Source organism: Eptesicus fuscus, chromosome 19 (assembly GCF_027574615.1).
Source record: "Eptesicus fuscus isolate TK198812 chromosome 19, DD_ASM_mEF_20220401, whole genome shotgun sequence".
Taxonomy (NCBI): Eukaryota; Metazoa; Chordata; class Mammalia; order Chiroptera; family Vespertilionidae; genus Eptesicus; species Eptesicus fuscus.
In genome coordinates, this window is record NC_072491.1 from 3,627,402 (window position 1) to 3,766,650 (window position 139,249).

Below are 139,249 nucleotides of genomic sequence, written 5' to 3' on the forward strand. Positions count from 1 at the left end.
GCTCCTTCCCAAGGGTCGCTCTTGTCCACATCTGCTTTTCTTTGCTGGAGTGTCTGAGGGTCAGACGCAGACCCCGTGGTCACCTACCCCTGCAGGCTGCCACACACACCTCCTAACACGGAGGGCGTTGCTCCGCGGAGCCACCGCCCGCAATCTCACTGGCAAACACACACGACCCATCCCTAAAGTCATTGCCTCCCTCGTCCATGGCCAAAGCTCCAGAATCGTCCCCAAGTACCACCCACAGCGTGGGAGTTGCTTTTCACCCAGAGGTGTGTCTCCTGCTCCGGCCTTTGTGTGTTTCATATTTGTTGTTGACCTTGGCCGCCGGTCAAGAGCAGGCCACTCTCCTGAAGAAAGTTGCCCACCGCCCCCTCAGCCGCCTGCCACCGGTTCTCGAGGGGCCTGAGCGGGGCCATGCTCAGAGCTGGCTCTGGCTGGTTGTTGGTGAAGGGACTCTGTGACACCCTCAGAGGAAAAGGGGGGGGCGCATGGAGTGAGGGCCTGGGGGACCTGAGCGGCTGGCATCCTCGGGGGACGAGGCACCCTCATCCTGTCAAAGGGAACACAGAGGACCTGGGCAGGCGGCCACGTCTGGATTACTCGTGCCCTCCCCACCCGTGCCACCTGCTGTCCCCGCCTCCAGCAGGTGTGTTGTCTCACACCGTTTCTCCTTCCCTGTCCCACGTGCCCAGTCTCTTCTCAGCTCAGGTCCAGGGAAAGCCCTGGGCACCCACAGACTCGCCCCGTACCCCTGCCCTGTTCCGTGTGACCCCAGGTGGATGAAGCCGTCACTATCACACGGGAAAATCAGTACATAGACAAAGGAATACCAACTCGATGAGACGACAGCGGGGATGCGGGGGAGCATTACTGCCCTTCGTTCAGGGAGGACGCGTTTCACCCATGTCACCAAAAGCTGGAGCAGGCCCTGGCCTGTGTGGCTCAGTGGACTGAGCGCTGGCCTGGGGCCTGAAGGGTCCTGGGTTCGATTCTGGTCAAGGGCACGTACCTTGGTTGCAAAGGCAACCAGTGGATGTGTCTCTCCCATCGATGTTTCTCTCTGTCTCTCCCTCTCTCTTCCACTCTCTTTAAAAATCAATGGAAAAGTATTCTCGGGTGAGATTAACAGAAAGAAAAGCTGAGGCTAGAGGCGTGACTTAATGTTCACACGCCCTTCTCGGATCTCGAGGCGCTTCCCCGTGACAGGAGTGGTCTCCCTCTCACAGCCGAGGCCACGGGCCCAGAGAAGCGCAGGGCCCCCGTTTGAGCCGCAGGAGAGGACTCGCACCCAGGTCTCCCACCTCCCCGCGGCCACCTTCCCCTCTAAACGACGCCCCACGCAGCCCGTATCCTGAAGAGCAAAGAAACTTATTCTAGAGACTTCCAGGGGCAGCGGTGCAGGGATGGCACCCGTGTCTCAGAGGCCCGGACTGAGTGATCTTTACAGGCCTGAAATTCCGAAATTCCGCCTCCACCCCCCAGAAGGCACTTCCGCTTCCCGACATTCTTCTTCCCTGGAAAAACATCAACAGCTCCCCGCGCCCTCCGGACAGCGAGCACCCTTCCCTGCCTCGGAACCAGAACCCTCGATCGCATGATCCGCGGACGGGGACACATGGATGATTTCAACCAAATGCATGTGCGGCCGTGACTCCAGAGGGAAGGAGGAACGAGAGGAACGTGGTGGCCCTAGGGCGCCTGCAGTTCAGCGTGCAGCCGCTCGGGCAGGCCCGCCCTGGAAACCACAGGAAGCCGCCAGGGCCTCCACCTAGGAGCAGTCACCGTGCCGCCGGGGGGGTGGGGGGGGGGGGTGCTTTGCTGGTGACTCAAAGCCCTCCTCGGGGTGACGTGACTTTCCCTAAACAGCGAATGGCTCTTGCACAAACCCGGAGCCAGGAAAGCACACGCGGTGGCTGCCTCCTAGGAAACCCGGGGAACGGGAACCCCGCGCACCACTCCTTTGCGTGTCTGTGCGAAACGAAAGCAGGCTCTGGCCTCAGACCGTCACGGGAAACGGTGTTACCTGCGTGGGTGTCCCGTGGGGGGTGTTTACGCGGAGGCACGGGGCATCTTGGTTGTACAGTAAACGAGTGGACCACACAAGGTACGGTGGTAGCATGTCTGTCCTTCATGCGAGTCAGACCACGGTGTATGTGTATGTGTATGTGTGTGTGTATGTGTGTGTGTATGTGTGTGTGTGTGTGTGTGCGTGGGGGGAAGGGCAGAAGGTAAATAATGATCATAAAAACAAGCACTAATCATTTACTTGCATCATTTTTTCCCTGTGAGTCAGGGACTCTTCTAAATGCTTCCGAAATACTGACTCATTGAATCCTCACCACGAAGTGGGTCTTACTCCCATGCCCATTTCACAGATGAGGAAACGGAGGCATGGAGAGGTTCCCACGTTTCCTTGAAGTTACCCAGGTAAAAGGCGTATCGCTCATGAGCACCTACTGTGTGCAAGGGATGTGCGAGGCACGGGGCGTGTGGAATGAATAACGCTTGGAATCCAAGGCAAGAGCGCTAAGGCTTTTGGGACATCTGTGATGTGCCAGGTTCTGTGCCGGACGGCACCCCGATCACGCCTCCGAAACGCACCCTCCTCTTAGGGAGGCAGCCAGCTGGCCCGGGGCCGGGGGAGGGGGCCACTGTCTTCCAGTCATTCCCCCTCCTCCTGATGGACGGGCAGTGCGTGTCGCTCCACTTTCTCCCGCAGAAGCGCACGGGAGCGGCGATAACGTCAGCGGTGCATTCCTGGGAGGGAACCTCAGTTTTGCGCAGCGTTCACCCAAGGAGCCGGCGCTGCCCTCGTCGCCCCCCTCCCAAGGCGCAGGCGTGCGGTGGGATGAGGCCGTCACGGCCCAAGGTCACCGTGAGCAGGGCGGTCACATTGTCCGGCGAGCGGGCGCCGACCACAGGCTGCCCGGGTCCTCTGCTGGCGAGCCACGTGACCTCCGGCGTCCTCCGGGCCGCCCCTCCTGGCCCGGCAGCTGGGAGAGGGTCGTGGTCGGCTCCACCTCGGAGGGCTGCGGCGAGGATGGAGGAAGTTAGCGCCTGTGTTTGATCGGACGGGTTTCACTGTCCCCCCACCGCAGAGCACATTCCGAACGAGCTTCCCACGTTACTAGCGCTTCCACTGGAGCACGCACATGCCTGACCGATACAGGCGGTGAACGCTCCCCCCAGATCGGGGTGACCTTGCTGGTTCGTTTGGGACCCTGATATCGACTGCATTCCTGCTGAGGCCCCTCGGACCGCAGGGCCCGGAGCTGGTGCAGAGAACACAGGTCTGAGCACTCCCAGTTGTGTCCAGGCAAGCAGCCCTGAGCACGCAGGCGCCCTGACTCAGCACCGGCCCTGCCGCGGCCTGCGGAGGGCGGCTCCCGCAAGACGCGTCCCGGAGAACGTGCTCAGGGCCTAAGCTGACCTGCCCGGGAAAAACATCCCCCGGGGCGTTTCCCGACCACCGGAAGAGCCACCCAGCTGCCTGTGGCCAACGCCAAGGCTGTGTCCCCGAGGCAAAGCCAAGTGGAAGCCCGAGGAGGCCCCTAGGGAACTCGGGAGGGCAGAGGGAGTCCCTGTCACTGTCTGGTCCGATGGCCCACTCGGTTGCCTCATAGAAACACAGCGGGGCTGAAGGGAAGAATCCGGCTCTGCCATCTAAGGCCACGGAAGTCCAGGAGTGGAGTAAACCCCTGGCACGTCATGTAAACGCTCGGAAACTCAGTTTCCTAATCTGTAAAATGGGTATGCTTGCGCCTCACTTGCAGCGTTGTTGGGAGGATCAGAAATAATGTGCGTATTTCTGTGCTCAGTTCTGGGTAACTTAACCCGCGATCCATGTACCCACGTATCTTTCACGTCCAATTCTGCCGGGAGGAAAATGGTCACAGTGGGTTAACGGAGCCACAGAGAGCCCCGAACCCCAGGTGGGAGGGCTCCGGAGCAGGGGACACCAGGACAGTTCTCAGTGAGATGCACCACGTGGCTCAAGCACGTGGACTCCGGAGCTCCCGGCCTGGGTTCAAATCCCGGCTCTGCACCGTGTCCCCCACAAATGCCTGTGTGCAAGTCCTCACCCCGGGGCCTCAGAAGGGCCCGTATTTGAAGACAGGGGCTTTATAGCTGCAATCAAGTTAAACTGTGGTTATGAGGGTGGGTCCGCATCTGAGTTGATTGCTGTCCTTGTACGAAGAGGTTAGGACACAGACATGAACTCACAGAGAGGAGACCACACACAGACACAGGGAGGAGGCCGTGACGAACACCCACCGGCCCAGGAGAAGGGGCCTCGGAGGAAACTGACCCCGCTGACCCCTGGCCCTGGACCTCAGCCTCCAGCTCAGGGAGAACACGGGTGGCTGTGGTGTAGGCCTCCGCCGGGGGTGCTGTGAGATGGCAGCCCCGCCCTGACGCACGCTGTGTGACCTTTTCTCCCTTGAACTCTCTGTGCCATTGTTTTTATCGGTAAAACTGGGGCCGTGAGAATCTCTCCCTCATAAGTGTGTCCCGAGGCTTCCAATAGATAAAGCCCTTAGAATGGGGCCAGGACCGGAGGGTGAGCTGTGTCTGCGACAATGGCCACCTGTCCACCTTCCCCACCCGGCCTCGCGGGCAGGCGTCTTTATCCCTTCCTCGCCGGTAGCATTCAGTGCGAGAGCACGCGGTTTGCTCACAGCGGGACTAGGGCTGGACAACTGGGTGAATGAATGAAGGAGCGCTGCTTCGTGTTTCTTAGGAGGAGGCAGGACTAAAATGCCACGCAGGGGCCCGACTGACGTGGCTCGGTGGTTGAGCGTCGACCCACGAACCAGGAGGTCACGGGCGGATTTCTGGTCATCGCACAGGCCCAGGTTGCGGGCTCAGTCCCCAGCGTGGGGCGTGCAGGAGGCCGCCGATCCACGATTCTCTCTCATCATGGATGTGTCTCTCTCTCTCCCCCTCTCCCTTCTCCTCTCTGAAATCAATAAAAACATAGATAGTTTTAAAAAGCCATAAAGGACACCTCTCCAACATCTCATTGGAAATGCTTAAAGACAAAGTCAGTGCCCACGTGTGAAAATGGGGATTTCTTTGCTGAGGGGGAGGAGGGGCCAGGATGCCGACGGGTGGCCCCACCCAGCAGGTGAGCTTTGCCAGACACGCCTGGCTCGGGGCCAGAGGCTTACCTGCCTCTTGGGAGCCTGACGCAGCGTTCGTGGAGGATGTGGACGACGAGGAGGACGTGACTGAGCATGCGGGCAAGCGCGGGCAGGGTAGAGACGTCACGGAAGAGGCGGGGAGACACCCATCCAGGTAGACCGCCCTCGGGAACAGACAGACACGCCAGTCAACCCCAGATGCCCCGCCCTCATCAGTCTTTTTTCCTTCTCTTTTGTCTATTGACTGTCAACTCCTCCCCTCCTCCAGGCCTCTCCTCCCCTGCTCAAGTCCCCTTCTCCCCCCACCCACCCCATTTTCAGGACCCGGATCTCTCAGCCTTCCTCCCGGTTCCACCAAAGCCAGTCTCGAACCCAAGAGAACAAAGGAGAAATCTTGCGTCCCTGCAAGAGAGCCCGCTGGCTCTTAAATCCCTACGATCAGCTCACAGCCGGGGATTGTGGGCAAAGCTTTCCTGGAAATGACCAGGCTGAAACCCGGTTATGTGGGCGATCCAAGTTGGCCGCTCTAGCCGGCCTGCCATCTGGCGAGGCATCCGTCCATCTGGTCAACCTTTATAGTAAGCGTCTACTGTGTGCCAGCCAGGCCCAGGGTGGCGGGGACACCCTGTGACCAGGAGATTTTTCTCAAAGAGGGAGCCCCCAAAGAGAAGAGACAGATATCCACACAGCAAATAAACCTTCAGTGTGACCTTGCCATCCCAGGTGACCTTCGGGGGCACCACGGGGGGGGGGGGGACATGGGCAAGGAGGACACTACCCCCAGACGGCACCCTGGAAGGCCCCAGAAGGAGGGAGCCACTGATGGGTCCCCAAGTGACCGCAAGATCCCTCCTGGGGCCGCGCAGAAGGCATTTGCCTGAACGCTCCTCTGTCCAAAGTTGAATTCCCTGGTGCCTTTTCCTGCTGACGCTGGAGGTCACGGCCGAGGCCCCTGAGGACCGATGCGGGCAGCGTGGAGAACGTGTGTTTCCCCGTGTGCCCGGGGAGTTGTCCTGTGTCCCGGATGCTGGAACGGTGTGCCGGCTAGTACAGCTGTCACTGGTCACGTGGGACAACTGAGTATAGGAAAGGTGGCTGATTTTTCGTCTCATTCCATTGGGATTCGACAGCGCGGCCTCAGCACCAGGGAAGCCGCCCCATGTGATCCGCGTGCATTCCGTTTCCCGACACGTCTGTCCTTAAGGGGCGCTGCACCCAGGAGCCGGGCTGCACCCATGCAGGTGTGCAGACGCATGAAAAATACCCATTTCCTTATTTTCTCCAAATCCAGTGAAACCTGAGGCGCAGGCCCCATTTTGCCAGCTCTGTGGGATGGCGCTGTGGGAATCCGGGCTCCGTGTGAGTGGGGCACCCCTCACGCCCCAGACCAGGCCATGCAGCGTAGGGAGCAGCCAGGCATTGGGCAATGCAAGCTTCCTCCTGGCAGGGGTGCTGCCTGGCCCCAGAACCCTCCGGAGAGGGCGGGTTTAGGATACCTCAGCCCCTCCCCCTCCTCCAGGCTCGGGGCCAAGGGTCCCAGCTTCTAACAGAACCCTAGACCCCGCCCCACCCCAGGCAGGCGGGTCTTCCCTTTCCACCTTCAAGCTTCTCTCCTTCCCGCCAATGTTCTTGGCAGAAAATCTTTCTTGCTTCAGGCTCTCCCCAAACAGAAGCCAGCGAGGGCTCTGTCTCGCTTTGGGCCCAGGAGCCCTACCGCTGGGTCAGGAGGGCTCAGAATGGCGGGGTTTGTTACCCAGAGGACTGCTGGGGAAAAAAAAAAAAACAGAGCAGAATCCCACCATTTAACACTGGAGTGAAGTATACTTTCCCACAGACCCGTCACTCCCCACGGGGAGAAGGGAGCGAGAGGCCAGGAAAGACACTTGCGCCGAAGGGAACAGCATGTGCAAAGGGACGGAGGCCACTAAGCCCGGAGGCCCCCGCTGCCAGGGTGGCAGGCTCAGAGCAGCTAACGCTAGTGGTGGCGACTCACTGAGCGCGCGTCACACGATCATCCCAATGCGTTACGTCACCACGCCCAATTCGCAGATGAGGAAACTGAGGTTCTCAGAGGTGAGGCAGTTTGGCCAAGGTCTCCTGGGATGGAAACCTGGCCTCAGGGACTAGGAGCTTCCGTTCCCACAGCCCGCCTGGGAACTGGTGAGGAGCGAGGAGGGAGGTGAGGTCGCCATTGGCCTTGGGAAATGGGGGTGACCCAGACAGGAGAGGCCAAGCCCTCAGCCCGGGGATGAGTCAAGGGAGACAGACGGCCTAGACTCTGAGTCATCCAGGTGACTTCCAAAAATCAGGAGCCCAGGGCCACCTGGCACCCCGGGGCCCTGGCCTGCCGCTGAGCAAGCACCTTCCCCAGCTCCTATTAATAATTAGCCACAGGAAGCCTTTCGCAGTTAATGAGTAAACACATTATCTCTCTTCCAGGGAATTCAGCCCACTGCCCCCTGCGGGCGGGGGAGTGACATCACCAGCAACGCCCCCTTTCCCTGGGAGACGAGGACTGTGGTAAGACTGGATTCAGAGTCACAAGACCTGGGACCCGGGGCCAGGTGCTGGCTCTCTGGTGGTCAAGGTCCTCCAACCACAGGGAGGGCTGGCTCCCAGCCTCATCCCACATGACATAACGAGTGCATTTATTATAATAACTAGAGGCCCGGTGCATGAAATTCGTGCATGGGGGGGGGGTGTCCCTCAGCCCAGCCTGCACCCTCTCCAATCTGGGACCCCTTGAGGGATGTCCGACTAGGATCGGGCCTAAACGGGCAGTCGGACATCCCTCTCACAATCCAGGACTGCTGGCTCCCAACTGCTCGCCTGCCTGCCTTCCTGATTGCCTCTAACCGCTTCTGCCTGCCAGCCTGATCACCCCCTAACCACTTCCCTGCCAGCCTGATTGATGCCTAACTGCTCCGCTGCCAGCCCGATTGCCCCTAACTGCCCTCCCCTGCCAGCCTGGTCACCCCTAACTGCCCTCCCCTGCAGGCCTGGTCCCCCCAACTGCCCTCCCCTGCCGACCCAGTCACCCCTAACTGCCCTCCCCTGACAGCCTCATTGCCCCTAACTGCTCTCCCCTGCAGGCCTGGTCACCCCCAACTTCCCTCCCCTGCAGGCCTGGTCCCCCCCAATGGCTCTCCCCTGCAGGCCTGGGTCCCCTCCAACTGCCCTTCCCTGCAGGCCCAGTTGCCCCCAACTTCCCTCCTCTGCCAGCCTGGTCCCCCCCCATCTGCCCTCCCCTGCAGGCTTGATCGCCCCCAACTGCCCTCACTTGCAGGCCTGATCCCTCCCATCTGCCCTCCCCTGCTGGCCATCTTGTGGCAGCCATCTTATGTCCACATGGGGGCAGCCATCTTGTGTGTTGGAGTGATAGTCAATTTGCATATTACTCTTTTATTACATAGGCTTATTATTTTAAATATTTTTATTGATTTCAGAGAGGAAGGGAGAAGGAGAGAGATAGGAACATCAATTATGAGAGACAACCATTCATCGGCTGCCTCCTACACACCCCCTCCTGGGGATCGAGCCCACAACCTGGACATGTGCTCTTGACTGGAATTGAACCCGGGACCCTTCCGTCCTCGGGCTGATGCTCTAACCACTGAGCAAAACCGGCTAGGGCTAAGAGGTTACTCGCCTGTAGAAGTGACTTGGTCCTTCAGAAGAAAGCATGTGGGTTTGGGGCCCGTCCAGACGTGGTGGTTGAGGACAGACTTGGAAGGCGGGCTGCCTGGGTTGGAGTCCCAGCCCCACCACTTCCTTGCTGGCCCATCTTGTGCAACTGACTTTACGTGCTTCTGCCTCGGTGTTTCTATTTATAAAGCAGGGACGCTAAAAATAGTCCCTTGCGCCTTGGAGATGTGGGGAAGGTTATGATTATCGCACGCACATGGCTTACAAGAATTCCTAGCACCTATGTACTCAATAAGCCTCAGCTAGTCTCCTGAGCCACGGACCCCTGGTCCATGACCTGCCTGCGAGGCTCGGCTTCCCCCTCTGCGACGTGGGGGCAGGACCACTCCTCCGTGGATAGATATTCGGGCCCTGCAAGCCCCGCCCCTCAGCCTCTCCTTCCAGGAGCCCTCAGGTGAGACATTCTGCGTGTCCAAGCAGGAGGGCTCCCTGGGCAGGGGAGCTCAGGGCGAGAAGGAGATGAGGGAGGTGGTGACAGCAGGGCAGGGGCAGAGACGGGGACAGGAGCCAAAGAAAGGCTGGGCACTGCCCCATTCTTCTTTTTCTTTTTTCAAATACATTTTTATTGATTTCCGAGAGGAAGGGAGAGGGACTTTCCTTGGATGGATGGAGGTATCTATGTATTTAGTGCATTTCTGAATTGTCTCATAGTTCTACAGGGGATATTTACTTCTGAAACATTTTTATGTTTTTATTATGTGAGTAACAACCATCTCTAGAACATTTCCGAGTGTAGACTATGCTCAAGATTGGACCAGGTCCTGCTGATGCTAAATAACACTAAAGGGGAAGTTGCCGGCTACCTGGGCAAACAGACACTGAGTGGTCAGATGATGATGATCTCTGAACGCATAATAATCTGGCCACTCAGTGTATATCCTATATAATAAAAGGCTAATATGCAAATTGTACCCTCGACCAGGAGTTTGGCCAGCAGGCAGGCCGGCCAACCACCCATGCACGAATTCATGCACCGGGCCTATAATATATATATATATATATATATATATATATATATATATATATATGCACTGAGTGGCCAGATTATTATGCATTCAGAGATTATAATAATCTGGCCACTCAGTGTACATTTCAACCTGATGGGCGCCAGGGGTTGTCTGTGTGTTTTAGGCAGACGGGGGACTGAGGATCTACCTGCCCCAAGTGCCGCCGAGGGAGCGCTGACCCCTGTGTCCCCTGCGTCCCCTGCGGGGGGAGGGTGCTGTGGCAGCCACGTTCCGTCTTCTCCTCACACCCCCTGGCTGTGCCTCCTCCTCTGAGGAGACAGCTACTACTTGGATGCTCCCATGAGGTGCCACAGCCTTCCCATGTCGCCAGCACCCTGTCCAGCTAACACGCAGTCTGTGGGCCAATCTAGCTTCAGAAAGTGTCACAAGTAAAAGAACAATAACAACAACAATAATAGTAATAAATAATGCAGTAGCTTGGCCAGGCCTGGGCCAAGGGTTGGGCTGCTTTGTGGTATTCGCCAAGCCTGGGGCCTCAGCTTCCTCATCTGTGAAATGGGGCTAAGAGCACTCACACTGCCCACAGAACCGGGGGGGCCTCCCTCTGCAAAGTACCTGTGCCCTGCCCGGGTGGGAAAGGCCATCCCACACACGCCTTCCTACCTGCCAGGTGAACTCTCTGAACCGGGCCGGGTTTGAAGCCCGGGCGTGTCCGTCTCCCCTCCCGCCCCTCCCTTGTTGGCGGCGGATCCGCGCAGCTATGCCTTGATCTTCTTGTACCTTGCAGATAGCACGAACTCCTCCGGGCCCAGCCCGCCCTTCCCTGTAAAATATGCAGGTCTGTGGTCGGGTGGCCTGTAGCTTGCAGGGTAAATGCTTGTGCCCTGATCCCCTGGGGGGGAGGGGAGAGGGAGTGTCCATTGCAATGCCCCCTCCTCCTGCCCTTGATGCTGGTGGTGGGCAAAGGCACAGGCTGCTAGAATGCCTTGTGGGGTGACCATTTCAGTCTCTGTCCAGAGAGAGGGAGCCACCGCCCCTGCAGAACCTGTGCTGTGGTTTAGGAGGCTCCCAGCCAGGGCTGAGCTTCAGAGAGAATAATAATGATAATGATAATAATAATGATGATGACGACGATGATGATGATGATGATGATGATGATGATGATGTAGCCTGGCCTTCCTATTGGGCAGGATAATTTATAAACCAAGACAGAATTTTCAACCAGGTCCAGCAAAGGAGGGCTGATGTCCATTTAATGTAACACAGAACTGTAGTCAGGCGAAGGCCCTTGTCTGGCCGGGCTGGGAGGTGAAAGTCTTGGCAGCCACGGAATCCTTGTGTATTTCTCCAGCCAGGTCCCCGGTGAGGGTGGACCAGAAGCTGATGTCAAGAGCCTGAGGGTCGGGGGGTGGTGGGGGAGATCTACTCAGATTCAAGTCTAATTCCTCTACGGACAAGGACAATGAATGGTCTGCTCAGACAGCCCTGCCGCCTCAGAGGAGAAAGGAGCAGGTCAATCTTGGGAGATGCCGGGAGCCACCTGTCTCCTGAACCTGATGAGCCACAACGGCCCTAAGCCGACGGTCTAAGGCAGTGATGGCGAACCTCTGACACGCATGTCAGTGCCATTTCTGATGACACGCGGCCGCTGAGGTGAAACATTTATGTTATTTAAACTATAAACATCGCGAAATAATGTTTTTTCCTCAGAGTGACACACTACCCGAGTTACGCTCAGTTTTTTGGCGAAGTCTGACACACCGAGCTCAAAAGGGTGCCCATCACTGGTCTAAGGGAAGTTCAACTCTTCGTCCTTCCCTCCCTTCCTCCCTCCTTTCTTCCCTTCACTTAGCAAACATCCCTTCAGTCGTGCCTGCCCCTTGCAAGGTGGTGCGTTCCCAAGAGAGAGGAGTTGCGGGGAGCTCTCCCTGCAGAGCCCAGAGGCGGGGAGGCGCCTGGCGGGACAGGGCAGGCAGGCAGGTTCAGCTGGAGGTGCCGTTGGTGGTGGTGGTGGTGGTGGTGGAGACACGGTTAAGCCAGGGAGGTAGGCGGCCCATGAAGGGCCAGTGACTTCCCAGCGAGAGGCTGTCGGGCACACTGCGGGCTCCTCAGAGCGCCCACGCACAGCCTCTCGGAGACAATGAGGGACCTTTCCTAGGGCTCTGCCCTCAGAGGTGAGGAGTCTCTCGCTAACTGCCCTGGGATGACCTGCCAGCCTTCTGGTTTAATCTTGAAAGGACCGCTGAGAACAAAGCCAACGCGGAGTGAACCTTACCAGGGAGAGACCGAGAGCTCGAGAGACGGAGGCCCGGGACCCCAGGCCCTGGATCCAGCCGCGCCTGAAGCCACCCTCCTCGGGACTTCACTGCGGCGTGAGCCTCTAGGTACGCCTTGTCTTTTATGGCCACACGCACACGACGGAGTTCTCACTGATGGACAGGAAAGCAAGCAGTGCTCTGGGGATCAGAACTCAGTGAGGTCACGCTCACCCTCACCTAACCTCATGCCGCATCTAAATGCTCCCTACTTCCAGTATCTCTTTTCAGAGGCCTTTCCAGACCCTCCAGAGTTGGTTAGCGTTTGGGCCAGAGGGTCCTCTAAGACCCGATCTTCTTACTGGACACTCGCAACAATTGCAATTATGTGGTCATGGCTTTTTTTTTTAAAAAAATTGATTTCAGAGAGAGGAAAGGAGAGGGAGAGAGAGATAGAGACGTCAATAATGGGAGAGAAACATCCACGATGAGAGAGACATGGGTCGGCTGCCTCCTGCACACCCCACCCTGGGGATGGAGCCCACAGCCCGGGCATGTGCCCTGACCGGGAATCAAACCGTGACCTCCTGGTTCATAGGTCGACGCTCAACCCCTGAGCCCCACGGCCGGGCAGTCGTGCCATTGTTTAGTTCTTAGCACCTCACCCGGTGCGTGAAGGGTTGTCAATGCTGACAGCGAGGTACTGAGTGAAAACAAGACGAGCGCAGCTGGAAGCGAGCCAGGGGGCTCCTGGAGGAGATGGCCTGGGGCCTGGCCTGGGACAGTGACTCAGGCAGGATGGGCTGGGTCCGGCTGCCGCCACAAAACCCTCCGAACCCCAGGGCAGCGCGGTTTATTTCTTCCCCAGGCCCCAGGTCCTTCTGGGGTCAGCGGGGACTCTGCCCAGGTTTCCTCCCTCCGTGTCCGGCGGATGGAGCCCCGGCCATCCGCCATCCGAGTGTGGCCAGTGGCTGTGGCAGGCGCGAGGAATGTGGGGTGAGTCACAGGCTGGCTGTTCACGTTCCCATCCGGACGTGACACAGATCACTCCCTCTCCCCATTCCTGGTCAGTGCAAGTCCCGCGGATGTGCCTCTTGGCAGGAGGAGGGGCGGGCGGCGGGGAGCTGGGGTGGGTGGCCCAGGAGCCTGGCGCTCCCCTGAGGAGTGAGATCTCCGTAGGTGAAGGGGGTGTGGGAGGGCTTTCTAGAAGGAGAACCAAGCCTGGCCGGAGATTCAGAGGTGAAGGCGTGAGGGGCGTATTCCAGAGAAAGCGGTGAGTAACCCGGTGACGGGGCGGAGAGGAGTCTGAACACGTGCGAGGCCATCTCCACGGCCACACGGGAGGCCGTGGGGAACCTGGCGGGCGACAGGAGCAATGGCAGGTGTAGTTGGGCAGGACCGGTGAGCGAGGTGGTTCAAGGTGGCAGCCAAGCGGGGATGGAGAGAATGGGAGAGGGCGGCTGAGAAAATGGGGCCGCTGCTGCGGGCCAGGCAAAGGCCGCGGGAGCAGGCCAGTAAGTAGGTCCCTCTGGGGCTGTGCTACAAAGATTTGTTCAATACATAGCAACCAGCCCGGCGGCGGGGCTCAGTGGCTGAGCGTCCACCTATGAATCAGGAGGTCACGGTTCAATTCCCGGTCAGGGCACATGCCCGGGTTGCGGGCTCGATCCCCAGTGTGGGCCGTGCAGGAGGCAGCCGATCCATGACTCTCTCTCCTCATTGATGTTTCTATCTCTCCCTCCTTCTCCCTTCCTCTCTGAAATCAATAAAAATACTTAAAAACGAACAAAAAAAGTCTGATGGTTCCACTCACCACTTCCTCCGTGGGCACGTGGAGGAGGTGGGTGCGCAGAGAGGTGGGGTAACCGCCAAGGGACCAGAGCCCCCAGGTGCCGAAATCCATGTTCTCCCCCAGGCACTCCAGCTGCCTCTTGCGTCTCCCTCCGCCCGTACTCCCCAATGGGCGTGCTCCCCCGTTCCAAGGAAGAGGGCTGGGAATGGCCGATCCCCATGGTCCTTTCAGTTCACACATCCTGAGATAAAAGCGAAGGCGCTGCTACACAGAAATTTCTCCAGTCTCATCCTGTGGTGGGTTTGCAGCACTGAGCGATCTAATTCCATGAGAAAGAAGTAAATAAACAGCTCCATGCAACAGCGCCTGCATCGGGCTCCAAGGGCTGGGCTGGGGACCTGTGTGGGCACCTCTCAGTTCCCAGGGTGGGGGGCCACTCCATAGAGTGAGCATCCTACACCTGGGTGTGCACCCAGGGTTGCCCCGACGCCAGTCTTTCCTGGAGCAGCGCCACACCACAAGGGCTGCATGCAGACTCGGTGGGAGAGGCCACGGTCCATCGCAACAGGAAGAAGCCGGCTGGGCGGGGCCTTGGAGCGGGAGCGTGGGGTCCACGGCCACTCTTCCAAGCTGATTGGGACTCCGCAAGGGTCCCCCTTCACCCGGGTTTTATTTTATTTATTTATTTCTATTATTTTTTAATTCTCACCCGAGGATATTTTTCCACTGATTTTTAGGGAGTGGAAGGGAGGGGGAGAGAGAGAGAAACATCGACGTGAGAGAGACACATTGATTGGTTGCCTCCTGCACGTGCCCCAACCAGGGCCGGGGATCAAGCCTGCAACCAAGGTCCGTGCCCTTACCCGGAATCGAACCCGGGACCCTTTGGTCCACAGGCCAGCACTCTATCCACTGAGCCAAACCGGCTAAGGCCACCCTGGGTTTAGAAAAATCCTCCTTCACTGTTTTAATTCTTTTCTCCTCCCTGTGCTCCTGGGACCATCCCTCCCCCTTCCCCTAAGTTCGCTGCTCATTGTCTTCTGGAAATCTGGGGCTCCTCAGCACAAACCCAGCCTCCCAGTGGGCAACTTGGGGGTCCCTGGCTCTGCGTGCTCTGCCCCAGAGACTTCCTCAAAGGGGCCGGAAGTGACCTCGCCAGGCAGAGCGCCCTGCGCCAGCCCCACGCTGGGGTTTGCATGCGTTCCTGGAGGAGGCGGCTTCGGAACCCCACGCTCTGCATCCTGGGCAGGTAGCAAACCACAGGTGCTCAGGACATGGTTGTTGAAAGCCCAAGCGGCGAGGTCAGTGAGATGGACGAATGAGAGGGGGCTACAAGCACACTGCCGGAGAGATTGCTGGGTACGGGAGGGTCTTCAGACCACAGGGTGGCTGTGGAGGGGGCACTGTTCCGGTCACCGCCCTGCCCCCAGGTCTAGCGTGGCGCCTGGGCAGCGCAGGTGCCCATCCAGCTCCCGAGTCGAGTGGCCTGGCTGCCCTCCCTGTGAGTGGGGGCATTGAGAGCCGGGCACTCGGCTGTGCCTCGGAAGGACAGGACTTTGCCTTCTCGGTGTTTTTCCCGGTGGCGGAGCACAGAGCCTGGCTCAGCAGAGGCTCCATAAATATTTGTGGAGCCCTAGCCGGTTTGGCTCAGTGGATAGAGCGTTGGCCTGCGGACTGGAAGTTCCCAGGTTCGATTCTGGTCAAGGGCACATGCTTGGGTTGCGGGCTCGATCCCCAGTAGGGGGGGCGTGCAGGAGGCAGCCGATCAATGATTCTCTCTCATCATTGATGTTTCTATCTCTCTCTCCCTGTCCCTTCCTCTCTGAAATCAATAAAAATATATAAAACCTATTTGTGGAATGACAGGGTCAGTAGATGTCAGGGCCCAGGGAGGTAACGGGGCGCTCAGGGGAGAGCCAAGTCCCCTGCTCTGAGCAGAGGGAGGAGGCTCCCAATCGCCAGAGGAGGGGGGGGGGAGTGGCGAGGGCACAGGAGCCTGCATGTGCCAGCCGTCTGGGGACAAGGACTGTTGGTGACATCCCTTTCCTCTGCAGTGATGTTCCTCCAGGGCCCTGTCTCTCCCCAGGGCTGCATGTTAGAAGGACCTGGGGAGCGTTTAAAACACCCCCAGTGCCCGCTCTGCACTCCCTGAGGCTCTGACGAACTGGCCGGGGTGGGGCCCTGGTCTCCCCTTCCGACCTTTTCACAGAGCCAGCCGCTGGGGGTTGCAGTCTGTGGTGCAGGTTGAGCACACACAGGCAGTTGTTAAGCAACAACAACCCCGCAGAGGCACTAAGGGTGGAAAGGGTGCTGGGGAAGTCCAGGAACCAGGAGAGGAGCCCTGAGACTTCCCAGCCAGGCTCTGGAGGGGGGAGGGAGGAGGGGGGGAGAGGCGAGAAGGCCTTGGGGGCAGAGGGGCAGGTGGGTTCAGAAAGGGAGGCGGAGAGGAAGGGGCTCGCCAGGCATTAGGATGGGGCGGGCAGGGTGGATGAGATGCCAGGGGATCCAGGATTTCAGCGGAGAGCTGATGCAACAAGGAGGGGCCCGGAGTGAGGATCGCAGGGCGCTGGTGGGGCGGGGAGCCCCGGCGGTGGCGGGGCAGGAAAGCGGCCCCATGGGGTTTGGGAGCGAAGACCTGGAAGAAGTCGGGGAGTCGCCCCAAAGGGATGTCAGCGTGTAGCGCGACGGGACTCAGAAGAAGAAGAAACTCTGAGGCCGAGATGGGGGCCACTCTGTCACACAGGGACACACGGGAGTCCACATGCACATACATGAGCGCGCGCACACACGCACACGCACAAGCACACACACGCATCCCCGTGCACGTACGTCCACTGCAAAACGTAGAGGTCCCGGCCTTGCGGGAGAGGGAGGGGACGGCAGAGCCCAGCGGGCCCGCCCCGCCCCGCCGCGCCCCTACTGGGGGTTGCGCAACAGGCGGTGGATCCGGCGGGCGCCGGCCCAGCAGCCGAGCCGAGGTAGGCGCGGGCGCGGGCGGGAGGAGCGGCCGGGAGCTGAGCGCGGGCGAGGGGTGTGTCCCCGCTGCGAGGGGCCCGGGCGGGGCGGGGCGGGGCGAGGCGCGGGGCGGGGCCGCAGCGCCTATAAAATCTCCCTCCTCCGGGACATAAACAAACCTCCCTGGCTCTCGCCTCGGTCTCCAGAGTGCGCGCACGCCCATCCTCGCGGTTCCTCTCCGTTCTCGCCCGGCCCCGCCAGCCTAGCGCCAGCTCCTGCTGCCTCTCTCCCTCTACCTGGGGTAAGCCCATGCCCTCCTCTCGGCGGGCGGAGGGGGGCTGTCGCCTGTGGGTGCTGCTGCTGCAACCCCTGGACCGTGCCTTGTGGTCCCGGGAGCTGCGAGTGCGCGGCGACCCCGGGCGCGGGTGTGTGGAGGGCTTTGGGGCGCGGGCACCTCCGGAGCGGGAGGTTTCGGTTAGGGAAGAGGAGGAGAAAAGACGAGTGCCCGCGCTTCTTTCCTGTCGCTGGGGCTGCGGGGTCCTGGGGGTCGGGGAGGCGGTGGAGAGCCGGCGGGGAACACCTGGGTCCCCCCCTTCCCAAGGTTCTCCCAGAATCACCGCTGGCCGCGCTGAAGCGGGAGCAGGAGGAGGGCCTCGGGGGGTGAACGCGTGTGCGTGGAGGGGGCTGTGGGGGTCGAGGCTGTGTCGCTGGAGTGGGGTGTCTGGGGAAGGAAGGATGGTGCGCGCGCGTGTGTAGAAAGGAGGTGTGGGTAGAAGCTGGAGATGAGGCTGGAAGAAGGGGTGTGGGTGTGTCTGGTTCCCAAACTGACTGAGCCAGAAAGGATACGTCTCTGCAAAGCGGGGGCTGATTGAGCCTGGACGCCAGGGTGGGGTGTGTGTGTGTGTGTGTGAGTGTGTGTGTGAGAGAGAGAGAGAGAGAGAGAGAGAGAGAGAGAGTCCGAGGTGTGTCACAGCTCCTACAACATGCGCAGGAGCCAGTGTGTGCGTGCGCTGCTGGGCAGGGTGCGCCCCCAGAGGTGGCTTGGGGTTGGCGCTGTGGCTGCGCGTGATAGGTGACCTGGCCCAGAGGGGTCCTGCGGGCCCCTGGTGGCCCCGCGCCGGCTGGGTTAGGGATGGCGTCATTTTCGCCTCCACCCACCCTCCCCCGCTTTCCTTCTTGTCCCTGCCTGGCCTGCCCGGCCTGCTCTCCAGGGGCGAGAACAGCTGGAATTGCTCGGCCATCCCGGGAGCGCCTCCGCGGTCTCTGATTCAGCCCTGGGCAGGGCGTGTGCAGCGTGGCGGGGCCAGGGGAGAGGCGCTGTCACATGAGGAGCTGAAGCTGGGTGTTAGTGGATGGTTCTCTTAACCCACCCCCCACTCCGTCCCTCTACCCTCACCCCCAACATATAAACCACCCCCCTCCCAATTCTGCTGTCTGTCGCCTCTGCCTCTGTTGTCAGACACCCCTGCGGGCAGGGACAGCCCCATCTGTGGCGGGGAAGGGGGAGGTGCCCGGCAGCCGGTGTGGGGCAGCGGTTATCCTGGCCCAGACCAGCTCTTCCCAGATGGCCTGGGCACTTGAGTTTGTTGGGTGCCGTTAGGTTCCTGGGGAAGATGGACGGTTCTAAGAGGGCCCGGCCAGTGGCCGCACGGGAGGGCTTCAGTCCCCTCATACCACCCACCCGCCATGCCGGGCTTCTCTCGGCCACCTCGGGGGAACACATATTTAAATGCAAACCGTCGTGCTATGAAAACCCGGGTTCAAGGCAAACCGCCCAGCCCCGCCCGCCTGCCTGCCCCTGTAGAGAAACGCGGGCGTCTTCACCAAGTTCCCCAAAGGCAAATAGAAATGAGCGAGGGACGGACAGAGCAAACCCAGCACCTGCCTGCAAGGGGCTCCCCGGCCAGGGGAGACGTGGGGGAGGCACAGACCACAGGCCTGGGTGCCCAGTGCTGGGGTGGCACAGGCTGGGGGCCGGGTGGGGAGAGTCGGGAATTGTGAGACACCTCGAGAGGAACAGTGATCTGGTATCAGGAGTGAAAGCTGGGGTGCCCCTGACCTGTGACCTCCAGGATGAGCTGCAGGAGGGTGAGGAGGAAGGCCGTGCCGGCCGCGCCCTGGCGCCTGGCGCCTGGCCCAGGGCCTGGCATGGGGGAGGAGCTCAGGTGCTGGGTGCCCGGTGGTCTCCGCGGACAGGACAGCACGGGTTTGGCTTCTCCTGGGACCGCCAGCAGGGCCGGGTCTGCCGCCCGCTGCCTGGATCGCTTGGAATGGACCTACACACTCCCCGAGTGGCTGGCCCACCTTCTCCCCATTTTACAGTTGGAAACTGAGGCCCAGAGACAGGGAGCAACTCGCCGAGGCCCAGGTAGCACTGGAACCCGCCTCTCCAGACCCCGCTGCTGTGGGGATTGCGGGGGTCGGGTGGGTCAGAGTGCTATCAGAGGGTAGAAGTCAATCGGATCTCGAGGAGTTTCTGGTGAGGGAACGTTCCGGACGGTGTGCGGGCGGGTTTCGTGTGTTTACGTGTGTTTAGCGTACATCAGGTGTTCTTGAGTCACGAACAGAAGCCGTCTGGCCAGAAAGAGCGCTGCTCGCCTCCCTCCTCCCGTGCCGCCCGCCCAGTGGTGGCTGGCTGGCTGCGTCCAGCCTGCCCCCTCCAGGTTGGACTGAAGATCTGATCTGAGCTGGGGCCCCTGGGGTGCCCGGAACCTCCCGCCCGAGCTGCCTGGGTGCGGATGGAAGGAAGGGTTCCATTGTGCTTGTCTGATGGGACCCGGCTCCAGGGAACCCCATCCAAGGCATGACTCAAGTTCCCTGAGCCTCCCTGAGCCAGGGCGATGACTCAGCATCTAAGATTCCAGCGGGAGGGGTCAGGGGAGGGGCAGGACATCTCTCTCCGGGTCAGCGGCCGCATCCCCTCACCCCTAACGTCCTGGAAGCAGCTCTGGTTCTGCCTCAGCCGCGTTGGCTCCACTGAATGGATGAGCAAACCGAGGCCAGGGAGTTGAAGGGACTTGCCTGTAGCCCGGGGCTCAGCGTGCGAGAGCCAGGCTTTGAACCCAGAGAGTCGGACTTGAAAACCCGTGTTCTTTTCCCTGACACGTTGGGGTGAGAGGCGTAGACAGGCAATTAGGGGCTCAGTGCCTCCGTTTCTTCCCCTGGAAATGAGGCTCATACCCGCGGCCTCAGGAGGACGTGTAGTGTTACCTGAGTTCATTCATGTTCAGGAGTTGAGAATAGGGCTCAGTCCGTGGGAACACCACGTAGGCTTCTGCCAATAATTCTCACACATGACCTTCTCAGGGCACCTCCTCGGCCGGCCGGCAGGGCCAGGGACCTGGACCTGTCCTTAGACCATGGACCCGGTGCCCTGGTTCATTGCACGCTGCCCTTCCTGCCTGCTGGTCTCAGTCTGGTCCTGGCCTGCCCTCGGGTGGGTCCCTTCTCCACAGCTGACGGCAGGGACTGCTGTGGGGCAGGCTCGGTTGCAGACCCGAGGATGAGTTCCCGAACGCTTCCTGGCCTCCGTGTGCACAGTGGTGGGGGGGGGGGGGGGGAGCTTGGGTGCCAGTGGAGCCCAGTGATGCTCTGGGTGGGTGTCCTGTGAGGAGAGACCTGGGGGAAGGCCTGGGTGCCTGCTTTGGCAACACGGACTGGAACAGATTACAGACTTCGGGGCCACAGGCAGGTCCGTGTGGGGTCCCGTCTTTGACTTTCCTTCCTGACAGCCACTGCAGTCCTGCCCACCCTGCCCCACCGCCGGGGACCCTTCTGGAGGCTTTTGCAGGTTAAGGGGACGTCCCTCCAACTGAGGTGGGAGCGAATGAGACTCCGTAGCCGTCCGGAATGCCCGTGCCGGAGCTCATCTGCTTTATCCGCCCCCCTCCCGCCTCCTTACGCCCGCGGAGACCCCGGACAAGTCTCACATGTACCCCCGGGGCAGCTCCGCTGACAGAGGTGGGGGGACCGGGGCTTCATCCTGTTGCCCCATCCTGACCCCCGGCGCCACCCCCTTGGCTTTGAGAAGGTTCTGGCAGCCCCTCTGAATGGGGGTACAAGAGGCATTCTTGAGAAGGAGGTCACTGTGAGGCTCCAGCCCGGGACCCCCACGCTGCCCCGCTCCACGCCGCCACCCGCCTCCCTGCTCTCTCCAGACGCTGCCCTGCAGGCGGGGTCGGGCGCCCTCCGGTGCCCATGGTGCCCTCCTTGGACCGGTCCGGACTGCGTTTCTCTATCACCCCCTTGGGCCCGAGGGCCTGGCACTGAGCGGCACTCCGCGCTGGTCAGAAGGAAACCTCCGTTCGGGAAGGAAGGACCTCGGGCCACCGTGTTAGGGAAGGTCGGGAGGCCGCCCGGAGGGTGGAAGGACCATTGCGGGGGGGACGCTGTCGCCGTGGCAAGCGTCCCATCTCGGGTCACAGGGTTTGTAGGAAGAATCTGGTTCCGCTTCCTCCACGAACACTGGCCCCGTTTGTGTGCGTTCCACACACTGGCTCCCGGGCCGTCCAGTGAGCTCAGGCCTGTCCCCGAGATTCGCAGAAAAACCCTGTAGCCTGACCCGTGTCCTCGGCTTCTGGTGATTACACGTGTCCCCTCAGGCCAGGGGTGGGGAGGGCCATTGGGATATCTATAACGCCATTCGCGGGCCATACAGAATTACCCACGTAAACACTAGCCTGCGACATTGCGTCAGACATTTCATTAACTCCCCCCTAATGCCTCGGCAGGGCCAGGCCACATGGTTTCCGGGGCCTGATGTGGCTCGCTGGTCGGACATTCCCCACCCCTGCCTCAGCAATTTGTCCGCCAAACAAATTGTTCCCGCTACCTCCCGGCGGTGTGGCTCAGTGGGTTGAGCTTCAGCCCGTGCACCAAGAGGTCGCGGGTCCGATTTCCGGTCGGGGCACATGCCCGGTTGCCCACTCCATCTCCCATAGTGGGTGTGCAGGAGGCAGCCGATCGATGTTCCTCTTGCATAGATGTTTCTCTCTCTCTCTCTCTCTCTCCCTCTCCCTTTCTCTCTCAAATCGATAAAAACATGTTTTAGAAAAAATGGTTCCAGCTGCCAAACCTCCGCTGAGAAGCGGCCTGCAGGTTTCGGGGTGGCGTTGCAGAGAAGGGGGTGGGCGATGATGACCCCCGACCCCTCTGCTTCCTGCTGCCTGGTCCCAGCCCCTCGCCCCGCCTCTCCGCGGGCCGGGGCTCGGGGATCACAGAGGAATGCGGTGCCTGCTCCAGCCTTGCACCGGGGGATGCGTGGGTTGGCGTGTGCCTGCTGTGCAGCGCTCCTGCTCCGTGCTGTCCCCGTCAGAGCATCCCGGGGGTGCTGCCGAGGCTCCGGGTCCGGCTGTCGTCTCAGCACCACTGTGCGGACTGGGAGAGCGAATTCTCCGCTTTCCTTCCCCGAAACGGGAGTACTTTCTCGAAGGTCCTAATTGTTGACGAGGTTGATTACATAAGAAAGAACATTGAGCGTCCGGCCGGCGTGGCTCAGCGGCTGTGCGTAGACCTATGAGCCCGGAGGTCCCGGTTCCGTTCCCGGTCAGAGGTCAGAGTACGTGCCCGGGTTGCGGGCTGGACCCCCAGGGCGGGGTTTGTGGGAGGCAGCCGATCCATGGTTCTCTCTCATCATTGCTGTTTCTCTCTCTCTCTCCCTTCTTCTCTGAAATCCATAAACATATACTTTTTAAAAAAGAAAGAAAGAAATCTTGAGCGTTGAAGGCCCCAAGTTTCGAATGTCCAGAAAGCATCCAGAAACCCCTGCTCGGCCCTGCAGCTTGTTGCCAAGACCGGACCGGAGGGCATATCCACAGCAAGGTGGGGTGGCCAGGGCGTCCCCCAGGCTACTTTCCGTGAGGCCCAGGGGACCCGGCGCTGTTCTCTGGAACCTTCCGGGACGATGCTGAGCCCCTTTCCAGCTGGTCCTAGAAGCGCCCAGTGAGCTGGAAAGAACTGTGGCTGGAAACCGCGTGCTGCGGAGCGGACCAAAGCCGGGCAGGTGCTGACCGTCACAATGGACACACGGGTGTCAGCATCTCTCTCCCGCCCTCTTCCTCTGCTTCATTAAAGGACTCCAGGAGGCCGGGCCCCCCCCCCCCACACACACCTGCACCCACATCCTAGGGCAGCGGTCGGCCACATGCGGCTCTTTGGCCCCTTGAGTGTGGCTCTTCCACAAAAGACCACGGCCTGGGCGAGTCTATTTTGAAGAAGTGGCGTTAGAAGAAGTTGAAGTGTAAAAAATTTGGCTCCCAAAAGAAATTTCAGTCGTTGTACTGTTGGTATTTGGCTCTGTTGACGAATGAGTTTGCCGACCACTGTCCTAGAGGGGTTTCCATCTTTCCCCGTGGGGAGCAGTCAGGCTTTTAGGGAGTCGCGTGGGCCTTTGCTCTGAGCCTCAGGTCCCCCACCTGTGAGCGGGGGTGATGACACCACCCTCCCGGGCCTCCTTGCAGAATGGAGCCGTGGCCCCTCTTTCAAAGGATTGCGTGGGCGGTTTCGGGAGCCCCCTGAGTCCCCGAAGGGAGAAGAGGAAAACCTAAGCGGTGGACGTTGCCCGAAGCCTGGCCTCTCGTGGCGGCACCCTGGGGGCTTTGGAGGGTGCGGGGAGATGCTGCTGGGCCCCCCTCCCCCCCCCCCCGCTGACCCACGCAGGTCCCTTCCTTAGGGCATCCGACCTGGGCTAAGGTGGGCGCAGTGCGTGCACATTTCCTGCGAGCTGAGGTCATGGTCAACTGAGCGGTGAGGGTTGTTTTCACCTGTGCTCAGTGACCCAGGGCACATCTCCTAACGCCTCTGTGCCTCGGTTTCCCCACCCATGAAATGGTGCCTATTTTCTAGGGTTGCTCAAAGGGAGGGCAGAGTTCGGAGCCCGGCAAGCCCCACAGAAGTCGCCCCTGTTGCTAGGACTCATGGGCGTCCGTGTGGGTGTCTCCCGGGCCGGTCTTGCTGGGGTGGCCGCGTCCCGGAGACCCCTGCGCATGTCGTGGATGTTTCTCGGCCGGACACCACCTCTGCCCCCGTCGTGGAAGTCCCAGGGGCCCAGGAGGGCTTGCTGAGGAGGGTGTGTGAGGGGTGCCCGAGCTGGAGGGAGGCTCCCGTCTCCCAGACAGCCAGGGGCCTGCGGTCAGGAGCGGGACAGGGACTTGCGGGCAGATCCGGGCGGCGCCGAGCTGGGCCGGGCCCTGGCGAGACCCGTGTCCGTGGCCTCTCTGCGCAGCACTGTCCCGCCTCGGTTCCCATCGGCCCACGGTTCTCACGGACCGTGTGATGCGCATGGAGCACAGCCTGCATGTTTTACAGATGGGCGTGAATGCCACGGGCAAAGTCATGTGGCGAGAGGGTGGCGCGTTCCCACGCCCGACTCCTTAGGCAGGGTTCCTGCTGCTCCGCCCGCCCCCCGCCCCCCCCCCCCCCCCCCCCGGCCTTTGAGAATGGCGGGCTGTGTCCCCTCCTCACAGCTCTTCTCGGCTCTCACGCGGCCTCAGCTTGCCCGAGGTGCCTCTGCCCGCTGCCCCCTGTCCTCGGGGTCACGGTCTTGCCTTCTCCCGGCAAATCCCGGGCTTGGCTTCCCGTGGGACCCAGGAGGCCCAGCTCCTTGCTGAGTGTCCCCTGGGCCTGTGGAACCGGAAAGAGATCTGCCCGCCCCCTGGGCCTTCCTCACTCAGGGACCAGCGTCGCTGATGGAGAGGAGACCCACGAGGTGGCACGTTGGGTCTGATCGTTGAAAACTCAGGTGGCGTTTGCCAGGCGTCTTCTGTGTCCCCCGTCCTTGCCGGATCTCTGTGCGGCTAACGGCGCCTGAAACACAGGCTGTGTCCTCACAGAGGCCCCTGGTCTCTGAGGCACCCGGGAAGGGACACTGCACTGGTCCACTGAGCAGCTAACTTAGCAGGTTCTCTGGGCCAATGTTTAATTGAAGCCCCGTGGTGCTCACTGGGAGCTGGGTTATTTAGGCCCATTTTACAGATGAGCAAACCGAGGCTAAGAGGTCAGCTAACTTGGTGGGAATCACAGACCTAATAACTGATGACAGCCTGGTCCGACCCTCCAGGCTTCCCCCAGCTCCGGGCCACCTGCCACTTGTCGGACGTTGGTTTTCTCTGAATTCCTTCTGGGGGGTCAGACGAAAGGAAGACATGGTGATAGGAACCGTCTGGCAGGTGGCGGGGTGACGTGGGGCCCGGTTTGGGCACCGAGTGGGTTTTAGCGGAAGGAGCCCGGTGCCGACTAACTCGCTGTCTGGAGGGGCTTCCGCCTGCCCTTCCTGGAGGGACCGCACCATCCACCCTCCTGCGGGAGCGGGAGGCCGGGAGGGGACATCTGGGCTCCTACCCACGGCGCCCCAGGTGGCCTGGCCTTGCCGCCCGGTCTGCTGAACGATGATGACCTTGGCCCTTTCAGCCCGACATTCTGGGCTGGGACTTTCCAGCAGGCGGCGGAGGGGGGTGGCACTGGCATCCAGCGCTGGGCCTCAAGCCCAGGGGAGAACCTGCTGAGCCAAGCAGGGCCTTGAGCGGTGGGGGGTGACCCCTGGGTGTGGGCAGTGGGGGGCATCAGTGGAGCACCCCAAACCAGGTAGCCCCCACTGCCCCTCCCTCCCGGTGAAGATCAGCGCTGCCTACAAGGCAGCGTCTACACGGGATCTGCTCCTTCCCGTGGGGTCGTGAATTTGAACCCGCAGCGAAACTTCTGGAGGGAGAGGGAGACGAAGCAGTAAGAGTGTGACACCTCATAGCGGCCTCTCCGTCCTGGCCGCCCATCTGTGCTGACCCATCTCATGACGTGCCTCCAACCCCTGGGACTTCAGCCCCGTGCTCAGAAACCTGCAGGGGCCGGTGTGTGAGTGTGTGAGAATGTGAGTGTGTGAGAGTGTGAGAATGTGAGTGTGTGAGAGTGTGAATGTGTGAGAGTGTGAGAGTGTGAGAGTGTGAGAATGTGAGTGTGTGAGAGTGTTAGCTTGTGAGTGTGTGAGAGTGTGAGTGTGTGAGAGTGTGAGAATGTGAGTGTGTGAAAATGTGTGTGATAGTGAGTATGTGAGAATGTGTGTGTGAGAGTGAGTGTGTGAGAATGTGAGTGTGTGAGAGTGTGTGAGTGTGTGTGTGTGAGAGTATGTGAGAGTGTGTGAGAATGTGAGTGTCTGAGTGTGTGAGTGTATGAGTATGTGAGAGTGAGTGTGTGTGTGTGAGAGTATGAGAGTGAGTGAGAGTGAGAGTGTGAGTGTGTGAGAGTGTGAGTGCGTGAGAGAGTGAGTGTGTGAGTGTGAGTGGGTGTGCAGGCACACGAGATTGAATAGAGTCTGATCTACCAGATACTCTGCATTCCTACCAGGAGCCGCCCTGGGCCAGTGGTTGCTAACCGGGGCGGTTTTGCCCCCAGAGGGCATTTGGCAAAGTGCACAGATGTTTTCGGTTCTTACCGGGGTGGGGAGGGTGGGTGTGCGCTATCGGCATCTGGGGGCCGCAGCCGGGGGCTGCTGACCCTGCAGTGTAGCGCCAGCCTCCACCACCAGAGTGTCCCACCCCGGCCCGGGGTGGGCAGGTCCGGGTGGGGAACGGTGCCCTGGAGACACGGCGGTCACGGAGGCCACGTCCGCCCCAGCCTGCAGGACAGCGTGGCCTCGTGGGGCAGGCCCGTCAGGACTGGTCTGATGAGTGAGGGGTGCTGGGGGACCCCAGGGGGGCGTACCTGCCCCATGAGATGGGAGCTCAGCGGGGCAGGACCGGGTCTCCCTGTCACGTGGTGGGGCCCCGGCCACAGGCTATTACGGCGCTCCGCTCAGTGCTGGGCACAGGAGGGCCTGGCCCAGGAAGCCTCGCCCGATGAGTCACGGTTTGGAGCTGAGCTTCCTGAACCCCAGGGGTCTTTGAGACCGGGTCTTGCCTCATGGGGGAGGGGCAGGTGGGAGGGAGGGGGAGCCCGGGGCTGCTGGGGGTGTCAAGCTTTTCCCCGGGCTTCATCCAAAGCATGTCTGCTTCCCCCCCACACCTTTTTTTTTGCGGGGGGGGGGGGGGGGGAAGGGTGTGTGTAAATCTGTTTTTCTATATTGAACTTCCTTATAAGATTTGCTTTAGACAAACAGCTTCAGAAATACACGTTTGCAGAGTTCAAGGCAACAGAGATAGGGCAAGTGTTGGCCTTCAACCGGCCCAGGTTGGCAGGATGGGGCAGCCAGCTGTCTGCCTGCCCATTGCCCCGGTGTGGGCAGCCTTGGGCATGGGGGCAGTGACCTAGGTGGAGGGCCTGGCCCCGCCCTCCCTGCCGGGGCATTTGCACTCATTAAAGGCAGGCTGTCCCAGGCCTGCAGCGCCCCCACCCCCGGGGGCAAAGAGTGCGGCGGCTGCTTCTGCTGTGTTCAGACTCGGGGTCCTGGGGCGCTTTCTGGAACCTTCCTGGTGTAGCCAGGGTGTCAGCCTCAGCTGTAGGGGCCAGACGGCTCTGCCCCAGGACTGTGCTGTGCCCCGTAGGACGATTAGCTGATCATCAGCATCTTGGTCTCCACCCGCTGGACGCCAGTAGCATCTCCTAGTCATGACACAAATGTCTTCAGCCCGGCTGGCATGGCTCAGTGGTGAGCGTTGACCTATGAACCAGGAGGTCACGGTTTGATTCCCGGTCAGGGCACATGCCCGGGTGGCGGGCTCGATCCCCAGTGTGGGGCGTGCAGGAGGCAGCCAATCAGTGATTCTCTCTCATCATTGACGTTTCTGTCTCTCTCTCCTCTCTCTTCCTCTCTGAAAGCAATAAAAATATATTTTTTAAAAAATGTCTCCAGTACAAGGCTGGGCTCCAGGAGCCCCCTCCAGCTCCATACTCAGCACTTCTCAAATATTGAAGGGAGACTGGCCAGTTTTCAGCCTCTGAATTTAGCCCTAGCAGGTTTGGCTCAGTGGATAGAGCATCAGCCTGCGGACTGAAGGGTCCTGGGTTTGATTCCTGTCAGGGGTACATGCCGGGTTGTGGGCTCTATCCCCAGTAGGGGGCATACAGGAGGCAGCTGATCCATGATTCTGTCTCATCGATGTTTCTCTCTCTCCCTCTCCCTTCCTCTCTGAAATCAACAAAAATACATATTTTTAAAAAAAAGAATGACTTTAAACACAGGCCTTGCTATTAAGCTGCATAAAGCCTGTTCATCTATTCAGCAAGCGAGTGGTGGCCCCACTTTGCACCTGGTGTAATGCCAGGAGTCACAGGTAGGCCAGGTAGCAATACTATTAGGCTGCCCCTCCTTGGAGCCCACGAGGGGGCAGGGAGGCTGAAGAAGGCCGGGGTGGGGAGGCTGAAGAAGGCCTGCCTGAGCCCGGCCAGGGCACAGTGGCAGACCCCACTCTCACCCTGGGTCCTGCCACTCTCTGCAGGAGGGGTGGCGCTGCCTGGGCTTCTGGAAGGCTCTCTAGGCTGTGTAGGCGAGGTGGCCGTGGGGCCAGGGTCTCGGGACCACGAACACGCTGAGTTAGCAAGGCTGTCCGACCTCGGCTTTTCATGCCTCCGGCCTCCGGGCTGGCCGCTGCCCAGGAATGCTCGCAAATATAAAACCGACTTTGTTTTCAGAATGTTCTGGAACCTGGACTCCAAAGGCTGCATAAAGGCATTCTTGTGGGGCTGGTGATCGACTGGGGGGAATTATATGGGGCCCCAGACCAGACCATCGCAGGGGATCTGCCCCCAGAATGCCATGTGTCAGCGCCTGGGGCGGGAGGAGGCGGCCCGGGCTGGGCTGCTGGCTGACCTCGGAGAGGCCTCGCCTGGGGGTCCTGGGGGTCCCGGGGGCCGGGCCTCGCACCAGCTCACCTGCCTGGGGTTTCAGAGGCTGCGCGCTCTCCGGCGTGGCGTCTGTGGGGCCCTGGGGAGCTGGGGGCCTGGGTTTCTGCTCTGGAGCCTGACAGTGGAGGGCCTCGCCGGCCTGGTTTGCGGGAGGTTGCCTGGTCGGTCCAGGATGCGGGAGGCCGGGTCTGTGAGCGGGGACACCCGGACGCCTGCCGCTTCCCTCCCTGTCCCTGCCGCCGGCGGTGGCACTCACCCTCACTCCGGTCTGTGTGCCTCGCCCAGTGCTGGTGGGGGCTTCACTCCCTTTATCTGTGAGAATAAACGTTTATATCTCCAGCTTCCAGACTAAGCTCCGGGCGTGTGCTCAGGACCCGCCCGCCCAAGCCCGGCTCCTGGGGAGTGGGTGACGGCAGATCCCCCTCTGGGACCCTGTGCCTCGCCCGCTCTGCGCTGTCACCTCTGTCCTCTGCGCCTGCCGTGCCACAGCCGGCGGGGCCTCCTCTGGCCCCAGCCCCAGCTGCTGTGGCTCCTTTGGTTTAAAAATCCCACCTCCAGCCTGGCAGGCCCCTGCTGGGGACACTCGGAGGGTCGAGGAGGAGGAAGTGTGTGCCATGCCTGCACATGGGGGGGCCTCCCGTGACCTCCTGTCCCCTTTTGGTGTCAACCTGGGGATGGGGGTCTCCTCCTAAAATGCAGCGAGAAATCGGGGGGTGAGGGGTCTGGACTGGATGTGAGGACTGGTTTTGAGAATCGATCTGTTTCATTAGTAAGGTGGTTGCGTCCATGAGCCTCAGTTCCTGTCTCAGGGGCAAGGCTGAGATGGTGATGTGGGTATGAGGGGCCTTGTGACCTGTGGGAGGGGCCCGGTGACCTGAAGGCGGGGCCTCGTGACCTGTAGGAGGGGCCTGGTGACCTGTAGGCGGGGCTTCGTGACCTGTAGGAGGAGCCTGGTGACAGGTGCAGAAGGTAGAAGCTGCAGGGAAGAATGAGGGCGCGTTTTCTAGTCCCCGATCTGCTTCCTTCTGGAACCATCTCTCAGCAGGAAGTGCTAACCTCTGGCCTTTGTCCCCTCCCAGGCAGGTGACAGCAGGGACATGTCTCGGGAGCTGCAGGACGTGGACCTGGCCGAGGTGAAGCCTTTGGTGGAGAAAGGGGAGGTGAGTGGAGATGCTCCTGGTCCCCCCATCACATGCACAGCCATACAAGGGCACACGTGTGTGCACAACATGAACACATGCACACACGTGTCCACTCCTTCCTTGTTTCCACGGGTCTCCTTGTCCAGGTGTGCAGAGGGACAAAGGTACCCGTTCCAGGCCCAGCTCTGGCACTGCGGGCCGGGCCCCTGCCCACCCCCTGGGCTTCTCTGCCCACACCTCCCTGACCTCGTGTGCAAAGAAGGGCCTTGAACGAGAGCTCCTCTAGGCGCCCCCGACCTCTGACATCTGTGGTTCTAGAACATGCGGCCGGCAGCCCACTGCCCACAGGCTCTGTCTACCCCCTCGCTGCGAGGTGAAGGTCACACACGTCCCCTGGGGCCCGCCGGCCTGGCTTCAGATCCTGGCCGTGACACTCGGCAGCGCTGTGTCCACCGCCGGCAAATGCTTCAACCTTCACGCTCCAGTTCCCCGGCTTTACGCCAGTGACACTGGGACTTACGTCCTGGGGCCACAGTGAGCATGGGGTGGGCTGCCGATACGAAGCCGCTCGAACCTCAGACCTCGTCTGGCGAGCAGGAGATAAGCTGAGCTCCTGCCGCTGCCGTTCTTATCATCTCATCGGCCAAACCTTTCACGTCAGCCAGGCCTCCCCGGAAAGAGCCGGCCCTGCCCTGCGGCCCAGCGGGCAGGTCCCTCCTGGACTGGCCGTTCTGACGATGGCTTGACACTTGCTGTGAAAGTGACATCGTATTTTAAGCTCTGTTCCCTCCCCAGCTCTCACTGAGCGGCAAAACTGCCTGTGATGATGCCTCTTTTCAAAAATGTGAAGTTCAGGCTCAAACGTGAAGGTACCCTAAGGCAGGGGTGGGAACCATTGTTTTGCCCAAGGGCCACTTGGATGTTTATCACATCATTCGTGGGCCAAACAAAATTATCAGCTTAAAAATCCGCCTGCTGTGTTTGGTCAAGCATTTAGTGAACTCGCCCCTAATGCCGTGGCAGGGCCAGACCACAGGATTTCGAAGGGCCTTGTACGGCCCGTGGGCCGGCCTTTCCCCAAACCTGCTCTAAGGTCAACCAAATGCTTTCCGAGCAGGAATTCGCATGACGACCAGGCCCTGCGTGCCTGGGCCACCACGTCCCGTGGGTTCTCTCGTGCCAACAGCCGGATGAGAACAGGGTTCTGGGATGGTTCCCGTTTTACAGAAGAGGAAGTTGAGTCTCGAGGAGCTTAATTTGTCCTCGGTCACGTCGTTACACTGTGTGCGGGGCCTGGAGCCACGCCAGGCCAGCTGCCCCTGTGAACGGACTGCTCACCGGGCCCCTTGGTGGCGCTGGGTGTGGCCGCTCTGGTTTAGGTCGGTGGCGTCACAGACTTTCCCTTCTGTGTTTTACAGACACAGACACCGATCTCTGGCGGGAGGGGAGCTGCCTGGGTGGGCGGCAGCTGCGTTTAGAAGCTGCCAAGCCCTTGTTATGATTTTACATTCAGGGTTTTCAAGCCTGTTCTTGAAGGGCCACATAGCAACTACCGTAGGCTCTGCAGGCCATACCGTCGTGGCAACCACTCAGCTTCACGATTACAGCAGGAAGGCAGCCATAGCAACATGGATGTGAACGGGCTTGCTGTGTTCCAATAAAACTTTATTTACAAAAACAGGTGGCGGGCCGTGGTCCGCTGGCCCATGCCGTTCACCGTGCGTGCTGCACATCCGGATAGCTCTGGTGCGAGAGATGGGATTTGGGCTGGAAACAGAATTGTAGGACTGAGGGAAATGCGTAGAGGTCTCTGTTCTCCGTGTCCACATGAGAGACTGAGTTTTAATCCAGGAGACGGGTAGCCAGGGGAGAAATGCGAGGAGAGGGGCATGGCCGGGCTTGAGATTTAAAAGCGTAGCACATGGGTGGAGGTCAGGAGACCAGGTCGTAGGTAATGACAGTCTTGTCTCTCACAGGCTTGTGGTCAGCTGGGACCTTCAGATCTTTTTTTACACCAAGACAGTAGTTAAAAAGGAATCCAGCTGACGTGTCTCCTTTCCTGCCGGACTGTTCTTTGAGATGAAAAGTCTCCCTTTGTAAGGGATTAGGGAGGCTGCGCAGAGGAGGGAGGGTAGATACAGGCTCAGGGCTTGGAGAAGCAAGGAACCTTGATGAAACTGACCGTCGCTCTCGTCTCTCCACAGACCATCACCGGCCTCCTGCAGGAGTTTGATGTCCAGGCAAGTAGAGGACGTGACTCCCTCCCCTTCGTGCTCTGCTTTCTCTTTCCCTCCTCCTCCCACTGGTGCGAAGGAGGTCATGGTTCAGACACTGGGGGCGAGGGGAGAGAGGGAGCTAGCTTCCCACACTTGGCTCCTCCCTGCAGAGCAGCTGGCTGGAGCTCTGGCCGAGGAAGCCCGAGACAGCAGTCCCCACGGCCCCCTTGGAGGTTGTCGATCTGGGCAGAGCTGTGGGGGGGATGGGGGGATGGGGAGCATTGGGTGGGTTTGGGACCCTGTGCTGGGAGGGAGCAGAGGTTCTCGGCTCTGCTTGGGAAAGCGAACCCCGGCTTCTCTGCGGCTCCCTGGCTCCATCGCTGCTCAGGTTGGCCTCAGGGCGGTGGGGAGCGGCTGCCTCTTGAGTGTTGTCCAAGAACAACCGCTCAGGACGGTGGGCTGGCCTTTCTTGGCTGAGGGGCGGGTCAGAACCTCGGGACCTGTCATTCCTGGACTCATTAGTGACCCCAACGTCTGTGGGAGCCCCAAGCTGTGCTGGCCCTGGGGATGGGACAGGAGGCCCGGGCACAGGGGGGCCCTGTGGGATTCCTGGAGAAGAGGGAGGACAGGAGCAGGTGCAGGCGGGTGCAGCCCGGTGTGCGCACCGGAAGCTCTGCCTGCGCATCACTCCGTCTCCCCGGCCTCCAGCCCCTCGGAGCTCTGCATCTCCGTCATCTCCTCTGCTCCCTTTCCCCCAGACAACTCCTTGCTTCCTCCTGGATCCCATCTTTCAGTGACTGGCTCACCCCCCCGTGTCCAGAGGCTGGGCATCTAGGCATTGCCCTTGGATGAAGGGGAGCGAGGGGGACAGGGTTTGGGAACGTTGGCTGTTGTGAATGATGGGTGCACACGTGTCTACCTGAGTTTGATGTTCAGGCAAGGAGAGGTTTGCCCTTTCTCGGCTCTTTGACGCAGAGCAAGTTGCTTCACCTCCCCTTGGCCTCAGTTTCCTCATCTGTGAAATGGGGCAAATCACTCCGCTCTTATGTAAGTGGCGGTGGAGAGAGGACAATGACGGCGGGGACCCCGATATCATGTTTCCCCCATCAGTGATGGGTCAGTAACCCCCCCCTGTCTACTTACTCTCGTGGCTGTCTTTTTCCTTTGTGTGTGTGTGTGTGTGTGTGTGTGTGTGTGTGCGTATGCAGTTAAGTACATATACCATAGAGTGTGTACCATCTGAACCATTGTTAAGTGTACACTTCAGTGGGTGGCATTCTGTATGCTCACATTTTGGGGCGGCCGTCACCACCACCCACCTCCAGAACTCTTCATCTTGTGAAACCTGAAGCCAAGTCCCCATTAAACACTTTCCCTGCAGCCCCTGGCAACCGCCACGCTCCTGTCTGTCGCGATGATTTTAAGTCTTTAAGTGTCTCCCGTAAGTGGAGTCATCCACCATTTATCCCTTTGTGGTTGGCTTCTTTCACTTAACGCCGTGTCTCCTGGGCCCACTGCAGCGCGTGCCCGAATGCCCTTTCCTCGGACACTCGGGCTGCTGCCCCCTTCTGGCTGTTGTGACTAATGGGTGCACACGGACCTAGTTGAGTCCCCGCTTCTCCTTCTCTTGGGCACATGCCCGGAAGGGGCATGGCTGGGTCCTGGGGTTAGTGTCGATCGATTTTTGCCGTCTCGGCTATTGATTTGGAAACCGGCAAACATCGTCTTTCTGCTCCCGGGGAGGATCATTCCTCGCTTTTGTGTTGTTCTTGATCGTTTGCAAAGCCCAGCTCTGAGTGCCTGTGCTCGGGCCCAGGTCGTTGGGAGAGCAGAGACCAGCCTTCAGCGTGGCCTCCCGGGGCTGGGAGGCCTCAGGGAGGAGCGGGAAGAGGCAGGGTGAGGTCCGGCCACAGTGGGCACCAGCCTGGGCTGAGCCCCCAGAACCGTCCTGTGAAGTTGGGGACATCTTTGTCCCGTTAATGAATGTCTGCTTTAACCTACGTCCTAGGCTGAGAGCTCAGCATTAGTGCGCGTGGAACGTAGCCCAAGCTTCGTTCTGAGTGTGTCACACATTTTGCTCATCTGGTGCTTGAAGCGAATCGTAGGCCCATTTTACAGGTGAGAACCTGAGGCCCAGAGAGGTCAAGTCTCTGGCCTGAGGTCTCAGGGCTGGGAAGGGGTAGGGCTGGGGTGCGAACAAGCCGTGTGCTTGACTGAAATCACTCCGCTGACCCCCCTAGAAGGGGTCGACAAACACACACGCGAAAAATGAAGCGAACCAGACGATTCCAGCTCCCGGAGGGGCGTGGAAGGTGACAGAGCGGCGGACGTGGCGGGGGTGGCCTTAGGGTGAGGGTCGGGAAAGGCTTCTGGAGGAGGTGACATTGAACCGAGACCCGAATGAATGACAGATGGAGCCAGGCACGTGACCGGAGAAGATTAGGGACCGGTGGGTCCACGCAGAGGCTGCGGCGCGGCAGAGGCCCCGCGGCTGGGTTCCGAGCCTGCCCCGGGGGAGCGAGCGCTCCCTGCGGCTGTGCGTGGACGAGCCCCAGCTTGGAGCGGAACGTGGCTGCTGAGTGATGCTTGGTCGGCGCCAGTCCCCGTCTTTGTATAAAACCGTGTTGCGTTGGGTCTGGCTCCCGGATGGGCTGACTCATGAGGTTCATGGAAGTTCCCCAGCTTTCCAGGAGTTCCCAGCATCTCGCCTGGGGGTCGCGTAGGGTTTCCCTCTATGCGCCAACGGGGACTGCTCGCAGGGCTGGGGGCAGAGAGGGACGGAGCCTCGGTCCAGGGAGGCAGTGAGGTCCACCAGCCCAGGGACACAATGAGCGTCGCCTGCCCGCGAGGACGTCGGCGTCCTCTGATGAGCCAGGCCAGGCTTTCCCCTGCTCTCCTGCTGAGTCATTCGGGACCTGTACCATCAGCCCTCCTTTACAGATGGGGAAACTGAGGCTCACCCACGGCCTCTGTCTGACCCAGGCCTGTTCTCTCACCGGGACGGGCCCAGCTGGGCCTGCGGGCTGGATTTCAGCTCACCCCTGCTCCTCCTATCAAAACCCCTCTGCCCAGGCAGGCCACCTGCATGGAGCTTTGAGGGACGAACGCTCACCCTCTGCGGGGGAGCTGGTGTGGAACTCCAGTCCAGACGCCCTCATGGGGACCTGCTGACATCTGTTCCTTGAGTAGCTTCTCACGGCCCCTGGAGACGCCCCGTCTGGCCCGTTCCTTGGGAGCCGAGTTTAAGGAGTCGGAGCGGCCGCGCGGTGTGTGTGACTGAAAGCAGCCAACATTACTTCTCGGAAAATATTTGGTGCCGACTCAGGCGGCCTCCTTCTTGCTTCCCCGAAGTAGTCAAGGATGGGTACGCACATGACTCAGAACAGACGGCACAGCCCGCAGCCCAGCGGCAGGGACGCCGCGGAGGGTCCGCGCCCGCGGCGGGGTGGCCCGTCTCGGGAGACCCTGCAGCCGCCAGAGCAGACGGCCTCTCGCCTTCTCTCTCCCCGGCTGACATCACCTCGGGGTGCGCTGTTTGTTTTGGCCCGGGTGACGTTGTAAGGCACATCGCTGGGTGCCCGGGCCTGTGAGCTCTGCCGGTGGCTCCCAGGACCCTGCCTTGGCCCCCGGGAGAGGCTCCGGAGCCCTGGCAGCGCGGGCACGGGTGGGCCGCCGGCCAGGGAGGCCGTGGCCGCAGGAAGGACGCCCGTGATCTGGTTTGGCGGAGACGGTCTGGCGTCGGGTTCTGGGCAGTTGTGTTTGCAAATGTGATGAGGGGAGTGGGTGGGAGTATTTTGGGTTCCGGCTTGTTTTCTTTGGCTGGAATTCTGGAATCCCAGCATCCCCGAGCCGGCAGGTGCTTGGTGACTCAGCCCTCCCCCTCTGCTCCAGGTGGGGAGGCTCTGTGAAGCCCCCCAGAGCGGGGAGGGAGCGAGCGAACGTTTGCATCCGTCTCCTTGTCTCAGGCCTTCCCTGCCCAGCGGGCGGGGCCAGGCCGTTTGGAGACACATGCCCAGGGGTTCTGTGGAGCTGGGCCTCCCTTTCGGCCCATCGGACCCCTAAACCTGGAAGAAACACGGGAGCCGTTGTAGCTGGTGCCTGCGCCCCAGAAACCGGGCTGGCCTCTCTCCCTGCATCGTCTCGTGTCATCCGTCCCCGCCCTTCCCGGGAGGAATTATTGCTGTCTTCACATGACAGCGGAAGAGCGAGGCCCAGAGAGGGCTTAAGGGGTTTGCTCAGTGTCACTCTGCGATGAGCGAGATGGTGAAATCAGACTCGGTCTCGGTGTCCGGAGCCAAAGTCCATGTCGCCGATGGGGGGAGGGGCGGCAGTGCGGAGGACAGCATCCATCCCTCTTCCCGCGGCCAGTCGCCTCTCCGGGGCCTCGGCTGCTTCCCATTCCTCCCACCTGCCCCTCTCGTGCTCCGATGGTCTGCTTTGATTGGGTTTCCATGGCATCTGTGTGCGCATCCCCAGGGCGCTGCTGGCCAGGAGCGCCGTTCCCCTCGGGCCTGCGGGGGAGGGAGCGAGCGGAGGGGCTGGGCCGGGGGGCGGCGGGCAGTGTCCGCTGAGGTCCGGCTCCCGCTCTGGCCGGCCCTGCTGGCGGAACCGGGCCAGGGGGACGCCTGGTCCTCGTTGGGGGCCCGGGGGTGGGGTGGGGAGGCCGACGTCTCTCCCTTCACTTGGAAGCGGATCCGCTCCCAGGGAAAACGGCAGCGGTGACCTTTTCCTGATTCCTCGCTTTCCACACAGTCGCCCCGTGTTCTCCCGCCCCCTGACTGAAGCGGGCAGGAGTCAGAGGCCTGGGCATCCTCAACCCACCCTTTCCTGGCCCCCCTCCGCCCCTCCCCCAGCCCCACTTCCTAGGAAGTCGCTGGGACTTAGAACGAACCCCAAGACAGAGGAGGGTGGCGCTCATCTGGGTCAAGGCAAAGCCAGGCTGCGCCCTCTGCGCCCTGCCCCGCAGGTGTCCCGTGTCCTGTGTCCGCACACCGGTGGCACGTTCCGCAGGCTGGGCCAGAGGCAGGTTTGGGGAGGAGCGGAGGGTAGGTCTCTATCCTGTGTGCCCGTGTACCCCAGGGCGTGCCGGGGACGCTGGGGAGACACGGGGCCATCCACAGCCCCGTCCTGGGGGACCTGACTAGGCGCGTCCCTCCCTAGGGAGTCCCAGTGCATGGGACCCATTAAAGGTCCCCGTCTTCATGGGGCGCCCGGCACAGTGTGTGTGCGAAACAGACTTCAAAGGCCCAAGCTCTGCCGGGCCGGCGTGGCTCAGTGGTTGAGCGTCGGCCTATGAACCAGGAGGTCACGGTTCGATTCCCGGTCAGGGCAGGTACCAGGGTTGTGGGCTCGATCCCCAGTGTGCGACGCATAGGAGGCAGCGGATCCATGACTCTCTCTCATCACTGATGTTTCTATTTCTCCCTCTCCCTTCCTCTCTGAAATCAATACAAAAGATATATTTTTTAAAGGCACAGGCTCTGGACTTGGGTGGTCGCGGGTTCAGATCCTGCTGCACCATCCAGCTGTGTGACCTTGGGAAAGTTGCGTACCCTCTCTGGTCTCCTGGGGACAGTCAGTACCGAATAGATCCAGAGCACCTGCTGTGAGCAGGCGGCTGTGCCAGGCCCGGGGGTGTGACTGAGCAGGCGGAGGCAGCCCAGCCTTCGGACAGAGTCGCTTCCGGCTCCACAGCTGTATAAGGTCAAGGCCTCCCAAGCGATGAGTCAACATCTGTTACTCACCCCCACCCCTGGGGGCTGCCAGGGACAGACATCCTTGATGCCAGCCTGGGCTGGGCGTCCCGTACCTGCCACCAAGGTGGTGCCCAGGCCACCACGTACTGAGAATGCCCTTCCCGCCAGGCCCCGAGCTCACCTCCTCTGCTCAGGAACCTGGGGGGTAGGAGTGGGGAGTGGCTCATTGTCCTGTTACAGGTGCTGACCCGGGCGGGGCTCAGGGCTGGGGGAGGGTGGTGCTTGGATTGGAACCCTGGTGTCCCAGGCTGGTGGGGGCGCTGCCTGGCCAGGCCTGTTTTTAGAGGGCGCCCTGGGGGTCAGCTGGGGAGACAAGGGAGAGTGTGGCCCCCACAATGGACCATTGTTCCTGCAGCAGCTTCACGGCCAGGCTGGGCTGGCAGATGATCCAGGCCCCACCCTGGGGCTGGGCCGTGGCTCTAGGGTCTGGGTTTTTCCAATGTTTCCACAGCAGGAGCGCAGGGCTGGGCACGGAGGGGTGCGAGGGGGGTCAGGGCGTCGGGCAGGCTCCGCGCTCAGTGGCCCAGGAGCACCCCTGGGCCGGGGAGCTGGGGTTCCCCAGGCTGTGCCATGTTGACCCCCATCAACATCAGGTCGAAAGCACGCAGGCTTCACCTGCCACACGGTGAGGCTCCGTTAGGGCCCATTTCCCAAAGGCAAGGGCCGCGGGGAGCGGCACCCCCTTTACCAGCGTCAGGCCTGCCTGCCTTGGGGCCTCACAGGGGGGCCAGGGGGCCCGTCACTCTGCCTGGGACTTGAAAGGAAGTGGGTTCTTGTTAAAAAGAGAGATGATGCCCTTTCCTGCTCTGGGGGGGGAGCCTGGGAATTGGGGTTAATGCCTTTATCCCTCCCTCCCTCCCTCCCTCCCTCCCCCATGTCCCTCAGATGGACAGCCATGGCTTTCACAGGATGGGGGCCTACCTGGTCCCCTCAGCCCAGCCCCACGGCCCCTCGCAGTTAAACTTCTTGCTCTCCATCAGCTCTGCCCCTCCCCCTCCCTCCCTGACCTTGGCCAGGGCTCTCTGGGCCTTGCTTTGCTGCCCAAAGCCCAGTGCCCTCCTGGCAAGGCCCTGGGCGTGCCCTCAGAAGCTTCTTCTAGGCCGGGACGCTGGTGTCCCGTCAGGTTTGAGCCACGCCGGCCTGCACGCCCGTCCCCCCCCCACCCCCCCGTGACAGTCCCTCCGCCTGCTGTCTTTCCGCAGGAGCAGGACATCGAGACCCTGCATGGCTCCATCCACGTCACGCTGTGTGGGACCCCCAAGGGCAGCCGGCCCGTCATCCTCACGTACCACGACATTGGCATGAACCGTACGTTCCGGGCCCCCGTGTCGCTCGTGGGCCTGTTCCCGCCCAGGTGGGGGAGGGGGGCTAGGAAGGGCCGGCGGCAGGGAGCCCGGCTGCCTCTCTCTTGCTGGGCCTTCCCGGAGCTATTCTGGGAAGAACTCTTGCCACAGACTAGAAGATTCTAGAATGCAGCGCACAGAGGCACGGCGTTGTCTGTGTGCCAGGAGCTGCTGGGAACTCAGGGAGCCCCCCACCGTCTGTCTGTGTGACAGTGACCTCCTTTAATGAAGGAGTACAATGGCTTTCAGTGTTCGAAGAGTTGTGCAACCATCATCACAATCCATTTATGCACATTATTACTCAAAAAAAAAAAAAAATCCTGTTGTCTTACCGATCACCCCCAATTTCCAACACCCCCAGCCCCTGGCCACCCCTGTCCACTTCCTGTCTGGAAGGACCTGCCCGTCCTGGACATTTGAGAGCAATGGAGTCACACAACACGTGGTCGTCCGTGCCCGGCTCCTTGCATGCTGTTTGCACGGCTCCTCCACACGGAGCACATGCCAGGACGTTTGGTCTTTTGCCGAGTGGTCTTCCCTTGCACGGAGAGACCACGTTTGTTGCCCATTCTTCAGTCAGTGGACATCACTGCTTCCGCCTCTTGGCCCTTCTGAATACTGCGGCTGTGAATGTTTAGGCTGAGTTTCCCAGATGTCACCCATCTGGGCTCCCATTTTCCACAGATGGGACTGGAAATGACGCAGAAGAGAGCTTCGTCGTGTTAGCATGACGCAGGTGGAGCTGAGACGTCCCGTGATGGCTCAGAAGGCACTTGCAGGCCGCCCTGGCCCAGGACTCTCTGTAAACTTGCACGTTGCAAGCTGAACCACTTGCTCCGTTTTTGATTGACAGGCTGCCTAGTTTCCCTCCCCCGCTGCCGTTCTTGAATGCCCCTGAGGCTGGAGATGATGTCCGTCCCTGAAAACCAGTTATTTTCTCCACCCTCACGTCTCTTACCTCACTTCGGCCCGTGTGTCCCCCGTGTCCATTATCGATCAGATGCCTTGCTAGGTACTTGGATAGAGGTCACCTCCGTCCCCTGGACCCCGGGGAGGGGATGGAACTGCAGGGGGTGCGCTGCGCCCCGTTCTAGAGAGGCTCAGGGGTGGAGTAAGCCAACTGCTGGAGCAAAAGACCCGGAAATTCTGTGGCGTCCCACCGTATACGGTATTTCTCCCTCATTTAACACCTCGGTGGGGGCACTTGGTGTGGCCCCTTCCACGTGGTGATTCGGGGACCCAGGCTCCTTCCAGCTGTGGCTCTGCCGTCCCCCGGAGCCTCGGAGGCTTCTGCTGGCTCCTCTGCATCTGGCAGGTAGATGACAAGAAGAGAGAGAAACCTAGAGGATTGGGGAGCAGGTGTGAGGAGGAAGCAGCAAGCATCACACGCTATTGGCCAGAACCCGATCACGTGACCGCCCCTAATTACAAGGGAGGCTGGGAAATGTAGTCCAGCTGTGTGCCCAGGAAGAAAAGCTGGCCATCTTTGCTTCAGACTCTCATCCACAGTCGTATAAGAAGGGAGGTCTGTGCTGTATCTCCTATGCTCCTCCTCCGTGTTTGAAACGCTCCCGTGCCCTGGCCAGTGTCCCCGATGTGGGAGTTTAGGAAACGCAGGGAGAAAGAGCCTGCCAGTGGAGTAGCCCCGCCTCCTGCTGGAGCCACGAAGGTCATGAGTGACGGGGAAAGAAGCAGGAGGCCCCTCCTGGGGTTACACTGGAAGATCACCCACCAGGTGGTACAGTACAGTTTATGGGCCAGCTCCACCGCCACACGCACCGCCTTCCCACGGCCTGCTCTTGCCTTCGATCGCCACAGGAAAGTGGGGCAGGGGAACAAAAGATGGGCGTCCTTGCTGTGAGCCCGCTGCCTCCTGCTGAATAGGAGTGCGACACACAAAAAGGCACGCGCTCCGCAGGGAGCAAGCCGGCTCACCCCCTCCTCACCCCCTCTCCCGTCTCCCCGCCCCGTGCAGACAAAACCTGCTACAACCCCCTCTTCAACTCCGAGGACATGCAGGAGATCACCCAGCACTTCGCCGTCTGCCACGTGGACGCCCCTGGCCAGCAGGACGGCGCCGCGTCCTTCCCCGTGGGGTGAGCGGGGAGCCTCGAGCCCCAGGACGGGGACGGAAAGCCTTGCAGGGTGGAGGCAGGTGGTGGGGAAGGCGCTAGACTGGCTTTTCACTTTTTTTATTGCGGTAAAATGTACCCTTCTGGGAAGCCAAGTCTCTTTATATAATCTTCATACGGGGGGAGAGCATGGGAACCCCATCGCGTTGTCGCAAGGATTAAACGAGTTTACAGAGCTCACCCAGTGCTTGGGGCGGGGCCTGGCGCACAGGTGGCAGTCGTACAGGGTGACTTTACAGAGAGGAAGATGGAGACCTTCTTGCTCACCAGAAAAGGCTGTGTACCCTGAGGGGTGTTTGCAGTGAGGGCCACGGGGGGGGGGGGGGGGGCGCTGTGGGGCGTCCGCACTCCTGGGCCAGGTTGCCCCTGGTCCCTCCCCTTCCAGCCTGTTCCTGTTGACGTGGGTAATTTCCTCGGGGTCTGGGCTCTCGCTAACTCCTCTGTGTGGCTTCTCCCAAGGTACATGTACCCGTCCATGGACCAGCTGGCCGAGATGCTGCCTGGAGTCCTGCACCAGTTTGGGTAAGAGTGAGGGCTCTGCCCTGCCCCCCACTTCCCCCTCCCCAGGCCTGCAGGGAGAGCGGCTTCCCGCATCTGCTTTTCCTTCAGCCTCCATCTGGCCTGACCCCTGACACAGGCTGCAGGTGAAATATGTTTTATTTCAGACAGGAAGGGAGAGAGAGAGAGAGAGAGAGATGGAAACATCCATGATGAGAGAATCATGAGTTCCCTCCTGCACGCTCCACATTGGGGGTTGTGCCTGGAACCTGGGCATGTGCCCCGACTGGGAATCGAACCGTGACCTCCAGTTCGCAGGTCGATGCTCAACCCCTGAGCCACGCCAGCTGGACCAGGCAGCAATTTAAAGCTCAGGGGAGAAATGCACTTGGCTCCCTGTCCTCACTGATTTCCACTTCCTCTTTATCCCCACTGCTTCCTGCGAGTGGGGCTTTTCTCCTTGAGTGATGGCATCCCCCGATGACAGGCACGGCCCCCCCATCCTTTCCTGCTTTCTCTTCTTTCATTGCTTTCTCTTTCTGTGGAACGTTCTGGAATGTTCTGGGTTGCCTGAGCCCTCAACTCCTCTCTCTCCAGGCCCCTCTCCCGCCAGTGCTCATTTCCTTCTTACACGAGCCTTTGCTGTGATGATGGCACTCAGGCTTCTTGCCTGGTTTATTTTCATGCCAAGTTGTCGAATCCAAAATAAAGCTCAGGAGCGGGAAGAAGCGGCTGTGGTCTTCCCGTAAATGCCGGGCCGTCGGGAGAGAAGGGAGGAAGTGGGACGAGTCCCTCAAGGTCGCGGCCTTCTGTTAGTCCCCAAAGCGTGATGCATGTCAGGTCTGGAGGGCCCAGCAGGGCAGCGGTCCCCGCCGCTGCTAGCCTTCCTCAGTGGCAACCAGGACAGACCCTGGGGGAGACGAGGTCCCCGGGGACAGGGCGTAGGGGAGACGAGGGGGAGGCCGTGAGGGTGCTCAGGGCTCCTGGCGCTCACAGCTTCCGTGACACCAGCTTTCATTTCTGCTTCCAGGGTGAAGAGCGTCATTGGCATGGGGACCGGGGCTGGCGCCTACATTCTCACTCGATTCGCTGTGAGTTCTTGGGCATTTCTAAAGAATTATGTTTTAAATAAAATTAATTCAAGGCGAAGGGAGAACATTGGACACGCATCAAAAATCCCCAAAGGGCAAAAGAAATGGCCCATCATTCCATTTCCCCAGGGAGAACCACAGCTTGTGTGGTCCAGAGTTGTGCACGCGTGTGTGGTGTGCGTGCGTGTGCGCGTGTGCGTGTGTGTGTGTGTGTGTGTGTGTGTGCGTGCGCGCGCACGCGCGCTTTCCTTTCTCCTGCACTGACCTGCCATCCTAGTCGTCTTCTCCCATCATCGGCTTTGCTCACTTAGCAGCCGGCTGTGGCAGGTCCCCCGTGCGCCTCCGCTACTTCCTTGGTAGCTTTTGGAGTCAGGGGCCTCTGGGCTCCCGACTGGCTCTAACCTAGAACCAGAGATCCCGTGTTAATGTGACAGTTGTCGCTTACATTACCGCCGGCCCAAGTCAGGGCTCCCGGGCCCTTCGTATCCTCCCCAAACAGTTGTTTGAAAATGCAGCGATGATCATTTTTTTCCAACTGTATGTATTCTGACTGCTACTTGCTGGGATTGGCCCGAGGTGAGGAATACTCCCATGATGCAAAGTGGTCTGGCTCTCCAAGCACTGAGCAGATAAAACAAGGTCTAAACTCTTCCATCTATCTGTCTGCTCTCTCTCTCTCTCTCTCTCTCTCTCTCTCTCTCTCTCTCTCATCTATCTATCTATCTATCTATCTATCTATCTATCTATCTATCTATCTTCTATCTATCTATCTATCTATCTATCATCTATCTATCTATCTATCTATCTGATATATGCAGTATATATTCTTCCAGATGTACTACAACTCTTCCTGATTTCTAAAGAGCCTTTAGGTGCCTGATTATGTGGTTGGTGGTGTGATACACCCATTTCACAGCTAGGACAGCTGAGGGGCAGCGAGGGGCAGTGACTGGTCCACTCCCTCCGGGACCCAACCCAGCGTCCCCTGAGCCGGAACCTCCGTTTCGCCCGGGGCACGGGCCGGAGACGCTGAGAGCAGCCACCTGCTCTGTGGCCACGCGCGCCCTCTCCCGTCCCGCCCCGTCTCTGGCTCGCCGTGGGAAGTTCACGGCGTCTCAGGTTGCCGGGCTGTCTCTCACCCCGGGTCTGAATTGCAGCTGAACAACCCCGAGATGGTGGAGGGCCTGGTGCTCATCAACGTGAACCCCTGTGCCGAGGGCTGGATGGACTGGGCGGCCTCCAAGGTGAGCCTGGGCCGCGCCGGGGGGGTCCCGAGACGCAGGGGGTGGTGCCCTCGCCCCGGCCCCGAGGACCGTGGCACCGAGACCCCTCCTAGTGGCACCCTTTCCTGCTGCTCCCCACCCCAGCCGAGAGAGCAGTTTCCTCTGCTGTGCTTAGGACAGTCGGGCACCCATGCATTGGCCCTCGGGCACCCATGGGACTGCGGGCGAAGCCAGCAGGGTCAGGGCCGTCAGGGTCAGGGCCCCCGAGCCGGCGTGGACCAGCGTCGTCTGGGTAGGAGTCTTTGCCGGGGACCGAGCATCGGCTGGGCTTTTCCAAGATGCTGAGAATAGAAAGGTGAACAAGACCAATGCCTCTCAGCCCCCCTAGTACCAATGAGAAAGAAAGATGCATTTGGTACTGACCCGATGCCACTCAGTTTGATGACAAGAATGATGAGCTAACACGTAGCAGGGGTGGGGAACGCCCGGCCCGCCGGCCCTGTCAGGCCCTGAAATCGTTCGGTCGGGCCCTGCCAAGGCCTCAGGGGTGAGTTAATTCAATGTTGGACCCTGTCGAGCAGGCTAGTTTTTAAGTTAATAATGTTGTGTGGCCGGTGAAGGACGCTGTGCGTATCCAGATGGCCCTGGGCAGGGGAAGGGCCCCACCCCTGGGTGGTTACCAGGTGCTAGCTCGGCTCCCTGTGGCTATGTGTGCGTGGCCTGTTGAATCCTCCCGGGATGGTCATGCCATTCACAGAGGGGGAAACTGAGGCTCCCAGTGGGTAAGGAGGCTGTGCAGAAGGAGAGCTGGCTGACTGGAGAGCCCTGGGCCTCCCCCGGCCCCGGCCAGCCTCCCCCAGGGCTGTGCTCACGGCTCCCAGGCAGCGGGTGGCGAGGCCCACCCCCACCCCAGTGCCGCCGGGCTGGGCACCGAAGGGGCTGGGCACGTCCCTTCCTGGACGCGAGGGGCCCTCATTGTCTCGGGAAGCTCTGCTCTGGCTGGGGGCCTAGGGTTCCTGTTTATTTAAAAACGGTGATTGTTGTTTTTATAAAAGCCCCTGTATTTGCCAAGGAGATGGGGAAACCGTTCTCGTTGAAACAGGGCAGAGCCTTTTGAGCAGGGGGTGATCCTGGCCTCTCATTTTGAAAGTGTATTTCTGCCAAGGTTGGGGTGGCCGTCGGGGACAGGGAGATTAAAGGGGTCGTGCGCCGCCCCCGCCTCCCTCCGCGTCCTGGCCGGCCAGCCTGGTCCTGCATTTCTCCCCGGAGCACGGGGCCGGCAGGCGGGAGCCTTTCCCTCCGGCCTGCGTGACATTTGGGAGCGGAACACACTCCCCGTTTTTTATTTTATTTTCCAGCAAAGGAAGTGACATTCCACTCCGCCAGTTTGGCTCCTGGGTAGCTGCTCAGAGCCAGACGTGGAGGGCTGGGGACACCGGCCATTGGCTGCGTGCAGCCTGAGGAATGTTTGTGGGGTTTTAATATCTGCGCCCTATCCTTCCTTTTCGACCCCAGCCCTGGAGAAAAAAAGACCTACCTCCGAGGTCTGCTGTATGTCAGGCCCTGGGGTCAGATCCTGTGACGTGTGGCCGCTCCCACAATCCTCATCGTGACCGGCACTTTGAAGTTCCCGGCAGCCCCAGCTACCGAGAGGCAGTCTGAGGTCCAGGGGCTCTGCAGCTGCCTGGGCCACACAGTGGGACCCTGGCAGTCAGCACACATTATGGAGCTGCTGTCTGTCTAGCACTTAGGGAGCCCCTGCTGTGTGCCTAGCATTTATGGATCACCTGCTGTTTGCCTAGTATTTACAGAGCTTGTGCTGTGTGCCTAGTATTTATGGATCTCCTGCTACGTGCCTAGCATTTATGGATCTCCTGTTGTACGCATGGCATTTATGGAGCTCCCACTGTATATCTAGCATTTATGGAGCTCCTTCTGTTTGCCTAGCATTTATGGAGCTCCTTCTGTTTATTTAGCATTTATGGATCTCCTGTTGTACGCATGGCATTTATGGAGCTCCTTCTGTTTGCCTAGCATTTATGGATCTCCCACTGTATATTTAGCATTTATGGATCTCCTGCTGTATGCATGGCATTTATGGAGCTCCCACTGTATATCTAGCATTTATGGAGCTCCTTCTGTTTGCCTAGCATTTATGGAGCTCCCACTGTATATCTAGCATTTATGGAGCTCCTCCTGTGTACCTAGCCTAGCACTGTTGTTAGAGAGAGAGAGAAAGAAGGTCATTCATTTCTTTGGTAACCGCAGTATATTCGGAGAGAGGAAAGTGGCTTAGGGACAATGTAGAGGGTGAGCCCAGCAGATCTGAGGTGGGGGCGCGGGGAGCCTGTGTTTAGAACAAATGCATGGGGTCCTTCCTGCTGACGACCGGTGCGCTCCGGCGCAGGGAAAGCTGGGAGCAGGCCGGGTCCGTCCCGCACAGCTGTGCGTGCCCCTTCTGTGCCCAGGCTCCCAGAATCGTGATGGGTGGAGAGCCAGGCCCTGCCTTCTGGGGCTGCAGGGCTGGAAGGTAACCAGAGGCTGTGACCGGGTTCCCGTCCCTGGGGCATCCTCAGACCCGAGTGCTGGGAAGCCCAAGGACCTGGGGCTGGGCTGACCTCATTTCGCCCCTGCAAATGCCTTCTTCCTAACCCCCGTATCCTCCCCAGATCTCCGGATGGACCCAGGCCCTGCCGGACATGGTGGTGTCCCACCTCTTTGGGAAGGTGAGTCGGGGGCCTGGACTCGGTCAGCCCCTCCAGGTTCTTTGGGCTGATCTCTTCTTTGAACAGCCAGTTGGCCTCTTTGTCGCGTAAATGCTTGCGGGCGGTTTTGACAACAGCGCGGCTTGTCATCCGCCCCCTCCCTCCCCCTCGGGCTCGGGTCGCCTCTGATCGCATCAGGCCGTGTGGTGAGACCCCCAGCGTCTGCCGTTGCGCAGAGGAGAACCAGAGCCAGCTCCGAGCGCGTTTGTCCAGCGTCACGTTCAGAAAGGGACCGGGAGCGGGAGGCCGAGGCCCTCGCCCCATGGGAATCAGTGTCCCTGCCGGCACCTCCCCCTGCGTGAGCTGCTCTTGTCCTGCAAGCATGCCAACCTTCCCCGCTAAGAAACCATCCTCGGGAATAGTTGCATGGATGGGTCCGATTTCCAAAGCCTTTCCAAAGTGTACACCCTCCGTCAGAGCCACAGCCTGGAGGCGTGGGTGATATTAACCCCTTTTTTTCCGAGAGCACCGAGGCTCAGAGGTTAAGGCACTGTTCCCAAGACAGGGGCAGCGATGTGGTGTGAGGAAGGAGGCAGTTTTCTTTCTTTTTTTTTTTTAAAAAAAATATATTTTATTGATTTTTTACAGAGAGGAAGAGAGAGGGATAGAGAGTTAGAAACATTGATCAGCTGCCTCCTGCACACCCCCTACTGGGGATGTGCCCGCAACCAAGGTACATGCCCTTGACCGGAATCGAACCTGGGACCCTTGGGTCCACAGGCCGACGCTCTATCCACTGAGCCAAACCGGTTTCGGCAGGAGGCAGTTTTCTTCTCCGTTTAAGGTTCTTTGGGCTCACCTCCTCACCAGGTAGACACGAGACGCCTTAGCGAGAGAAAATGGCCGGATTTAACCACAGACCTTGGTAGGGATCCCGCAGGACGGGAGAGTCAGAGACGGGAGGGGAATGGAGTCATTGACACTCTGAGCTCAGGAGGAGGCGGTGCTCTTTGGCTCCGGAGGGACCTGCCACACGTCGGAAAGGCCATTTCTGGGGGCGACTCTTGCTGCGGGCCAGGCGAGGGGTGTGGATTTCTATAGACAGCTAAGCAGGGGGAGCGGGCGTTTCTTCCGAGTCCCCAGGATCTCGGTTGGCATTCGCTCAAAATAACTTGCAGCCCACTGAGGCACGTCTTGGGGTGGCTTGTTCTGAACCCCTGTAGAGTCAGCTCCAAGCCCGGAGGACTGACTTCAAGTCCGAACTCCAAGCGCTGAGCCTGGGGCTGGGGGGGGGGGTGGGGGGGGGGCACGCTTTGCCCGCTGACCGCAGCCTGCCTGTGGGGGTGGCGGCCGCGGCCCTGATGTTCCCGGGCCCCAGGCAGCATCGCCCTCCCCTGGTGCCGGAGTCACCCGGAGGTTGGCGAGGACGGGGACCCGCCCCTGACCCAGGGCCCGTGGAGGACCTTTCTCCTCTTTGCAGGAGGAGATGCAGAACAACGTGGAGGTGGTGCACACCTACCGCCAGCACATCATCAACGACATGAACCCCGGCAACCTGCACCTGTTCATCAACGCCTACAACAGGTGGGTGCCGGCCCGCACGGCCACTCCCAGGGCTCCTTCCACAGGGCTGGGGCGTGGGGTGAGGCCGAGGGGGTTGTAGTAGCCGCAGGAGAGGCAGCAAACACATCAGCAGGACGGGGAGCCCGGCTACCACTCCAGGCCCGGGGGCGCCAACATGAGTGGGACCCAGTCACGCCCTCAGGGTGGGGAGTACGTGCCTGCGCCCATGGTGACCCTAGGAAAGGACAGGTGTGAGGACAGGTGTGGGGACAGGTGTGAGGACAGGTGTGGGGACAGGTGTGGGGACAGGTGTGAGGACAGGTGTGGGGACAGGTGTGAGGACAGATGTGGGGACAGGTGTGAGGACAGGTGTGGGGACAGGTGTGAGGAGAACTGTGGGGAGAGCTGTGAGGACAGGTGTGAGGACAGCTGTGAGGACAGGTGTGAGGACAGGTGTGAGGACAGGTGTGAGGACAGGTGTGGGGACAGATGTGAGGACAGGTGTGGGGACAGGTGTGGGGACAGGTGTGAGGACAGGTGTGGGGACAGGTGTGAGGACAGGTGTGGGGACAGGTGTGAGGACAGGTGTGAGGACAGGTGTGGGGACAGGTGTGGGGACAGGTGTGAGGACAGGTGTGGGGACAGGTGTGAGGACAGCTGTGAGGACAGGTGTGGGGACAGGTGTGGGGACAGATGTGAGGAGAGCTGTGAGGACAGGTGTGGGGACAGATGTGAGGACAGGTGTGGGGACAGGTGTGGGGACAGGTGTGAGGACAGGTGTGGGGACAGGTGTGGGGACAGGTGTGGGGACAGGTGTGGGGACAGGTGTGGGGACAGGTGTGAGGACAGGTGTGGGGACAGGTGTGAGGACAGGTGTGGGGACAGGTGTGGGGACAGATGTGAGGAGAGCTGTGAGGACAGGTGTGAGGACAGGTGTGGGGACAGGTGTGGGGACAGGTGTGAGGACAGGTGTGAGGACAGGTGTGAGGACAGGTGTGGGGACAGGTGTGAGGACAGGTGTGGGGACAGGTGTGGGGACAGGTGTGAGGACAGGTGTGGGGACAGGTGTGAGGACAGGTGTGGGGACAGGTGTGGGGACAGGTGTAGGGGCAGGTGTGGGGACAGGTGTGGGGACAGGTGTGAGGAGAGCTGTGAGGACAGGTGTGGGGACAGATGTGAGGACAGGTGTGGGGACAGGTGTGGGGACAGGTGTGGGGACAGGTGTGGGGACAGGTGTGGGGACAGGTGTGAGGACAGGTGTGAGGAGAGCTGCGAGAGGAGCAAAGCACCGGGGTTGGGAGGAAGCCCAGGAGGCTGCTGGGAGGCGGTGAGTCGTTCCCAGGATGAGTGACGCCTGCACACGGCCTGTGGCAAGGACGCAGGCCTCTCATCCGTAACTGGGTGCCTACCTGTCGGGAGCTCCACCGGAGGAGGGGCAGCTCGGGGCCACGGGGGCGAGCCCGAAGTTCTGGAATCTCGGGGAGTCGCTCAGCCCGCTGAGCCACGCTGCCCGGCTCCCCCAGAGGGGCCAGAAGGGAGCTCAGGGGCTGTCTCCATCCTCCCGTTACTGACGTGACGTCGTGGCGTGCACGGTGCCTCTGAGGACGTCCAGCGTCCGGGGCGGAGCAGAACGGCCAATGGCAGGACCTCCGGGCTGTGCTCAGAGGGAGGGCTCCCCGGTGGGTGGGGAGGTCTGCTGACGTAACTAACGGTGCTTCCGTCTTCCTCTGCAGCCGGCGGGACCTGGAGATTGAGCGGCCGGTGCCAGGCGTGCCCACGGTCACCCTGCAGTGAGTTCCTTTCTCCCCCATCTCTGTCTGGTTTGCTTGGCGCCCCGGTGCCCACACGGCCTTCTTCCGAGTTTGGCAGGACTGCCCTGTGCCAGGACATCGCCATCAGTGCCAGAGACCCATCCATGCAACTATTCACAAGATGTGTCTCCCCCTCCCCCCAGGGCTGGGCACGCCCAGTCTCACTCTCCTCCCTGTGCAGGTGCTCAGCTCCCCGGCGGCCCCGAGACCCAGGGTGGAGCTTGGAGCTCAGAAAAGTGCTCACTGCACTTGGGACAGAATTTATTAAGCACCTACTTTACATTGAATGCTGTGCCTGCCTTGCCTCACAGCGCCTGGGGGTGAAGGGAGCCCGGGACCCACCCATAATGCCCTCTTAAACCAGGGGGAGAACACAGTCCCGGAAGCCAGCAGCTGTGTCCCGCCGAAAGTGACAGTCATTTTTGGGTTCCTTGAGTGAGCCCTATTACCCCACACCTGGACTCGGCACATGCCAGTTCCTCGCCAGCTTCGTCCTTGGTGTCTCTGAACTTGATTGCTGGCCACGTCCCACTCAGCCCTCCTGGAGGAGAGGGTGTTTAAAATATAAGAACATCAGAGCCTAGAGATTCTCTGGTGAAATTCATACTAAAGTGTAAATGACTTACCGATCGATGTTATTCTAAGAACAAAGCGGAGGATGGAGGGAGGATGGAGGAAAATGAGCAAAGGGCACGGGAGGAAACAAAATCATGTTGTTAGGACCTTGGCAGGCCTGGGAGTGTGCGGGTCTTTAAAGGAACCGCGTGTTAACGCCCCCTCGTCTCCCTGCCCCCAGGTGTCCGGTGTTGCTGGTGGTCGGGGACAGTTCGCCCGCCGTGGATGCTGTGGTACGTAGACTCCACCCGCTGGTTTTTGTGCGCAATTCAGCATCCACATCCTCCCCATCTCTTTCCTTTCTTCCGCCCATCCGGGCAGGTGGCATCTTCTCATTGCCACGATGGCCTTGGCCAGAGGCCCAGCCACCCGCCTCTCTCCCTGGTGACCGTCACCCTGGGTGCTTGGCAGTGGGCCCTCCGTCTGCCCTCCCAGCGCCCCTCCCTGCCCATCTGCCTCCCGCTGGCTTGTTTCTATGAGCCTGTTTTCCCCTTGGCTTCCTGGCCAAGATGCCTTCCTCCCATTTGGGAGGCCTGGCTGGTGCCTGATTGTCTGGCAGGACAAGGGGCACCTGGGAGCTGGGCGTAAGCACGATTTCCCGGCTTATTTCACCCTGTACTTCCCACCAGGGGCTGCAGAGCAGGCTCCGCCCTGGGTCATGTCATGGAGACCATGACTGTTGTCATTGCCCCTCGGTTAGATGCATCCACAGAGACGTATCGTTCACATCAGGGGAGGAGGTTCCCCGCGGGCACTTGGGACATCACAGGACACAGCTGGCCTCTGCCCCGCGCTGGAGGCACTGTCAGGAGGGTCAGGACACGGAAGAGAGAAAGCAGCTTGGGCAGGGCGTCGCGTGTGAAGACTGGTGCTTGGGGCTGGGGTGTCCGACCTCTAGACTCACCGGCCTCAGTGGCTGAAGAAGGCCACTCATTCAGTGAATATTTCTAGAGCACCTTCTACATACTAGGGAGTCTTCCTAACCGCCCCCCAACTACAGCAACCTCCTTTTATTGATGCGGACACTGAGGCTCAAAGAAGTTAAGTAACTTGTCTAAGGTCACACAGCTAGCGATGGCAGGGCTGGAATTGAAAGCCACATCTGTTTATTTCATACATATACATATACATATACATATACATATACATATACACTGAGTGGCCAGATTATTATGATCTCTGAGCACATAATAATCTGGCCACTCAGTGTATATCCTATATAATAAAAGGCTAATATGCAAATTGTCCCCTCGACCAGGAGTTTGACCAACAGGCAGGCCGGCCAACCACCCATGTCCCATCCCCCTGGCCAGGCTGGCCAGACCCTACCCATGCACGAATTCATGCACCGGGCCTCTAATACACACACACACACACACACACACACACACACTGAGTGGCCAGATTATTATATCTCTGAACGCATAATAATCTGGCCACTCAGTGTGTGTGTGTGTGATATATATATATATATATATATATATATATATATATATATATATATAATTTCAGAGAGGAAGGGAGAGGGAGAGATAGAAGTATCAATGATGAGAAAGAATCTTTGATCAGCTGCCTGCCTCCTGCATGCCCCACGCTGGGGATCGAGCCCACAACCCGGGCATGTGCCCCAACTAGGAATCGAACTGTGACCTCCTGGTTCATAGGTCCACGCTCAAACACTGAGCCATGCCAGCCGGGCAGAAGCCACACCTGTTTAATCTCAAAGCCCACGTTTCTTTCTTCTATGCCCGTGGGAACACTGGAGTCTGAGGATGGCGGCAGAGGGGATGGTGGCGGAGGGGATAGGGGGGTGGGCAGGGGGGGAGGTGGTGACTTGGGCTCCCGTAGAAAATTAACAGATTCCTCCTCCCTCTCCTTGTCCAGGTGGAGTGCAACTCAAAACTGGACCCAACCAAGACCACCCTCCTCAAGGTACAGGGACCGTGAGGGGGGTTGGCAATGCGCCCTTTGAAACTCCTGGGTTTTCTGCAAAACTTGAGTTGTGCCTGGCTTAGGCAAAGCTGTGGTCAGACATGATAGAAATAATGATTTACTATCTGTTCACACACTTCTCCTGGGTGCTGGCTGGTAAGGTGAGAGGTCAGAGGAGAGGATCGCTCCGAGGGACCCCAGGGTCTGTGGGCTGCAGCCTGTCGCCCTTGGGATCTGACCTTGACCCTGGGCTGTAGGGTGGCCAAAAGTGCCGAGGGCTTTGGGTTTGGTGATTTGGTAGCCACTTGGGGATTGGGCACCTTTCCCCAGGGCGGCCCATCGGGAGCCCCGGGAGCCGAGGTCTCGAGCCTGGCAGTCTCTTCCTGGGGTGGGGGTGGGGGGGCCTGTGCAGGGCACGCGTGCCAGGGCCTCCGCCGGCTCCTCCAGCTCCGCCTGGCCCAGCTCTGCCTCTCAGGTGGGACAGGGCCTCGCTGGGTGCTCGGGGAGCAGAGTGAAATGACCGATGGCATATCAGGAGGCACAAGTCATGGGCCAAGAAAGACAGTGCCGGGGCAATAGACGTAAAAGCAGCCTTGCTGGTGGGGCTGGGCGTTTGCCACCTGCAATGTGCGAGCCCCCTCAGCAGGCAGGCGGCGGGCAGGGCGGTGCCACTCGGAGCCGGTCCACAGAGGGAGGATGGGCTCGGCTGGGGTGATGGCACTAACCAGCCTCCTCTCTCCCAGATGGCGGACTGTGGCGGCCTCCCGCAGATCTCCCAGGTGAGTCCCACCTGCCGCTGCCCCCGGTGGAGGCTGTGCCTCTGAGATCTGTCACTGATTCCCCCTCCCTCCCTGCTCACCCCTCCCCTCCCCCCTCCCCCCACCCATGACCTCTGGTGATGCACATTACCGTGTATACACAGCGCTTACACAGCGCTTGAACGTGAGGTCTCACTGACCTCCCAGAAACCCTGTGGAGGAGATGACGGGGGCCCGGGGTGAGGCATTCGTCCAGCGGACACAGCTGGGCAGTCGTGGGCCGGGGTCGAGGTCTGCCCGACCCGGCGACCACAGGTGTCCACGTGCTGCTAGGAGCGTCCCTGTGAGGAAGGGACCCGCTCTCTGGTTCATGGGCCCCGCTAACTTCACGGGTGTCTGATGGGAAAGGGACAGTCAGGCCCGGCCGGCGTGGCTCAGGGGTTGAGCGTCGCCCTATGAACCTCGAGGTCACAGTTCCATTCCAGGTCGGGGCTCATGCCCGGGGGCAGCTGCATGGTGATGGCCTCCCGGGGCTCATGGCCTGGAACCCTGGGCCGGTCCAGCTCCCGCCGGGACGTGTAAACCATGTTATCACTATGGCTGGGGCAGCTCTGTTCTCATTTCAAGTAGAGAAAGAAAGAGAAGAAGGCAGGGAGGGGAGACGGAAGGGAAAATGGCACCCCTTCCCCCCATCACCCTCAGGGGCCCTGGAGGCGGGCCGTCTCAGCAGGCGGCTCAGGGTCGGGCTGGGAGGGTAGCAGGTGCCATCGCCAAAGGCGGGCGTTAAGTCATGATCACAGCTAAGCGGGCCCCACGGGGCGCCCATCTGCTCCCTATCACGTGGGCAAAACATAGCAACAGCTGAGACATTGAAAATATCTGTGTCCTGGCCTAGTGGGACCCCCGGGCACTGACTGGACTCGCCGCCCCCTCTTTTCTCTCGCAGCCAGCCAAGCTCGCGGAGGCCTTCAAGTACTTCGTGCAGGGCATGGGATACAGTAAGTCTGGCATTGCCCGGCGGGCGCTGGGCCAGGGCCGGGTGGGAGCTGGGAATGCAATGCCCCGACCCGGGGTTCGGATAAGAATTCTGTGCCGTCCTGGCCAGCGGCGGCTCTTTGCACACGGGCGGGTTGGGGGAGAGAGAGGTGCAGGGAGGGGGGAGCTGGGCCGTCGCCCTGGCACCACGGCGGCTCATTCTCCTCCAGGCTTGAGCAGCCGTTGTCTCACACCAGGGGGTGTGTTAGCTTTCGGTGAAGCCCAGCCTTCTAGGCACCAAGAAGACAGCCAGCAGTGAGACCAGGGACAGCTCTTTACTTTAGAGCAGTGCTTTCTGGAGAGACTTTCCGCTGTCCTGAGGATGGCGAGGATGAGGATGTTGCTGCTGATGGTCATGAAGGATTATGAATGAATCCTTCTTTTTTTTTTTTTTTTTTCTCATGGAACCATCCCCATAATCCCACGAGATACTCTTAGTCTCGTTTTACAAGGGACAGAACGGAGGCCAGGGGCAGAGCAGGGATCTGTGAAAGTTCTTTAAAAAATACAAAGCTCCAGCCGAAACCGGTTTGGCTCAGTGGATAGAGCATCAGCCTGCGGACTGAGGGGTCCCGGGTTCGATTCTGGTCAAGGGCATGTACCTTGGTTGCGGGCACATCCCCAGTGGGGGGTGTGCAGGAGGCAGCTGATGGATGTTTCTCTCTCATCAATGTTTCTAACTCTCTATCTCTCTCCCTTCCTCTCTGTAAAAAATCAATAAAAATATAAATAAAAAAAAATACAAAGCTCCCAAAAACCAAACCAAACAAAAACAAACAACTATAAAGCGCTGAGTCAGTGGGTGGTCAAGTTGCTAATAATTAGGACCGAGCGTGTCTTTGCTAAAACGTTCGATTTGGGCCCTGGCCGGTTTGGCTCAGTGGATGGAGCGTTGGCCCTCGAAGGGTCCGGGGTCCGATTCTGGTCAAGGGCACCTACCTCGGTTGCAGGCTCCATCCTGGCCCTGTTCGATTGGTGCGTCTCTCTCACATCCATGTTTCTCCCTCTCTGTCTCTCCCCCTCCCTTCCACAATCTCTAAAAAAAAAAAAAAATCAATGGGAAAATATCCTCGGGTGAGGATTAACAACAGCAAAAATCCCATTACACTTGGGGGTTGACGGGTACGTAGCGGCATGATTCCAGAACGGCCGCTTCCTGTGTCATGTTAACGTGTGTGCATCAGACACATGCAGTCCTGGTTGGAAAGGCAGCCCAGGACCCGGACAGACAAGGCCAAGGCCAAGGCCCGACACCCCACCGGGCCGTCCTGCGGCTGGTGCTCCGAGGCGCATGCCCTGCGGCCCTGGCCCGAGGTGGCGTCTCTGGCTCTCCTGCCCACTGCCCGGGCTATCATCCACGTGCCCACCTGAACAGGGACGTCTTTGTACGTCTGATGTCGCTCCCTTTCTCCCTGAGGCTTCCGCTGTTCGCTCGTTTAAAATAGTCACGGGCGTCTGACCACAGTCCCAAGGCGGGCCTCAGGCATGTTTGGTGTCTGGGAGGCTGAGAGCGGATGGCGAGCTGACTTCTAGGCTGTGGGTGGGGTCCGTGTCCCCAGGTGCCCTCTGTCAACAGAGATCCGCTGCCCGAGGGCTGAGCCCTCTCCCCGTGGGAAAGCGCAGGCAAGGGCAGTGGGAATAGCAAGCCGCCCCTGCTTACCTTGCAGGGTGCGAGCCATGACTCCTTTGTCTGGGCCTCTGCTGGGCTCGGATTTTTGCTCTGAAAGTGTATTCTGGCCCTCGCTGGTTTGGCTCAGTGGATTGAGCGTCGGCCTGCGGACTGAAGGGTCCCAGGTTGGGTTCCAGTCCAGGGCACATGCCCAGGTTGTGGGCTCGATCCCCAGTAGGGGGCGTGCAGGAGGCAGCCGGTCAGTGATTCTCATCATTGATGTTTCTCTCTCTCCCTCTCCCTTCCTCTCTGAAATCAATAAGAACATATAGAAAAAAAAAAAAAACGATGCTCGGCCAGGTGGGCACAGAGGAGGCCCCGAGGCTGGCGTGTGGCTGCTCCCAGCGTCCTCCCCCCTAACGGCTCTCTCCTCTCTCCCCAGTGCCCTCTGCCAGCATGACCCGCCTGATGCGGTCCCGCACGGCCTCGGGCTCCAGTGTCACATCGCTGGAGGGGTCCCGCAGCCGCTCCCACACCAGCGAGGGCACCCGCAGCCGCTCCCACACCAGCGAGGGCGCCCGCCTGGACATCACCCCCAACTCCGGTGCCACCGGGAACAGCGCGGGGCCCAAGTCCATGGAGGTGTCCTGCTAGGCGGCCTGCGCGCACCGCCGCCCCCTGGACTGTGGGACCAGAGTAGCTGCCCCTCCTCCGCCCCTCCCCACCCCCCGCCTGCCACACCGCACGCAACTCGGTATTAACCCCAAGCTTGTTTTGTACGAGGGAGCTCTGGCCGTGACTTTAGGTGGGGTTTGTCCAGGGCGCCCCCTCCAGGGCCGGGCGGGGTGGACCAAGGGAACGTAAGCATCTCAGAGTCCCGTGTGCATTGACGAGTGGCCTGGTGGCCGCTGGCTTCCCCTGCCTCCGAGATGCCAAACCGCCCCAAGTGAGAAGCCCAGCAGGAAACCAGGTCCTAATCCAGGCCTAGGCTGACCGACCGGGCATCCGGGCTCTCAGGGGCCTTTGCGGGGAGTCAGCCCACCTGCTTCTGTTTCCTCTCCCACTAAAGGCAAACCCACCCAGTTTCTGGAAACAAAACCCTCCCCTGGGTTGGGGAGGAGGGAGCAGGGAGCCCCGGGGTGGCTGGTGTAGGCAAAGCAGGCAGCGGGGACAAGAGGCGGAACTTTCGGGGAGGCTCGGAGGGTTTGGGAAGGCAAATCTGCGTAGCTCACTTGAAATCGACGTTTAAAGTTCGTGCAGACACACACTTTGCCATGCCGACGCACACAGGCCTGCTCTCCTGGCTTTTTTCTAATTAACACAAAAGGCGGGGACAGATCCTCCTGGCTTTGCTGCAACAACAACAAAAAAACCCGCCGACAAGTGCTTAGCACCATGGATTTAAGGCTTCGGCCCTGCTCCCTCCTCCTCCTCCCCCTCAGCCCCTGCTTCCCACCCCCGAGACGCGAGCGAATGGTTATTTCCTTCCTGGGGTAGAGCCTCTCAATACAGGGGTGCTTTCCTGGGGATCGAGGGACCTTCCCAATAGGTGTTCCCCGGCTGCCAGGAATCTCCATGCCGCGGGGCAGGGCGGGGGTGGGGTTGGGGTACCAGATGTAAATAACAGACTCCTTGTGGTTGGGATGGAATCCAGGGCGCTTGTGATCTCTGTGGATCTCGTCCCTGGTTTCCAGAGACCTTCTGTGATCGAGTTCCATCTTGGTTGAATCTGAGCTCGACGGCCCAACCTGTCTGACCCGGTTACATTCCTGGATCTTCACACAGACCTGTTGGCTTTAGTACGGGGTGGGGACTCCGGGGGGGAGCAGATGTAAGGGTTCCGGAATGTGTATCCCCTGGGATCTCCTTCCCTCTCCTGCCTCCCGCTCCTCCCTGCCCCCCCTAACCTCCTCTCTCTGAATGGGGCGGCACCACTGACATGTTTGGGTCAAGTTCCCGTACCACTGCCTTTCGATGTTCATCCCGGCTAACCATGCCTCTGCTAGGGAGTTTGACCAGAGGGAATGGGACGTTGTGAATGGGCTGCTGGGACCCCGTGGTCTCCGGGACCCCGGAGTTGGTGGAAGGGAGTCATCAGGCCTTGCAGGCCGCGTGAGGGGTCATGAACGATTCCATCCACCTGCCGCCTTCTATGGGAGGCTTCCCCTGACCTCGAGCAGAGGGTCAGGGGTCAGAGGTCAGGGCAGGAGTGGCTGGATCCAGACGGAAAACTGCTGTGTACACGTCTCTCCAGAGGAGTTTCTTAACGAGATATTTGTATTTATTTCCAGACCAATAAATTTGTAACTTTGCAGTGGGGTGTCCTTTTTCTCTGCCGGAGAGCGTGCGTGCGTGCGTGCCTGCGGCGCCGTGGTTTAAGGGCGGTCTTCCCTTCCCTGGCCCCAGCCACAGCTCCCTCGCCTTTGGCTCCATAGAGCATCGCTGCCCAATAAAAATGCAACGTGAGCTTCCCATTTTCTTTTTTCTATTTAAAATAATATATATATATATTTTTTAATTTCAGAGAGAGAGAGAGAGAGAGAAACATCCATGATGAGAGAATCATCGATCGGCTGCCTCCTGCACAACCCCCACTGGGGATCGAGCCCGCAACCCAGCATGTGCCCCTGACCGGGAATCGAACTGTGACCTCCCGGTTCCTAGGTTGACCCTTAACCACTGCGCTACACCGGCCGGGCAGCGTCCCGTTTTCTGGGGGCCACATTGAGAAAGAAAGAAACAGGTGAACTTAATGTTAGCAATGCATGTCACCCAGTGCATTTGGAATATTACCGTTTCCGCATAGACTCGCTGTAACCATTACTCAGGTCCTTCATTCTTTATGCTACGAAACCAGCGTGTCATTCACACCACAGCCGCCTCGAGCCAGCCCAGCCCCAGGCCAGCACAGGGCGGTGGGTGCACTCCTCGACCTGCACTAACAGGGAAACGGCCCTTTACAGCTCCCGATCCTTCTAGAAACGTCTGTGGGAAGACCACTCCCTTCCTCACATCCAGTCACAACCACTCCATGCGTGCTCCTACTGAGAAAGAAAAAGTAAACACCACGGGGTTTAATACAGCCTCTCACTATTATCGAGACTTAAGACCAGTTTAAAATGGACAAAACGGTTACAAAGATAGCACGGTGAGCCGCCGTGGACCCCTGTTAACCTGAGAAACATTAAAAACGTTAAAACATTAAAAATGCTTGTGAGTTTATGAGCCGAACTGCGGGGACAATTGCTGGGAGGCAGGATCTCCCTGTGTTGAGAGAACGTTCCGGAGAAGGGCCGTTTTGCTCCATGTTTTATCCATTGCAATCAAAGGAGGAGACGGAAGTGGGTTAGAGGCACTCCATTGGAGATAGAATAGGGAGGCGGGAGAAAGCACAGCAGGAAACCTCTGGGATTGGATAAAAGGGAAAATGATGGACACATGCTGCTTTTACTGGGGGCGGGAGGGGGGGTGCAGGATAATTAACAGTCAGCAGTGAACAGTGAACAGGACAACAATGAGGGAGTTTGTGGTCTGCGCCCTAGTGCATGGGTTGTGCCCTGAGGGGCCCAGGAAAAGGGAAGTTACGAGTTACCCCGACATTCCACAGGTATGTCACATTCCACAGGTATGTTAAATTCCACAGGTATGTTTCGTTAGATGCAGAAAGACCATAGACTCATAGCCGCTCTTTGTCAGGGGAGATCCTGGCCTAGGACGTGACTGCCCACTGTAAACGGCATTTTAATTTCCAGAGGTTTATGGGCAGGCCATCCCTGAGGTCTCTGGGTTTGCAAGGCCGCCGCCCAGGCCCTCCCTGAGTTAGTCAGGTTCGCAGGTGGCCCTTTTGCGTCCACACCCCTCACTCAGTTTCCCTTACTAGTATTTTTAATTTTGTTTTTACGTTTAAATCGATGAGAGCGGGAGATACATGGATTTGTTGTTCCGCTGACTTGCGCACTCCTCGGTGGCTGCTTGAATGTGCCCCGACCGGGGTGGAACCCACAGCCTTGGTGTGTCGGGCTGATGCTCTAAGCAACGGAGCTGCCCGGCCAGAGTCCCCTTGTTCTTATTAATGCCTTATGTCCGTGGTCGGCAACCTGCGGCTCGCGAGCCCCATGCGGCTCTTTGGCCCCTTGAGTGTGGCTCTTCCACAAAATACCACGGCCTGGGCGAGTCTATGTTGAAGAAGTGGCGTTAGAAGAAGTTTAAGTTTAAAAAATGTGGCTCTCAAAAGAAATTTCAATCGTTGTCCTGTTGATATTTGGCTCTGTGGACTGATGAGTTTGCCGACCACGGCCTGAGGTTATTATGGCACAGCGGTCACGACTAAGCGACACTGACACGTTATTATTCACTAAGCCCCACGCTTTATTGGGATTGCACGAATTTTGCCTCACGTGCCTTCCTGCCCCAGGACCCGCCCCAGGACACCCAGGGCCTGTAGTCACGCCTCCATAGCGCCCGGCCTGGCACCCTTGCTCACTGGCCGTGGTGACCGGGAGTGTGAGAAGCCCGGCCAGGCTTGTGCAGGCGGCCCTCCGTGCAGGTGTGCCCGGTGCTTCCCTCTGGTCCGTCAGAGTCTGAGTCTTTGGGATGAAGACCCCGGAGGCCCTTCTCCTGACGAGTCAGCATCCTTTATCGCTGATGAGCGTACCCTGGACCACCTGGCTCAGGCAGCCTCTGCCAGGTTTTCCACTGCCCCTGCCTTCTCCACTCCCCTCTCCAAGCAAGGCACCAAGCGCAGCCCACACTTAAGGCACCCTCCCTTTTATTTTTTAAATATGTTTTTATTGATTTTTAGAAAGAGAGGAAAGGAGGGGGATAGAGAGATAGAAACATGGATGAGAAAGAAACATCATTGATCAGCTGCCTCCTACACGCCCCAGCTGGGGGGTCGAGCCCGCAATCCAGGCATGTGCCCTGACGGGGAATCGAACCGGCAACTTCCTGGTGCATAGGTTGATGCTCAACCACTGAGCCACACCCGCCAGGCAAGTCACCCCACCCCCACCCCCCCGTTAAACAGCATCATGCTGTTCCTTATTCTGGTTTTCCTTCCCGTACCCTGAGGGTTGTCTGAGTGGGTCATCAGCGGAAAACACGAAGCCGGCAGCGTGGTGCGGAGTGGACGGGCTGTAGTCCGGCCTGTGGCTCAGGAAATGGGTTTGGAAGTTGCTGATTCAGCGCAGAGCGGGGGGGCGGGGAGGGGCGGGGACAGCATCCCAGCCGAGGGGCCCGCGTGCACGCCAGCATGGGTGGGAGGCGTGTGCATGCATGAGAAACCCGTGGTCCAGACCCGGGCAGTGACTGCATGTTGTATGTGGCTGGAGGCCAGGCAGGGAGAGGGTTAGACGCCTAAAATAAAATCCCTAGGATTACAAAAGCAACCACTAACAGTGAAGGAGGACTGCTCGGATGTGGCAATCAGGGACATAGCAACACGTGCTTCTTTTTATTTTTCTTTTCTTTCAAATATTTTTATTTCAGAGAGGAAGGGAGAGGGGGAGAGAGAATCGTCAATGATGAGAGAATCACTGATGGGATGCCTCCTGCACGCCCCCTACTGGGGATGGAGCCCACAACCCGGGCATGTGCCCTGACCGGAAATTGAACCTTGATGTCCTGGTTCATAGGTCAAAGATCCACATTGAGCCACGCCGGCCAGGCACCACGCGCACTTCTTTACGAACAAATTAGTGACGAGGAGGCGGGCTCCGGGGAGCTGCCGAGCAGTGATGAGCACAATGCCGTGGAGTCCCACCACGGCTGCGCTAAGAAAACCGGATGTGACTCCGCTGGTGGGATCGGGGTTCGAGTCTATGTTGAGACAGAGCAAATGCTACATGGCTATTAGAGGGCAGCGAGAACCAAGACGCATGTTCTCCCGTCCAGACCGTGGCCCCTGGGTTCTCTCCGTGGACTCCTGGTCGGAGGCCCCAGGTGAGGAAGCCCGGCTCCAGGCCCAGGTGGGCAGCGTGCAGGCCCCTAGGATTCAGCATTCACAGTAAGTGCCTCCTCTCCTGTGTCCCCTCCTGAGTCGGAGCAAAGGAAAGGCAGGTGACGGGAACACCAGCGAGTGCTGGGCCGCGCAGTGGGACACACCCAGCTTTGGGCGGGGCCGGCACAGACACCCTGGGCCTGCCCCCACCAGCTCCCTGGGCTCAGGCCTCCACGGAGGGAGGGGGGAGGAAGGGAGAGAGGGAGGGAGCGCGGGCGTGTGCAGGTGTTTGCTGTTTGGAGACGCTGTGCCGGAGGCTGTTTTGCCAGCTGGGATCCACCTTTGTTCTCCTGGCTGCTGGTTTTGGTTTCGTGCCCTGATCCGTGGGTCTCCGCAGCAGCTGGAGACCACGCGTGCCCCCAGATCAGCCACCTGCAGGGTGTGTGTGGACAGCGAGGTCCCCACCTGCCCGTCTCAGAGGCAGCCGCGCAGTGCCAGGCGTTCCTTCTGCTGGTTCCAAATGCAGCCCCAATCCGTCTGTTAGCCTTGCGCTCCCCAGGCTGCGTGGGGCCCTTCACCTGTGTCCCACGTGGAACGCGAGGGCAGAGGGGAAGCCTGACCCTATGGGTTGCAGGTGGGATTAGGGAGGGGTCCTCCCGGGCAGATCAGCCTCCTTCCTCCTAACACCAGATTGGTCTGCAGCTCAAGCACAAAGTGGGGGTCCTAACCCGAGGACTACAGGCCCGTAGGTCCTTGGACCCAGAACCAATCAGGTCTTGGTGTGCCTTAAGGGGGAAGAATCTCATTGGCCCAGCTGGGCTCAGGTGTCCACTCACTGTCCAATCAGCTATGACTTGGTTCACTCTAGTCCCGCCCCCTCCCCCCACAAACAGGCAACAGGGGCTCCCAGGAATGGATGTAGTTTCCGCAGGTGAATTGCTGTGTCCTTTGCAGAATTACATCCTGTGGCAGCAAACTCAGTTGCAGGTTAGGCCTCCCCCTCATCCCTGCTCGGAGCAGCGTCTCCTGCATGCCCCTCCCTCCCAGGGAGCACTGACCCCGTGACACGGGCACCTGGGCAGTGGCGGCCTCGGGGGCACACCTGGCCTTTATAACGGGCATCCCCTTCCCTTCCCTTGTCCCCATCGCTAGCATTTCTTCTGTATCTTCAGCAAGTGTCCGGCACATAAGAGGCTGGTGTTCAATGAGTAAACGCTTCCCCTGGGAAGAGTAATATTTAGCCTATGTTTTAGTTTCTTCCCCCCTTTTCTCTGTCGCTGTGAGGCTGAGTCATCCTGGCTTCGTAGATTAAAATAAATCCAAGGCTCAAGAGATTAAATGGCTTGCCCAGCCGTTTCTAAAACAGATGACACCCTCCTGCCTTTAAAACAGCTGACGGACGCGAGCTTCCATGGATGCCCTGGGATGAGAGCATCTGTGAGTTCCCGGGACTAACATTGTGGGACCTGGGCTTTGATTGCCTGCAGGGAGCCTGGCGCCCCGTGCCTGCCCCCTCCTCGCTAAACAGTCCCGCCCTGGTGGTGACTCTCTCTTCCCGTGGTTTCTGTCCGGTTCTCAGACCCTTTGTTTCCTCAGCTGGAGAGCTAAGGTGTTCTCCCCGCTGTGGATAAGCCTGCTCCTATTCTAGCAGCTCCTCTCCCCTTCCATGGGATGGACTAAGAAATCCCCGTTGTTAATACTGCGGGCAAGGCCCAGTACTCAGGTTTAGCGTGGAGGTCTGGAAACGCTTTTTGCGGAATATAATCTATGTCCAGGGGCTTGGCGTCCAGTCTCCCATCTCCTTAGAAGTCTTTTTACTTTTATTTTTTGTGTGCCCTTGGCCAGAATCAAACGGGAACCCTCCAGTCCACGGGCCGACACTCTATCCACTGAGTCAAACTGGCTAGGGCTGGAAGTCAGTCGGGCTCAGTCCTACATCTGGAAAGAAGCCAGGTTCACCTAGAACGTGGCTCTCGACTGCAGGAGAGGTCTCTGCATTTTTATTTCCTCAGCGGGGGCCGGGGGTGGAGACCGGGGGCATCTCAGCTGCATGCTTTTAACCTTCAGAATAAAATGCTGCGGCCATGTCATTCTGCTAAAGCGCACAGCTGCGCTGAGTAACTGGGAGGGTCTCACTGGCTCTGCGGAACGGTGTGTGAGTGAGGCAGCATCCCATCTGCCAGGAGAAGGGCGCTCCGAGGAGTGGGACGGATGGAAGGTCTGTATCGGCAGAAAGGGGGTGGGACACGAAGGATTTTGAAAAGTGGATCATTTCAGGCAAGCTCAGCTTCCTTTAGGGCCGTGGTCGGCAAACTCATTAGTCAACAGAGCCCAATATCAACCGTACAACGATTGAAATTTCTTTTGAGAGCCGAATTTTTTAAACTTATTCTAACGCCACTTCTTCAAAATAGACTCGCCCAAGCACACCAGCCAGATCCGCCCCAGGCAGGAACGTGAATTCCTCCTTCAAAGGTTCTCCGGTCTTGGGTGTCTCTTTCCTCTTCCGGGGACATGGAGCTACAGGGGCAGGCGAGGCGACCTCTCTGAGGGACTTGGTCTCCCCTGCCGCGGTGACAGAGGTGACAGAGGGGTCACTCACGCTGCGCCTGCAGGCCGCCCCACGAGCGAGGCAGAGTGGGACAGCTGAGATTTGGGCTTCAGCTTTGCGGGGCTGATTTCCGAGCCTCTCTGAGTCTCAGATGCTCTATTTATAAAATGGAGAGGAGAGACTTACTCTTAAATCGCTATGATCATGAGTAAGATCATGAGCACTTAGCATTGTGCTTGGGACCAAGTAATCACTCAGTGCAGGGGCATTTTATCATCATGATCGTTCTTCTTAGCTTTTCTGGACGTGGGGCGTGCCGCTCGGGGTCACTCTGGCTGCTTCCTCACTGGGCCCACGTCTCTGTCCCCCCATGGAGCTGAGACCTTCCAACTGGGGCCGGCAGAGGACAGGCCCATTTCTCAACACAGCTGCTACCTGGGGCATTCAGGCCCCCCAGCCCTTCCCACCCACTCCCGGGGTAACCCCCGATTCCCCCGACCAGGCTTCCTATGGCCCTGGGAGCTGTGATTCGTTTCCCAAACTGGAGTGTCTATGCAGTGAGAACTTTGGGTTTCTGCTGACTTTCAAACGGGGCTCCCCGTCACGGGGTGTCTGTGATCTGTAGAGGCAGGTGCGTTCCCCCTAAGAAAACCCAACACGCTCCACACAGGCTTAGAGATTCTTCATGGGGTCAGTTCTCCTCACACAGATTCCCTCCCCCCCACCCCCCCAATAACCCACTCTCCATGTCTCTGCGCCTATGGCACTTAAAGGAAGGATCCGCGGGTAAAATGAGAACGGCACGCGCTGGTGGAAGAGGAGGGCTTCCGAGTAAGGTAGGAACACGTGCAATCGCTTTATTCACCAGTGGGGTGCGGGCACCGCGGGGCGCCTGCATGGCCAGGCACCCAGGAGGTCGCAGTATGGGGGGCACAGCCTGGCCCTTTTGTCCTGGGTGGGCACCCCTCTGCAACCCACGCAGATCCCCTTTGCCGCGCATCACACGGTGTGCAGTGCTGGGCAGGCCGAACCGCCCGTGAGCGGGGCCCGGGCTCTGATCCGCAGGAGGGACGGTGCACAGGGGAGGCGTGGGATTGTGTCCACCTCGTGTGTTTCTGGGCCCTGGGCACCTAAGTGGCCTGAAGGCCAGGGTCTCCTCTCCTGGAAAAGGCCGCCGAGACAGTAAGGAAGGCAAACAAAACGAGAGCGCGGAGTCGCGGACGTGGACGTGTTTTCCTGCCCTGACTCGCCTGGAAGCGCTGAACGTGGGAAAAACATCGGGGTGATCAGGCCAGTCAGCTGGGGTTGCAATCCCGACCACCTCCCGGGCCAGCTGGGCGGCCGTGGCCCCGTTTCCTCACCTCCATGAGCTTCCGTTTCACATTTGTAAGAACAGAAATCGTAACGGGCACTTTGCAACAGGCCCCGAAGTGTCCGTGCGCCAGGGCGTGGGCGGCACCGGGAGCAGGGCACGCGGCAGGTACAGAGTAAGAGAACAGTAACTAGTTCTAGTTCACTAACAAGGTGAGGACTGGCCTCCTCTCCACGGGGACAGCTTGTCGTGCTATTAGCTCCAACCCCTGTGCTCCTGGTCCCCGTTAAGTACGTTTGTTTCTAACCAACTGGTAAACCTCGGTCTTGTGCGTCAGAACGGGGTCGTGTGGGTCAGCAGACCCCAAGTCTGTGACGTGGGTCACTGAGGCAGAAAGAGACGATATGTCCTGGGCCCAGCGGCCCTTGCCACCCAGGCTGGTGCAGGCTGGACCCACCCCCTGGCCTGACCCACCCCCGGCCTGGACCTTGGTCACTGCAGGAGGATCTGGCCTGGAGGTCAGTGGAGGCTCCTTAAGGGCAGAGGAATGTCCCAGGACACCACTCTCAGGGGTTGGCGAGGCCAGGGGCTCCCCCACCTCCCCTGAGCCCCCAGGCCGGTGGGGGTCTGGCTTTGGGGAAGAGCCTGGCTCATCCCCCCCGATGGCTGTCCTGGGGGTCAGCAGCAGATGCGTGCTGTGTCCGTTGCTCCGTCTGAAAATTGGCTGACCTTGCTCTGCCCTTGGAGCCCTGACTGGGGGACTTGGCCCTGGAACAAGAATGAAATTTACCAAATAGCATTTCTAACGGAAATGACCCCCACGTGTACCCCTCACAGCGCAGGAGTGAAGAGGAACTTAACCTCAGCAATGCCCGGATTCACAGACACAGTCTTCCGTGAAAAATCCAAGCCCAGGAGCCATTCACCCCCCTTGGCAGATGTTTGGTGACTTTGGGGTACGTAAATCTTTGGGATCAGAGCTACTCTGGGGTGCTTTGGTCAGAACTGTCTATTACAGGGCCACTCAGCAAGGCCCGAGCAATAGACTGATCTGTTGTCCTCAATCCCATCGCTCCTGTTGGGTGGACCCAAGGAGTCTCGTGTTTGGCATCTCCAGGGGGAATTAGCGAGATCGAATGTCCAACTGAGTCGCTCCGTGGGACTCGGGACGCCCAGTGACTCGCACGGGCCGGGGTGGCCCAGACCGGATGGAGACAGGCGCTTTCTGCGGAGGGCACGCAGGATGCTGCCAAGGACGGGACCCATAGATGGGCCGGAGCAGCCGCACAGTGGGCCATTGGGTGCTCGGAGACAGGGAAGGGGCCACGGGTCTGGGTCAGGGTCACCGGAGATGAGTGGGAAGTGGACCAGGGAGGGCCAGTCCTGGGCCGCCGAGGGCTGGCTGCTTGGCACGTGGTGGGCCAGGCCCGAGCCCCGCGTGGGGTGCCCGCCTAATTGGCGATCTCTGAGAAGTCGGGGTAGAGGTCCAGATCCGCAAAGATGTCGTTGGGGTTCCTGCAGCTGAGGTTGCAAAAGCAGGCGTTGATCCACAGGACCCGGCGGGAGAAGCCGGGCCCGTCGGGGCACTGGAAGGGGACGTCGATGGTCTTGGACTTGTACGGGATGCAGCACCTGCTGTCCGTGCAGACCCCACAGTACTTGGGCCTGTAGGCGCGTGTGCTGACGCAGCCGGCGAGGGTGAAGTTCAAGGGCGCCTCCGGCTGGTACACAGCCAGACACTTCTTCCCTTCCTGCGGGAAAGGGGTGTCGGTTGGGATGCTCAGAGGACGAACCCCCACCTCTGCCCTCCCAGCCTCACGGTCCCTTTTCTCTCACCCCCTGTTTTTTAGATCTGCAGCATCTTCAAACCGGGAAGGCCCTCCCCCAAGCCAGCAAGACCCCCCCATGCGACGCAGGCGTCAACTGAGGCCCACAGACAAGATGGCTTTGCTCAGGTCCTGCCTCGCAGTCTGCAGTGTCCCTCCTTCCCTCCGCTTCTGCCCCCGCCCTCCCGCCCACGGGACACCCCTGCAGCTCCCCCATCAACCAAGTGCCCAGCCAGCAGTGACCGGGTACACGCTTTACCCCTCTTCCCCCTCCTCTGCTCCCCACAGCCTCTCACACCCACTCACTCAACCGGGCTGGTGTTATTTATTGATTTTTTTTTTTTTTTTTACAGAGAGGAAGGGAGAGGGATAGACAGTCAGAAACATCGATGAGAGAGAAACATCCATCAGCTGCCTCCTGCACACCCCCCACCGGGGATGTGCCCGCAACCAATGTACATGCCCCTGACCGGAATCGAACCCGGGATCTTGCAGTCCACAGGCCGACGCTCTACCCACTGAGCCAAACCGGCTTTGGCCGGGCTGGTGTTATTTAAAAGTCGCTCGCCCAGCTGGTGTGGTTGAGCATCGACCTAGGAACCAGGAGGTCACGGTTTGATTCCTGGTCAGGGCACATGCCCGGTTTGCGGGCTCCGTCCCCAGTGTGGGGCGTGCAGGAGGCAGCCGATGCATGATTCTCTCTCATCACTGATGCTTCTGTCTCTCTCTCCCTCTCCCTTCCTCTCTGAAATCAATAAAAATATATTTAAAAAAATAAAAGTTGCTCTGTCTCTCCCTTGGGCCACTCAAGAGCAGGGCTCTTTCAGGGCGTCTGGGGTCTGATTCCGTGCCTGGTACAGGGCAGGCGCTGGAAGGGAGGACTAAGGGCCCCGATATGTTATGGACGTGGGGCCCGGGCCACCATCACGTGCCGGCAGCAGCAGGCAGGTGTTTGACGCCAGCGTCCTCAGTCCCGTCTCGTGCCCCTGTCACCCACGTGGCTGGCCTGAGGGGTACACGGCAGGGGGGGGGGCGTGGGCACAGGGGCAGAGGAGAATGGCAGTCACGAGGGTCCCCCCGAATCACCAGGGGACCAATTCTGAGGTCCCTGGGTTCTCTCCAGAGAGACCCTGATGCTATTAACATCGTCACCACCGTCACTTCCGTTCCGTGAAATTCACCAGGCGCCCACACGTTACCCCGATAACGGTTAGGAGGTGGGCTTCCTAATTCCCATTTCACAGCGGCCCCCTGGGAAAGCTGGGAGCCAGGCTCAGAGCCCAGCTCCCGTGGAGCCCGAGACGCCGGCCCGCCCGGGGAGGGGGACCCACCTTGATGAGCGGCCGGATGTCCAGGTCGCAGGGCCGCAGGGCGCAGAGGCGGCTCTCCTGCGCGGGCCGGCAGCGGGCGTTGGCGTTGGACACCCGCGTGGAGACGCCCAGGCCGCAGCTGGTGGAGCAGGGGCTCCAGGGGCTGGTGTGGGCTATGCAGTTCCCGTGCCAGGGCTCGGCCTCGCCCATGACCGCTGCGGACAGACCCCCGACCCCCGTGAGTCTCCAGCCTCCGTCACCCCCACCCCCACCCCCGCCACCTGAGGGCCCTGAGACTCGGCGAGGACGGAGGCGGCCAGTCGGCTCCTAACAGTCCTGGGTCCCCGGGGACAGAAGGCCTGGCTCTGAGTCCCCCCTCCTCTCTGGATGGAAGGCCATCTCTGGGGACAGGTGGACCTGCATTCAAATCCCGCTCGACCGCCTACCGCTGTGTGACCCCAGACACCTGGGCCCGGCCCCGCCTCCTCACTGAAGCAGTACCAGCGGCCTCACGGGCTCGGGGCGGGGACAGGGGAGGTGTGGGGTGGGGGGCGATGGAGGTAATCTAGACACTGACTGAGCACGAGTCTGGCGTCTGCTTGGGGCCGGGAATAAAAGCCACGAGACCCTGTTCCTGCCCTCAGAGGTCACGTTTATCTGGGGGAAGGTCAAAGGCGAGTGGCTACCGCCCGGACCCAGCATTTCGTCTGGGTGAGGCTGAGGGCACGGTGCTCAAGGGGACACACAGTGCGTGGGTGCAGGTCTGAGCAGGGCCGCCTGTGTGTGTGTGGGGGGGGGTGATGGTAGCACCCCCTCCTGGGCTGTGGGTGGAAAGGTGGGCTCGCACCCGTGGCCGCCCAGGCTGCCTGGCCCTCAGTGAGCCCTCAGGTGCTGTGAGCTCACGTGGTTTCCTAACCATCGGCCAACAGACACCAGCTCTCGGGTGGGTCGTTAATGTTTCTCTCCTGGCACCTAGAATGCGCTCTGGCGGCCTGAGAAATGGAGAATGCAGTGAGCTAGGGATGGAGGCGGGGGCACGCGGGCGAGGCAGAGAGCCCACAGCGGGATGGGCCGGGGTGCCCAGACCGACCCCAGGAGGAAGCCAGTCTCACCCTGCGGAGCAGGAGAGACAGAGCAGGCAGAGGGGAGGGGGGAAGACAGATGGAGAGAGAGTGGGAGGGAGAGGGGGAGAGAGAAAGGGGCTGGGAGAGAAAGGTGATAAAAATGGGGGGGGGGGGGCGGTGAGACAAAAATAGGAAAGAAAAGCCATCTAATAGGATCAGAAAGGGGAAGGTGAGGCCTCATACCCCTCAAGGCTGAAGGTGTGCAGGGAACACTGATGCATGAAGGAGGGATGGATGGGGAGAGGTGGGGAGGGGAAGGGAGGGGACAGGAGGAGAGAGGAGGGGAGGGGAGGGAAGTGGGGAGAGGAGGGGGAGGACAGAGGAGGGACGGAGCTGGGTGAGCTGGGCTGTGAGGTGGAGGGAGAGATGGAGGGGAGGGATTTGCCTGAGAGGATAAAGGGCTTTGGTTTCTGGGTCACCAGCTAGGCAGGCAGGCAGGGGCTCTGCTGGTGTTTGGTCAGAATGGGGTCACTGGGCCACACACAGCGGGCAGACAGCCGCCCCCTCCCCCCTGTGGTGGAACTGCGGCCCTGGGCTTGCCAGGGACACAGCTCTCCTGTCACGTCCTCCCCACAGGGACTGCTCCTTCCTGGGGCTGGCTCAGCCCCCGGGGCACCCCAGCCCCACCCAGAGAGGCTGTGCAATCCTGGGCCCCAGCAGGGGGTGGGGTGGGGGGACTGCCCTCCTGCCTGGCCCAGCCAGACCCCCGCCCCTCTGCTCCCCTGCTCCCCTGCTCCCCCGCTTGTTCTTTTGGGAAACTCTCTTCTCTCGGCCTCTGCAAACCCCTCCTGTGCCGCCTGCCTCTGGGATCTGCCGCCCTCGGCTGCTCTCTCTCCCTCGCTGCACGTGGCGGTGGCTCAGGGGGACCCCGGGTCCCCCAGGTCTGCTGGCCGTTGGGGCTGGTACTACTTGAGCGGCAGGTGCCATTGGCATCTAGTGGGTGGGCGTCGGGGATGCTGCTTAGCATGGCACAGTGCACAGGCCCAGCCCGTCACAGGAATTACCTGGTCCGAAGGCCTCGCCTCCCCAGGTACCCGCCGCCCTGCACCCTCCCCTCCTGGACCCTCCCCTGGTCTGTAAGTGGGATCCTAATGAACCCACCTGCCTGCCTTTGCTCTCCACAAAGCCCTCCCTCAGGTCAGGCTCCAAGGGACAGGCAGAGCCGGGGCCCGTTCCTAGGTTACCCCGGGAAGGCAGGTCCAGAGGAGACTGCCTTCCCCAGGCCCGCCCTCCCGCACCTCACCCACGGCAGCACCCACGGCAGCACCCACCTAGGTCTCCCGCGTGGCGCGGCGCGGTCTTGCGCAGCCTCCGGGCTTCGTCGTCGCACACCCACTGCTCACAGCAGCGGCCGGGCAGGCGGACCCGCCGCGGGTGGCGGCACCAGAGGCGCGGGGGGCGCGCCCGCAGGCACAGGGGCGTGCAGCCCACCGCGCCGTCCACGCACGTGCAGTTGAACTTGCAGCTGGGCTGGAAGGACTCGCCGTTGCCGTAGCGCACCCCGTCCAGGACGCAGCCCACGCCGACCACCTCTGCGAACACAGGGCGCGGTCAGGCCCAGTCCCCACCTGCCCCAGGGTCGCCTCCCACGGTGCACTGCGCCCAAACCCACGGGGGGGCGGGACGCAAGGGCAGGGCCCAACCCGCGAGGGGCCTGGGCAGAGGGCGGGCGGTGCCGTCTCAGCTTCAGCTGCTGCTCCTTGAGTCACACCTGCTGCCAATGTCAGAGGGTAAAGCATGGGGGGGGGGCGGGGTTCCGGGCAGCCAGCTCCCGCTCCTGTCCCCAGCACCTGCACAGAGCCTGGTACTGACACGTATGTGCCCCTGAGCTCATGGCTGTCAGCGGGCAGACAGGGAGAACCCATCGGAACACTCGGAAACAAAGGTCCCACCGAGTCCATGTGGACTGATGGCTGTTCTAGGCGCTGCAGATCCAGGTGTGAACCAAACAGGCAAAACCCACACCTCCCGGCGCTTCCATCGTAGTGGGGTGACCAGGGAGGACCAACAGATCACAGAACGCCGCTGGGGACACGGGCCAGGGAGAAAGGTGCGGCAGGAGGGGGCGCTGGGAGCTGGGCAGTCCCCGAGTTACATGAGGTGGGCAGGCAGGACCATGCCTGGTCATAACCCGGTCATTGTATCACTGTGTGGTGGATGGATGATGGATGGATGGATGGATGGATGGATGGATGGATGGATGGATGGATGGATGGATGGATGGATGGATGGATGATGGATGGATGGATGGATGGATGGGTGGATGATGGATGGATGGATGGATGGATGGATGATGGATGGATGATGGATGGATGGATGGATGGATGATGGATGGATGGATGGATGGATGATGGATGGATGGATGATGGATGACAGGAAGGTGCGGGGTGAGCGGTCCAGGCGCTGGGGGAGGAGCCCCTGAGGTGGGGCAGCCCAGGACCTGGGGAGGGGGGGTGCAGGAGACAGGGGAGAGCGGCTTCCCTGCAGGCTCACAGGAAGGCACACGGCGGTTGGAGCCTGGAGCCTAGAATGGGGCCTGATGCACAGAGGGCTCAGGTCACGGTTGACTCCATGAGATGAATTCTACTTGTCGGGAGCACGCATGGAGCTGAGGACAGAGAGGAGGTGGTAAGGGCGGTGTCAGGAGGCCGCCACAGCCATCCAGGCGACAGGGGGTGGTGCTTGGGCCAGGGGGGGACCGAAAGCCCTGAGGAGAAGGGCTCGGCTTTGGAGACATTTGACAGGAAGAGCTGCCGGGACTCTCTGAAGCCCAGCTCTGCCCTGTGAGAGGGGACGTGGATGGAGGAGTGCGGTTCCCCTGGCATGGCACCGGGGCCCCACTGGGGAGCTCTTTAGAACGCGAATGCCCCAAAAATAAATACAAACAAAAGAAAAAAGTAGAGAAAAAAGAAGAAAATAAAAGAGAGAGAAATTAAAGTTCAGATTTCCATGCCATGCCCAGATGGGGTGTGTGTGGGGGCCTGGGCTCGGTGTTTTGGCTTTCGGGCCTTGGCAGATCTGGAAAGCTTCCCAGGTGAATTCGGCCCGCACCCAAGATGGAGAACCCTGTGTCCAGAGCTGCTCATCTCCCGGGAGGTGCGGTGGCGGTGCTGGTGGCGCGGACTCGCCTGCCGCCTCAGCTGGAGATGGAGGGAGGTATGACGGCTGCGGGTGGGCCATCCCTGGCCTCTGGTGCCCCCTCCTCCTCCACTTTCTTTCTAAGGAACGGAAGGCCCAGCATTCGTGAATCTGGGGGCGTTTCCTTCCCCATCTCCTGTCTAATCTCAGACGTGCAAGTCCAGTTGGCCTGGCCAGCCTTCCTCTTATTGAAGGACTTGCAGGGAGTCAGCCCCCCCCTACCCCTGCTCTGCCATCGGGCCTCCAGTCCCCTCACCTGCCCCCTGGACTGTCAGCTGCATGGGAACAGGGACACTGGGCCATGCCTGGTCGTAACCTGGTCATTGTATCACTGTGTGGGTGGATGATGGATGGATGGATGATGGATGGATGGATGGATGGATGGATGAATGATGGATGGATGGATGGATGGATGGATGATGGATGGATGGATGATGGATGATGGATGGATGGATGGATGATGGATGGATGATGGATGGATGGATGGATGGATGATAGATGGATGGATGGATGGATGGACGGATGGATGGATAGATGGATGGATGGATGGATGGATGGATGATGGATAGATGGATGGATGATGGATGATGGATGATGGATGGATGGATGGATGAATGGATGGATGGATGGATAGATGGTTGGATGATAGATGATGGATGGATGATGGGTGATGGATGGATGGATGATGGATGGATGGATAGATGGATGATGGATGGATGGATGGATGGATGGATGGATGATGGATGGATGGATGGATGGATGAATGGATGGATGGATGGATGGATGATGGATGGATAGATGATGGATGGATGGATGGATGATGGATGGAAGGTGGGGTGAGCCCCAATCTTTACATTGGGCTCCTGCCATGGATCAGGTACTTAGCATCTCACACACATAAGAGAGAGGCATGATTTGTCACTTTTTCCCTGGAAAGCGACACTTACAAGGTCACGTGGCTAGCCTAACGTCATCACCCTGTTAGTTCTGGTGCCGGAATTGGAATTCAAGTTCTCCAGCTCCAAAGACCACGCCTGGCGAGTCTTCTCCTCCCTCCCCGTTCGCACAGGGGAGTCTGAGCCTGGACCCCGACCGGCCCCTCCTCCGAGGATGACCTGGGACAGGGCTGCGTGACTTCCACGTGGAAGAGTTAAACCACCGTGGCGCAGCAGCCCTCACGTCTGAGGCTGCAACAACCGCACGGGGCTGGTTCGAACAAGCTCCTTAAGTGACGTGCCCAAGGTCACGTAGCAGGCGAGCCCAGAGCCGGGATCCAAAGCCCACGTCCGCCTTAGCCTCCGCGATCCCGGCCGCAGCCGCCCCGCCCGGGCCTGAGCGGCCACATCACCGCCGCCAGTGTTTGCGCAGCAGAAACAGCAGGAGCGGCTCCGGAGGGCTCGCGCGCACAGTGTTTAGCTTGGCGCCCAGGGCATTGCCAACATCTCCTCTAAAACGCGCTGCCAACATGTACAAGTTATACCCAGATCTGGATTTGGGGATTTTCTTGAAAACCGAGCAGAACGGCCAAGACCAGGCTCACTTTTCTGCCGGCCACAGTGACTGGTGCCCAGGACCGGCCAACTCTGCCGCTGCCGCTCGCCCTGGCCACGCTGCCGCCGCCCCACCCCCTCCCTGCGGCTTCTCCGTCCCAGGTCGCACATGTTTACGCTATTTTTACCTCCCGCCTCGTCCTGAACTAGTTGTGGGCAGTCTCCAGGCAGGTCCAGCCTCTGGGGACGCCATGGGCCGAGCTGACCACCTGAGGAATTTTCTGTTTAGGGACCTGCTCCTTCTCTCCCCTGGGGCCCCGGGGCCGCCCTCTCTCTCAGGGTCAGGCCTGGCTCTTCTCCCCTGGACGAGGCCTCACGGACTCAGGCGCGAGGGCAGGGCTTCTGGGAGGACGGTCGGAAGAGCACTAGTGAGTGTGTGTGTGTGTGTGTGTGTGCGTGCGTGCGTGTGTGTGCGCGTGTGTGTGCGCACGCCCACATTTATGCATGAGGTGTGTGTATTGGTGTGTGTGTGTGTGCATGTGTGTGCGTGTGTGTGTGAGTGCACCTAAATGTATGCATGAGGTGTGTGTATTGGTGAGTGTGTGTGCATGTGTGTGCGTGTGTGCACATATGTATGCGTGAGATGTGAGTGTGTGCACATATGTATGCATGAGATTTGAGTGCGTGCGTGTGCACATATGTATGCATGAGATGTGTGTGCATGTGTGCACATATGTATGCATGAGATCTGTGTATCTGAGTGTGTGCACATATGTATGCATGAGATGTGCATATCTGTGAGTGTATGTGCACACACATATGTATGCATGAGATGTGTGTGTGTGTGTGTGAGTGTGTGTGTGTGTGTGTATGTTGAGGTGGGTAAAAATCTACCTCGACAAAAGAGTTCATTGTGCAAACAAGTTTGAGAAGCACAGGCTTCTACCGACAGCTCTCCTTTGGGGTGTGACCGTGGGCATGGCGTTTACAGCCCCGAGCAGGTCTCTGACACTTGCTGAACTTGATTTATTCCCCGTCTGCGAAGCTCCATGACCAGGGAGCCTTTGGGAGCCAGAGGCCTGTGAAAACCCCTGCAGGCCCGCTTTCTCACAGCCGCAGGAGGGAGTGCAGAGGTCGAGGTGGGGGCGCTGGGGCTGCAGTGAGGGCAGCGGGGCCTGAGAGACACAGAGGGGGGTCGGGGGGTGGGAAGGTGGCTCCCAGGCCCCTGGGGGGAGGGGCAGGCAGGAGAGGCGGCTCGGGCTGCGCAATCTCCGAGTCCGGGAGAGAATGTCTACAAGGCGCGGTGCCTGGCGCCTGGTGAGGGGTCCGTGCAGCCTGAGAGGAGAGTGTCCTCACGGAGAACTGAGTGACCTTCCTAATGACCTTGAAGAGCAGCCGTGGAAGCGGGGGAGGGCATGATGCGGGACCCCTCTGCCTGGAGGGGTCCTGGTGCAGGAAGGCTCGGCCACGTTCCTGAAACTGGCCTTGGGGAGAGAGAGCATGACTGACAGCATACAGTAGCCCCCTGTTATCCACGGTTTTGTTTCCCACGGGGTCAACTACGGTCTGAAAATATTCAAGAGAATATTCCAGAAATAAACAATTCAATGAACAGCTCATAGGTTTTAAATTACAGGCTGCTCTGGATAACGTGATAAAACCCCACGCCATCCTGCCCCTCCCACGCGGGACATGAGTCACCCCTTTGTCCAGCGCGCCCACGCGGTCGACGCTGCCCTCCTGGTATCACAGGGCTTGAGCCCAAGTCACCCTGATTTTACTTCATAACAAACACCACAGCCACTGGACTCGCACTTCACACACAGTGTTGTGATTGCTCCATTGTATGATTACTTATGATGGGTGATCTCCTACTGCGCCTAATTGTAAATTCCACTTTATCACAGGTACGTGTACACAGCAAAACACATAGATAGCATCCATAGGGTTTGGCACTATCCGTGGTTTCGGGCATCCACGAGGGGTCCTGGAACATGTCCCCCGCAGATAAGGGGGGGCTATTGTATATCAGCAGTCTCACATCTGAGCGTGCACAAGAATCACCTGGGAACCACCGAAAGTGTGGGGTTCAGGAACAACCCCTTTAACCAACACGTAGGTGACTCTGTACAGGCGTAACCAACACGTAGGTGACTCTGTACAGGTGTAACCAACACGTAGGTGACTCTGTACAGGCGTAACCAACACGTAGGTGACTCTGTACAGGTGTAACCAACACGTAGGTGATTCTGTACAGGCGTAACCAACATGTAGGTGATTCTGTACAGGTGTAACCAACACGTAGGTGATTCTGTACAGGTGTAACCAACACGTAGGTGACTCTGTACAGGGGTAACCAACACGTAGGTGATTCTGTACAGGTGTAACCAACACGTAGGTGACTCTGTACAGGCGTAACCAACACATAGGTGATTCTGTACAGGTGTAACCAACACGTAGGTGATTCTGTACAGGCGTAACCAACACGTAGGTGACTCTGTACAGGCGTAACCAACACGTAGGTGATTCTGTACAGGCGTAACCAACACGTAGGTGACTCTGTACAGGTGTAACCAACACGTAGGTGATTCTGTACAGGTGTAACCAACACGTAGGTGATTCTGTACAGGTGTAACCAACATGTAGGTGATTCTGTACAGGTGTAACCAACACGTAGGTGACTCTGTACAGGGGTAACCAACACGTAGGTGACTCTGTACAGGTGTAACCAACACGTAGGTGACTCTGTGCAGGTGTAACCAACACGTAGGTGACTCTGTGCAGGCGTAACCAACACGTAGGTGACTCTGTGCAGGCGTAACCAACACGTAGGTGACTCTGTGCAGGCGTAACCAACACGTAGGTGACTCTGTACAGGCGTAACCAACACGTAGGTGACTCTGTACAGGCGTAACCAACACGTAGGTGATTCTGTACAGGTGTAACCAACACGTAGGTGATTCTGTACAGGTGTAACCAACACGTAGGTGACTCTGTACAGGCGTAACCAACACGTAGGTGACTCTGTACAGGCGTAACCAACACGTAGGTGACTCTGTACAGGCGTAACCAACACGTAGGTGACTCTGTACAGGCGTAACCAACACGTAGGTGACTCTGTACAGGCGTAACCAACACACAGGTGACTCTGTGCAGGCGTAACCAACACGTAGGTGACTCTGTACAGGCGTAACCAACACGTAGGTGATTCTGTGCAGGCGTAACCAACACGTAGGTGATTCTGTGCAGGCGTAACCAACATGTAGGTGACTCTGTACAGGTGTAACCAACACGTAGGTGACTCTGTGCAGGCGTAACCAACACGTAGGTGACTCTGTACAGGCGTAACCAACACGTAGGTGATTCTGTACAGGCGTAACCAACACGTAGGTGACTCTGTACAGGCGTAACCAACACGTAGGTGACTCTGTACAGGCGTAACCAACACACAGGTGATTCTGTACAGGTGTAACCAACACGTAGGTGATTCTGTACAGGCGTAACCAACACGTAGGTGATTCTGTACAGGCGTAACCAACACGTAGGTGACTCTGTACAGGTGTAACCAACACGTAGGTGACTCTGTACAGGCGTAACCAACACGTAGGTGACTGTGTAAGTTCTGATTGCACACATTGTTCTGTGGGGCTAACGGTGAGTCTGAAGGAAAGGAATGAAAGAAGAAGGATGAGAGGGGATATTCCTGGTAAAGCTAAAGACACATGACTTGGTATGAACGTGGAAGCGTGAGCCAATGATAAAAGAGCAGGAAGTGCTCATGAATGAGCCACGAGGCTCCGATGGGCTTATCTGACGTGAATTCGTGTGCACAATCTATCCATACCCTCCTTGAGGAGAGGCAGCGGGTTAGGTGAGGCGAGGGGCCGCGCTGTGTGTGAGAGTCACGGCTGGAGGGCGGGGCTGGATTCACTCGGGGGAGAGGAGGCTCTCGGGTTTGCGAGGCTTCGCGGAACTGTTCAGAGGCCAGGCTGCTGCGTCCTAGGCCTGGTACCCCCACCGCCCCCCTGCATCCTGCTGGGTCGTGTGTCTCTGATCAATGCTTAGATGGCTCAGGCTAAATGAATACCAGTCCAGACAGAAGCAGGAGATCAGACAGTCCCAGAAAGGAGGTCTCTGGGGACAGAAAGGACACGATGTGGCACTTGAAGAGAAAACAGACCACAAACTCCACAGCCTTTCCCACGGGAGGGTATCATAAAGACCAAGAGTGAAAACAAACAAACACACACACACACCCCCGGAAGAAAAAACACACACCAAACAAACAAAAGCAAAGGCAACTAGAAACTCCAGGAAAAACAAAAGGCTTCATAAGCAGGAAATTCAAACAAGCGCTCAGCTCCTGCTGCCATAACAATGCTGACACACTCGGAATACTGTAGATCAGTGGTTCTCAACCTTCCTAATGCCGCGACCCTTTAATACAGCTAATCGTAATGTAAATATCTGTGTTTTCCGATGGTTTTCCCACAAGTTGAGAACCGCTAGCAGGGTCGCCTAAGACCATCAGAAAACACAGATATTTACATTACGATTCATAACAGTAGCAAAATTACAGTTATGAAGTAGCAACAAAAATAATTTTATGGTTGGGGGTCACCACAACATGAGGAACTGTATTAAAGGGTCGCGGCATTAGAAGGTTGAGAACCACTGCTATAGATGGTGGTGACTGTATAAACAACAATATGCCAACGACATTGGAAGTAGAATCAAGGAACTAAGTCATTAGGGCAGCAGCTGTCATACAAGATCAGGGACAGATGACCCCAAGCTGATATTTCCAGCCAACCGAGACAGAAAAAAGAGATATGCCCTGTGCAGTCGAAACTACCCAAAGTAAGGGCGAACACCTAACATGGGCCGTGCTAACGGAAGGAGCGTGGGTGGGAGAGAGGAAGAAATGATTGCAGGCTGCTGGCTTTTATTCTTTCAAGGCCCCTGAATTTTTAAAGTCTATATTATTTTAATGTATCGTATCACTAAGAAAGCTGGAGCCCTGCAGGGTCCTAGTGCCCCGGAGGCCATGGGCATCCTGCAAGGCATCCTGCCACTAAGACAGAGGTGGGAAACATCCCGGCCCGCGGGCCACATAAGGCCCTCAAAATCCTTTGGTCGGGCCCTGCCAAGGCATGAGGGCTGAGTCAATGAATGTCTGACACTATACAGCGGGCTAATGTTTAAGCGATCGTTTTCTATGGCCCGCGAACGAGGTTATGCATATCCACATGGCCCTGGGCAGAGACAAGGGTCCCTACCCCGGCCCTAAGAGAGTGAAACCAGGCTGAGCCCCCTCTGAGGAGTCCGGCCTGGAGGTGCCCCGGGTCCGAGAGCGAGCCGGATGCCCTGTCTGGAGAGGAGAGGGAGGCTGGCATCGGTCCCTCCTCAGGTAGCCCCGCCTCTGGCCTCTGATGATCGGCTGGGGTGTGTGGGGCACCCCCTCCAGAACAGGGGCCCGGCCAGGGGCGGGCTCCAGGTGAGGCCCGGGCGGAGCTGGGGGGTGGCGGGGGGCAGGGGAGCGAAGGAGGGGAGGGTCACTTACGTGCACACACTCCTATTGCGTACCTCGGGCGGTCCGCGCTGTAGTCGCAGTAGAGGCCCCGGTGCGGGTCACAGACGGCCGCCTCCGTGCAGTTGTCCCCGAGCTGCTGGGCGCACACCTTGCAGCACTCGCAGCCGTCCGTGACGAGGCTGACGCCCAGCGGGCAGCGCGGCGGGGACGGCGGGCACTCGCACGGCCACTTGCAGAACTGGGGGCGTGAGGACGTGTCCTCCAGTGGCGCGGGGGTGACGGCCATGGCCGTGGGGGCTGCGGAGAGGGCCTGCGGGGGGAATGGCAGAGATGAGGGGCCTGCCATCACCTCCCATCTTTGTGGTGCTCAAAAGGCTCGCATCCAATTACGTTTTTCTAGCCTGCCCCCCCCTCACCTGAGGATATGGTTTTAAATTAGGAAGGGGGAGAGAGAGAGGGAGAGAGAGAGAGAGAGGAACATCAATGTGTGAGAGAAACAGGGATTGGATTGAACCTGCAACCTAGGGATGTGCCCTGACCAGGAATTGAACCCACGACCCTTCAGTCCTCAGGCCCGATGCGCTAACAAAGTGGTCGGCAAACTGCAGCTCGCGAGCCACGGTTTGCTGCTCTGTTGACTAATGAGTTTGCCGACCACTGGGATAGGGGCTTAATCAGAAGGAACAACAGCCTATAAATATTGGAATCGAGAGTCTAGGTCAGTGGTTGGCAAACTCATTAGTCAACAGAGCGGCAAACCATGGCTCGCAAGCCGCGTGTGGCTCGCGAGCCGCAGTTTGCCGACCACTGCTCTAACCAACTGAGCGGACCCAGGGGCAGGGCCGCACTGCATTCTTTGAACAGCAGATGCTGAGACGTCCAGGCAGAGGCTGCCTCCCTTCGCTAAGAAGGAAACGGAGACCCAAAGAGACAGGGACATGTCCAAGGTGACCCAGCCCACGTCGGCAAGACACAAACGACTCTCTCCACTCCCTATCCCCCCCCTCACCCCCCCCCCCGGCTCTGCCTCCTCCGGCCGCTCAGCCACTCAGTGGCATCTGCACAGCGAGTCCTCCGTCTCCCTTAAGCATTAGGCATCCCGAGAGGAATCTGAAAATTCCCTGCACCTAGGGGACCCCCGGCTCAGAGGAGAGGCGATGCCTTACAACGCGAGGCCAGGTGCGGGGTGCTGGGCCTCCCTGGGGAGCCCCGAAGCTCCCGGGCTCTCCCGTTCGCCTGGTGAGCGAGCCGCCCTGTGCGCTTGGCTGCCAGGCCCAGAGGCCCGGAGCGACGGTCTACGCTGAGATGCGGATCGGCCGGACGCATTTTCGGGGCCTGGCACATCGTAAGGGCAGTCAATACTGATTCAACAGGCACAGGGCCTTGACAGCCAGAAAGACAAGCTGGACTTGAGGCTGGGTCCCCTCCAGGCGTGGCCTCAGGCAGGCTTGCTGGCGGGACCACACCGCCCTGGGGGCTGGCAATGCCGGCCCGTGCTCACCTGGGAGGCAGGTGTGCGCCCGCGCCTGTTTGCTTTTCCTCAAAAGCACGGCAAGACCTCACACCTCAAGTCATTAAAGGCAACCACAGCCCGGCCGTGGGGCTCCGGGGCTGAGCGTCCACCTGTGAACCGGGAGGTCAGGGTTCCATTCCCGGTCAGGGCACAGGCCCGGGATTGTGGGCTCCATGCCCAGTGTGGGGCGTGCAGGAGGCAGCTGATCCATGATTCTCTCTCATCATTGATGTTTCTATCTCTCTCCCTCTCCCTTCCTCTCTGAAATCAATAAAACATATTTTTTTAAAAAAGATGCCCAGAAGGAAGCAGCAGAGAAGACCCCCCCCCCACCCCCACCACACACACACACACACACAGAGACAAGCGATTAAGGGTCCCCTGGCCCAGGGGAGGGATGGGCAGGGTCCTCTGAGCCAGGCCCTTGCTGTTGGCGCCATCTAGTGGTGCAAAACCTCCCAGCTCTCACATGCCTAGGTGCACACACACAGGACATCAGCCCTTGAAAGTCCAGGGGCCGTGGCAGGTCCACCTGCCCTTCGCCTTGGTACATGGACCGTTGCCATAGAAATATGGACTCTCCTTGTTCACCCCCAAAGCAGCAGGAGAAGCGTCTCGGCCCAAGAACAAAGACAAGAGGCCCCAGCCCCTGGGCTCACTGATTCCCCGGAGAAGCCAGCCAGATCCCAAGGCCCCGGCTCCCTGGCCCTTCCCGCACCGGAGGCCAGCGGCAGCACCGCCCTCGGCGCGGGGCCCGGAGGCCCTGTTGTAGCGCGCACCTGCGCTGACCTCGAGCGGGCGGCCCGGGCCCTTTGGGGAGTGTGTCTCTGGTCACTCCCGAACCCCACCTTTGTCCGGAGGAAATGTGAGCCTCACGTCAGAGCTGCGGCTCCGAGGTCACCCCACGATGTCACCCTGACCTCTGCTCCCTGACCGGCGGCTTTAGGGTCGCGCCTCCGCCGGTGGTGCCTGCATAGAAGGACACCCACAGCTCGGGCCTCGGCCCGTCCCATCTCCACCGACAACAAGAATGAGCTCCCGTGAGGCCCTGCTTTTAGGCTAAAAGCAGTACACCTGATCTTGTTTAAGAGCTCGGTACCTGCCAAAACCGGTTTGGCTCAGTGGATAGAGCATCAGCCTGAGGACTGAAAGGTCCCAGATTCCATTCCGGTCAAGGGCATGTACCTTGGTTGCGGGCACATCCCCAGTAGGTAGGTGTGTAGGAGGCAGCTGATCAATGTTTCTCTATCATCTTTTCTAACTCTCTATCTCTCTCCCTTCGTCTCTGTAAAAAAATCAATAAAATATATTAAAAAAAACAAAAACTCGGTACCTGGCCCGGCCGGCGTGGCTCAGGGGCTGAGCGTCAACCTGGGAACCAGGAGGCCACGGTTCGATTCCCCTTCAGGGCACATACCCCAGTTGCGGACTTGATCCCCAGTGGGGGGCATGTAGGAGGCAGCCGACCCATGATTCTCTCATCATGGATGTTTCTAGCTCTCCCTCCCTCTCTTCCTCTCTGAAATCAATAAAAATATCTTTAAAAAAGGAAAAGAAATAGGTGCTTGGGCAAACCCCATAAGCCCAGAGGCGCCCTCGGGTCGGCGGTGACACGGGAAAGTTTGGAGGAAACTCGGTGTTGCCGGCAGCGACAGAGGAGGCGGCCGGGCATCTACCCAGAGGCTCCCTTCCCCAACCCCTCCCAAACGGGGTCCCCTCCGGGGAAGGACGCCACAGCGCAGGGTCACAGGGCATAAGCCAAGGGGCGCGGGATCGGCCCCAGCTAACGAGGGTCCCGAACAGGACACAGGGGCCTCTGGGAGGCTTTTAAGGGACGAGTTGCTCTTTCTGCCTCCTCAGTGCCAGCACTGCGCCTGGCATGCCCTGGGCCAGCTCTCCCAGCACAGCAGGGGGGGTCCCAGCACCTGGCTTGCCTGAGCAGGGGAGGCCGCACCCAGATTCTCCACCAGGGGGCAGCATTGAGACAGAAACGGCCCCAGCCAGCCCAGTGGGGCCTGGGGCTTTAGGAAAGGGCTGCCCTGTCTGGAAGCGGGGTGAGTTCACCCCTCTCCTGAAATGAGGGGTCCTGGGGAAAGTGGGGGAATGTGGCCCCAGGCCGGTTCCCAGGGCCACGGTGTGACCCACCCGCCCTCCCCATGCACTTCCCTGCTTCCTTCTCACTTTTCTGGTGGAACCGACGGGGGCAGCCACAGTATGAGAGGGTGGACTTCTCTTTAAGAGCACCCCCCTGGGTGAGGCCCTGGGATCTCTGCCCGGGTGCCAGTGGGGGGCCCTCGGGTGCCCAGCAATGAGCTAGCGTCCTCTACTGTTCTGCCCGATGGGTGGGGTTGCGAGTGCCCGTTCTCAGAATGTTCCTCTCCCTCATCCCACCCTTCCCCTCCCCCTCCAGCCCTGGGCAGGCTCCTAGCCTTCCCTCACTCGACACCACACGGGGATTCCCAGAGAGCCAGGGGGACCCCTCCCTCCCTCTCCTTTGGGCCTTCCTCTCATTTTATTTCACGCCCCCCTTCACCCCCATTCACCCCCCACCCCTCACCCCCACATCAAAGCCTAGCAGATCCACAGTCGTCCCAAGCCTGGACTTGCCTCCAGATTGGGGGCCTTGGGATGGGCAAGCACAGCTTTTATCGTCCCCTGGAATGCCCATTATCCAGGTCTCGAGAAGCCTGGCTCCTTCTCTCCCATTTCATCTCCCTCACCCTCCACCTCCTTCCCTCATGGAGAGACAGGGGAGGGGGAGGAGGAAGAAGAGAAAGAAGAGGGGGTAAGGGAGGGGGAGGGGGAGAAAAGTTGGAAGGTTAAAATAATCTAATTCAAGGGTTTTTAAGTCAAGCATGCATAACAAATCTTCAAGGCACCCCTTCACGTGCACATACCTGGGAGTCACCCCCGGAATTCAGGCCCAGGGCCCTGGAATTGGTTCCCCCCACAGCCCTCTGATTTCTCAACACACTCCTCTCTGCTAGAGAAAATCCCATCTCCAACCTGCCAGGCAACTCGAGGTGGGGACAGAGCCAAGCAGTTACCACCACGCCTCCCGGACAGGAAGGGGCTGGGCACTAACAGGGCTGTGGGCTCCCATGGAAACGTGTGTGGAGGGCTCTGCAACCCTCGGCAGCAGCGGGGACCCTGACTCAGGGTTGTAGGACACAAGTCTCACCTACAATAATCATTAGCACCACCAACACCAACAGCACCATCACCATCATCACCACCAATACCATCATCACCATCATCATCATCATCACCATCATCACCATCAATACCATCAATACTGTCATCACCATCAAATATTATGAGAAATTTTTTTTTGTTAATCCTCACCCGAGATATTTAGGGAAAGACAGACAGAAACATCGATGTGAGAGAAACACATCGCTTGGTTGCCTCCTGCACGAGCCCTGACCAGGGCCTGGGCCAGGGAGGAGCCTGCAACCCAGGTACGTGCCCTTGACCAGAATTGAACCCGGGATCCTTGGGTCCACAGGCCGGTGCTCTATCCACTAAGCGGAACTGGCTAGGGCCATTGTAACGAGAGTTTGACATTCTTGTATTCACACCGAGTCTCAGACATCCGTGTGTATTTCCGCTCCCAGCGGCCTCGGGCACCTGTGCCATGCTCACAGCCTCCGGGGGAGTGGATCCGAGTGGACAGCGCTGGCCTAGACTGCCAGAGTGCTCTTGCCGCGGAGGCATGCGGTGTGCAGTGAGCTGATGAATGCGGAGCGCTCGGGACACTGCTCAGACACTGAGCACCCGGCCCCGGGGACACGGGGCTCCGTGGGTGCTAGGACTGAGTGAGCACCATGTCCACACCCCTCCTAGACATCGGCAGGATGAATGACACCACGCTATCGAGCCCTTGCCTTGATTTCCGGGCTGCAATTGGCATCCGGCCTGGCCCCTCCCAGGACCCCACCTGGGCCATATGGAACCCACTGTGGCGACTCCTGGGCGGAATCCCAGGGTTTCTGTTCCTACAAAGTCAGGGTAGTCTCCTGGCTCTTGGCCGCTCTGCTGGCAGGGCTGGGGGCTCCGAAACCTGGGGGAGGACCGTCCTCCATGCTCTGGGGGCCCAGGGGGAAGCCCAGCCCGGGGTCAGGGTCGGGTCTCCCAAAGCCCCCATTCCAGAGGGCGAAGCTGCCAGGACTGTGCCAGGTGGAACCATGTGCTCGACCCTCGGGGCTCCCACCAGCGCCCCAGACACGCCGTGGGCAGAGGGGCCCCGAGCTGGGAGCAGAGTGGCCCGGTGGCGGGAGAGGCTCTGAGCGGGGCTCGTGGGGGTGGGGCCGCGGTGAGGCTGGAAATGCCCGCTCAGGTCTAAACTGTGGACGGGAGGGGTAAGCAAGCCTATTGCTCCCGTTAGTGCTCCTTTATTTACTTAGTTACTTAGTTATTCACTTAAATATATTTTTATTGATCTCAGAGAGGAAGGGAGAGGGAGAGAGAGAGAGAAACATCAATGATGAGAGGGAATTGATTGGTGCCTGCTGCACGCCCCGCACTGGGGATCGGGCCTGCAACCAGGCATGTGCCCTGATCGGGAATCGAACCCGGGACCCTTCAGTCCACAGGACGACGCTCTATCCACTGAGCCACACCGGCTAGGGCCCACGTTCTCACTCCCTTAAAAAAGGGCAATGCCACATCCTGGGGTCCACACCTTTCTGCAGCGGGTCCTCGGAGGGGAGGGCGAGTTTGCATCTCATGCTCAATGGACCCTCTTCACGCACTCACACGCACCATGGGGGTCTGTGCCTCAGACAGGCTGCGACCTCGCGCATGCCGTGCACACAGGTGCCCCTGTGCACACCCCGCGTGCATTTCTACGGGAAGCGATGTGGGTGACCCGAGACCTAACGCTGGCCCAGGAATGTATGAGCAGTGTTGGTCGCCCCGGTCCCAGACCCCTGGCCCCCGACGGGTGCTGTGTTCTCGCCCCCGCAGCAGGGAGCTGGGGGCCCCATGAACCAGCGAGGACAGGGGGGTCCGGAGCGGTGAAGGGGCTGGCGGCAGCGGGAACAGCCTCTCTCCTGGAGGCATCTCTCCCTGAGGCTGGCATCCCGGCGCGTGGGTGGCTGTCACCTGCCGCTCCAGCCCGTGAGCCCTCCTCGGGGCGCGGGCTCCTCACCTCTGCCAAGAGCACGGGCCACGAAGGCAGCAGCTGTCCTGCCAAGAGCTGGGCCTCTGTTCACTGAGCGTTCGCTGTGGGACCCCGGGCAAATGACTCAACTGCTCTGAGCTCCAGGGTTTGCATCTACGGGCTTAGCCACACACAGTGCCTTTGGCCGCGCTCACCAAGTACAGCCCCTTCCGCTGAGCAGCGGGTGGGCACCGAACCCCCCCAGAAGGAAGAAGAGCGAAGAGAGGGGGGCGCCAGTCTGCCCGCTGCCCCTCTATGGCACCCCGCTCCCGCGTCTGCGTGGCTCGGGTTCCGCACCCGCTGCCCGGCTCTCTGTCTGAGCTCTCTCTTCCTCCTTCGGCCCCAGAACCTTGAGCTAATGTTTCGCCCTCGCCGGGGCGAGTCCCCTGCAAACCCACTTCCTTGAAGCGCTCCTGGCAGGGGGCGCACGCAGGCTGCTTCCTCCATAGGAACGTCCAGAGTCACTTTTTCCGCTAACTTCCCCTGGGACCCCGCGGACTGGCAGCTGCTAATGTGTGAGTGTCTGGGATTTCGCTATAAAGCAGGGCGGGTTGCCATTCCTCCCACAGCCTGCAGGGGGCGGGGAAGGAGGCCCTGAGGGCTCCTGGGCTCCTGGGGAGCTCCCCAGTGGGGAATAAGTGGGGACTGGGTCCTGTTGGGTTCCCAGAGGGGGTCCCCAGGCAGGGGCTGCACAGAGGGAGACACCGCGCCTCCATCCTGCTGTGGGGCACCGTCTGGACTCTTGGGTCCTGTGTGTGTCCGCTCGGCCGGGCCCACGGCTCGGCGCCCCTCTTCCCCGGCACCTGTGGCTCGCGGAGGCTCCTGGGGCTCCAGTGTCCTGGGACACCGCCCCCCCGCTGCCCCGGCAGACTTGTCCCCCCCCCACCCCGCCCCCTCAGGCTCGCTGCCCCACACCCTCACCTCCTCACCTCTTCTCCATCCAGCCCCTGTCCTCCCAGCGGGCTTGGCTCGCTCTGCTCTGCAGGAAATACTCATTTCCCCAAACTTGGAAAGCTCTGGAAGCGAGCACGGCTTTGGCAGGAAAAGATCTACGTGGGAGCCCTGGCCGCCGCTTCGTTAGGGGACCCTGGGCGAGTCCCTCACCTGCTCTGTCTCCATTTTTTTGTTTTTTTCATTTGTGCAAATGGAGTCAATGTCCTTTTTTGCGGGACAGGAGGCACCTGTGCAGGTGCGGGGGACGGAACAATGAACCTGACAGACGCTCCCTCCCTGCGCTGGGGTAGCGCCCGGCGCCCAGCTCCTGCGGGGCCGCTGGCCGATAGCTGGCCGTCAGCTCTCAGCCCCAGCTCCCGTTCGATCAGAGCCCACAGGTGAGCTACTTGCTTCCCGAGCCTCAGTTTCCTCATCCATGAATGGGGCACATTGGTCCCTAAGGAAGCTGGCCGGGTGAGGGGAAGAAATCCCTATTGCCCGTCCCCCCGCCCCCCACCTTGGCTTCCCCTCTGGCCCCGGGGGACTGGATTCAGAGCTCTCCCCTGCCCCCCTGCCCCCCCCCCGCCCACCCGCGCCTGCCTCCACGCCCAGCCCCAGCGGGCTGGCTCCGTCTGCCACGTGTCTTGCTCCCCTGGCTTCTCGGAGGTGCAGACCTTCCTCCCGCCCTTGGAGGTCAGGAAGCATCGCGGGCGCCGTGACTCCAGCGGCCCTCGTGTTGAAAGCTGGCATGTTCCTCTCCAGCTTCTCTTGGCATTTTCCACGGCCGCTTCCTGAGTATATCCAGCCCCCGGAGACTCGTTGTTTCCAATCCCCAAGACTCAAGGAGTCAACTACACCTTGCTCACAGTCACGCTGCTCAGAGAGGGTGAGAGACTAGCCCGAGGCCACACAGCCAGTCTTGGCAACGCTGGGGCTGGAGCCCAGGCCCCGGCTCCAGGGCCCCTTCCTTTCCGTGTAGCTTCAGGCGTGAAAGAAGGCGCGCGGGACCTGCGCGTGTGTTCCTGCAGGTGCTCCCCCTGCTCCTCGCCCTGCCAGAACCCGCCGATCCCAGGCAGCCCTCCTCCTCGCCCCGGGCCTCGCCCCTGCCCCCCCTCCAGCCCCGAGCATCCTGCGGGTCCCCTCTCCGAGCCCCTGCAGGCGGGACTCACCGTGGCCAGGGCGCTGCCCGCGGTGGCGGCTGCGGTCACTACTGCCAGCGTCCAGGGCAGGAACCACCTCATGCCTGGGGGTCAGTGGCCAAGGCATCGACCGAGCAGCCCAGGAGATCTCCGCCTCTCGGGGAGCGGGCCCAGACTGGCGGCCCATCAGGAGCGCCAGCCCTGCTCTTCCCGCCGCCCTGGGGGGGTTTAGGAAAGCGAGATCTGACGTCAGGGGTGAGGACAAACCCTGCATTTTCCTCTGAAAAAAACTTTTCCTGCCCCTCTCTCTCTCTCCCTCTCTCTTTTTCTTTCTTCCCTCTGTCCCCACCTCCAGCCCAGCTTGGCCGCCTCCCCGGCTCTGACAGTCTTAAAGGGAAAGTTGCCGGGCTCTGATTTCAGGCGGGGGCCGGGACGCAGATTCCCACAGAGGGAGCCGGGTCGCCAGGGGGTGTTTCACAGAGGTGGCGGGGGGGGAGTCCCCGGGAGGGTGCCGGGCGGAGGCGGGGATCCAGTTACCCGTGGGCGGTGAGGGGCTTTGAACGCGCTCCCAGTGGGAAAGGAACGCCCTCTCATTGCTGCCGGCGGCGCCCACTTCTGGTTTTCATCTGTCACCTTTCCTCGCCCGGCTGCCGGCCAAGGGGTGGCTGCTGTTCCCCATCTGGAAACGAGAGGCGTTCACCGAGGACCAGACGCTGGCTGGTTATCATCATCATTATCAGTGGCATCGTGATCTCCCCACAAATGGAAGCCGCGTCACTAACTTACAGGGGCTGCCCTTCCCGGCTCCCAGCCAGCCTGGGGGCTGGGGCCGCCTCCCCATATCTGGGCACTTGTTATCCGGCTGGGCTTGGGGTGTCTGGCCTTCTCCCCCTGCTGCACACGTGCCACACAGGTGAGGGGTCTCCCATGGGTCCTGTTCTGCCCCGTCCAGACCCCGCCTCCCCATGTGGATCTCGGGGGTGGCCTTCCCGGGTTCCCACCCTCTAGCTACCGTCCGTGCTTCTCAGAGCCACAGAGGGACCCCTGGGAGGTCATGCTAGGACCACGGCTCCCTCCCTGATGCAGCTCCCAAGCCTGCGCGTTGACCTAGCGTGGCGCCCGCCCTGGCCTGGCCCCGCCCCGCAGCCAGCTGCCTCCCTGGACACTTCTCGTCCCACTGTCCCTGTCCATCCCCCCTCCTGGCCACCAGGGCCTCCCGCTGTGCCCTCACACCCCAGCGGGTGTCGCCTCTGGGCCTCGGCGGGACTCTCTGTCCTGTGGTTTCCTTCCTTGTGTCTCCTCGGAGCGCCCCGGAGACCCTGGGACCCACGGTGTGTCTTCAGAGACCATCCGAGAGGGAAACGGGGAGTCAGGGACAGATGGGGGCCGAGCTGGGGCCCCCGGGGCCTGGTGCACAGGAGGTGTGTGCAGGATGGGGCGGGGGTGACACCTGCATTTCCCCAGGTGTGAGGCCAGGGCATCACACAGCCTTACTGATTCCCGTTGTTCTTGGCAATTTATTATTACCCCCATTTGACAGATGGGAAAACCGAGGCCAGGAGAAGTGCAGTGGCTTCCCCAAGGTCTCCCAGCTGGTACATAACAAAGTGGGGGTTCAATGCAGGCCAGCCTCACCCCAAAGCCCTTGCTTTCCCCTCACCCTGCCCAGGTAGAGGTGCCCACCCGCGCCCGAGGCTGACGCCTGAGTCAGCCTGTGACTCAAGAACCGAGTGGCAGGCAGGGGAGCGCGCCAGGGGCTGTCCAGGGACCGCAGCCTCCGGAGGAGCGTGTGTATGAACGGGGACACGAGGGACATTACCCTTGACCCCCTCAGATGGTCTCTCATTCTTACGTGGGCCCCGGGCAGCAAGGCAGTGCCCCACTGAGCTGTTGAGCCAGCCGGGCAGGAGGCGGAGGACGGCGCAGACCCTGCCCACGCTCTGCCCGCCGCCGGAGACTGGGTGGGCTCCCTGTGCCTTCCTGAGACAGATAACTGACAAGCAAACAGGCTGTGAACGGGTCTGGAGCCTCCAGGCGCCTGGTCCTGGAAGCTTCTGGAATCTTCTGCGCATCTGGCCCCGGTCAAGGGGCTTTGAGTCTGGCCTGGGAATGCTCTCGCTTGGCTCTGCTCCTGACCCCCTGCGCAGCCCCTCTGGAATGTTTACAGCTGCCCTGGGGGGTCTGGCGGGGGGGGGCGGCTGGGAGGGGGCCCAGGCCGAGGATCATGCGAACAGCCGGGCCAGGGACCCTGAGCCGGAGAGGGAGACCCCAGCCCAGAGACGGCAGTGCCACCTGCTCTGACTCACGGCCCACAGTCCCTGGCAGGCGGCGGGGCGTCTCCTAAAGGGGCTACAGGTTCCTCTCCCCTCAGACCCCTTGGGTGCCTGAGCAGGCGTCCTGAGCGCTTCCACCCGGAGCCCCCTCCCGCTGGGCCTGCAGGGTGTGGGCGCCCGACTCAGAGACTCTGGGGTGCCGCGGTTCCAGACCCGGGCCGAGTCCTGCAGGGCCCTCCTGCCCCGGCCGCCTGAGACAGACGGGTTATGCGCGGTCTTCTTTTAAAGCGATTCGCGCCCTGGCTGGTTTGGATCACTGGATAGAGCGTCAGCCTGCTGACTGAAGGGTCCCAGGTTTTATTCTGGCCCATGGCACATGCCTGGGTTGTGGGCTCAATCCCCAGTAGGGGGCGTGCAGGAGGCAGCTGGTCAATGATTCTCTCTCATCACTGATGTTTCTATCTCTCTCTCCCTCTCCCTTCCTCTCTAAAAAATCAATAAAATATATTTAAAAAATCAAAACATTTAAAAAAAATAAAGCGATTCGCGTCCAACTTCCAGGAAAACCCCCTCCTCCCAGCGGCTCCCTGGGTACATGTCACCCACGTTTTGAGGACCCGTGTGCAGCTAGGACCCCTGTCACCATCGCCTCTGGCTCGTGCCCCTTTGCGTCTGGATGCCTGGACGCCAGTGGCGTGGCCACGGGTTCCCTCGTGGTGGGGAGGAGCTGAGTCAGCTGGCGTCCAGCTGGGGGGCGGGAGGGACACAGTGGACACGGAAACAGCACACGGATGAGCGTGGGGCAGGGGGACCCCCTCCAGCCAGAGCCGACTGAGAGACGTAACAGGAGCGAGGCCACCAGCCAACACCCCACTGTGTGCGAGACTGGGGTGCACACAGCAGCCGCGCTCCCCAGCTACACGTTAATGCACATGTTCAAGGGCGCACGCTGGAGAGGCTGCCATGGGGGAGGAAGAGAAGGGGGCGGAGCGGGGGAGGAGGGGGCCGACATGGTCCCAGGGAGGCGGTTTGAACGCATCAGAGAGAGAGCCCTGGCCTGGAAGATCCCGCCTGCCTCCCCGTGTGCACCCCGGGCAGCGGCACACATTTAAGAGAAATAGAAAAAGGAGAAGGAGGAGGAGAGAGGAAGGAGGAAGCGGTGGGGGAGGGAGGACGAGGAGAGGCGAGGAGGGACAAGGCGTGTTTGCATAAGCGCTGCCCAGGGCCCTTCAGGCAGCTGGATGTGCGGGAAACAGCCCCTCGCCCTTTCCCCAGCGAGCTTGACAGCTGCCCAGCCGCCGGGGAACGCTACTCAGCAATCAGAAGGGCAGCGTAGACATGGCCCAGGCCACGGTGCCCGGGGAGCACAGGGGCACCCGGCTGGTGTGGGAGGAACTAACTGAGCCCGAAAACCCGACTCCTGCTCTGACTTGAGAGCTATTTTTAAAAAATATATTTTATTGATTTTTTACAGAGAGGAAAGGGAGAGGGATAGAGAGCTAGAAACATCGATGAGAGAGAAACATCGACCAGCTGCCTCCTGCACACCCCCTACCGGGGATGTGCCCGCAACCAATGTACATGCCCTTGACCGGAATCAAACCTGGGACCCTTCAGTCCGCAGGCCGACGCTCTATCCACTGAGCCAAACCGGTTTCGGCTGAGAGCTCTTTTTAAAAAATACATTTTTATTGATTTCAGAGAGGAAGGAAGAGAGAGAGATAGAAGCATCAATGATGAGAGAGACCCATGGATCGGCTGCCTCCTGCACGCCCCCTACTGGGGATGGAGCCCGCAACCCGGGCCTGTGCCCTGACCGGGAATCGAACCGTAACCTCCTGGTTCATAGGTCGACGCTCAACCACTGAGCCACGCCGGCCGGGCTTGAGGGCTATTTCCATTTGTGCATCTGCATGTGTACGAACCACGGGGAAGCGCTCAAATGCCCCCGCTTATGGGGTCTCGGAGCGAGTCTTCACCGCTCAGGGCGCCGTGTTCCCTTCCGTTAAAAGGGGACACGGAGCTTATCCCGTGGGCGGCGGCGTCCACGCGGCCACAGGCTTGTGATCTTGCCCATGCAGCTCTGGGCCTGGTGCCGAGATCGGTGCCCGCCCTCAGGGTCAAGGCCATGGGCGTTCATTTCCGCAGCACGCCCGGGCACTGCCTCACGGTGAGGTCCCTCTCGGGGCCTCCGCTTCCTGTCACGTACAAGGAGGGGTTGGGCCCTAGCCGGTTTAGCTCAGTGGATAGAGCACCAGCCTGCGGACCGAAGGGTCCCAGGTTCGATTCCTGGTCAGGGCACATGCCCGGGTTTCGGGCTCCATCCCCACCCAGTAGGGGGTGTGCAGGAGGCAGCTGATCAGTGATTCTCTCTCGTCGTTGAAGTTTCAATCTGTCGCTCCCTCTCCCTTCCTCTATGAAATCAATAAGAATATATATTAAAAAATAAATAAATAAAACGAGGGGTTGGGAACTCCTGCCCCCGACTTGTCTGGCCACCTCAGCTCCTTCCTCAGGACGAGGGGAGGAGGGACGGACCCCTTGCCCGCTGGCCCGCTGGCCCTCAGCCCTTGGCGGGATGGCACCGCGTCCATTGGCCTTGAAGGCCCCGGGGCATGCTGGGCTCTGCATGGGCAGCCTGGCCAGGGCGGGGCCCCGTCCCCGCTGTCCCCGGCCCGCGCGCCTCCCTCGGACACAATGCGCCCTGTCTTCTCTTGCAGATCTGGGTTAGATAAACCGTCTGCTGTTTTCTTTCTCCGTATTTTCTAGGAGTTTCAGCAAATCCTGCCCCGGAGAGAGCTGCCAGGTCAGGGGGGACCTGGTCTTTTTCAACAAAGTGAGCGCCATGTGACGTTCCCCAGGACAAACAGCCCGGGCTGGCTTCCAGCGCGGCTCACCCCGGGCCACATGCGGGGCAGATGCTCAGCGCCGGGCGCGGGGCTGGAGGGGAGGGAGGAGGGGCGTCCCTGGGAGACACAGCCGTTCGCTGGTGCTCTGAACAGGCCACTCGACCTTCCCGTTCTCCCTCTGGCAAAGGCAACGACTGATAACAGCGCAGAAAGGTCTCCTGTGAGAGTTAGAAGGGAACATGTAGAAGGAGTCTGGACAGATGTCAGGCGCATGGAGTAATGCTGGCGATTTAAATATATATATGTCAGCGAGGAAGGGAGAGGGAGAGAGAGAGAAACATCCATGATGAGAGAGAATCACTGATCGGCTGCCTCCTGCACACCCCACACTGGGGATGGAGCCCGCAACCCGGGCATGTGCCCTGACCAGGAATCAAACCGTGACCTCCTGGTTCATAGGTCGACGCTCAAAGCAAGGCTGGCTGTTTTAATACCAATTTATGTGTGTGCATGGGAGTGTATATGCACGTATGCAAATACATAATTTGTCTTTCTTTAAAAATAATATTTGCTTATCAAAGAAACGCTGTAAAGAGGGAATTCGAAAGACGCACAAAGATGTACTCCCAGCCCTGACCGGTTTGGCTCAGTGGATAGAGCGTCGGCCTGCGGACTGAAAGGTCCCAGGTTCGATTCCGGTCAAGGGCATGTACCTTGGTTGCGGGCACATCCCCAGTGGGGGGGGGGGGGGGGTGTAGGAGGCAGCTGATAGGTGTTTCTCTCTCATCAATGTTTCTAACTCTCTGTCCCTCTCCCTTCCTCTCTGTAAAAAAATCAATAAAATATATTTAAAAAAAACCCAAAAAATGTACTCCCAGAGGTAAGCACTGCTGCCGTTTTGAGTCACTTTAGGCACTTTTTGGACACTATGTTACATGCCTCTTTAGAAGCCGAGGTCATGCTGCTTTACTGATGCATTCTTGATGTTTTAAACGACACGTGTTTGTGCCTGCAGCATTCTGGGAGGGCCTGGTCGGAAATGGCTGCCTGCTACCCCCGGTGGGGACCCCCTGAGACTCATGAGAGCAGCCCCCCATCCTTGGGTACTGAGCTTGTTTTGAGCTCTCCCCACTCCAGAAGTGCAGGCTGGGGACTGAACCCAGGTCTGAGACCGAAGCCCAGGAAAACTGCATTACCCATGATGCCCTCCTAGGGGGCCGAGGCTTCAACAGCTGTCCATCACCTCTGCCACCCATGGCTCCGCCCCCATCTCCCTCCAGAGGCCGCCTGGGCAGCCACTGGGGAGTCACACATGCCCGCTCCTCCCCCACTGGCCTGTCCTGCCCGGATGGAGGGGCGGAGGGGGGAGTGAGGGACAAGGGGGGGCTGAGGGAAGGTGCCAAGTAAACATGGGCAAAAAGAATGCTATTTGCTGAGATTTTTTTTTTTTCTTTTTTGGTCTTTCAGGGTTTGGCCCAGAGCTTCAAAGCCCGGGTTCAGAAGTTTCTCTCTGTTTTTGTTTGCCCGAGTGGGAGAAGCCCCGTGTCCTGTTTCCGAATCCATTTACTCGGCATCTCAGAGCACACCGCGAGGGGCTGGGAAGGGCTCAAGGTCCAGGCAGGACGTGTGCTGGACGGAGCCCGCCCTGCCCTGCAGGCGCTGTCCTGAAACGACTCTCCCCAGTCCAGGTGCTGGTGGAGGCCAAAGCGTCCAACCTCCCCGGGCGCCGCCTCCTCCAGGGCCCCCGCCCAGCGGCCAGAGTGACGGGCCTCACACAGAAACCTGGCCATTGCCCGCCCTTTCGTACAGTCCACACCGTCTTCGTTTTGTCCTCGAAGTGTGACTGAATTCCTGAAGTGTTGGGCCTACTCTGACTGCCCTGTCTCCTGACCCCGGGACCCCCCTAACTTCTGGAGCCCTCCCGTCTCTCCTGTCCGTCTTTCCCTCCAGACCTGGCTCAGCCTGTCCTCTTGGCCCGGAAGACACATCCCTGATCTGATCTTCTTTCACGAGCCCCTTCACCTGGCTGCCCCCCAGATACTAATCGGGGTGGGCGGTGGGTCAGGCAGTCTGGTTCCAATCCTGGTTCGGCCACTGTTTATCTGTGTGGTACGTGGCCAGTGACTCAACCTCTCTGAGCCTCCCTCTTCATAAATTAAAACGGGGCCAGTCGTTACACCTACCTCAGGGGGTTGCGATGAAGGTTAAGGGAGCCATTACCTGTGAGTTGCTCAGAACAGTGCCCGGGCACCTATCAAGCGTTCCATGAGCGTGAGAATATTTCCAACCTCGGGCATCACCTCCTTTGGGAGTTCACAAATGGTTGGAAATTCTTTGATAATCTTGTAGTAAAAGGTAGCGTCTATTTCTCTGCCCCTGGGATCTGGACTGGCCTGTCTCTATTTTGACCGAAAGAGTGCAGAAGGCATCACTGTTTGGGGTCTTACCGTGAAAGGGATGGGACGTCTCCTCCTGGCTGCCAACAGGAAAGGCCCTGAGACCCGGCGGAGAGGCAGAGGTGCCCACCCACGCCCGGCCTCCAGCCGTCCCGGCCAAGGCACCATCTCGAGGCGGCCGTCCCGGAAGTGGGTGCCCCAGCCCCAGCTGTTCCGCCTGACGCCGTGTGGATCGGAGATGAACCGCTCTGCTGAGCCCTTCCCAGGGTCCTAAGCCATAGAACTGTGAGAAGACTGAAATGGTTGTTCCAAGACACTGACTATGGGGTGGTTTGTTATACAACAGACACCTGAAATGCCTCCTCCAGGAAGCTTCTTGGGTTTTCCAAGTCTCGGATTTCTGTTCCCACAAAATAGCCACTTCCAGCCACCTTTGCGTTTTTGTTCCCTATTCTGCAACTTGTCCCGGGATGGACTCCAACTTGGGACTCGGCTCTTTCCTTCACACACACATGGCCTCTGTATTGGTAAAACTCACCATTAGGCTTGAAGGATTTGGAAGGAAGTTGACTCAGTAATACAAACAACTTAAAATGCAATGGAATTCTACTCCTCTCTCCTCTTACCCAGTCCCCAGCCTCTCCGCCATGTGGCTTGGCCTCTCTCTTCGCCCCTCCCCTCGATCCTAAATTCATCTTTATTCCCAGCACTTCTCGATCCCTTGTCTCTTATTCATTTATGCCCTCCAGGTTCCAACAGCAACTCAAGCTGCTGACTAGAGTCACTTCCTAAACAAACATTTATGTGAGCTGTCACCTTCCCAGGGACACTTCTCAGACCATCACATCCAACAAGGCCCACCCCCCTCCTCTCGGCCCTTCACCTGTCTTCTGTAACCCACCTGATACCACACGTACTGTCCATGTTTGTTACTGTCTCTCTCCCCATCAGACTGCACTGGAGAAGTCCAGGGACTTTGTAATCTTTACTATTAAATCCACAAAGACCAAAGAGTGTAGCCACATCACAGGGGCTCAATGGATATTTTTTGCACATATGAATACATACATGCATTGAATCGACTATGGTGCCAAATCTGAGAACCTTTCAAAAACTTATTCTGCTACATAATGAAGGATCCGGGGCCCAACTGTTGCTCGAACTTGGATGTCCACAGGCCGGGTCTGAAAGATCCATCAGAATGGACAAGATCAGGCCGGGATGAGAACTCAAACAGTACCCTCCCGCCAACCCCTTTCCCGCCATCCCCTTTCCCACCACTGCCCCAAATCCACGATGGCGAGATTACCATCCTCTGCCTCCCGCCGCCTCCCTCCTTCAGGGCCTACCCAGGGCCAGGCCCGAGTTGGCTGATAACGCGTCAGAGCTCACGGTCTCCTGGCTTTTGCATCCTGAAGGGAGACCCATGACCTTAGGCCCCTGCCCGGAGCTGGGAGAGGGAAGCCCATTGATGATTCATCTTTCCGTCTGGTTCCCGCAGTTTCATGAATGATGATGTCATTAACAGAGCTGAGCAAGACTGGATGAGGGTCAGCCTCGGAGGCACAAAAGCTTCGAGAATTTGGTTTGGGCTGCAATTCACACCTCCTTCCTCCCTGGCAGGACCCCTGCCTGCCCTGACATCAGAGCTGCCCCCAGTTCTACCTCTACCTCGCGGGCGGGTCCTCCTCCATCACCCCTTCATCCGGTCCCGAGGCCTCCCCAGAACAAAGTCCCGCAGGCTCGGCTTGCTCACTTCCATTCTACATATCTGCGGCTGGTATTACCTGAAGCCGTAGCGTATGGAAAAGAAGGCAAAATGTGCCCAGCCGGCGTCGCTCAGCGGTTGAGCATCAACCTGTGAACCAGGAGGTTCAATTCCCGGTCAGGGCAGAGGCCCAGGCTGTGGGCCGGATCCCCAGTGCGGGGCGTGCAGGAGGCAGCCAATCAATGACTCTCTGTCATCATTGATGTTTCTATCTCTCTCTCCTTCATCTCTGAAATCAATAAAACTATGTTTTAAAAAAAACCTTAATAAAAAAACGTGGTTGTAAAAATCCTTAGAACCCTTCCAGAACTTTAAGACCAAAGTCCCATTGTCTCGGGGCGGGTGGGGTGGAAGGAGGGAGAGGGAGGAAGTGGCTCTCAGGGCTGGCACGGGGACCACGGGAGAGGACACGGTGTCCAAGTTGGCTTTGCACCCTGTGGGCCAGCCAAGCGCGGGGGCCAGCAACATCCCCTCTGCGGCCAAAGACGACTGTGGGACCCAGAGCCACGGAGGAAATCCTTTATATACAAAACCCTCAAGTTTCTGGGCATTTTGTTTGGAAATAACTGAGTTGGCTTTTTAAGGGTCTCTTCTTCGCTTCCCTTGTGAGCTTGGACACTCCAATGTTTATTTTATTGATCTTTTTACAAATATTTTGTAATTGATTTCAGAGAGGAAGGGAGAGGGAGAGAGAGAGATAGAAACATCAACGATGAGAGAGAATCATGGATCGGCTGCCTCCTGCATGCCCGATACTGGGGATCGGCCCACAGCCCGGGCATGTGCCCTGATTGGAGATTGAACCATGACCTCCTGGTTCATAGGTGGATGCTCACCATTGAGCCACATTGAATACCAACTGCATGCTGCCTCTCCCAGATGCACCCCCTCTCCTGGGAGCCCCAGACTCATATGTCCAAGGACTATGCCCCAGACATCTCAGCGGGACCAGCATGCCCCTCCCACAGCCTTCCTCCGTTAATAAAGACACCACTATCCACTCGTTCGCTGACGCCAGAAAGACGGGGGCATTCATTCCCTTGTCCGACGACGCATCCTCTGCACTCACCTCTTACATGGATTTGAATCTGGTGAGCCCTGCCCTTCCCCACGCTGCCACTCTGACCTGGCTCCCTCCTGACGGCGGAGCAGCTTCTCCCTGGTCTATCGCAGAGGGAATGAGCAGAGCCAGCACTGGGGGCTTGGCTAAGACCCGGGGTGAAGGATGGGGACCTCTTTGGAAGTTTATTTGGACCCAGGATACACTTGCATGCATGGAATTTGTATGCCTGTCAATCCTCTATAATAAAAGGCTAATGTGCAAATTGACCAAACGGTGGAACGACCGGTCCCTATGATCACACTGACCACCAGGGGGCAGCCGCTCAACGCAGGAGCTTCCCCCTGGTGGTCAGTGTGCTCCCACAGTGGGGGGCGCCGCTCAGCCAGAAGCCAGGCTCATGGCTGGCGAGCGCAGCGGTGGTGGTGGGAGCCTCTCCCACCTCCAAGACATCACTAAGAACCCCTCAAGGAATATCAATTTGCTGGTTTAGGCCTGCAGAGAGCGGGCCTAAGCTGGCAGTCAGACATCCCCTGAGGGGTCCCACAGGCCTAAGCTGGCAGTCAGACATCCCCTGAGGGGTCCCACAGGCCTAAGCTGGCAGTCAGACATCCCCTGAGGGGTCCCACGGGCCTAAGCTGCAGTCAGACATCCCCTGAGGGGTCCCAGACTGTGAGAGAGTGCAGGCCAGGCTGAGGGACCCCCCCACCCCAGTGCACGAATGTTGTGCACCTAGTTTCAAATAAGTCAGTCTCTCTCTCTCTCTCTCTCTCTCTCTCTCTCTCTCTCTCTTCTCTCTCTTGTGTGTGTGTGCGTACCCTAATGTGCTGATTCTTTCATTCAGATGCAATTGAGTCCCAAACGCAGTGGGATTGCCGGATTGAAGAATATAAGTTTTAAAGTTTTTAACAGATGTCGCCGTGTTCTTTGTAAAACTGCTCTGACCACTCGCATTCCCGCCAGCAATAGGTGTGACCGGTCTTTTTAGATCTGCTCGTCAGGTGGATGCAAACTGGTGGCTTATCGTCACATTCATTTCTATCTCCCTGACGTTCTGTGAATGTAAATACCGTTTCATATGCTGATTGCTCATTAGCATTGCTCTGGCCTACACGTCTGCTCACTCCTGACCAGCGGCCTGTGTTCTCCTTGTGAATGTGAGTAGCGATCGCTGTGGATGACGGCCGTTCACCCTCTCTTCCCGTCCTCCGTGGACCTGCTGCGGTCATTCTGTGAATGGGTCACATGACCGCTCTAAAGAGGGGTGCGCTGGTCAACCCCAAGGGAAGTGCTCCGTGCCTCAGACCTCTTGTTTCCTTCCCGTCTCTCTGCCTGCGCCTGCTTTATGTCCTCCCTCTCCCCGGGAGGCGCTGGGCGGGGAGGAAGGAGGACACGGACATCGACAAGCACATTCTACACGCCAGAGAGCAGGCTGCACGCGTGGTGTGTTACCGTGTTTAACTGAGATTAACGATCTTCATCTCCATTTTCCAGATGAGGAAGCAGAGGGTCGGAGAGGTGAGTTTTTTCCAAGGTCACAGGCAGCGGCAAGATATGGACCTGTGTCTGTCTGGTTCTAAACCCTATTCTTTCAAAGGCTCCCCAGGGCTCCTGGGATGGAGGCCCCCAGACACCCCATGGGATGGAGGCAGGCTCCCCCATTCCCCATCCTCGACGCAGAGGGGTTGAATGACTTGACTTTGTCACCTACGAGGTAGGAAAACCGATGTTCTCCATCACCAAATCTAGAGCTGATTCAACCTCATGTCCACCCACCCCTTTCCTCTGGAGTGGGGAGCCCTGGGGCTGGGTGGCCGGGGTGTTAGCAGGCGAGCCTCCTTCCTGCAGCCGATCTCACCCGCGGGGGCTCAGGTAGGCGGGAGAGGAAGGGGAGACGTGTGTAAAGGGAGAGACCTTGAAATCCCCAGGACGAAAATAGCCTCATTTTCCCCACCGCCACTTCCACCCCCATCCAAGGAGAGGCACGGCCAGGGCTCCGACACGCTGAGTGACTAGAGGCAGAAGGCAAGTCTGCTGCTTGCCGACACTGACATAAGAATGTTCCTGCATTTTCCTTTCCTGTTCTCAGCGCCTGAGCTGGCCCACCGGCGTGGACAGCCACCCACGTGCGCACAAGGGTGCGTGCCCAGATACACGTGTCTCCCACATGCAGGCTCCGTGTGCGTGGGAAGCCATCCCACACACCACAGGCCACGGATGCAGCGGTGCCCTGGGAATGGGTCTGATCTCCCCCCAGAGCCATGCCTTTGTCCTTCCTACCAGGGACCTGCTGCAGCGGGGGGTCCCCCAGAGGCAGCCCCCCAGTGGAGAATTCCAGTGCAGGGATTTATTTGGGGGGTGGTTTGGGAAATGCCACTGAGAGATGGACACGGGAGGCGGGGACCTTGGGCGACGGGACCCCATTCCACTGGCAGCTGAGGGCGAGCGTGCAGGACACATCCCACCCGAGGGGGCGGGACGCGGGAGTGCGCGTCGTGCGGCTCCCTGTCCGTCGGGGCTGAGGGCCGGCGGAGGAAGAGGAACTCAGACTTTCTCGTGAGCGTGTCTGCCGGGCAGGCGGAGGACACTGTCAGGCCAAGGCACGCGCCGTGACATCCACCACGAAGGGCTCCTCCCAGCTCTGCTCCTTCCTTCGATGATGCCCCAGCTAACTCCTGCCTCTCCCTGAGCCTCAGTCCCCTCACCTGTGAAATGGGAGCGCACTGTGTCCCACAGGACTGGAGTGGAGATGAACTACGGACAAACTCAGGGTGGTCAGCACCGGCAACTTGCTAAGCTGACTCTCAGAAGAAATTCCTTTTCCGTCTTGCCACCTAAACTGTCTTCCTCCCTTTCCTCCTCTGCGTGTTGGAGGCCCGGGGCCCAGCTCGCAGGCTGGGACGCACCCCTAGGTGACCTCATGGCATCAGCAGGCTCTGCGGGTCATCTGAAGCAACACTGGGGCTTCCACACCCTTATGTCCGCTCTGCCTCCCTCAAAACAGACCTGGGATCTGGCCCTCCTCACCCCGCCTGCCCTCCCCTGGCCCCGCCCCTGGCCCCGCCCCCTTACCTCTGGCTGGGATCCTGGCCATAGCTTCCCAGCTCTGCTCTCCTGTGGTCCTGCTCCCTTCAGTCTTCTCTCCCCACAAAGCCAGAGGGGCCTCTCCTGACGTTGGTCAGATCTCCTCCTCCACGCCGTCTTCTCACGCCTCCCTCTCATCAAAGGGAAACCACCGTGACCACTGGCTCACACGAGTGCCTGGGCCCCTTGACCCGAATCTCAAATCTCACCTCCTCCGTCTCTCTCTCCTGTTTACTCCTCCACAGCGACTCCGATCCCCTCCTATTGCTCCAGCTGTCCAGCATCCTCCGACCTCAGGGACTTCGCACGTGCTGTTCCCTCTGCCTGGAAGCTCCGTCCCAGAGACCCGCTTGCTCCTCACCACCGTCAAGACTTTGCTCAAATATCACCCCCCAGCGAGGTCTCCCTGACACATCCCATTCCCAGTGGCAACGCACTTCCCTCTCACCTCCTCTCCCTCCCCCGTTTTGTTATTCTTCGCAGCACGTACAACCGTGTGCTGTGCGGCAAAACGTTTGCGTTTATTTTATTCGCGACTCTTTTCAACCCCGTGAGGTCATTTCTTTTCGCCTGTTCTCGTCTTTGATGAGTTCGAGAGCAATGCCGGGCAAGAGCCAGCGCTGACCATTTGTAGAATGGATGGGTGAATGAGTGAGTGAGTGAATGAGTGAATGAGTGAATGGCATGGTGTGATTAAGATCCTGACTTTAGGAGTCAGAGGCATCGGTTCCGTCCTATTTCCACAACGTGTTACCTGCTACCTCATTACTGTACCCGTCTCCAGCTCGCTCTCCTGATCTGTACAACGGGACACCAAGTAGCATCTCCCTCCCACGCTGTGGAGAGGGCAGGTGACATCAGCTCTGTAGCCACGCGGACGGCGCCTGGCGTGGAACCTGCCCGCAAGGAAGAGGAGAGGCTCACAGAGGTTCTCTTTCCTCTTGTTCTTTGGTGTCTTCACACATAGTTCGGCAGAACACGCAAAGGGCTCATGACCTAAGAGTAAGTGTAAGAAAACAGTAAAACAGGACGCACCGTCTCTGTAAAGAATTAGCAGATTCTGTGCATCTAACGTGCCCACACGCAGGGACGAAGGCCAGAAGGAGACACGTCGAAGGAGATCCCTCGGCGATTTCTGAAACGGGTGGTAGGATAGCGGGGTAACTTTTCATTTTTTATTTATGTCATTTTCACATTTCCAAAAGCATCCATAACAAATGTGGACGTTCCCCCGCGACTTTGACAACTAAAAAGGCAGTGACCGCTTTACCGGGAAAAGAAGGGGCCCCGGCGAAATGGGGGTCTTTGCGACTCCGGGTCCTCGTCCCCGTCGGGGACGTTTCTGGGTCACGATGGAGTTCTTGTGTGGGGGGAGTTCACACCCGTGTTTACACACCCGCACCTGTCTTCTCTGAGCCCGCCTTCCCACCACGCACCGAGGAACGGCTTCGACAGGTTGTTCAAGTCTTCTTCTCCAGAAACTTCCAGGGGTCACAGTGCAGGGCAGCCAGCAAGGACACGAGCATGTGCTCCACACCAGATGCCCCATCACTCGCTGCCATCGGTTTTCGGCAGGAAGAACGGGGGCTGCGGCAGGGAGCCGGGCGGGGCCAGGCCTCCGGGCCACTGGGCTCTGAGATCCCGATGTAGATAGACCACACCCTGGAACCAGCATGTACATCCGACGGGCGTCACTGGGGACACCTGGGGGATGTGCCCGTCTAATGCCCATCAATGCCGGGTCTCCGGTGGCAGGTCCCTGCAGGCAGTGCTGGCTGGTAGGACAGCCGGAAAGCGATGGCAGGGCAGGTATGGCCGGCAGGACCCGTGGGGTGTGAAGGGGAGATCTTTGAACACAGGACAGTGAGGGCCGAGGACCGGCAGGAGGAGGGGGCCGGGCCGATGGGTGTGCTAAAGGTTTTCGGGGCCCCTCCGCGCTGTTGGGGTGGAACACGGGTCCTCGGGGGCACAGCTTGCTGGCGGGGCCGAGCTGACCGGGTGTGAGGCTCGGTCGCCCCTGGCAGCCTGCGGGCTTTCGGAATGAGTCAGGGGCTGGCGGCCCACAGTGGTGTTTTCCACCCCGGCCATATGGGCTGACTCTGAGCTGCAGAGGAAACCACTTGGCCAGGCAGCCTGAGAAATCTCAGATCGTATACAAATTTCTCCCGCCCACACCCTCCCGGACTCCAGGCCCAGCAAACGTCAGCACTACACACTGCCTCCAGCCAGCACATGTGTCCACACGTGCACACACACACACACACAACCTCCAACCACAGCACGTTGTATCCACACACATGTGCGTACACACACAACCTCCAACCACAGCACGTTGTATCCACACACATGTGCACACATACACACAACCCCCAACCGCAGCATGTTGTATACACACATGTGCACACACACACACACACAGATACACACACATACACAGATACATACATACACCTCCAACCCTAACGTATGAATACACCCCTCACCCCCCACACATGAAGAGCTAGGGTCACTGTGCTTCTGTAAAAGGAAGACCCGTGACCAGGGGGCCCCCGGACCTGGCACCTGGCGTGGTCAATAGAGTGGGCACTGGTCAGAAAGTGGGTGTCAGATGACGACTCCCAGGAGACCCCGGGGATCAGCTTTGTGATGTTGGACAAGTCACTCACCCTCTCTGAGCCCGAGTCTTCCCATCTGTAAAATGGGTAGTGACCTGTGCTGTGGCCTACGCAGCTGAGTTAGACAATCCACGCCCGGTGAGCACTCATGACAAGGCAGCACTTGCTCCACGGCCACCGACAGACCCTGTGCCAAGCCGCTTGCTGGGGCCACGTGACATCACCCCAGTGTCCCCGCCGGCCCTGCAGGAGGCCCTGATAGCAGACGGCCAGCCTTCCTCTCGCTGAGCCTCAGTTTCCATCTAGAAAATGGCCGAGGGGACAGGACATTCCCAGATGTCCCTTCACGCTCTGACATTCCCAGGACGACGGTCCCGCATAATCCCATGTCTGGGGGCGCTGTCCGTGCTCCCCAGTGAGGAGTGTCCGGCAAAGTAGAAACGGAAGTCGCACCCACTTGGCATTGAACTTGTGACGATCTCACTCTATGCACGAGGCAGCTGGTAGGAACATGGCAGGGTGATGCTATAGCCATTTAGAAAGTCAAATGCCTGTCGGCGCGAGCCACCTGCTTCTCTCTGCGATCAAAGGACAGAGATGTGCTCCGACATCAGAGGAAAACCGACGGTTAGACTTCACAGGGTGCGCACCGTACGGCTGTGGGGTGCTATTGGAGAGCCCCAGGGCAAACTGGACTGAGTATGATCTTTACTCAGGTCATCAGGGTGACCTCCCTCCAACAATGCAAGATTCAGGGCTGCAGTAATACTAGAGCAATACTAGTGCTGGTACTGGGTTCGGTACTAGAGCAATAATGCTAGTGCCAGTACTAGAGTAACGAGTAATGTGAGTGTTAGTCCTAGTAGTAGATTCAGTACTAGAGCAATAATGCTAGTGCCAGTACTAGAGTAACGAGTAATATGAGTGTTAGTCCTAGTAGTAGATTCAGTACTAGAGCAATAATGCTAGTGCCAGTAGTAGATTCTGTACTAGTGCAATACACTGCAACTAAAAAGTACTCAGAAGAGTAACTAATGACACAGCAGGTGGACACATCGGATTGCAAGTCTTTTCTAAAGGTAAGCTACAACAGCATGCGCCTGAGGGCCGCTCCTGTTAAAGCCGACACAGCTCTGTGCTCGGGAACGTGTTTCTACATCCGTGGGAGAGGGCAGACGCCAAGGCTGCCATGCCTGTGGGCATGGGGTTTGGGGTACTCCCTGCGTCTGCTCTCGGCTGGCCCGCTCTCCGTCAGGGTGGCCGCGCCTCTGTAATCTCAGCAGCAGCCGGGAAGAAGGCCGTGGGCGATTCCAGAAGCACAGCGAGGCCGGAGCCCACGGTGGCCCGGCGGCTCCCTCGCTAACTGCTCACAAATGTGAGAGCTATTTGGGGCCTGTGGCGTCACCGGCGAGCCGGCTGTGGCTGTGGTTATGATGTCATCTGCCGTCTGGCTGGGCGGCTGTGTGGCCAGGGAAGTCACTGGGGCGGAGGCGTCCTTGGAGACTCCCCGGTCCCCTGCACGGAGCTGTCTCGCCTGGGCCGGGTCCACAGCCATGTGCCAGGGCAGCGGAGAAGCCAGGGCCGCACAGGGCGGCGGGCTGGGCCCGGAGGCGGGGCGGGGGGCGTGGACTGGCCTGACGCTCTCCTGGAGCTGGAATGCCCAGGCCCTCCATTCCTGCCCTGCCAGCTGACCTGTTGCCCTGGCCCACGGAGGGGCCCATAGCAGAACTGTGTTGACTGGAGATGGTCAAGGTCAGCTCTGACTGCTCTCCAGCGCCCCCTGCAGGCGGACTCTAGCATTGCCCCATGATGAGCCCTCTGCCCACAGCAGCCCCGGTGACCCCTGCGTGGTTAACATCAGCCCATCCCCGTCCGTCACGGAGCTGCTTGAAAGTCCCCTCATCCTCGGTTACACAGGGGCTGCCTCGCAGGGACGCTCGGGGCTCCAGCCCTGGTGTCAGAGCTCTAGGTCCCGGTCCCCCTTCCAGGCGGCGGCCTCGGCAGGATTCCTCCCTCCCCTGCATTTCGGGGCTGAAAACCTGCTACTTTGGTGGCATGGAAACCACAGCGAAGGATTTTCCCCCTGAAAGGACACGAGGATGCCGGGCGCGGCCGCTGGCGGGTGTCGTGTATCGCAGGGCGCAGTCCCCCCGCCGTCGCGTCTCCCCGCAGCTTCTCCTCTGGACACGGCCGACCACACGGGCAACGCACACAACCCCCGGCTCCACTTCCTCCTCAGGAGCAGGCGGGTCCGAGTGAGTCTTAAATCGGGGCAGAGACCTCGTGTTCACACTGGGCACGAGCTCGGAGAGGCACGTCGGGCCGCCTCCCGCCTCCGCGCACACCCGGAGACCCTTAACGAGGAGACCCCCGAGAGCGGGCAACGCCCCGGTTCCTCCGGGCCCAGCTGGCTGACGGGGCTTGGCAGCTCTCTGTCTACACCATCAGGAGCCCACACCGTTGACCCAGATTCAGCCCCCGTGAGCAGGAAGTGGGCTGAGAAAGCAGGATGGGGGCTGCTACCTTCGTGGCGTGGGGAACCACAAGTGAAGGTTTGCACCCTGAGGTCGGGGCATGTCTAAGTTCAAGGTGGAAGGAGCAGTGAGCTCTCTCCCCAATAGCTTTCCTCCACCTGCTCCCTGTCCCCACCCCCACCCCCGCCCCGTGCCCCATCTGTGGGTGTGAGGCATCACCCAGGGGTGAGGGGGTGCCACACGAGGCTCATGGAATTGGGGGGGGGGGGAGCATCTTGACTTTTGTTGGGAACATGACTGAATTCTTATTGCATGAAATTCCCAACAAAATTCCCCCAAGAGTCTCCCAGTTAAAAGGTCTTGGTCTTCATTTACCCTGCCTGGCACCCTGGGGCCTTGGGAGCCGTACGGTAGGATATCTTAAAGGGCGGCGTGACGTTTAAGGAGGAGAGGTATGTGGGAGCCACTGGCATGGTGCCTGGCTCTCAGCAGACACCCCCAAATGGTGGTGATGGTTGCACTTCTGATGCACTTGGTGAATGCGTATATTAGCCGAGAGCTGGGTGCTCTGTGAATTGGTTTTCGATTGCTGGCCAAACAAATTGGCTTATAATCACACCAATGTATTCTCTCAGCGTTTCTGTAAATCAGAAGTCTGGCACAGGTCGTCACATCAGGCTAAAATCAAGCTGCCACCACGGCTGCTTTTCTTACCGGGGCTCTAAGAGAGAACTCACTTCCAAGCTCCTTCAGGGTGTAGGCAGAACCTGGTTCCTTGTGGTTGTAGGACTGACGTTCCATGTCCCGGCTGGTTGCCAGCAGGGGGGCCAACCGCAGGTCCTAGTGGCCTCTGTCCTTCTCACCCTTGAATCTCCACGCCCTCCCCTCCCGCCACATCCCTTTCTGCCTCCAGCCAGAGGAAGTTCCCTGCTTTCAGGGACCACGGGACTGCCTCGGGCTCCAACTCGAGAATCCAGACGTCTCCCTGGGTTAAGCTCTCTGGCCTTCACCACATCGGCAAAGCCCGTTTTGTCGGGTAACGTCCTATCCCTAGGGTCCAGGTGTCAGGGCAGCGACACGTTTGCAGGGTCGCTGTTCAGTCCCCCACACTCTGCAGTGGGCTCTGTCGCACTGGGGGAACGCCAGCTCAGGGGGACTCTGAGCTGGGAAAACAGAGCTGTCCTTCCTTTCAAAAAGCACCCGTTGAACACTCGCGGTGTGCTGGGGACTCGCCGAGTACTTGGAATATAAACTAGAAATGCTGACATCACCGTGAGGAGAGAGGAGAAAGAGACACCGACGGTGGAACCTACTATGTGTCAGGGGCACTTCACGCATTTTCTCTAATGTCCAAGGCCATCCCATTGTGCAGATGGGCAAACCGAGGTTGCATAACGTGCCCAAGGTCACCCAGCTTACACACTTCAGTCAAGACTCGCCCCCTCTTTCCTCTCTGGTCTGAGACACTCAGGACACCCCCAGTCCCCGGAGGGCAACCCCACACCTTCGGGGACCATGTCCCAGACCCTCTCCCACAGGGATCGCTTCCCTCTGCCCCCAGAAGGGGAGGCTGTCTGTGGGTCTGTGACCTTCCGGAGGGACTTGGGGGTTTCCTGAGGCAGCTGGAGGGGGTAGCTGAGTGGCCTGCAAGTCCCCGGTCTGGTTGCCCCGAGTTCTTTGCAGAAACCAGGGGGAGACGGTGGCGACGAGTGGGCGCCGGCCCTGAAAGTCTCCTCCGGGGGAATTTACATGCTGCTGTCTGCCCAGGTGTCTGCTTCCTCTTTTCGATGACCCCGCGAGCTCACAGATCTTCCCTCAAAGGGTGATGAGCTGCGGCTTCGGACTACAGTCTAACAGAGAGCCGGCAACAAGTGAGGTGCTGACACGGGCTGGGGAGCAAAGTGGGAAGGGCCGTGGCAAAAACGCAGACAAATCCAAATAAGAACGCACCCATCCTAGGAGAGTCCCTCCGGTTACCGGTAGCGAATAGCGTCCTTCATGATGACACTTGGCCCTGGAGGGGGTGCTGGGTCCCAGCCGCCTTCATGGAGGAGGGATGTGTATTCCTATATTGACTCCTCACAGCCCTGGGCAGTGTGGGAGGCCCAGGGCCAGAAGGAGCGGGAGCTGGCCAGGGCCAGAGCTGGGTGCAAAGGCAGATGCGCCCTCCACCGACGTTCAGCCAAGCTGCTCCCGCCGGGGCCCTCGGAGCCGCAGTGCCGTGAGCCCGGGACCTCCCGTGTCCCTACGACACTCGGGCAGTCGGTTTTCTGCCCTGTCCCACAGCGAAACACGCGGAGCCTCAGAAAGGCCGAGGGCCTGGCGAAGGCCACGGCCAGGGGCATGCGGGAAGGAGGGAGGAACGGTGCCTGGCTGGCCGGTCCGCGCTGGGTGGCCCTTCTCTGGGGCCACGTTGGTGCGGATGCGTGGGCTGGTGTCTGAGGTCACACGATGCCCAGCCTTGGGGGTGTGCGGGGCGAGGCTGTGGGGCCGGGTGAACCGGAAATCAAGGTGCGGAGTTGCTCAGTCACACAGAGGCAAGACTCCGACACCCCGGCCACGGGCCGCCGAGCGAAGAAGCAGATGTTGAAGGAAGTGGCTTCCGCAGAACGGGGTGATGGCAGGCAGGGTACCCCAGGGGGCCATTCCTTAAGGGCAGGTCTCATTCATTTGAAAATGTAGATTTGGGAGCCCGACCTCCGACCATTTATTCTCAAAATCCGGGGAACAGAAATCTGTTTCCCACAAGCTTCTCCGGTGACTCATACATTCAGACCTGCCTTGGGACCGCTGCCTGAGGGCCTGGGGTGGTCTGGGAGGCGCTGCCCTCGTCCCCCCAGGACCAGTGGGGACCGAGGCGTCCCTGAGCCCTGGACACCCTGCTATGTGTTCGTTCGGGGACGTGGCGGGAGGAGGACTTGCAGCTTGCGTTACTGCCGCATCCTCCTGCCCCCAGTGACTTCCAGCTCGGGAGGAAGTGACTCAGACCAGTGAGGGCTCAGCGTGCAGGCCTTTACTCAACGCCTCAGCTCCTGCCCTACTGGTCCCGAGGCCACGCTGACCAGGCGCTGCCCTGTCACCTCCTGACTTTTCGGCGACCCTTGCCCTGATGCTGGGTGAACTGTGGCCTTCCTGCCCTTGGCACAGGGGGCGGAGGGCAGGAGAGTTTATGATGTCTTCCGGGCTGTCCCCACACACGCCGAGGCAGCCCATCCCCCCTGGACAGAAATAGGCCTTCAGGGGCCTCTTGGGGACGCAGGAGGGCACACCAGTGAGGCGATGTGGCCTGGGGTTCTGACCGCAGCCCCGGGACAGGGCTGGCGGGGGACCCCCGGTGGGCACTGCTCTGTGTTCTCAGCCTCATCATTGCGATGCGGGCCCAGTGTCCTCCAGCTCAGACGTCCTGGGTGTTGTCTCTTTGGCCATACTTTCCTGAGAACTGGTCCAGGGCAGAGACCACGCGGCCTGGCCTCCGGATCCCTCCCATTTCCCGTTCCCACCGTCCCATGGGACGGGCATGTCATAGGTGCCCTGTGTCCACTGTGACCTGTAAGGGCGTTTGAACAGCCCTTTGCACCCTCCCCTGCGTGCCTCCAGCCGGGATGCTGTGGGGCGGTGGTGGGGAGGGAGACGCGATGTCTGGAGCCGTGGCAGCCACATTGTGTTCTTGAAGTGAGATGCCATCCCTGTGCTGAAGGTGGCAGAGGAGGGCTGGGAGGAGCCTGGGCCCCGGGGGGCATCAGCGAGCCATTGCTCAATCCTGGGACCACCCACCTCTGGGAGGACCTCTAAGCTGAGGCACTTTAGTTGGGTATTGGGGTTCCCACCCTAACGGCAGAGCCTGTCGCGTAGCTTAGAGGCCTCCTAGGGGATCCAGGGCCCCCGGGAGGCTTTGAGGGACACACCACGTGGCTGCAGACCTATTTGAAGTCTAAGAAGTGCGAGGAAACAGAGAAACCGGAAAACCTGAGTCGAATTCTGCTTCACGGCCTCCTCCCCGAGTGGATTTAGACACACCCTCAACCCTTCTGAGCTTTACCTTCCGTACCTGCAAACGGGGGTGACAGCCCCAACTTACGAATCATCCCTGAGTTTGGTCTATGCTCAAATGAGATGACGTGTGTAAACACACGTATGACGTGCCATGTAAATGACAAGGACTCTTGATCAGCTCCACCTGCTTTTAGTTGTGTGTGTGTGTGTGTGTGTGTGTGTGTGTGTGTGTGTGTGAGATTGAGAGAGAAGCTGTAAGAGGAGATCTGCCTTCACAGAGGGTGAATGATCACATCAGCTGCTTCTGGGGGAATCCAGATCAACCGAAAGCCGGGGCCCTAAGTCTGTCTCCTGGCACGGGTCCCCTCGCATTCCACCAAGTCCTGCCCATCCTGCTTCCTGAATGGCTCCTGAGTGTGCTCCCCCCGCGTCTCCACCCTCCCCGCCTCGGTTCAGAGCTCACAGTCTCTCCCTCGCGGCCTCCTGCCTCCTTCCTAGCACCTTCACGAGAGAATCCCTTCTAACACGTAGGTCGGACTCCGGGGCCTGCCCTCCATGGACCCCCAGATCCCGTGTCACTTCTGTTCACCTGCCCTCCTCTCCCGCCAGAGGGCGGGGCTCTCGCCTCCCCAGCCCCCAGCACAGAGCCTGGCGCTCGGAGGATGCTGCGTAACCATTTGACGGGCGGGAACAGCAGCCTGGGATTCAGAACTCAGTCAGACGCGTAAGGTGAGAGGATGAGTCCACAGCTCGGCATCTCCCGAGGGCGGTCGTGAAGGAACACATCAGAGTCACCACTGTTTCACTGCATGCTGACACTTTATTGAAGGCCAGGGGCTATTCCAGAGAGCGAGGAGCCCAGGGTGGCAGCCTGGGAAGGGGGGGGGTGCGGGGGGGGGGGTTGGCAGGGTGTGTGGGATTGGTCACTTGCTGTAGCTCTTGGAGCCTGGATCTGGGAGGTCCTCTCTCAGGCCAGAGCCAGCCGGCTGGTCCGCCTCTTCACTCCCCGCTGACAGCCCATCCTTGGCTTCATCTGAAACATGAGGGCAAGGCTGGTCCGATCCTGACCCGACATCTCCTCCTTCACTCATTCTTTTTGACCCAAAGAGACCCCGGGCTCTGAGGCGCATTCCCTACACATGCCCTGCAGCGGGGCCTTTTCAGATTGCCTGGCAGGAGGGACATGCGACGGGCAGGACAGGACTCGGGGTCGTCGCCAGAGAGCCTCTGGGTCTTAGAAGGTAAGAGTGGGATTGAGAGTCTAGAACATGTCGGACGAGGTCACTTCCCTGCTGAATGCTCCACTCTCACTGGTCTCCCCGCGAAGACCTGCCGTCATTCTGCAGAGCTCAGCCCAGCACCACCTGCCCTGGGAGCCCCCTCCCCCCCCCACCCTCCTGCAGCTCCCAGCATGCACCAGGAAGCTGAAGGACTTCCCCCACATTACATCACTCCCAGAAGCCTTTTAGGGCATCGCATTTATCTCGATATCCCTAGTGCCCTCATTATGGATCCTTTTATCGTCTCCATAACATCTCTTCAACAGGAAGTTCTCTTCAACAGGAAGTGCTCTTCAACAGGAAGTTCTCTTCAACAGGAAGTCCATTTCAACAGAAAGAGGAAGAATGCCCGCCCCTCCCCTGCCCAGAACTCACTCTCCAAGACGTTTGGCCAGTCTTCCAAGGGCAGCGAGGCTGAGGTGCCAGGTCCTACCTCCTCTCCCCCTTCAACTGTCCCACAGCCCTCCCAGCCCCCGCCCCCCAGTGTTCTCTCTCTCACTTCCCTCTCCTGCCCCCACAGAACAGGAGGCCTTGGCCGAGAGGAGCCCCCGCCTGTGAGCTCTCACGGGAGAGAGAGGTGCTGATGGCCTCCCAGCGCCCACTGGCTCCCAGAGGCTCAGACGGGCCTGATGCACAGTGTGCGCACAGTAGGTGCTGCGGATCCACCCCCGCCCGCCCTCCCGCTGGCCCGCACCGGCTCCAGGCTCCCTACCTGCAGGCGCCGTCAGGGACCGGATGTATTTGGACCAGAAGGAGCAGTCGGCCTTTTTCAGGTCCCGTCGATTGGGGAGCCGGGCGCTGAACTCCTTGTAGTTCTCCCCGTTGGCGCCAGGGACGAAGTCGGGCCAGGGGACTGCGAACTCGGGCCCTTTCCGTGAGAACTCGTGAGGGTAGTTGGGGTTCCTGGGGAAATGAGCAGCAGGACACACGCATGAGGGAAACGCTTTTTCCTTTCGTCCCTCGGGATCACTTCCGCTCGCACCTGGTCTCAGAGGACCCACCCACTCGCTCATCCTTAGGCATCCAAGCAGCCTTCACGGCTGCACCCCAAATGCTTAAAGGTGGGAAGGCCCTGACTCCACCCAGGCCGTTTCTAGGGGAAGGAGCTGTGAGCTCAGGACCCAGCAGCATGGGCGCGGCCTTTCCGGGGGTCTGGCCGCTCAGGAGGCCGCGGCCCCTCTCTGTGCTGGTGTCCTTTCATCGGGACCCCATCGCTAGGCTCCGGGACGCCTTTTTGGTCCACCACCTGGTGGGAGGGGCCTAGAGCCGGCAGACTGGTCTGCCGCCGGAGGTCCATCGCCGGCCCCTGGGTGTGGAGGGGCGGGGTGCACAGCGACGGCCCCCGGCCCACTCACCCGGATCGGACGAAGTTGGAGAGGTACTGCATGATTGTCAGCGCCGTGCTCTGCTCCTCCGGGGTGAACTGCCCGCCGTAGGCAGGGTGGAAGGGCAGCCCGAAGGCGTACTGAGCGTCGGCCAGCAGATCCAGGCTGAGGGAACACGGGAAGGAGGAGAAGCAGGAGTTAAAGGAGCAGCGCACTGCGGGAGAAAACCAAGGAGCCCCAGCCAGGATCCCTCCCCCACGAAGACGGTTCTCTTGTTACGTTTAGGCTGCCCGTGCGGTGCTGAGTGCAGCTGATGGGCCTTCTGTCCACGCCCCGTGGGACAGATCTGTGGCACAGCCATTGGCTATGACCTGGAGACCATTCTTAGTGCCCAGCGCCCACCATCCCCAGCCCCTTTCCTCTGTCCTCAAAGCCAGCAAAAGTGAGTCATGTCCTTCCCACGCCCCTCTGGCCGGCTTTTCCCTCTGCCTGCCCCCGCCCCGCAGCCCGCACCCCAGCAAGTCCAAGGCCAGGGCCACGCTTCAGAGCCGACACAGTCAGTGCACCAGCTCCGGCTGGAGCTCCGCTCCCCGCACGAGGGACCCTCCTTCACGAACATGGGGGCTCATGAGGCAGCACAGTGGCTGAGACGGTGTCATGGAAAGAATGCACCTGACCTTGGCCGACAGTGACCTGCGCTGGGAAGGGGGCTGAGCCGGGCCCCCTGGCAGTGAGGAGAGAGTGGGTGGGGTCTTTCTTGCATCACTGAGGTGGCTCTTCTAAGGGTGATGGTTCAAGAGGTTCGTGCTGCGTGAGGCCATGCACTCGGCCCATCTGGTTGGACTGATTGGAGAGCCTGTTGTTCCGGAGGTTTCTTTCCCGGTTGCTCTGTCCGTAGGAGGCAGTTTGTTGACCTCATCCCCATAAACTGTACCCCCCTTATCTCTAGCTGGCATCTCTGACAGCTTCCTCCGGAGGGAACTGGGGAGCAGGAGGAACGAAAACCCGCCGCTTCCCACGCTGTTATTTCGGGGGCGGAGGCTTTGCGGGGTCACTCGCACACAGAGGCTGCGAGTGTGCTTCTCTGGACACAGGTAACTCACGCCAGTCCACATCCTGCCCCCGGGCGAATGGACACCGGCTTCTGTTCTAAAGAGGGTTCATCACACAGCTCTCTAAACAGTGAGCTCCCACCCCTAGCCAGTTTGGCTCAGTGGATAGAGCGTCGGTCCTCAGACCGAAGGGTCCCGGGTTTGAGTCCGCTCAAGGGCACGTACCTCGGTTGGAGGTTCGATCTGAGGCCCTGGTCAGGGCACGTGTGGGAGGCAACCGATCTATGTGTCTCTCTCACATCGATGTTTCTCTCTCTGTGTCTCTCCCCCTCTACCTTCCACTGTGTCTAAAAATCAATGGGAAAAATATCCTTGGGTGAGGATTAACAAAACAAAAAATTATTTTTAAGTGAGCACCCCAATTCACTTAAAATAATACAATGCCACCCCCGGCGCCAGTGACACACTCGCAGTTCTCCCATGACTCCCTGCGGCCCAGCACAGCCGGTGACTAACGTCTGGCTGCGCCGTGGACGCTCCCAGGGGACTGGCTGGGCCCACCGCGCCTCTCAGTCCCGGCACAAAGCTCAGCAGCTGCTGCTCAGCAGGGCTAGGCTCTCCTGGCCCGAAGCACCGACTCTCACCAGGGAGTTGCGTGTCTGCCTCTGACCTGTGTATGCCGCTGTGTGCTGTGATAATCACAGCCCAATCCCGCAGCCGGCGGAGGCCCCACTGCCAAGAACGCCAAGCGGCAGTGGTAGAGCAAGCCCTGGGTTTGCGGCTTCTGAGCAATTCAGAGCGAGGGCTCCAAGCAGCCTCGCGGCCCGGCCTCTGACCCTGCGCTGAAACCATGCCGACGGACGTGTGTGCAGGCGTAGAATTAAAATGAAATGGGTGCGGCATAGACCTATCTGACCCACATACCATGGGTCCCCATTTTAATTGGATTTTCCGGTTAACTAACTGATCGTTGCAGGGGAAAAGAGGGTTTCTAGTCTACGTTCTATTTTTTTTTTTTTTAAAGTTGGCTTTTAGAGAGCTGTGTTTTGGACATGAAAGAAAAGACCAGTGGGCATTCTGTACACCATGCCTTCTTAAAAATCTCCAATGCCTTCCCACCAGACTCAGATGACAGACTACCTTTTGGCCTGCTGCTGTTTACCAACTCCTATGCGAACTGCAAGACCCCATCTTCTTTCCCCCTGAATCTCCAACCACTTTCCTTCTCTTCAGGACACCCCAGCTCCTGGCCTCCTTCTCATCCTCAAACATGCCAAACCTTTTCCCTTTCTCCTCCCCAGGGCAGTTATCCGGATTTATGCTGCTTGTTTCTCTCTGTGTGTGTTGTCTGTTCTTTGCACCCTGACCCTGGACAGCCATCAACTCCACCCCTGACTACAGTCCTAGTTCCAGGAGGCTTACAGACGGCTCCATCGCTAGGATCTAGAACAGGGTCTGGGGCATAGAACGCAGAAGGTAACTGTTCCATGAATCAGGATAGAAGAGAATGCACGCCACAGCTGTTCTATAGCACGAAATCCGAGCGGTCAGCATCAGAAAGTGCCTCACTTCCATCTTCGCTGGGAAATAATCTCGTTCCCCCCACAGGACGCGGCCAGAGCAGCGGCCCCGAGTCAAGAATCCAGCCACTTATGCTTTCCTTCGGTTTGCTAATTCCAGCGAACTCACCAAGACAGCCCACGAGGAAGATAGCGTTTGGAATGTGAACCGTTAAAAGCCTCCGGAATGCACAGAGCTATCTAGAATGTGGTGCGCAGCATGTCCGCCGTCTAGAATTTATGGTCTTGTTTTCCAGGGTTGAGACAACTTATAAAGACGGAACATTGCTGTGTCCTTAGTCATTTTAAGTTTTTTTTTTCTTCTTCTTCTCCTCAGAACCTTATTTTTTCCTAAAGAGAAAATAACCAATAACGAGCAGCTACGACGTGCCAGGTGTTTAATGCCCAGTGACTTGAACTTTCCCACTGGGAAGCAGCTGTAAGTGTGCCCATTTCACAGGTAAGGAAGTTGAGGTACAGGAATCTGCTCAAATTAAGAGAACTTCTCAGTGGAAAAGATGGAATTAACCTAAAAAAAAAATGTGTTCTTCCACCGTATTGAGCCACTTCTCCCAAAATGAAAGAGTGGTCCCACTTCCTGTATGGAGCCTGGGTAGATTTTTAATCCCAAGAGCCCTACCCATTGAAAAGAAGTCAGGTCCTTCCTCACAGAGTTTGCCCCTCAATTTCAGGACAAAACTCCCATCTGTAACCCAGGTGAGCCGTCCCCGAGCCACGCGGGTCTGGGATGCATTAGCGCCGGTCAGGAAGAAGGCGGTGATTTACTGTGTTTTGTTCAGTGGCGATGCCAGGAAAGCTGATGCACGCTCACAGAACAGAGGCAGAGACAGATGGCTGAACACGCAAGGCACACGCATCTAGTTTCAGTCTGTAGGTCTGAGCCAGGAACCGATGAGAGGGCCGACGGCCCCCGGGCAGCGCGAGAGAAACGTGCCAACAAATCAGGTTCTGTGATTCATTCATTGATTCAGTGTCTACGACAGAGATGGCAGCCCCCAGGCGGTGGCGGGGCGAGAAGACGCAGGCGCGAGCGCTGCCAGGGACGCGTCCCGATGGACAAGAACAACGGGACACGTAGCACTTCCAGTTCACCGGGCCCGTCTGCTCCACACGTTCGTCACCGCGGGAACCCTCTGAAGCAGGCACTCCCACGCCCACCCCCATTTCTCAGATGAAGAAATGGAGTCAGCGAGGAGGTTAAGCGACTTGCCTGGTCACCGAGCTAGTAAGAGTCAGAGCGGGTTTCCAGCCACGGTGGTCGGCCCAGAGGCGCTGCTCTCATCAGGACACTTCCCGCCTCTGTGCACGACCACCATCTCTGCCTCTTACCCCCCAAAATGACAGGGGTGAGAGGTGGACGGCACCTTAAAGGTGACCGAGCGCACTGCCCTTTTATACCTCTCTAAACGGCATGACCTTGGCGTTTCCCCCAGGCTCAGCCCGGGCCCTCCACCTCGCCCTCCTCCTCCCGGGCCCTGGGTGCAGGGTCCCACAGAGCCCAGTGAAGGGTCACTGCGCGTGGCCTCTCCCGCCCGTCCACTCCCATTTTGCAGATGGCAACGCTGAGCCCCAAGGAGCCTTTGGACTAGACTGGAAAGGACCCCCGCCCCACCTGTCCAATGAGGTGGTTGCCTCACCTTCTGTTTTCAGAGCCACAGACACGGGGGATGAAGGCCTCCCCCCACCAGGAGCTACCACTGCAATGCCAAGACTCTTCCTGAATCTTCTCTTTGACTCTCCCTTCCTACAATACCGGGAGGAAAGGGGCTGCTGCTCCTATACCCATTTTTCAGGTGATGAAACCGAGGCTCACTGAGGTTGAGGGATGAGTCCCCCGTCATTGAGTCAGGACTTGTCCCTCGGTCCCAGCCCTCTTTTCTCGGCCATCCTGGGGACCTCAGAAGCAGAAGCGACGGGGACCTCCCGCCAGACCCCCTCCGTTTGCCAGCGCCCGCCGTGGCCACACAGCCCCCTTACCTGCCGTGGCCGTGGCTCTGGGGGGCGTGGTACATGAACACGTTCCCGCGGGCCCTCCTGGCCCAGCGGCGGGCCATGTCGATCACGGGGCAGGTGATGAAGTAGTCCCTGGAGAAAGGGGGACAGGGCAGGGCCCGGTGACAGCTGTGCGGGGCCGAGGCTTCTCCCCGGCACCGGCCCCTCGGCCGCCAGGCCCCTCGCACAGGCCTGCAGCGAGCGCATGGCCGGTCTGCGTTACGGCCGCCGTGGTCACACGCTGGTGTCCACGGGGAAGCGTCCCAGGACCAGGAGACTTGTAGACAAACATCTCAGAGCATCGGTCTCACTTAACGATTTGGGAGCGAAGCTTTTTATGATAAAAACCAATGAATACCGCAGCCGATGGAGCAGAGCAGAACAGCTTTGCACGTTTTAAAAGACGGAGCTCAGGGTGCTTTGTGCCCAGGATTCCTTAGACCCGAGGCTCTGGCCGCGATCCCCTGCCTCCCCCGGGGTCATGTGGCAGCATTTGGGACTTTTTTTGGTGGTCACAGCTGGAGGTGGAAAGGTCTCTACTGGCATCTAGTAGGTCAAGGCCAGGAATCCTGCTAAAATAAACATCCTCTGACACACAGCACAGCCCTCCCCGGAAAGAACGTTCTAGTCCAAATGTCAGCGGCGAGGAGGGGGACATGGGTCACACCTGCTCCCCTTGGGGGTGACGGGAATACGTTTCAGAGGCCCGCGCTGGCCACCGCGGGCCCTGCGTGGGGGTGTCAGGGCTGGGGGCAGGAGCCGTGTGCTCCGGCCTTACCGGGTGGCGTTCTCCAGGGCCCGGGAGAAGGAGGCGTAGTCGTCGGCGGAGTGCTCCAGGGAGTAGTACCACGTGGCGGCGGCCAGCACGCCCGGGTCCGCGTCCTCGCCGCCCAGCGAGTTCTGCAGCGCCCGGTAGAAGGCTGTTTTGCTACTGGTCCGGCCTTGACTTTCCTCAAATTGCTGAGAGAGAGAGAGAGAGAGAGAGAGAGAGAGAGAGAGAGAGAGAGGAAAATTCCCTGGTCAGATTCTGCAGGTATTCCTCAGAACCTTGCTCTGGAATGTTCTCTCTGGGAAGCAGGAGGACGTGGCTCCCAGCCCGTGGGTGCCGGCTCACACTGCTCGGGTGTGGATCCCAGCTCTGCTCCTTCCAGCTGTGTGGGCTGTCCTCGGTGCCTCCTCCCGCGCCCGCGATGGGCAGGTGGGGGCCCGCGCAGGGCGGGGTGAGGACCACGGGTCAGTGCCGTGGCCATCACTCGGTGCCTGGCCCGCAGGGAGTGAGACTCCATCGCGAGCTGACGGTCGCACCCCTGTGCCCTCACTCCCGGGACTGCCCGTGCCGCCTGGGCTGTGGGGAGAGCTGGCGTGGGGCTCGCCCACGGCCTCAGCCAGTCGGCAGGATGGCTGGCTGTACTTTCTCAGGGACACGGCGGGCCCGGCCTCGGAAAACCAGCTCCCCGTCCCGTGGGCCCCGTGTTCCGGTGGGTGGAGACGGAAAATAAGCAAATAATGGTGGCGCTCGGCAGGGGCCAGGTGCGGGGATGAGAAACTGCAGCGTGAGAGCCGCAGGGCAGGGCCACTTCGCGCAGGACGGCCGGGGAAGTCAGGTGGCTCTCTGCGGACGTGTGTCCACATGGAAATACCCTTTCTCTCCTCCCTCCCTCCCCCTCCCTCCCTCCTTCCTCCTCTCTCCTGCTCCCTCTCTTCTCCTTTTGCCCCTCCTCTTTCTTTCTGCCTCTCTTTCTGGTGCCCACGTCCCTCCCGTCTGCACTGGGGGGACTTGGGGAGCACCGTCCGCCCCCTCCTCCCCCCAGGACTCAGCGTCCTCCTTTCTGAAGAGGAGGCGGCAGAGCGTCAGGGCACCGCTGTGAGTGTGAGGTCCAGGCCCCTGGCCCCTGCCTGGTCCTGGGATGTGTGTTTCCATATTTCCAGCTTCTGCGTCAACAGCGGAATGCCCTTATCAGGACACGCTGGCATGTTTAAGTCGTGTCTGAGGACGGCTCCAAGCAGGCCGGGCTGTGATTAGAAGGGGAGGAGGGGATGTGACCAGGCAGCAGGCCCGGCTGACACTCCCTCAGCGCCTCCTGTGGGCTGCCGAGCCAGGCTCTCCACGCAGCGGCCAGAGCAGTGGGTGGGATGGCTGACCCCAGGTGTGCCCACGCGGCAGGGGATGAGGGAGGGGGAACAGGAAGAGGGTGCAGAGAGGGCTTCTCTGGCGCTCTAGCTAGAACACGCATTTCTTAGGGAAGAGCTGAAGCACATGTGGCCCAACATGAAGAGCTACTAAACCTGATAGAGAACACACAAGTGTTTATCATGTCAGGGACTTGCGATATTTTTTTTACCATGATCTATTGCAAGAAAGGCATCTATACATACATAATACACACACACACACACCCTGAAATATGCTTCCGTGACATCTAATACATATAGTATACACACACACACACACACACACACCCTGAAATATACTTCCGTGACATCTAATACATATAGTATACACACACACACACCCTGAAATATACTTCCGTGACATCTAATACATACAGAATACACACACACACACACACACACCCTGAAATATACTTCCGTGACATCTAATACATATAGTATACACACACACACACACACTGAAATATACTTCCGTGACATCTAATACATACAGAATACACACACACACACCCTGAAATATACTTCTGTGACATCTAATACATACAAAATATACACACACACACCCTGAAATATGCTTCTGTGACATCTAATACATACAGAATACACACACACACACCCTGAAATATGCTTCCATGGCATCTAATACATACAGAATACACACACACACACCCTGAAATATGCTTCCATGGCATCTAATACATACAGAATACACACACACACACGCACACACACGCACACACGCACACACACACACTCCCTGAAATATGCTTCCGTGAACTTGCGATGAGTTTCGCACTTGAAGGGTGTCTGAGCTGCTGAGATGAGCTGGGCGTGGCCTTGCCCGCTGGTCCATGTTTTGGAGATGGCTGGGGACCCCCAGCCCCGGGGACCCCCATCTCTCTATTCTCGGCGAGGACGGAAGCACAGATGCTGTCCCGGATTCGATTATGGAGTCAGCAGGAGGGAGCGGCCACCACGTGAGCGCCCGCCGCCCGCCGTCCACCAGCTGTAATTACAGGCGAGTCGGCCTCCTGGGCGGGCCTGCTGCCGGCGGGGCTTCGCGAAGGGCAATCCAGAATTGGCACGTCCTCACCGTGTGGTTTTACTATTTACTTATTTTTTTACTTTTTAAAAAAATGTTTTTATTGTTTTCAGAGAGGAAGGGAGAGGGGGAGAGAGAGAAACATCCATGATGAGAGAGAACCATGGATCGGCTGCCTCCTGCACGCCCCAGACTGGGGATGGAGCCTGCAACCTGGGCATGTGCCCTCGAACCGTGACCTCCTGGTTCAGAGGTCGATGCTCAACCACTGAGCCACACCGGCCGGGCCTGACTGTGTGTTGTTAAAGGACTGCCACTCATATGTCCACAGCAAAGTGACAGTCCCTCGGACACATGGAGCGACTCCGGGGGGCGTCAGGGTGGCCCGCAATGCCTGTGGCCCGGCCGACGGGGCGTGACTCTGGACTTCGAGAGATCCCGGTTCGCGTCCGGCTCTGGCGTGTGGCCTCCGAAGACGCGCTGCCCGTCTATAAACTCATTCGGCGAACATTCCTGCCTGTGCCGGGGGTTGACGTTGGCGTCAAACGACTTAGTGGTTAGCGCCGACGCCCGGGTGACAGTACATGGGACTGCCTCTCCCCGCTGGTTAGTCAATGAGTCGGAGCAGAAGCCGTTACGCTCGTCTCCAGCTTGAGAGACACGATGAAAAACTGTTTGCTTCGGGGACTGGTCTTCAGTTCACGGCTCCTTCCACCAATGTCTGCGGGGTGCCGACGGGTGGCGGGGCACTTGGGACGCAGCGGGGGACAGCACGGGCCACGTTCTCTGCCCTTTGGGGGCTTCCAGTCGAGCTGGGGGTGGGCCACGCCCGACACCTCTTTGCAGCAGAGAATGCCCGGCGGCGAGAAGGACCAACCAGCCCATTGGGTGCGGATGGTGAGGGAGGGGCTGGCTGAGCGGCTGGCGTGGCTTCAGGAGGGGCCAGGAGGGGCCAGGAGGGGCCGGGAGGGGCGTCCTCCGGGTGGTTTGCAGCAGCCAGGGACACAGTGCCCCCGAGCACCGGGCCATCTGCGTCCATGGGGTGATGGCGCAGTGGAGAGAGTGTGGCTCTGGAAGCGCAGGGCCCACCTCCTCGCTCTCGCTGGCCGCAGCCCCTCTGCTCAGCTTCCCTGCCCGTCACTCAGCGGGAACGGCCCTCAGCCAGGCCACGCAGGACCGGCACCCTGCCAGGCCCGCAGCCCCATCGCGGTCCTCATCGCCCTCCGCTCTCGGTGACATTGGCCCTTGACCGCGGCTTCCTTTCAGAAGCTTTTCTCCTTGGCTTTGGCGACATCGCATTTTCCTGGCTTCCTTCCAGACCTGTGCCCACAGGCGTTCTCCCCTGAGCTCCCAACTCATATGCCCGATGGCCAAGCCAACGCACGCCCCAAATCTGGGTATTTCTCACCGATACCTCGTCTCTCACCCCAATTTAACGTACGCGCTCGCTCCCTGGACCTCACGGCGGCGTAATCTGGCATCTATTTCCTTTGTCACTCCTCCAGAGTCAGTGTTCCACGGAGCTGCCAGAACGCTCTTATTTAAAAAGATAAATCAATATAATCACTTCCTAGCTTACAACAGTCCAATATCGGCCCACTGAAAGTAGAATGGAATCACTTTTCTGATGGCCGACGATAGCGCATCCAGCATGTCCCTCTGACAGGTCCGACTTCCTCTCCCACCCCTGCCTCCTTTATCCGGGGTTTCTAGCCCTTGGCCTCCTCTGCCCCCCAGGCAATCCCTGCCCCAGGGCCTTTGCACTGGCTCCTCACCCAGCTGGCCCCACAGCTGCCCCTCCTCCTCGTGCAGGCCTCGGAGCACACTCACCGCCCTGGTTTCCCTGACTAAGGACTTTCCTCCCTTGCATCACTTCCTTGCCCGTGACCGGTTCACTTTCTCAGAGCCCCTTTCCGAGACCGGAAACCCTCCGTGTGTCTGCTTACACAGCCTTGTCCCCTCCCGGGGACCCCGTTCCACAAGCCAGGAGCGTTAAATGCTGGGTGGCGACCTCCCCCCAGAGCCCCTGCGTGAATGTGCGCCGGATGCTTGCGTGCATTAACGTGTGGGTGACCCCTGTCCCTACTACTTGCTGTGGGTGTCGAGGGAAGGGCCCCCTTCTCCATCAGGCACGGTGGGCCTGTGCCCGGGGCCCCCCACAACGTTAGGGGCCCATGAAAATATTTTCCTTTTCACTTCTTTGAAAATCAGAACTAAGTGAATGAATAACAACTAGAATAAAGGATCCAGCCTGTGTGTTCCATAAAAAAAAAAAGAAGGACCTCTGACCCTTTGGGGCAGCATGGAGGGACCGGAAGAGTGTGGCGCTAAGCAGACTAAGCCAGAGGAAGACAAGTGTCCCACGATCTCACCCGTATGTGGCATCTAATGACCAAAATAAACGGATGAGCAGAATAGACCCAGAGACATAGCAGCACGGAACAGCCTGTGGAATCGCAGAGGGAAGGCGGGGGTGGGGGTGTGAGCGGAGAGTGACTGCCTGGGGAGCGTATGTGCATATATGCATAAGCCATGGACACGGACAATAGGGTGGTGAAGGCCTGGGGAGGGGCCGGTGCGGGAAGGAGGGGATCAATGGGAAAAGGAACCAAAGCGGACATCTGCAATACTTCTGATTAAAGATGAATTACTAAACAGAACCCCTCCTGGCTCACGTTCATCTTTGACCAGTGGCCCCCCTGGAAACTACGGCGGAGTAAGCAGTAGATATAATCAGGGCCCTCGTTAAGGCAGTGAATGATCACTACAAGGATTTGTTTTGGGGGGAGGAGCCAATCCCACGGATCCACAGGGCCATGGGGTTCGTGAGAGGAGGGGACGTGTGGAAGGCCATCTCTGAGGGTCTGGCCGCAGGTCTGGGGTGGGTGTGCTCGGAGAGCCCAGAGCCAGGGGCCGGGCAGGGTCCCCCGAGCTGGGCCCTGTCTACTGGGCCTGGCGCCCTCTCGGATGACTGTGGGGATGGGCGGGGCTGGCCGCTCTGTGCCCGTTGGAAGGGGAAGGGACTGCCGCTCTGGTTAGCAGCTTGCCCCCGTCCTTTGGCTGAAGGCAGGAACTCAGACCCATTTTCTGATTTCAGGTCCTGGGCTGGGTCAGACTCTGGCCCCGCCCCCCACGCCCTGACTGACGGATTCCGTACACCAGCGCCTCTTTCCAGGACACCTGTGTGCTCCCTGGGCTCCTGCCTGGTGGGCTGCTGAGATCTGTCACCAGAGGCTGGATTCTCCCGTGCTGGGGCCGGCGCCAGCATCGCGCGCCGCCAGGTGCCGCTTGCCAACCCTCGGAGGGCGGGCGGCCCTGCCCCTGCCCACCCCCCGCCCCCCCCGCCTCCCCCAGGTCCCCTCTCCATCTGCTCCTGGCCCAGGCCAACTCCAGGCCAAGCTCTGGGCGAGGCAGCCGCGTCCACGCGCCGTTTGGATTTTCCCTGCCCGCCTTGAGGATGCCGTGCTTGGAGGGGGAGGCGGCACAGCGCGTCCTGGAACAAATGTGCCTCTGCTCATGCAAATGAATGGCCGGGAGCGTAGGCAGGCTGTCAGTGTCAGCGGCAGGGGAGGCGGGGAGAGGAGGGGAGAGAAATCCCACCAGGCGACGGAGGAACACTTCCAGCAGAAACCTGCCACTTCGGGGAACGGGCGCCCGCGCCCGGGACGGAGCCCCTCCGCGTCTCGGGCGGCCCTGACGCTCACGGTACGTGGCTCCCGTGGCGGGTGTCAGAGGGCTCCTTGGGCGGGTCACAGCTGGGGGGGAGGCAGGTGAGGGAGGGCCCCGAGGGACTTGACGGAAGCCCTCCTCACCCGCCCTCTGTGGTCTTCGGAGTTTGGCGGGTCCCTGCTGAGGTGACAGGTGGTCCCGGGCTGCACGTGGGGCCGGGGGCTCCTGCCCCGCCTGGGACTTCCCCCTGGAATCCTGACCACGTGTGTGTGGGTTGGGCTCCGATGGTATCGATGCGGGGCTGGCATGAGGAGGAAGCGTGCCGTGTGTGTGTGTGTGTGTGTGTGTGTGTGTGTGTGTGTGTCTGCCAGAATTGGGAAAATCGGTCTCTGGTCAGGGGAGGTGACTCAGTGATCGGACGTTCTGTGCACGCCTCTTGCTTTCTCTGGATAATGCTCTGGATCAGGGACAATAGTTTTGAACACTAATCAGAATAGCAGTTAAAGAACTAAGCGAGCCTGGCCGGTGTGGCTCAGCTGTTTGGGCATCGGCCCAGGCACCAAGAGGTCGCCGGTTTGATTCCCGGTCAGGGCGCATGCCTGGGTTGCAGGCTCAAATCCCAGTAGGGGGCGTGCATGAGGCAGCCTATTGATGTTTCTCTCTCATCGATGTTTCTCTCCCTCTCCCTTCCTCTCTCTCTAAAAAAAAACCCACAAAAATAATAAAAACCTATTTTAAGTGCAAAAAACTAATATTTATTGAGCACATCCTATTTGCCAGACGCTGGTGCTGGTGCATATCTGAATCCTCTCAATATTGAGGGTGTCCATAGTCATCTCCCCATTTTACAGATCGGGAAACTGAGGCTCAGGCTCTAAGGGAACTCAGATGCTCCTGATTCCAATCCAAGGGCACTCTCCCCGCTCTGCTGACAGACAGCGTGGGGACAAGGTCCTGGTGGACTCCTGCACCGCTGGCCCTCGGGCTGGCAGGGCCCTGTGGGGGCAGCGACCCTCTCCCACCACCGTCCTCAGGGCCCCGCCGTCGGCGTCACCTCTGCAGACAGTGTGTAAGGAACTCTATCGCAGTGACTCCCTCTCCCATGTTCTCTCTCTCCCCTGACGGTGAGCTCCTTGAGGGCAGATGGCATTTGTATTAACACCCGAACTCTGAGCCCGGGGTCTGGCACAGAGTAAGGGGCCGCGCTGAGTGTTGGGTGATAGGCAAACGGGCCTGGGTGCCCGAAACTGGACCTGACGCCCGTTCCAGGCAGATGTGGGGTTCTCCGCAGTGCTGACGGCGTGGCTGCGTCTTTCCACGCGATTACCCTTCCACGTAATTCACGCAAAGCTACACTCCCGTCTTTACACACAAGGGCGGGGCGGCTGTTTTTAAAATGTGGATGCCGCCTTCATTTCACATTGTTCTATGTTCTCGTTTATATATGTGTGTGTGTGTGTGTGTGTGTATAAATATATATATATATATATATATATATATATATATATATATATATATAAATGTGTTTATTGATTTCAGAGAGGAAGAGAGAGGGAGGGAGATAGAAACATCAATGATGCGAGAGAATCGTTGATTGGCTGCCTCCTGCACGCCCCAGACTGGGGTTCCAGCCCACAACCTGGGCATGTGCCCTTGATCAGAATTGAACCCGGGACCCTTCAGTCTGCAGGCCGGCGCTCTATCCACTGAGCCACACAGCTAGGGCTGCATTCTCAGTCCTTGTTCCCATTGAACACCCGTCGCAGGCCTTCCTCGGGCCAGCGAGAGGGAGGGGGCTCCTCCTCTCTCCGTCCCCATGAACCCCTAGTGGCTCGCGGGCACCTTCGTTTACCCGTCGCTCTGCGAATGGACATTTGAGTCGCTTCCAATGTTTCACAACTAACTTGTGCACGGTACGTGCCCTGCGTGTCTCTCCCGTCCACGCGGTGCTCCTTCCCCGAAGGCCGACGCCCCGGAGAGACAGACCCGAGGGGCCAGGACAGTGCGAGGGAACGCGCGATCCCGTTCGCATGAAGGATCGTGTGGCTGCGGCTCATTCCAGTTCTGCTGCCTTATATTCGGCAGAGCCAGGCCGCCGGGCCCCGCGGTCGGCGCGTGTGTCCTCACTGGGTGCCAGGCCCTGGGGTCCCCGTGCCAGGGGTGACAGCCTGAGGGCCGTCCAGGGCAGGGTGACGAGGAGGGCGGGGCGGGCCGGAGGGTGGGCTTGGCGCCCTGCAGGATGAGCCGCCTCCTGGTGAGGGGAGCGAGGCCCGGCCGGAGCGGAAGTGGGTTCGGGCCGATAAGTGAGCGCACAGCTCTTCCCTCTCTGCCGGGCCGACCACGAGCCGCACGAAGCCGCGTTGCCAGGCGCCAGGCACCCGCTCTCCTGGGTTTAAAAATACTGGCTTGGAAGGCTGCTTTTTGGGGTTCCCTGCCAGGACTGGGGAACAGCGCCCCTTTGCCATCCGGCTGCCTCTCCTCTCCGCTCTCTGCGGGCCGAGCATCCTTCACGGCTCAGGGTGTCCGCAGGCTGGGACCTGGAGCTACGGAGCCCCTGATTGGCCGGTGCTCACTGTTTCCCACGGCGATCCAGTCCCGGAGCCGTTTGTGGCTGTGGCTGTGGCTGAGTGTGTGCTGCTCACAGTTCTGCACGAGTCTTATTTCTGAACCCCAACCCTGTGACCACCCCCCCCCCTCCTATAGAGCCTTTACACAGAGTGGTCAGCGATTGTTTTGTAAATGAGCGATAGGTCAATGATTCTCTCTCTCACTCTCTCTCTCTTTTTTTTTTGGTTAATCCTCACCCAAGGATATTTTTTCAATTGATTTTTAGACAGAGTCGGGGTGGGGGGCGGGGGAGAAACATCGATGTGAGAGAGGCACATCGATTGGTTGCCTCCTGCACGTGCCCCGACTCGAGCCTGCAACTGAGGTCCATGCCCTTGACCAGAATCGAACCCGGACCCTTCAGTCCGCGGGCCAACACTCTATCCACTGAGCCAAACTGGCCAGGGCGGGTCAAGGACTCTTGACCAAGGTCAGACCCTGAGGACCAGAGCCAGGGCCACACCCCACAGGCCCTCTGAGCCGCCCCCCCCCCCCCCCCCGCACCCCCACCTACCTTCACGGCCTTCGCCCGGAGGATGAGCCCGTCGTCCTGCGAACTCCCGAGGAGCAGGTCGACCGCGGCCCGCGGCGCCCTCTGCAGCGCTCTGGCCGGAGCCTCCCGCAGGAGCTGGCCGTCGAGCACGGGGCCCCAGTAGTGGAAGGGGCCGCTCACAGCCAGGAGCTGGGGGTGCAGAGGAATGGCGTTCACGCTTTGTAAAGGACACGGGGCTGAGACAGCCGGCAGCATCGCTTCGCTAAACCGCCACGGACACGGTGCCGGCGCCCACCTGCGGCTTTACCGGGCAATCAGCAAAACGACAGGGGACAGTGCGGGGGGCGGGCAGGTGGGTCAGGCTCTGAGCGATGGCTGGTCCAGGGGAGCTTCCAGAGCCCCCTGCCGAGGGGACCACACCCCGGGGAGGACTGGGTAAGCTGCGCCCCGGTGTGAGCGGGCGGAGGAGACAGTGATGGAGGAGGGGGTGTGGCCCAGGGCGGGAGGTCACAGGGCAATGGATCCGCCTCGGCCACGCTCCGGTGCAGCGGTCGCCGGCCTTTCAGACCTCACGGACCACTTGTGATCCGCAGACCACCGGTTGGCGGCCGCTGCTCCAGTGAGCTCCCATCGGGGAGCTGGGGCCCAGCCCCGGGGCGGGGGCCAGTCCAGGCGTATTGCTGAAGGGACCAGGCCACCAGCTCAGGGGACAGCAGTGATCCCTGCTGGCATCCCCGTCACTCACGTCAGGGCCTGTGAGAGCCGGGGGGCCGGGTCCTGGCAGGTAGGAGAAGGGAGCACCGGCTGTCCCGTCTCAGGCGCAGGGGGCAGGGCCAGCTCCTCGCAGCAGCACCGTGACCCTCAGCACGGGCCCCGCCCAGGCGAGACCCTCACACACGTCACCTCACCATCCCACCCGCTATCCCCACTTTACACACCGGCTCCCCGGCGCCCGAGAGCTGCCTGCCCTCAGCACCCACGCGTGGCCCCCCGCACCCTGGTCCGTGCGCAGCGCCGGAGGCGGGGAGCGTGTGGCCTTGGGGGGGTGGGGTGAGGGCCTAGGTCTCCTTCCCAGGCCCGGTTTCCATTTGCAAACATTCGGAGAATGTCCCTTCCCAACTGGCACACGCGTGCCCACCTTGGTCTGGGCGTCGTTGAGGGCGCTGGCGGGCTTCTGGCGGAGGCAGGATGTCATTTCCTGGACGGGCGAGGCGGGGCAGCCGAGCTCCTGTGCCAGGGCCGCTGCCTGCTGCTGCGCCCGCTCCGGGCTGATGACAGCGGCGGGGGAGAGCGCCGAGCCACCCTGGGGAGAGAGCAGACACGGGGCTGAGAGTCTCCTCCCTCCCTCCTCCTGCTCAGCCCGAGACCTCAGGGCACGGCCTTCATCTACACGTAGGAGTCCGGGACCCTGCCCGGAGGTGCCCGCAGCCATTCGGGAGGTCAGGACGGATCAGTATGCTATCCTATCCACATGCCGTGTGATTGCGAACGGATGTTTCCCTCCGCCTCAGTTTCCTCATTTGTGAGGTGAGCACGCTGGACCGGGTGACCCCCGACTTCACTATGAACCAAGGTTGCGTGTGGAGGCAAAGCGCTGATGGTGGCTGAACAGGGACCAAGGTCCGAACTGGGGAGAGGAGTCTGCAAAAGTGGCTCCATGTCCCACCACCACGTCCGGGGGCTCCGTGACTAACAAGCCCTCCGGCTCAGAGCAGATGGACTTGGAGTTTAAACGAGATACCCACCTGGAAGCCCCCGGGAACGCGGTCACTGATAGAACCGCCAGTCACGGCAAGTCTCCCGCACACTCCCGGGTGCCGAGCGTCTCCTCTCTGAGAACGGGGGTGGTGGGAGCCGGGCTCCAGGAGGAAACCAAGGCACAGAGAGGCGGGCGACTTGCTCAGGGCCACAGGGCAGAGGCAGGGTCTGACGGGGTGGCCGGCTCCAAGGCCGAGCCTTGCACGCACACCTGGTCGGTTCTGGATGCGAGGGGGCAGGGCTGTGCCCACTGTCACGTCAGCTTCGCTGTCAGGTCCAAGGGGGGACCTGAGTCAGAGGCGAGGCCAGACCATCGGACCCCAAGCCGAAGGAGCAGGACGCACGGGGTGGGGGGGGGGGGACCGAGGGGGTGGACCCTGACGCGGCCACACCGGGTCCCAGAGCTCTGAGCTGCTCAGACCCGGGCTGGCGGCCTGGTCTACAGACTCAAGACGGGCTGGGCTGCCCACATCGTGTCCTGTCCTCAACCCATTCCGATAGGCTGCGGCTCCTGTGGCCGCGAGGTGTGCGCAGGCTGCCCGTGCGGGGGCCTGCCGTCGGGGCTCGCTCTGAGCCCAGCATCTGTGAAGGAGGGAGCTCGCGGGCTCATGGTGGGAACCAGCAGCGATGGACATAAGGGCCGGGAGGTCAGCGGTGATGCCCACCAACGGCGGCAGGATGATTGCTCCCGGGTTCAGCTTTCCAACGAGCAGGAGCCCGCTTTTCTGAGCATCACTGTGTGTGCTGTCTCAAGAGAACACACACACACACACACACACACACACACACATGCACGCACAGTGTGCATACATGCATGCACACACATACTCGCACAGCATGCACACATGTGCACACACATATATGCATGCACACACATACACATGTGCGCAGCTGCGTGCTTAAAGTACTCCAGGTCAAAGCCCCACATTCTGAATTGTGAGCTGACCAGGCAATCCGCGGCTGGGCTGCGGTGGGGCGCCGGGCAGGCGGGCTGCGGGGCTGGGGCCTGGGGATGGCCCCTCTGTTGTTTCTACACTGCCCCCAGCTATAAAAAGCCCGAGTTCCTGATGTGTGAGGAAGTGGTTAGAGGCGGGGGTTCGCTGATACTGCAGGGCGGCTCGGAGAACTTTCCTCGCCAAGCATTTTGTTTTCCTTGATCTTTCTGCACAAAACTTCTCTCTTCATGGAAAACCGGTGGTTAAAGAGCCAACAGCGGGCTCAGCCCCCACTGGAAAGCACTCGGGTGGAGACAGGGAGCTGGGGGAGGGGCTCTGGGCGGAGCCCTGCCAGGAGCAGGGGCTCTGGGGGCAGAAGGACCGGTTCCAGCCCCAGCCCTGTTCCCCGAGGAGGAGGTGGCCCTGGGCAGGGCCAGGGGCGGGCATCGGGGCCTCATCTCCTCATCTGGATGGGAGTGATAGCCATGCTTCACAGCTGCCATGAGGGGGCTGGGGGAGGGGGGCGGGGTGTCCTCAGCCTGCGTTGGGGTGGGGAGGAGTTGGTGTTGCTGTTGTGCCCTGAGGCTCGAGGGACTCTACAGGGTCAGAGGAGCCGGGGCCTGTCACCCTGCCCAGTCATGCCAGCAGCCCTGGGCCCCGGGCTGGTACTTTATCTAAATCTGACCTAGCTATTCAGTGGCAACGAGTTTCCGCTCGTTCTCTGTGTGTGTTTTTTTAACTTTAAAAATAGTGCAGGGCAAAACCACAATTGCTGAGCACTGCCTTTTCTCCCGGAGCCGCAGGACATGCGGGGTGCCTTGACCTCAGTGAGCCACCGGGGAGGTGACCTCGGCGAGTCCCCTGTCCAAGCACACACAGACACACAGACACATTCACAGCCACACACAGCCACACACAGTCACACACACACGCAGTCACAGTCACGCAGTCACATTCACACAGTCACACACACACACACGCACAGTCACATAGTCACACACAGTCACACACACAGTCACACTCACACAGTCACAGACAGAAGCACACACTCACACAGATGCACACCCAGAAACTTACACACACACACACATTCAGATATACACAGTCACAGACAGACACACTCACATAGATATACACTCAGAAACATACAATTATAGACAGGAACACACCAGTCACAGGAACACACACACACACACACACACACACACACATACAGACACACACAGTCACAGGCAGACACACTCACACAGATATACACTCAGAAACATACAATTATAGGCAGGAACACACCAGTCACAGGAACACACACACACACTCAGACACACACAGTCACAGACAGACACACTCACACAGATACACACTCAGAAACACACAATTACAGACAGGAACACACAGTCACGGGAACACACACACACACACACACACACACACTCAGATTTTCTTGAGATGGACACCTCAGGGTTTGCCAGGGGGAGCCACTCACAGGCTTCCCATGGCGAAGTCACTGACCACAACCCGGACGGGGCAGTTTCCGCGACAAATGTCCAGGCAGGGCCCGGGCCCTCCCTTCCCAGTGAGTCTCGGCAGCCCGGTGCCGACACGGCTGGGAGCCTGTCTCTCTAGCTCACAGCCCGCGGTGAGTGTCACCGGCTGACACCTGTGACTACCAGACTGCTCCCCGCGCCAGCGTGCAATCTGGCGTTTCGGCGGCGAGCGAGGGAGGGAGGGAGGGAGGGGGGAGGCGCAGGCAGGAGCACCTGCCGGTCGTGGCGGGTGACCGGCGGGGACGCAGACCCCAGCTCCGACCCGTAGCTGTGTGGTCAGGAGCGTGACGACTCCGACAGCTTCCGCAGAGGGCCGTGGCCGGGCAGCAGGGAGAGGACCCCCCCGTCACACCGTGGTGCGTGACAGGGGGCACGGCTCAGAAGTGGTCGCCCTTGTTCCTCGCGTTGTGATGCTTCGGGCAGCACCGCGACGCACATCTTCACGGCAAATCTGTTCACATGTCACGGTCACTTCCTCATGGACCACAGGGTTACTGGGTCACGAGGTACACTCTTCTCCTGAGACGTAAAAATGTACCGAGTGACCTTCCCCCAGAACATGTGAACGGTGTCCCGTGAAAGATGTACAGGTGACAATCCTCACTGCGGGAGCATACTTTTGCGTTATGTAGGAGGTATTTTAAGCCGTGGCTCTTGGCCTCTGCAGCGACCTGTTTGAAAACGGTCTCGTGGAGATACACCTCACGGAGCGTCCCGTGCACCATTTACAGCACACCCGTCGATGGCGTTTAGTTGTACGCACAGAGCCCTGTCACCGTCACCGCGATCTAATTTCAGATCATGTTCATCGTCCGCAGAGCAGCCGCGTGCCCATCAGCAGCCCCTCCCAGCCCCAGGCCATCGCTAATCTGCTTCCTGTCCCTGCGGAGCTGCCTGTTCTGAAATTTCACGTCCATGGAGCCACCCGTCGGAGGCTCCCTGCACGTCACCCAGAGAGAGCGCACGTCAGCGCTCCGTTCCCTCCGTAATCAAACACCGTCCCGCTGCTCCCGCACGCACTATCGTATCGCCCCCTCGGCTGCTGGGCGGCGGCGGCTCCCCGTTTTGGCCATTATAGATAATGCTCGGTGAACAGCCCGGTCCATTCTGTGCGTGGGGGTGGGGTGGGGGTGTATGTTTTCATTTCTCCCGGTTGCATACCTAGGAGCGGAATCGCTGGGTCAGAAGGTAACTCTATGCCCGGCCATTTGAGAAGCTGCCAGAGTGTCTCCTAAAGCCGCGGCGCCCTGTCACACGCCCTCAGGCGGTGCCTGCGTGTTCCCAGCTCTCCATGCCCCCACCAGCACGCTATCCCCTGTGCGTCCCTGTCACAGCCCCGGGGGCCGGAGGCGGGGCCTCGCAGGAGTGTGATGTGCATCCTCCCCATGGCGGAGGGCGGAGGGCGCTGGGCACCTTCCCTGTGCGTGTGGGCGCTTGTCCGTCTGCTCAGGAGAAACGTCTGTTCGAGTCCTCGGCCCAGAGCTCAGCTGGGTCGTTTGTCTCTCTGTGACTGAGCGGTGAGCGTTCTTTCCGTGTTCCGGATGCACGTCCCTTCTCAGGCATGTGATCTGTGAACGCGCGTCCCCAGGCCACGGGCTGCCTTTTCACTGTCCTGATGGTATCTTAGTGGCACAATAGGATACCCAGGGCGGTGTGAGGCGGCTGGCAGGGGATATGGTGAGCGGGGGCCTGGGCTTCAGAAGCAGACCAGCCGGGGGGGACGTCTGAGTCCACAAACATCTCTCACCCCCTTTGTGGGCCTCCGCGTTCTCCACCTACAGAGTCAAGGGAGGGAACCGGCCCATCTCCAAGATGCCAGCACATCGCCCCCCTCCGGGGCGCCCCCGCCCCGTCTCCTTTACCATTTAACGTTAACGACAGGCAAAGTGAGAGAGACGGGATCAGGGGCTGTTTGACCCCAGGGCCTGGAGTCCACCTTGCACCCTAAAGATACGTGTTTCTAAACCCTTTTCTTTCCCCTCGCTCCAGCCGCCTCCGGAAGGGTGCACTGTGGTGTGTTTTTCTTTACAGACCCCCCCCCCACCCCCGCCACTGTCTAGACCGGGAAAGAGAAGGCAGGTGCCAGCAGGCCATGATCTCAACCCCTGCATGGCGACCCCATCTGTGCCCAGGGAGCCTCTGACCAGGGCCCTTCATGGAAGAGTGACGCCTCAGAGCGGCTCCGCGCCTGCCCGTCACCCAGCCCAGCGCCCCGGGCCGGAGGGGCCGGAGGGCCATGGCCCCCTGCACTCACCCTCCCTCCGCGGACACTTTGGCAAGCACGGCTCTCCACGGGGCTTGGCCACATGCTGGCCCCGTTAGCTGTGGGCATGCACTGCGGGGACCCCTCCAGGGCACCCCCGGGCACCAGGCACGGACGGGAGAAAGGAGGGGAGCTGGCCCAGCTCGGCCCCTTCAGAACGGAGCTCGCTCCCCGGCCGTGTTCCCTCCAGGGCCTTGCAGCCCCGACCAAATGCCTGTTCCCAGCCGTCACCCTGGCTGTCAGAGGCCATCGAGGGGCTTGGCTCCCGAAAAGCCTGCCTTCCCGGGCGGAGGCACCGCCCTTCGAAAGCGACCCTGAGTGACGGCCCGGGCGACGGCCGCCCCATTCACAGGGAATTTAACGCAGGGCCCTGAGCCGTGCCCTCCGTTCCCAGCGAGCAGGTCACACGCACCCTGGGTACATGCTGCCTTTCAGAAAGAATCCCGTGGTCATGACCTGCATGCGCCCAGATGTTTCCTCTGGTTACGTATTCCTGTAGCGTAACTAACGACGCAGCGCACGGCGGGCTCCCGAGGACAGACTGTCTGTTCCACCAGCTGATCTGAGCCCTTGGCTCTGGCCTGGCCTGATAGCTGTGTCCTCGGGCCTGAGCCTCCCCCTCCCCCCCGGGCCTGAGCCTTCCCCTCCCCCCAGCACTCACACACACACACACACACACACACACACACACACACAGAAACACAGACACACACAGACACACACAGACACACACGCGCACACACACATAGACACACACACAGACATAGACACAGACACACACACAGACATAGACACACACACAAACACACACAGACACACACACAAACACACACAGACATACACACACAGACACACACACAGACACACACACATAGACACAGACACACACAGACATAGACACACAGACACACACACAAACACACACAGAGACATACACACAGACACACAGACACACACACACACACACACATAGACACACACACAACACACACACAGACACATACACACACAAACACACAGAGACACACACACAGACATAGACACACACACAAACACACACACAGACACACACACAGAGACACACAGACACACACAAACATAGACACAGACACACACACAGACACATACACACAGACACACACACACACAAACACAAACATAGACACACACACAGACACAGACACACACAGACATAGACACACACAAACACACACAGACACACACAAACACACACACACACGGACACACACAGACACACACACACACAGACACACACACACACACACACACACAAACACACACACAGACATACACACACACACACACAGACACACACACAAACACACAGACACACACACACACACACACAGACACACACAGACATATACACACACAGAGACACACACACAGACACACACAGACACACAGACATAGACACACACACACACACAGACACACACAGAGACACACAAAGACACACACACACAAACACACACACAGACACACACATAGACACACACACACACACACACACACACACACACACACACACACTGGCTTCCCGTGTCCAGATGGGCTCAGCGTTTCCTCTGTGGTGGCCATTTCTTTAGGAGCTGCCGCTGGTGCGGGTCTGAGCCCTACCCGCCCTGTAGGGAGGACGTCCCGGCAGCCCTGGGCCCACCGTCCAAGCAGACCCTCCCCCCAGGGCCTCGGAATGGACACTCCCAGGGGACCCTCGTGGAGGTGCCGGTGTCCCCAGAACCTAACAGGCGTGTGCTGAGTCCCTGCCCGCCTCGGCCCCCGGAACCCATTCCCATCATTCTAACCCTACCCCCTTCAGAAGTGTCCGCTGAACACAGAGTGAACGGTTACCCTTGTAGGGAGAATGGCCAGGACACGGGCTTCGGGGTTAGACACATTGTATCCTGCGCTGACAACTGGGCAAGTGGCTTTGCTCTCGGGGCCTCGGTGTCCCCATCTGTAAAGTGGGTATACAATGCTGTCTCAGGCTGTGGCATCCAGAGCGTGGGCTGCAGGGCCCTTCGGCCCGGGGTCAAGTCCAGCACTCCCTCTTACCCGCTGCGTGTCCTTAGGAAAGCGGTTACAGTTCTCCGTGCCTCAGGCTCCTCAGTGTACCATGAGGGGGAGAAGGACACGTACTGTGGAGATGAACTGATGAGGTCACGTGGACAGGGCCTACAGCCATTAGCTTTCCAATAAGCAAGAGCAATCATCAACATCATAGCCGATATGTCACAGAGTTCTTGCAAAAATTAGATGAAATAACAGACTTGAAAAATATAACCTGCAAAGCACTGTACTGAGGTCGGTTATTATTATTCATCACGTGATTGCGACGCAGACTAAACTGAAAAATAGGGAAGCCTTCCCACCTAAGGATCAAGTTGGGGGTGAAGTTTTGTTTTGGCCAAGAATTTTCGAAGCAGCTGAGCTGGCCTGTCCTCTCCTGTCCCTCCCCCGCGGCCCGTGCGCTTGCGTGTAACCAGCTGTGTCTCGGCGGGTTAAGAAATAAACCCTGGCTGACAATGCCACACCTCTCCTGGCGTGGGTACGTGGACGGCACCCTTTTAAATTTCCTTAAGGCTGATGTTGAGCGTGGTCTTCTTTATTTTTATTATTTTTAAAAATATTTTTTTCTTGATTTCAGAGAGGAAGGGAGAGGGAGAGAGAAATAGAAACACCAATGATGAGAGAGAATCAGTGCTCGGCTGCCTCCTGCATGCCCCACGCTGGGGACTGAGACCAAAACCCCGGGCATGTACCCTGACCGGGAATCGAACCATGACCTCCTGGTTCATGGGGTGACATTCAACCACTGAGCCGTGCCAGCGGGGCGAGCGTGGTCTTCTTTAACGACAACAGATTCATGTCGGAAGTGAAAAGGCCTGTCCCCCAGAAGTATTTGGGCACCAAAGGGGAGCAGCACCACACCACGCCACGCCACGCCACGCCACGCCACGCCACGCCACGCGTTCCATCTCAGCCCTCACCTCCCTTCGTGCGGCTGCAGCCCAGGCCGCGGGGACGGCGGGCTTCATCGCTATTGCTTTTACGCGATGAGGACACCAGGGCAGAGCGGTTTCCAGGCCTGGCCGCGGTCACGCGGGGAAGCCCGGCGCAGAGGCCTGCTCTCTCTCTGGCCAGCGGCTGTGCTGCTCTCCCGGGGACACGCGCACCTGCTGGGGGCTGCCCGGGGATCAGGGATAATCCAGCACCTCCTTGACCCCCTCCGCCTGCCAGGTGGGCGGGGAGGGCCTTAAGGAAGTGTGTAATCTACAGGCTTTTTTGTTCTTCCTTTTATTTTATTTATTATTTATTATTGATTTTATTGATTTCAGAGAGGGAGAGAGAGAGAAACATCAATGATGAGAGAGAATCACTGATCGGCTGCCTCCTGCACGCCCCACACTGGGGATGGAGCCCACAACCCGGGCCTGTGCCCTTGATCCTTCAGTCCACAGGCCGCTGCTCTCTCCACGGAGCCAAACCAGCCAGGGCCCTTTTTATGTTTTACGCCTGCTCCCTCTGCGTCCCCCTCCCATCACCCCTCCTTCCTGGTGAGTATGTGATGGCTGCTCGGGCCCCGGTAGGCGCTAGTGCTCCTGTCACTCATCGAGGGAATAGCAGCCCCTGTTCGGGAGCTTCAGTTTCTGGAACTCAGAGCACAGAGGTGGGGAAGGAGGTGCCGGGAGGGTCCCGGCGTGGGGCGTGGCACCACCCAGAGCCCCGGCATGCAGTTATCTTGTCATGGGAACTGGCTCTTGTCTTTGCTCTGCAGCAGAGTTCACGAGGCTCTCTGTGCCCTCCCCAGAGACAGACTGTGTGTGTGCACCAGGAGAGATAAGACGCGTGTTTCCATATCCCCTCTGAGCCTTGTTTAGAAGCGCGGCCTGTCTCCTCCCGCGTGGCTCTGTTCACGTCTTGGTCTCCCAAATGGGGTGCCCGGGGCAATGCGTCAGGGCACAGGAAGAAAATGCTAGAATGTTTGCTTGTAAGTGGGGAGTAGTCGCATC

The 139,249-nt window shown here is 59.5% G+C and overlaps 3 protein-coding genes across 7 annotated transcripts in view; 1 reads left to right on the top strand and 2 right to left on the bottom strand.

The window, feature by feature from the left end:
• Positions 1-17,009: 17,009 nt before the first annotated feature.
• On the top strand, positions 17,010-58,334 carry NDRG1 (N-myc downstream regulated 1). Of its 4 annotated transcripts, none has more exons than XM_054708279.1 (16): positions 17,010-17,123; positions 29,671-29,751; positions 31,938-31,973; positions 38,908-39,013; positions 41,024-41,144; positions 41,640-41,702; positions 42,709-42,769; positions 43,927-44,013; positions 46,662-46,718; positions 48,178-48,281; positions 49,994-50,050; positions 50,868-50,919; positions 52,571-52,618; positions 53,362-53,397; positions 54,323-54,374; positions 56,463-58,334. In XM_054708279.1, exons 2-16 carry the CDS (start codon positions 29,689-29,691, stop codon positions 56,672-56,674), a joined length of 1,155 nt encoding a protein of 384 aa, XP_054564254.1. In that variant the 5' UTR covers positions 17,010-17,123; positions 29,671-29,688; the 3' UTR covers positions 56,675-58,334. The 4 variants fall into 4 exon arrangements, with proteins under 4 accessions (XP_054564254.1, XP_054564255.1, XP_054564253.1 ...); XM_054708277.1 differs by lacking the exon at positions 17,010-17,123 and adding an exon at positions 21,088-21,164; XM_054708278.1 differs by lacking the exons at positions 17,010-17,123; positions 43,927-44,013 and adding an exon at positions 21,086-21,164.
• An 8,884-nt stretch (positions 58,335-67,218) lies between these two features.
• Positions 67,219-89,093, bottom strand: CCN4 (cellular communication network factor 4). 2 transcript variants are annotated; one of them, XM_054708549.1, is made up of 5 exons: positions 89,022-89,093; positions 80,273-80,552; positions 71,353-71,613; positions 68,975-69,172; positions 67,219-67,568 (listed from the first exon to the last, which is right to left on the bottom strand). In XM_054708549.1, exons 1-5 carry the CDS (start codon positions 89,091-89,093, stop codon positions 67,273-67,275), a joined length of 1,107 nt encoding a protein of 368 aa, XP_054564524.1. In that variant the 3' UTR covers positions 67,219-67,272. The 2 variants fall into 2 exon arrangements, with proteins under 2 accessions (XP_054564524.1, XP_054564527.1); XM_054708552.1 differs by lacking the exon at positions 71,353-71,613.
• Positions 89,094-112,426: 23,333 nt separating this feature from the next.
• The window catches only part of TG (thyroglobulin), a 158,235-nt gene continuing 131,412 nt past the window's right edge, over positions 112,427-139,249 (bottom strand). Inside the window, exons 42-48 of the mRNA XM_054708536.1 lie at positions 129,854-130,018; positions 128,737-128,904; positions 119,511-119,692; positions 118,718-118,825; positions 114,139-114,273; positions 113,496-113,686; positions 112,427-112,536 (exon numbers count right to left, since the gene is read on the bottom strand). Of these exons, the coding sequence (XP_054564511.1) occupies positions 112,427-112,536; positions 113,496-113,686; positions 114,139-114,273; positions 118,718-118,825; positions 119,511-119,692; positions 128,737-128,904; positions 129,854-130,018 (1,059 nt within the window). The remainder of the gene's footprint in view (positions 112,537-113,495; positions 113,687-114,138; positions 114,274-118,717; positions 118,826-119,510; positions 119,693-128,736; positions 128,905-129,853; positions 130,019-139,249) is intronic.

Coding starts and splice junctions, on each gene's coding strand:
- NDRG1 (XM_054708279.1), top strand. CDS start 29,689: ATGTCTCGGGAGCTGCAGGACGTGGACCTGGCCGAGGTGAAGCCTTTG. Junction 39,014..41,023: donor CCACGACATTGGCATGAACC/GTACGTTCCGGG, acceptor CGCCCCGTGCAG/ACAAAACCTGCTACAACCCC. Junction 54,375..56,462: donor CGTGCAGGGCATGGGATACA/GTAAGTCTGGCA, acceptor CTCTCTCCCCAG/TGCCCTCTGCCAGCATGACC.
- CCN4 (XM_054708549.1), bottom strand. CDS start 89,093: ATGAGGTGGTTCCTGCCCTGGACGCTGGCAGTAGTGACCGCAGCCGCC. Junction 80,553..89,021: donor CGGGCAGCGCCCTGGCCACG/GTGAGTCCCGCC, acceptor TTCCCCCCGCAG/GCCCTCTCCGCAGCCCCCAC. Junction 67,569..68,974: donor CCGGCCGCTCATCAAGGTGG/GTCCCCCTCCCC, acceptor TCCCGCAGGAAG/GGAAGAAGTGTCTGGCTGTG.